This window comes from Ixodes scapularis, unplaced genomic scaffold (genome assembly GCF_016920785.2).
Source record: "Ixodes scapularis isolate PalLabHiFi unplaced genomic scaffold, ASM1692078v2 PGA_scaffold1__304_contigs__length_218370807, whole genome shotgun sequence".
Classification (NCBI taxonomy): Eukaryota; Metazoa; Arthropoda; class Arachnida; order Ixodida; family Ixodidae; genus Ixodes; species Ixodes scapularis.
This window is the reverse complement of record NW_024609846.1, coordinates 157,296,924-157,418,819: the sequence shown is the minus strand read 5'-3', so window position 1 is coordinate 157,418,819 and position 121,896 is coordinate 157,296,924. Positions and strand designations below refer to the sequence as shown.

The 121,896-nt window shown below is 46.6% G+C and overlaps 1 protein-coding gene across 3 annotated transcripts; it reads left to right on the top strand.

Moving 5' to 3' along the window:
• Nucleotides 1-1,091: 1,091 nt before the first annotated feature.
• On the top strand, nt 1,092-64,345 carry LOC8030984 (T-box protein 2). 3 transcript variants are annotated; one of them, XR_005717739.2, is made up of 6 exons: nt 1,119-1,730; nt 48,190-48,457; nt 59,103-59,252; nt 60,866-60,942; nt 61,416-63,462; nt 63,576-64,345. XR_005717739.2 is itself a non-coding variant. In XM_040220598.2 (5 exons), the coding sequence occupies exons 1-5, from the start codon at nt 1,324-1,326 to the stop codon at nt 62,263-62,265; spliced, it is 1,749 nt and encodes a 582-aa protein (XP_040076532.1). In that variant the 5' UTR covers nt 1,092-1,323; the 3' UTR covers nt 62,266-64,345. The 3 variants fall into 3 exon arrangements, 2 of the variants coding, with proteins under 2 accessions (XP_040076532.1, XP_040076531.1); XM_040220598.2 differs by having other exon boundaries at nt 1,092-1,730; nt 59,106-59,252; nt 61,416-64,345; XM_040220597.2 differs by having other exon boundaries at nt 1,115-1,730; nt 61,416-64,345.
• The last annotated feature ends 57,551 nt before the right edge of the window (nt 64,346-121,896 follow it).

Genomic DNA, 121,896 nt, shown 5'->3' with positions numbered 1-121,896 from the left:
GCAAGGCGTAAAACTCAAAAGAAACTAAAAAAAGGATACACAAAAGGAACAAAGGGCTGGAAGTGTCCTCTTATCGAGGAGTCATTACCACCAGCCTGGCAGGAACGGCGGGTGGGATACGTCGTCTACCGAGAGATCTCACACAAAGGCCCTTCGCCGTCGAGAGTCTACGCGACAACCGAAACCGCGCATCCCGAGAACCGCGGCAGCACCCCACAGACGACGAGGAGGAAGGGGGCAGATGGGGAGCCGTTCGGCAGCATGGACAGTCTCGGTTCCCCGAGAGAGACGCCGACACAGACGCCGCTCGGGCCCCCGCACAAAGCGGTCCTTTCCGAACAATTAGAGAGGCAGCGCGGGGGGTAAGAAGGGACCCAGAAAGCCAAGCCGGAGATTCCGAGAGGATGAAGCCAAAGCCGAGAAGAGACCAGGACAACCGAGAAACAGACGAGACACGGAGGCGACGTCCGCCCGCCTCGTCCCAAGAACGAAACTTTTCCCGATGCCGACAGTGCAAACAAACAGAGCCCACCTCCCCCGCTCGTGAACAGTAATGACGGTAATGCCTTTAAGGCGAATGCTTCTCAACCGCGGCAGTGTCAAGTGGCCCGTGCACGGCCGCGGCGGCCCGTCGGACCCATAGAATCGAGTCCACCGTGGGGTCCACTTCATCTTCTTTCTCCGGCCTCCCTAAGCACCTGGACACAAGCGACCCCGAGAATGGCGCCTGCTGCTCGCGGGAGAGCGAGCACACGACGCCGGCAGATTCCCCTCGCCCCGCGCCGGAGCGGCGGCGAAATCGGCGAGGAGCGCGAGCATGGAACGCTCGCGCCTCCCGCGGCGCCGGGAGGTGGCGCCAGCTGGCGGCGCCGGGTGCGCCGGGCGCGCCAGGACGCGGCGCTCCCATTGGCCGCCTTCCTGGGAGCCGCATCTCATTAGGCGTAACGCTCGCTAGGCCTAACGCCCGGCGCCGTACACCCCGCGGTGCGCAGCCCCTCGCCGTGCTCCGACGGTGACACCCTCGCCCCCTCGGCGCCCGGGCGCGCGCGATTTTCTCGCCCTCACCGCGCCGGGCGCGCGCGTCGCTCCGAGGGGTTGCTCCGGGAGCGTCGGCGGCAGTCGGCGGACGAAGCCCGCGCAGCCCGGTCGCCGCTCCCGCCTTGGTGTGTGTGCAGTCCTTCTTGACACCGCCGCGTTCCGAGAGGGACGGACCCTCCTCCCCCCGGGGCCCCCTCCCGCCAGGATGGCGCCGCCGGCCGCGCGCGGCGCCTGCTGACGCCCGCTGGACCGACGAGTGCGGCGACCGCTGCCCCCCGTTCCCCGATGCGGGTGGAGCCGCCCGACCTGCAGTCCGGGCAGTGCATGGCCTTCCAGCCGTTCCTGTTGCCCGGAGCCACGGCCAGCTCCAGCCCGCAGGCCCGGAGCCCTTCAGACTTCTCGATGCACTCTATCCTGAGCCAGCAGCCGCCGTACCTGCCGCTGGGGCTGCCGCACGCCGTGTTTCCGGGCGCGCCGCAGTTGTTTCCCAAGTTGGCCGTGCCGCCGCCGCTGCCCGGCCAGGGCCAGATCACGCCCGAGGAACTGCTCGCCGCCAGGCACCTGAGGCCACCCGGGTTTGAGCCCGAGGACGATGGTGTGCAGGACGACCCCAAAGTGAACCTTGAGGGGAAGGACCTGTGGGGGCGGTTCCACGAACTCGGCACCGAGATGATCATCACCAAGTCCGGGAGGTACGTGGAACCGTCTATACTCCCGTCAGTGCTTCGCGGCTCGTGACGGCAGTCTATTGAAGCCCTGTTGAGGACGGCTTGAAACTCTTGGCACCTTATCTGCCGCGAGTGTACATATGCGAGTGAAAGTACCCTATGGTCGCCCCTCCGTAGTTTCGGGGACGGTTCTCCAGGACCGGTATTCCCGATGTTGCGCACGATACCGGAACGAATGGTTCGTTCAAAATGAAAGCCTTTGCCACGGCGTTATCTGACAAACAAGTAATGCATTTTTGCTCGTCGTCTTTAAAAGTAACTGGTTCACGTTACATTCCGTTACTAGTTCTCAGTTTCAGTCGATTTGTTTATTTTAGCGAGAATCAAGCTGAGTGACTATGGAAGACCATGCTTCACTTCCCTTGGTTTTTCATACAGAAAAATATCGATTCTTTCATGCACATTTGCGCCTGAGCTTTTTCTCTGGCATAGCCAAAACAATCAATCAAATATTTTGTAATAAAAAAATAGGTCGAGGGACCAGTTTACATAATAACTATACCGGCCAGTTGAAGATTACTACTTTACAACTTCCCTTACGCAGGGAAAATTGCGAAAGGTGTAGCTAATTTTGTGGCTGAGGAAATCGTAACTTGTGAGTTACGCGTGCGTGCCAACATCGGTAGCTGGATGTCGGTCCCTCAGAGCTCTTCCTGGTGAATTCTGCCCAATAGGCTTATGCGGTCACAATGCCCACAAACGTTCCTTTCCAATTCACCATTTTCGGAAGTCATGGTTCCAGAGCTTTTGGTATATGAAAGCATGCTTGCTTTTCACAGACTCACGAGCGACGCTGACAGGCTTCCTAGCAAAAGCTCGGACCGGCGCTAGTGGTGTTCACGCGCGAACCGCTACCAAAACCTCTCTAACTGACGACATCTAGAGATAATGAAATTCCTCGAAATCAGGATTACTGTTGTTGAATATTGTTTCAGAAGCTGGTCTTAGAGCATCTTTTAGAACAGATAATTACATACTGGAAGGAAGTTACGCTCTCTAACTTGATTTTATTTTAGTTTTTCGCCGATGAAACAAGTATAAGAGAAGGCATGTGGCGCAGATGTCGATTGTTAAAATAGAAAATCCTGGTTTTCCGATTCGCAATTCAATGAATATTGATGTAACTTTGGTTACGCAAATGTATGAGCTGTCGTCCCACATTTTTACTTCATCTTGTTATCGTGCGAATTTAAAGGTTTCCGGCAATGCGCAGCACAGTATGGTACATAGGTATATAAACAGTATACAGAAGGTGGCCGCGTTCTGGATAGACCCGCAAAAAGGAATACTGAAGGGGATCGGGGTCGACGGTCGCCGAAAAGGAATATTTACAGAAAGAGCACGGAAGCGTCGCTCAGGAATAAGGATTAAGTTGCAGGACACCAAGCTTCATACTCGCCATGTATTTCCGAATCACAAAGAGTGTAAAACTGTCCAATCAGCAGTATACCAAGCTAAGTTGTTGTTAGACTGGGAGACTCGCAACATCCACTGTATCGCCATTAGGTTCACTCAAAGAACCTTACTAAAGCGAAAAGAAGGATTCTAGTGAACCTATCGTTTTGCTAACAGAAATTCAGTGATATTGCATTCAGCGTTTTGTCGGTGATAGTTGCTGGGAAACTGGATAAAACCGCCGCACATTGATTTGCGGATGTTGAACTTATTGTTTTGTCTTGTCCAACAATAAGGCTCCGACATTTTGTGAAACGTTACAAACTTCTAAAAAAAAAATACCGCTTTAACATTTGTACGAAGTTTTCAAAAACCAGGGGCAAATGTGTCTTCTGTAATAACAAATTTAGGTATGTACGAGGCTTCCCGTTATCCATATTGCACCATATACAATATATACATGCTGATATTTGCAATTTGAAAACATTCAGCACTTGAAGCGCGTGCTCCTATTTATGCGCGGCAATATTATTTAATACATTCCTAGGGAATGAACTTTTAATGATAAGAAAATTGATACGTGATCGACGTGAGCGGCGAGTGTGCCAGTTGAAGGCACATTTTCGCATTCGTATACATTTGAGGTCCCCAGTAGCGATGTGATTTCATATGTGCTGATATTCGTGGAGCAGCGGATGTTACAATAGCGTCACCAAAACGACACTTCGGGACACTCTTTTGGTAGTATTCACTAGATGAAAGCTAGTAACTACTGGTCACGTATGTTGTTAGGTGCCTAGTTAGCGTAGGTATAGTAGCGGTCAAGCTAGTAACGGTTACTAGGCAGGAAACTAGTGACGGTTGCTAACCAACCTAGTATATTTTGCTACCCTTAGCTAGTAAATGGCAATAACCCTCACAAGTCCTAGTAACCGCCACCCGAACCCAGGTGGCGCTAGTCAACCTCAAATTCAAAATTGGTAAAATAAATTGTTATCGCTGGGATATTCTTTTTCACGCTACTTATATGCACATTTGCACACCTACTATACATTTAAGACGCACAAGGAATTAGAACACAGATGACACACACACTCAACACACATGCGACGACACGCTAACCGCATTGCTGCCCATGCGTCGTCTTTGATAAAGAATTCGGTTATTCAGTGACCACATGGTCCGTGAACGATGTTACAAATATGGTGCTGCTTTCGCACAAATATTGTTCTCCATTATTGTTGCTAAACATTCCAAGAAATGTATCTCTTACTAAGAAGTAACGGTACACGCAGTGATTATTTCCCACAGTCTATAAAACAGCGTCCCCATAGGGTCCCAGCAGCCATCGCTTCCCCGTATAGCAGCTGCACTTGATATCTGTCGCGCGTTCGAGGTAATAAATAGCTAGTATAAAGGTGGCAACTGCTGCACTTACTAACTTTCTACTACCTATCGCGCGTTTGAGGTAGTGCATAGTTAGCAAAAATCCAGTAACGATAAAAAAAGGCAGTAACTGCTGCAGTTCCTAACTTTTTTACTAGATTATTTTGTAAGAGTGACTGCTCACTCTTCATTCTAAAGACCCGTTCACACACCCTTGCGTTTGACTACAACCGAGTGAGACAAGACCGGTTTTTAGGCCTCTTGTGATGGCTTACGACCGCTCCGCAGCGGCGCACCCGGTTCAAGAAAGCTCAAAAACAGGTCTTGTCTCAGTCGGTCGTACTCGGTGACAAGTGGGTGAGCGGGCCTTAACTCACCCATTTGCGGCATCAATCGCCGGAACTTTTGGGTTTTCTGGAAAGGATATTTCTCCAGGTTGTCTATGACCACCTGCAAATCGTTCAAAGCCGTTTCGCCTTCCGCAGTTCAACGATTTTCAAAGTTAGAGATAAAAGGCGCTAAATTAAGTGTGAATATCTCTAAATCGCTTACAAAGTTCCTGTTGTTTCATTTTGTTGTGTTTTATTTGGCGTAGTGAAAATGCGTTCACCAGAAATATATATATATATATAGATATATAAAGTGCGATTGTTCACAGCAAGCCTCGAAACAAAATAGTGGAAAGTGAAGGCGATATTTGGGGATTTGCCTTTCTCAGCCAACTTATTAGGCACCCTTTGGGCCGTGAAAGAATCTTCAGAATTTTTCTTTTAGGTGAACTTCCGCTGTTGAAAGCAGCGTTCGTACGAATAAACAAGAAAATGACCGTTCGCTGTACCTATATGATGTAGTGTTGCGCGGGTTTGACACCTTCTCTATGCGCATACTGTATACGTTCGTGTTTTATATTTTATTTGCTTCATGCTCGTGTAATGCCACGCCAAAAGGGGTATTCCATTCAAGGATATGCTCTTGCAGTCCTGTTTTATCGCATTTGTGACAAGTTTTTATCACTCTATAAACGTTGGGTGTCTGCCACAACAGCACAGCTGGCAGATTGTGGCTGTCGTTCTACATGGATGCGACTGGAGCGCATCAACTGGAGAAGAGACCAATCAGCTAGGCGCACCCAATCTTCCTTTTTTTGTGCTGCGTTCATATTTTAACATGAATGCGATCGCACACTCTAAGAAATGCCTGCGCGTCTACTAACCCTCAAAACAGTCGAAGAGCCAATCTCTGTGATCTACGAAATCAGCTCAGCGAATGATGAGGCGGAACATCTGTCTAGACCTCAAAATGAAGTCTGCGCTGTGGCATTACGCAATGCAAGCATGACGCTTTGCATTGCAGAATGCCACAGCGAAGACTGCATTTTTATCGAATCGAATCATTGACGATTATGATTGGGTTGAAGAGAGAGAGGAATGGGGTGCGCGTGATTGGTTTCCATCGATTGGGTGCCCACGGTTCGCATCCATGTAAACTCAGAAATGGTCGGCAAACCTGGACTCGAAGTGCTACCGTCGCGTCCTTGTACAGTAAGCGGTTAGTTTCAAACCTGCCGCATTCATTGGAGACCATGAGTGCGTTGAAGAGGTAGTCGGCGATTTTTTGAGCTACCTCATCTAAGTATATCGTTTGGATCCCCGGCCTTCGCCCTTTCCGGTATGCTATTTGGTATAGCGAAATTCATAATAGTTATTGTTAAATCGGCAAAAGAAAATATTGTTAAAAACCAACAGTCAGATATACGCGCACTTTTCAGTGCCGTGGCGTCAGTGGCAGGCAGGCTTGCCAATGAAGCAAGCAGTGAAAAAAAAAAAAAAAAAAAAAAAAAGACTATGCCAAGAATTTGTTCCGGGGTGGTGCACGGGTATTCGTGCAACCTCGCAAAGATTTTTTTTTTTTTTTTTTTTACACCATAAAACTGCTTGGAATCAGTGGGGAACAAAGTCTACAGTCCAAAAAGTGAACCCCTGCCTTCACTGGTGACTCTTTTTTGTTGTTGTCAGGAGAGACTTTCAGTTTAAAAAAAAAACAAAAAAAAAAAAAAGCACGGGGAGGACCAAAATTGTAAATTCAATAACTCCGCGAAAAAAAAACATCTTTTTTAACCTAATATTTGAGATATTATTTCATCGATGTTTGTTGGTGTGTTTAGAAAATATTCAGGCAAATCGGGGACTATAAAGAAATCGCCGGAGTACCCCTTTAAGTCCGCGCTCCTTATACGACGGTCAGAGTTTCGAAATCCGAGTGCAGCAACTAAACGGAGTGGGCTACACGAGCGCGACACACCGAAACCATTGACGAGTCACACACTATTTCCGAACGTTATGATGCAAGCACAAAGCGTCGTGGATACTGGCGGCAGAAGCTCTAATTATTCCGACGATAAATCAAGTCAGCCTATACCTGTGCCCGACGGTAAAGTATATAAAACAAATGAAGTAATAAATAGCGACGCTACGCGGTCTTGAATGTTTTAATCGTTTGAATACTCCTGAAAGGTTGAGATACTCGATCGCTTCGAGCACATAGCCAGTGCATATGTTGCCTCAACCGGTCTATTTATCGCCCTTCCTGCTCAGATTTATAGAATAGTCATAATTTTTGGACTGGTTTCTTGATTGGGGAAGCTATCAAACTTCTCAGGATTGTTGAGAGCGAGACCCGTCGATGTGCCATCGGCACAGCACCGTTCAGATACGACGCTAATTCGTTTTCAGGCAAGGTACTCGAACAATCTTTTACCGGAAAGCTCATCGTGATAATTGGGCTTTCCGATCGAATAATTTTTTGTACGCTGGACTTTTCAACTCGAAGGGGTTCCGACTACACTCTTTTTAACGACAACGTTTCCATCGACGCAGCCATCTTGTTTGGAAAGTGACGTCACGGAGCGCGAAGGAGTTGCTCGTGCTCCGAGACAAACCTCGGTGCACGAGGAGCGCGCTCGAGCGTCAATTTCAAGGCGGCACTGCGCAGCGGAAAACAGAGCGACAGAACCTTGCGCTTCGGAGCACGGACGCCAATGCACGTCTCCCCCGTCTGGCAACTTGCTCCGTCAATTTGTGTAATGCGGTCCACCACACTGGCTACAGTGTGACTGGCTATGTCTACATCAAATTGAGAGGGGACTAATTACGGGCATCTTATCTTCATTGCCCTTCCTCTTCTACCCATTCCTTGGTCGTTGAATCTCAGTTCGACTCTGCACGGTTGCGTTCACATAAACGTAGCCATTGATAAGTTCCGCGCTAACGCTAAAACCGTTTCGCATTCAATTTTGTTTTTATTTCACCGCCGACGTGAGGCGTCCACGGTCTCATTTTCGCGGTCCGCATGCATGCACGCGGAGGAGCTGTTGAAGCCAGCAGCGCCGCAAGGAAACAATCGCGCACCACGTATAAAAGTCGCCAGAGCGTGACACCGAAGCTTTCCCCCGTTTTATTTATCTTTTTTCTCACGCGTTTTTAGCGGCGTCAATTTCCAGAGCCGTACATGCATAGCGCGCGCGAACACACAGGCGCTTCCCATAGTGTGACGAGAATCGTGGGTGCGAGGAAAACAAAAATACTCCGAGTGGGTGTCAGTCACGCGATCGTCTCGGTTGCATTATCCGCGCCTCGGGTCTCTTGTACGTACTCCGAGCGTCTAAAGAATAGGCTTGCAGCACACCGGGAATTTCGCGATCTTTAATGCGCTTCCGTGTGTTTCCAGGTGCCCGAGGGGGTCTGAATGTCTGCGCGCGGTTCTTTTCCGCGTATATATACGACTCCGTTTCACTTAGCGTTGGACCACAGACGACACTACGCAAAGCATCCCAGCCAATTAAGACTCTGAAGGTATCACGTGATCGCCGCAAACGTCGCTGCCTTCTCTCCTAAAAGTCACGTGACATTCGCACGGCTTTGGATTGCCTTCGATGGCTCGTATAGTAGCGTCCCTCTGTGGACCATCGCAAGGTGCAACGGAGTGCAGAGAAAGAAAGCCGCGTTAATTTTCACTCCGTCTCTTGGCGGACGAAGCTATCGACTCGGCCTTTTTTGTTAGTGTTTGTCGCTGAGGGTTTCTTTTGTTCTTTAGCATGCATGTAGGCATCGCGGACGCACGAACGAGTTTGCGACACGCATGACAGGTTGTGTGTTGCAGGGTCCGCGTTTGTGGAAATAAGCACTGCACGTCCACAACGAGGTCTCATTGGAAGAGTTGTATATAGACGCTTCTCATCACAGTGCATAGGATGGTGTAAGCGGAAATATAAAAATCGCGTGCTGTCGAGATTTCAAGAGTGCGCTCTGTTGTGAGCGCGCTGAGGAAAGAAGCTTGACAGATGAGAAACTATATTACCGCCGGAGACGCCAACTATAAAGCTTCACAGGCGGGCGTCCCAAATGGTGCCCGGAAGTTCACATGTACAGAATGAAGCCGAGGATATGTTCATACACGCGCGAAGGCGTGGGAGTCAAAATCGGGTTTTGTAGGTGCTTGGCGTGCTCGCTGTTGTTACCAAATTTATTTTCTTTTTGGGTATGTAACCAATGTTTAAAGTCACTGACAATTACAGAAACGCACAACGTGTAAACTAAAACGCATCTTAATTTTTTTTTTTTTTTTTTTTGCGTGGGTTTTGTTATTTTGAGTCCCGGAATTTTCGGTGCGCGGGAAAACATCGTTTCGCTCTCGCCACACCATGGAAGAAGCTCACGTATTAATCGCGAGATTTCTGTCATCCCTGCTTTTCCCTTTTCTATAATTACTTTACTTGGCCCCAGTTGTAATGCCTTGCTATTTTTTAAATTTTAATCCTGCATATTGGATTTGTCAACTATACGTGGCTGGGGACGAGGGTTAACGAAAAAGGTCTATAATCGTTCCTTGGTCGAATGAAGACCATGGACTTAATATGCCACACCCAGTGTTTCCTAAATTGTCCGTGACTGTATCGTTCCTTCGGCTGAGTCACTGCCTGACATCCTGATCCCTCTCCGTTCCGTTCGTCATCTGACCTCTTCGCCACTTTTTCAGTGATTCCAGCCAATCTCTCAAAAATATTAATTATCTCTATATCTGTCTCCCTCCCTCTCCGTCTCTTAGTGATTTACCCACGGGTTATCATGAAAAGTGTCCATGCCACTTTCACCGTAAAGTCGACGCATTCTCCAACAGTCGTCACGGATGCTTAAAGAAGTCATCTTTTGAAGTAGACGTTTTTGATGAGTATATCTTTGACGGCGTCAGGAAGTGTGGCGTTGTTTGGAATGGGTAATTTCCCGATTTTGCTGTTTGAGGCTTCGACCGCGAGCATGTGAACGATGCTTTTCGCTCTAATGCATGTCTACATGAAGCAGGCGCTCGAGAAGTATAATGCGAGTGTCCGTTTCGTTTCGTATACCATGCGAGAAACAATGTGTAAAACATGAGACATTAGCTGGTACCTGTACTGTACATGTTCCCTAGCTGTGCTTATTGGCTCATGCGTGAGCAAACATCGCACAGTTTAAAGGTATGCATTTCAATCAAGTGCACTTCTTACATGATACTTTCAGTGGTATTCACTTGTCGTCAGTAGTCGTCACCAGCACGAGCAGTGGGCAAGCCACGGAAAAGAGTTTGGACGGTGCAGGGAAGAGTCTGACGAGCGCTGGCAGCTGGGGCCCGCCAGTGAATGCCTTCTCTTAAAATCTGTCAGATTCCGAATTCAGAATATACCGTCCACTGGTTCTTCGCGCATCGATGTTTTGCAGAAAGGCTGTATCTGTAGCCGTCGAGAATGTCATGTGGGTCTTTCTCTGCTCGACCGCAAGGGGTGGAAGAGAACTGAGAAGAGGAAAAGTTGGAAGGAACATTAGTTCTCCAACTTGGCTACTGTGCGATGATCGGCCGCGAGGAAGGGAAGCGCGTAAAGGAAAACTTTCGGGGGGAAAGAAAATGATGCTTAGAGCCAACGGCACTGATGGCGACAGAAGCTATATAGATAATCGCATATGGACCATGCGCGTTATATGCGGCGCTGATCAGAAACCGCAACGGGCAATTTCTTGATCGTTCCACTGACACAAATTCTGTCCGACAGACGGGGAAAGATTCAGAGAAAATAGCGCGAGAACGGGCCACTCAATTGATGACTGTGGCATACTGCGTGGTTGAGGTGTTTTCTGGCGGGATGCGTTCGTGGTTCACGTGTGGCCACAGGTTTCTGAACAATGAAAGTGTTGTGTTCAATTGCGTAAAAGAATTAAGTATATGATTTGTCAACTGTCTATAGTCTCGGTCAGCTTCAAAAATTCGCGGGGCTGGGCTCGTTATCTTGACTCTATTTCCTTTGCGAGTTGGTCTCCGGCGTTGTTATCGGTCAATCTATAAGGCTGTTGAAATGACAATAAGATGTATGGAACTCGCCACTCCCCGTGTCTCATAAGTTTGCAATTGCCGTGCGTGAGCTGTAATTTCTACGTATTACTATTAAATTCGCGACATTGTAGCAGCACACTATAGACGCGACGAGAACGACTTAGAATTATTGTTTTCGGTTTTGCTGGCGCTTAATTTCGACTGATAAAGTTCCCGACTTCACAGCGCATACACAAGTTTATACACGAGTGCCCAAGCATGAAGAAGCACCAGCTTTACTTCGCTACAACAGCGCTCTGGATTAATGTCATAATATTCCTGGTATTCGCGACTCAAGCGAACTATAGACCTTTTCTGCGAGTGCGCCGCCATATTAAATTGACGTTACTTCCAGTATAAGCGAAACATTGTTTTGCCTTTGCCACGCCAGTAGAAGGCATTTTGGGATCTAAGCGTAACCGTCACACTTTCTCGTTTTGCCTCCCCTTAATTTTTTTTACTAATTGCAGGTTGAAACGTTGGATTATTTTTTCATCGCCCATACCGTATACGCCTGTTAGGTTGCGGGGGACGAGAGTACACAGAAAAGGTCTATAGGGGGCGTGCTGGTCAGGCAAAATGGCGGACGAAAGGAGGTCGCTTCCGTCGTTCAGCCCCCATTCGGACCACTAACAATTTCTTGCACTGCAGCGTGCAATCGGCGTTACATATGAAAGCAAAGCGATTTTTAGACGTCAGAAACTTTCTTCTAATCAGCGCGCAGGAATGACACGGCGGAAGCATAAAAGTAATTACTGAAAAACAATGTTTGTGTCTATGCTGCCTACGAGAACGAAGCAGCGACAGCAGTCGACAGAGTCGAAACGACCTCCTCTCCCGAGCTTCTCGGCGTTGCCGTTACGCTCCGTCGATTTCGCTAGAGTCGCTAATAACTCGAGGCAGTGTAATTTTTTTTTAACGAGTTTTAAGTGGCGGTACATACGAACCATTTGAAAACCTCATATCTTCGAGCGCTTAGCCAGCAGCTATAGAAGCTGGGGTCTCATTTGCTGCGGCAAGATTACAATATGAGTTCTCGCTTTGTACGTATACTCATGGAAACGTGAGACATTACAAGCGAACGAGGCGAGACAACGCGGGAGTATTTCAATTTAATTGCACGGCCATGGTACAACGAATGCCTCTATATACAGTGCCGAGTTTTTCGTAGCGCCAATTCACCTGCCGTTAACTATATACCGCTGTCGTGTGACTAGACTCACACCACCCTCACGCGAATGAGGACCCGAAGAGCGTCTGCATATACATAACCAAGTATCTGTCAATAACCGAGCCCGCGCGTATTTATCCTGGACACGCATTGCCTCGAGGTTACGGAGGAACGCTATCGGCTCGCAGGGTTATATACACCGTGCGAAGGATAAAGAACGCTAAAACGCAAAACATTAAAAAAAGACTAGATGCAGGGCAACGACGTGCGAATGATTACACCGAGGGAACTGCTCCGAAACGGAGATAGCATCGCAGTGGAGGAAGGCCCATATCCGAGCAGGGGAGGTTATTGATGAAGGCGAGGACTCGAGGTTAATTAACGGGTCAAAATAAGAACGGGGAAAAAAAGACAATACAAATAAGATGAGCTTCCTGTCGTGGTGCGTGCGTGCGTGTGTGTACATGCGGCCAGTTTGTGGTTGGTGCCACCGAGGCAAGGGGAGAGCGCTCACCCGCGATGCGCGGCGGATCGTTGTTTCGTTAATGCCCGGCTTTCCATCTTTTCCATTAAAAAAAAAAAAAAAAAAGAAACCACTGGCGGCGGGAGAAGAGAAGGTGACACGCTTCGTGGATGGAATTAAGACGTTGGAACGGATGCTCTGTCGGCTGGCAAGAAAAATGAAGCTGTGGCCACAGGCTGTCCGCTCGCGCGAGGAAGGGAACCCTCGCGTAATCTTGACGTGGGAGTCGCTACCGCGTCGTTTTAAATGCGCTATCGGCAGCGGGGAGAGAGCTCGGATCTCACTGAACGACATGCAAAGAAATGTCTACTCCACAAAGAAAATGATTAATTAATCTAGACGTTTATGCCATGGTCTTGGCTAAGATGTACGTCCGCGAGCGCTCACGATTAATTTTGCCGGATATGCTGGTGCTGCTGCCCGTATCGAGAACGGAAGCCTCTATGTGAGGCGAACGGAGGGTCTTTCAGACTTTCGCACATGCCGCAGTGGATACATACGGGGCCCATCCTCGTTGTCGCTTAGGAATGGCTTGTGCCGAGGTTCAGTGGCCTCGGACCCCGGTCAGCACGCCTACGACGCCCGGCTGCTATACATCGCGCAGGATATTGCGCTGGAATCACTCCTCCTACTCCTCGTATATGGTATCCTTCGTACTTAACTAATCCATTAAAAGTAATGAAATGAAATGCCCGTGTTTCAGCTAGGGGCGGATCTAGAACTCCTTTTTTAGGGGGGGGGGGGGGGGGCGGAAGATTTGTAAGGATACTATTTTCCTATACTATTTTCTTCCACCCAGTCTCAGGTGGTCTAAGAAAATGGTAAACTATTTTGTTATTTGTTCGTGTGCACCGGGGGGTGCACTCATGTCAAATGGCGCTCCGAAAAGGGGAAAGGGGGGGGGGGCGGCCGCCCCCGGCGCCCCCCCCCCCCCTTGGATCCGCCCCTGGTTTCAGCTTTCCTGCAGAAGTCGTATAGCACTGTATAGCACAAAATAACAAAAACTTACAAGCACACACAAAAACGTTACGAAAAATGTGTGTGCATTTAGTTTCTAATCACAGCGAATAAGCAGGCCGAAAATAGTACGAAAAAATGGAATCTGAGATGGAACCCTGAGCACGATGTTTGTACATGTGAACAGTCGTGCTGATTGTCGCCTTAGAGATTTCATTTTCCAGCGTTTCCGCGTTGTCATTCGTCGGGCTTTTTCAGTAGCGCGCTGTAATGAAAGGCTTGAAACCGTCGCGTGGCCAAATATTTCATCCGACTTGGAACGCGCAGCAAGTGACAGGTCACGCGCCGCTCACTGTCGCAGCGCAGGTCTAATCTGCAGTTCACAGGGGTGTTTCCACCTCGTTATTCTCCAGCTTCTATCGATCGATGGCACCGGTTTGAATGCCCGCGTGCATTGCGGTAATATCAGTACGCAAGCAGTTTTTAGGGAGTATATAATTCGAGCTTCCAATATAGAACTTTATGAAATTCAGTGCATCACTTTCCCGCGAAGCAGGTAGGACAGCCGATCGCTGATCTTGGAAGAGAGCGTACGAATTTATGACTGATCCACGTGGTGCAAGTTTACTCGTAATATCGCAGTATATACCGCGTGTTTCATTATAATTTGAACAGATTTATTAGAAAATATCCCTAAATGATGCATTGATACAGTTTGGGCAGGTGAGTTATTATACGGTCAGGGGCACATCTATAGGTGGCTAGTCTTTGCTATAAGTCGGATAATTAACTAAACTGCTTTATTTAACAAATATAATCATATGGTTTCAGTTGGGTACATGCTGAGCATAATCGAAAACCACTATATAAGTCAATTTTAGAAGGACGTGGAGGTCGTGGGAAACTCGGGGGTGCACCAAAGTTACCACTCCTGCAGCAGGCGCAAAGCTATAGCAATAACAGAACACGATGATAATCTAATCATCCGCGTTTTGCCACTGCTACAGCTTTGCGCCTGCTGCTGGGATTGGTGGCCGGCCGGACTATACTTTGCTTCAACTTATGATGTAGCGCGGGAAAGGCTACAAGCGCGAGTTCCTTGCTCAGGGCACATCTCGTCGGCACAAGCTCTTGTGCATTAAGGGCAACTGTCAACGCTATGAGCTCGCGCTTCTGGCCTTCGCTGCGGTACAACATAAGGGCTGTGTTCCAAATCATACCCAAATGAATCCGGGTTACCCCGGCGGGTCGTGTCACGTGACAACACAGATTGAAAAAAGCTGGACGCGGGTAGGTTTTAGAATGCCAAGGTACTAAACCCTTACCCTGGAGTAGGATCGAGTAAATTTTGGAACACGCCCAAGGTTAAACGGAGTATAGCGCACACCAGCTCGGAGCACGTGGAGCGAAAGCTCGCGCTGCAGAACCCAGGATCCTCGGTTCGATCCCACCCCTGCCCGTTTCGATCTGAATGAGCATCGTACCGGCGTGCGGTCGTGTATCACTACTGCGTGGTGCAGGTTAAGGACCCCAGGTTAGCGGTTGTACTGCACTGGCTAAACTGCTGCTGATCTACAGCTGGGCCCAGGCTAGCGCTTGTACTGCACTGGCTAAATTTCTCATCTATACAGCTGGGAAACTCGTCGCCCCTTGGGCCTTGAGGCAGACCACGTTGTAGGCTGCATAAACATACACGCAACCCGATTTTGTTCTTCGGGTGTTTTACAGGCTTCGGTGAGGTTTCAGAAAAATCTCGCCCCAGAAGCGAAAAGCGTTTGTAACCTTTTCTTTTTTTGAGGGGGGGGGGGGGGGGGGGGGGGGGGCGCGTCTTTTTCTTTTGCATTAACGCGGGGCATCTGTTTCCCGAAACCTAGTTTGGCGACACTAGACTCGCCAACGAGATGCACCGTGTGAATAGACCTTTAGGGCCCAGAGATGTTACATGTACGAAAATCCTAAACGAAGAACAACATGAAAAAGGCTCGTATTATGTGTTTCCATCTTTCGTGTGCCGTCTTTCGTGCTTTAGAATGCGTCAATTCAACTAACTCCTCTTTCATTTGAGTTTTTTTTTTTTTTTTTTGCCATTTCTGTTTTTGTTTTTTTTATTGTACAATTGGAGAGTCTCAGTTGGTTGTTCCCACACTGCGCTAATGATGCCCAAATACAATAAGGACTTCCCCTAGATTGTAGGCTGCGGAAGGCGGGCCCCGCGAGCACGTGCTTATTCTGTGCGCAAAGTTAAAGCTCGAGCTCACGCCAGCAAACCGAATTCCCTTGTGTACGATTTAATAAAAGTCCCTAATATATCGGAATTAAAAAATACGATGCCTCTAAATCTCCCTTCTCCGAAAATGCACGTTACTTCTACATACCTGACTAAAGAGGCTACAAAACGCTATTTATTCAAGCTTTCCAAAACTGCGTTCAAAAACACTATCTGCAAGAAAACAAAAAAAAAACAACACACAAGCTTTATAAAAAATAATTTAAACATTTTCCATGCATCGCAAATATTTGGAAGAAAACGCGCAGCCGGGGTGTCGGATACCCGGTTCCCAGCTGCACAGGGCGCACCTTGCCATAATTGAGTAGCAAGAACGGTTCCGTCAATTAACACGAGCCGGCGCTAATTGTTCGGCACCGCCACGCACGTCAACGCTCAGCGGCAGCGAGAAGGACATGTCCCGGGCCAACGACAACAGCACACCAGAAATAAGCCGTGAAATGTGCTCCGTTCCGGAAGCGCATGTGCCTAACAACCTCGCTACAATAACGACGCTCAAGTGTCGCCAATTAGTAACGCGTCACGGTGCGCTATACATGTCCCGCTGGGTGTATGCAAACACACATAGACGCACGCAGGCAGAACCTCGGACAGGGACGTCCACTGGGTTTCACGCATGCGGATCACGTCGTCTGCTCTCCGCGCTGCCCGTGCTTTGGGCTTCTGCCCTTAACAGTCATGGCGGCGACCGGGCTCATCGCCCTGCTGCAGCGATCTGCGTAGATCTATGGGGCGTTGCAATTTGAATAATGGCTCCGGACGTTAACGCGGTGCGCCATGCTTGTTTGCAGGTGTATTCGAGGAGGTTGTATAGTTAGAAAGGACTGGTTTTCCGAAACATCCGTGGGCGTGTGTGAGGAATTGATTTTTGTGTTTGTTTGTTAGTAGACATGGTTTAGTTTTTGCGCCGTGTCCAAACTGCGACCGATTTGGCTGGGATTGCGATTTATTCCAAGTTGATATCCGCGTGTTTATTGGCTTAGTGTTTATTGGCTTATATATATATAGCCATCTCATATTTTGCCACAGAAATACTATACTGTTAGGTTGCAACCTTTCTTTTCTAACGTGGATCCCGCAATGTTTCGCACTGTATAGGTGCTTTCGATAGTAACCGTTTAATCGTATGATAAAAAAAAAAGTTTGGCTTATATTTCCAATGCTTACTACCCGCTTACTACCCAGGCGAAAAATGCTGACTCACTGGGCTACGAACGCATGCGTGGTGTCTGGTGTTCCGCAGACTGGGCATGTTCAGATCGCGGTCAACAGCCCAGCAGAAAAATATAGCAGCGCGCAGAAGGCGATTAAAGAATATTATTGGAATCCCATAAACCAGCAAAACACTCCCAAAGGCGCCTTCGTTTATTTTTTTTTTCTCTATCAGTACTTGACTGGTATTCAATGAGCCGAACGAGCAGATTCCACTGGTTCCACCTTCTCTTTTCCACGGCTGTAAACGAGCAAAACAGTTCGGCCCCCACAGAACACTTGTCACGAAACGGTTCCGCGTTCGTGTTCGTATACACCATACCACCAATCGAGCCTTTGAGTTCGCACGTCGTTTCGGTGTGGAGTTTCTTTCTCGGAAGACAAAGGAAGAAGAGAGCCCCTTGGAAGGCTTCCGCGACAGCGGGCACGGCTTCGCGTGCCGACGTGTTCTTGCAAACACAATGGGGCGCCGTTGCACGCCTCTAGACGGATTGTTTTGTAGCGGACAGAATTACACGCGGAGCCCGCGGAAAGAGCGATGGCTGTGCGCAGGCACCCGATGCAAATAGAACAAGGTCACCCCTCCGCGCGCGGTTGTCGCCCGGGACGTTAAGGTTTTAAGAACCTCGACGTCGGTGTGTAAACCTTGTGGCCACACTTTGCGAGTCTTATTAATGCCCTTCATGCAGTCGAAGTTCGCCGCGGTGATTGACCGCTTACGAAACGAGGGGCGTGTCTTTTGTTTATACTTCTCGCTTCCATGATTGCTTCTTCGCTGTACTTATCGGCTAATGCTGTAATCTCATTCGCTGCGGACCGATAACAATTGAGGCTCGAGATTCATCACGCCCTGTGTTTCTTAAACTTTCGAGGAGGCTACAAAACTAAGCAGCCGGTAAACTGAATGGCTAAGAACATAGAAGGACGTCTGAAGGGCTACTGATGCATCATAGCTTGAGATAACATTATTTATTTAAATTTGTTTAAATGCACATTTATCTTGAGGGCTCTAGTATGTTCGCATCCCATACAAACAGCTTTGATTTCAGGCTGAGGTTTACTAAGCATTTTTCGAAGAAAAAAAAATATATAAGCTGACTGTTTGCCCTCGAAGTGACGAATGTGCAGGTATCGTCATCTTGCGCTGTGTAGCTTGTTCGAGATAATGAATGAAAAGGTTGTATACATCGAACCTATAACTATACTACGCGACATAACACAAAACTAAATGCTACGAGCTACTACACTCTTAGAAAAAAGGGTACGGATAGTCCTCCCTTACGGGAGGAACGGTCTTGTAACCTATGTTCCTTTAGAAAGGGAGAAACCTTCGTCCCTGAAGCAGGGGAGCAAAGTTCCTCCGTCGCTTGCATCTCAATATGGCGGCCCCGAATCGAGCAAATCGAGCCCAATAAGGCTTAACGAGGACGCTACGTCTCTTGTACGGGACGAGAGCAGCAGCAAATGAAAGCGTAACACGATCTCTCCGAAAACTGTGTTTATTTCCGAAGCCAGATTCCCCCCACAGGTACAGAAACCTGCGTTTCGAAAGCAGTTACTCAGTCTTCTCGTCGATAGCACTACGATGTTAAACGGAGACAACCGATACCGAGTTACTTCGTGCACTTTGCGTCTTACCTTTGGTGTTCCTCGAGTCACAATTCCTTCGTCAACCGCACATCACGGAGAAGGGCAAACTCACTCCGCGAAACCAAAAGCCGTTCTCGAAAGAACAAACTCGAAGCCGCTGTTTATCGCGTAGCGTGAAAGAAGGTTAAATCGCTATCCACCAGATGGCGGGGTCAAGCAGAGTAATTGCAAGTAGCTAGGCTAGGTGGCGCTAGGTACCGCCCAATTCGTGTTCTACAAAAAATAATTTGCTTCTTTCAGGCCACTACTGCGCTTGAGAATCCTCCGCTATACACACATGACACCTATTACAAGCATCAGATGAACATACATTAAGCACATGCACTGCACACACAAATATCAATACAACAGAACACCACACTAACCCGAACACTACACCCGTTTTCTGCGTTTCCGTCTTTTATACTGGTCATTTTGAACGTGCGGAACTTTTCGGTGACTCCCTAAGCAATAATAAATATTCCCAGCATGTTGATTTTTTCCCAGCAATGTCATACCTCTGAGAGTACTTTGAATGGCTCAGGGGATGAATCTCTTATTAAAAAGTAAACGCTCGATCACGCCGTAATTATTTGAAAGCAATAAATCAAACCGCTCCAATGCGGTTCGAAGCCATGAGTTTGTTTCCCCGCACGGCGCGTCGTAGCCTGTATTTCTATTGTGGTGTTTGTTTTTCTATTTGTGCTGTTCGCGCAAAGCTGTAATTGCCGTCTTGAATTAATCTCTGTAGAGCGGATATTCACTCAGCTGGAAGTGATGCTTCACGGGCTGAGAAATCGCTTTTCTATCAACTTGAATGCAGTCAAAGCCCCGACTTGCGGCAGGTGTGTGTACGGAGCTACGCCGTGGCGAGCCCGAAAACTTCTAGCGCTCATCCTAGCGTGCCACTTGGAGGGCAGTTTCTCCAGGAACCGTAGTATATATTTAAACAGCAAAATAAATGGTAGCTTTTTTTTTCGATTTCACATACTATTGTTTTTTAATGCTAAAATTCCACACTGTAAATATACGTACTTTCCGTCACGATTTCGTGCTGTTGTCCTTGCCCCAGAGCGCAATCGCTCTCGGGGACAATACAACCAACAGTCACATTGGCCACTGTACGATAGGAGCTTATACTGCTCAGACCAGCGTTCCAACATGACTATCCGCACGTTGATCGATTGCACGTAATCCCTCAAGCGGTATTAAACTTTTTAATGTAAAGCAGAATGTCAAACTGCGACAACCCGCCCCCTCCGATCACGGCCCGACCAGCGGCATCAATGCCCGACCGTTTACGATCTCCTCTTGTTGTTACACCACTGATACGCGAACACACGGTCACATCGGCGATAATTCCAGTCTTCCGTTCACAACCCACAACACTGCCATCACGATGTTGCAGCTATGTTGCTGACACGCACAAACACGGAACCACGTTGAACGCCGGTTGCACTCGGCATCGGAAAACAGAACCGAACTCAGGGGGGAAGGCACCCAGGCAGCCGGCAGCAAAACCTGCCTTTCTTGGACACAGCGGACACAGTTCCTCCGGTTTCCATTACGTCGAAAACGTCGACACAGTTCCGCGTGCTTTCGCTACTGTAGTCTGTAGTGCTGCAGTGGCTGTAGTTCCGTGCCGCGCGAGTCAAACAATCCGGAGACCGCCATCCCCCAGTGTACGTGGCACTGCTGGCACTGCTTCGGAACTTCGCTGTTTATAGCGGCTTCGTTTGCTCGTTTGATAAAATTAGTGATAAAAACGTCAATGCAACCGAAATGTTCTGCACGTTTAGACTAGAAGACGGAATTACAGGCGGCCTTCGCTGCTGCTGAAGCTCAATCAACTCAACAGCTATTTATTAAACAACGTGCACGACCTGCTCGAAAAACGAAACCGAAAGACGATGAGTCGGGAGGGCGAAAGCTTTCACCCGTCTGCGTGGAGAAGGCGAAAAAAGTTGCGTTCCTCCCCTTTTCTCGTGTCCGCTTGGGGGCGCGTCGGTAGAAGGGAGGAAGGCGCGCCGTTGCTACTTTTTTCCTCCATTTTTTCTTAGAGTGTACGTGCTATTCTAATGCTTAGCATAATTTGCAGCGCCGCGTTTGACGACATATTCTAACAGAAATGCACATTGCAACATTAAACACATATACATAACACATTGTGCACCACTCGCCAAAGCATCATGTTCTTTTAAGCCGGGGTCACACTGCTCAGAGATCATACAAAAGACGCTATCAGTGATGGAAGTGCTCCGACATTTGCGCCAAATTGCGCCATGAACGAAGGCCTGCAACATCTCGCGCCAAATCGCCAATTTCGCTCAGAATTGCTCCACACCTGCACTAGGACGGGCTTAAAGCAAAATATAAAAATAATTTAATATTGGCCGGCCCTTATATTTAGAAAATTAGAAGGAAAGAAAAATGGTACGAATATATTTCACGGCGTCTCTACTCGCCATATGATTTGTTTCATCTTAGGTCAGAGCACAATCGAAAGTTCGAGCGCATACAACCTCGAACACACATGCTAAAAGCGCGAGTCATGGCGCATTCACTGCACCCGATTGGCTTAGCCGATGAAAAAACACGTACAGGGAGACGAACGCCATGATGTCGCGTTTTTATGCTTTTTGATTCGTCCCATTGGCTCGTAGAGTCGGCTGTAGCATCGACTTCAGGTGAAGCGAAGTCTAGGGGATTGTTCGTCAATCGCTCCGGCCGGTTGATACGTTGGTCAGTTGATCGCTGACCTCGTCTAAATTACCAGACGATGTCTGCGATGTCAGGAACTAGAAGTCTCCAGAAAACTTTGCGAAATAGTAGGATGGTGGTATACTGTGATAAGAGAAAACCAGGAGCTTGTGCTTCTGGTGAAATCACTCGATTATCATGTCTGCCACATGCCTTCGTGCCATGACTGCAGAGTACCGCGGCACTTGTGCCGCTCCCGTCATCCTTTACTGCATCTCACGTCTTAGTTCTTACCACAGATCAGCCTGCATGCGTCGGGCTTCACCGCTTGACACCGGAGTGCTAGGAGCAGCGGCTGACCTGGTTATCGCGATAGGCACGGAATTCATTCTCAGGATTATTGCATACCGGCCTTCTTTGTCTTCATTGCAAATTAATCTCAAATAATAATTTAAAAAAAAGCAGAAAAAAATAACAAAAAAAAAACAAAAAAACAAAAACAAAAAAAACAAAAACGACGGGTCTCTATTTTTGAATAAATACGGTAGTTCTCGTGGAGCTGTCGAATGGACGAGCAGCGAACTTTGATTTAACTTTGGTTCCGACGCCGCCGATGAGCAGTGTCACCTGGGCTGAGAACTTGCAAAATATTGGAATGGTGTATAGAACATTATATTTCTAGGTTTTTTCTTCCATTCGCGTTATTATTCACTTGCAGTAGGACGCTACGTAGCTGACGAACGAATTGGATGCTAGAAACAAAACTGAACGCTCCGATTTGCTCAGAAGAGAACTGCTTTGAAGTCGGGCTTAGCCTGACGTGCATCTTTGTTGCTTAAATATTCCTTCATTCTAATTTTTAATGCAAAACAAGTGCACTTAGAGAGCACCGAATAATAGTAAAACGCAAAAAAAGAGAATATGTTTGCGGAACATGTTTGATTCAAATCGACATAGTAAAACCGGTCTGTGTGTCATATACTGGTCAAACCTATAAACTAAGTTCATCGTGACGTTGCCATGGGGGAGGACCCACAACTTCACAAGCACCCAACTTCATAAGGGGGGCATCTTCACAGCGACGTCACGGTTCACGGCAGTTGTTACCATAAACATCATGAATTTCGAAGAGTGACGATGTACTCAGAAGGAAATCCAGAAAGCTCGCACAACGTCGACTGCGATGCTATTTTTTCGGGAAAGAAACAAGGCAAAGACACACATTAAAATAAAAAAGGACCCAATATTCCAAGTGAATAAATAACATACATTATTTTATCATAAATGGTTGGCGTTTATTTGTAGTTCTGGAACAGCGTTCGATGTTCACGCCGTTTCTGCACCGTTATTTTTCTCTTACGACGATGGCGGACGCCGGAAGCTGGGCTTCAACTCCGGCGGCAAAACGTAAAAAGCAAGCTGCTCGCTGCTCGGACAGACAGTTCGACATGCTTATTGATTACGTGTTTGCAAATTGAGTGTTAGTCCGGGCAGCACCGGAGTATACGCCTGCTGTTCGACAGTTACTACACGTACTGTTTTTCGGTCGGGTTAAAAATAGGGATGGATCTTATTGCATAGTCACCTCGCTGCTTCATTCGTTAAACGGTAGTCTCCGACGAACCTGTCTGCGGAAAGCTCAAAGGCGTCGCGGTGCTCGCGAAATGGGCGATCGGATTGCCGACATAGCAGGAGCGCACTCCACACTTCCGCCATCTAATTACACAGCGCGAAAATGCGTGGAAACAGAGGAGAAAACACACGGGACAAGATGCTGACTATCAACTTTCTTATTATGAAAAACACATTCTTGGTCACCCGGGTGTAAGGCCTTCTTTTGTTTTCGCTGTAGAGTCGCTTCTTATTTGTGGTTTCTTCGTCATTACTGATAACTCTCCAAACTTAGAGCTCCCAAACTGTCGAAGGTTTCTTCGCAGAAATAGCTTCATCATGAAGACGTTCTGACGTCACGGCAAACTCTACAATTTCGACGAGCATACACCAAACTTTATCGCCAGAACTTTACTGTGACGTCACAACTCGTCCCGAGGAGCAGCAGCCAATGGGTGACTGACGAAGTTATCTTTATAATTAAGTTTTCGCCACCAGCGTAGACACACTGATTTAAATCACGATTTATATCACCTTAAGTTTTAATTTGCACCCTGACTGCGGCTTTATGAGTGTTCGACTGTAGTGACCTGCTCTGGATTCCGAACCGGCATGTATAGGAAAACTTTACTTTGCGCTCTCCTGCAAGAACAACTAACTCAAACGCTTCTTTTTTTAAATCTTTTTTTGGCACGTTGCTGTTGTTTGTTTGTTAGAGAAGAAATGAGAGACCTCACTTTTTTGTACTCTTGTCGCGGGGACAATGTTTTGCAGACGCAGTTCCCGGTCCCGAGAAGGTCAATTACTTAATGATGCGTTCGCGTGATGGGACACTGTTTTCAAACTCGCGACCGATTAGAGAAAGTGGCTGCTTCGTGACAAGAAAACAACAGCCACGAAAAAACACTTCCTTCGCCAGCAGCTTAACATTGTTTTTCTTCCTTTTTTTTTTTTCATTAGCGAAGCTATACCGAGAGATCTCACCGCGATGGAGAGACAATACGCGATTCCCGATATATACGCAAACTCTTGGCTTCCATCCCGAAGCGGGCAGGAAACACCTCGGCGTGACGCGTGATCAGTGGTGTGAAAATGACAGCCTGCGAAGCCTCCGTTTCCTTATTAATCTGTACGGCTTCACTTTCAGTTTCCTCTTGAGCTGCCGAATGCACGTCCATACCGCGAAGTAAGCTGCGTTCGATGTACACTAGCGTCGCGTTTGAATGCGCGCTTGACGTGTCCTTCACGTAGCATCAATGACGTGGACCTATACTTATCGAAAAACAGCTTCATTTGAGACAACCATAACGCCGACACGTGCATTGGTGATTTACACCGTGTGTTTTCACATCTGCTATGATTACTTCTTGATCATTTATCCGCACCGTGGTGTGTATATAGGCGAGCAAATGACACATCGGTTGCGCGACTGCTGGAATAAATCTACACACTTTCTGCGAGAAGCAGTCTCTTCGAAAATCATTCCGAGCCCGTGGTGAAGGAAGGGTGTGCAAACTATACACTCCCGATAGATGGCGCCGGTGTATTGTCTCGTCGTAAGTAGTAACAAGTGGGGGAAGCGCAGCCGGTCACAGACAAACGCAAATGTGTGAACCATTCTTAAAGGCTCGCCTAGACAAGCTCAAAGGGTGCAACGCGCAAAGAAAGGTTATCGCGATAGTTGTGTCGTCCGTTCGGTCAAATCTACGAGGAAAAGCCTCGCTCGGTCAGCGCAGGAGACAAGTAGCGGCGCGCCTCCGTGTATGCGTTCATATGACAGCACGCTTCACACAGTCATTCGGCTACTGGAAAGTACTGCAATTACCTTTTTGTTGGCGTAATATTATTCACCGCCAAAATTCGCGTGACTAAACTCTTTTTACTTGACACCGAACCGCGCTCTCCTTCCCGACTGTATTATCAAGTGCGAGCAAAACCGATGGCAAACAAGCGCGAGCCCCTTGTCCAAGATTCACCTTGAGCGGCTGCGCAGGACGAACATCCTAACCCTGAGTTCGGTCTTATAACATTCGTAGCGGTGCACCGGAGGGTTCGGTGTCTGTGAGCGTAATAATACGCCACAGCTCGGAACAGGTGGGGCGAACGCTCGTGCTGCAGTACCAAGGGATCCTAGGTTGAATCCCCATCCCTGCCCGTTTCAATCTGGGTGAGCATCGTATATACCGGCGTACGGTTATATAATCACTACTGCGTGATGCACGTTATACAAAACCCCAGGCTATCAGTTGTACCGCACTGGCTAAATTTCCCACGCGTACAGTGGAGATACCAGACGCCCGTTGGGGCAAGAACTAACTTCCCGCTGGCTGAGCATACGCGCAATACAATTTAGCGGGGAAACGGAATACGGAGAGACGCGCGTTGATTTCGACAATGCACTTGCTCATATCGGCCAAGGCGTCTCGCGAGACTCTTTAAAAAGAGAAAGCAACTCGACGTCAAACGCCATAACGACGAAGCCGGGGATGATCGAACCAAGGGGCAAACACAATCAGACGTTCGAACGCTTGTATTCCCCTAATGGCTCCTAAACGATGTATACACACCTAACGGGGGCTCCCGTAAAAAACAAAAACACCAACAAAAAACGTTCGCACATCGATGACGAAGACAGCGCGTAAGGAGGTTAGTCGCGCCTTTTTTCTACGCGACTGGGAACGAGCAAGAGTCCGAATGGAGTTCGGTCGGCTTCTACCGGAGGCAAGCGCGTGGAGCGGTCCCGATCGCGTCGATGACCATTAGTGCGAAGGCCTCGCTCGCCGCGCTTTAGGACAAAGCTCCTGATGCGGCTACCGAGGCTGCTTGCCGCGCAACGGCTGCTGCCGCGGCGACGACGGCTGAGGGAACGCTCCAAGGTGTGTGTTTAGTCCGCCTTTTTTATGTTTCTTACTTGTCTTTATTTCTTACGCTTTCAGCGCCCCATAATTGACGCCTTGAGGAGTTGTAAAAGAGCAAGCAAGAGGCCAGCATGAATTGCCGCACCCCATTTTTTTTTGGTTCGGGATCTTGTGGTTGTTGTTGTTACTTCTCTCTTCTTCGTAACCGCGGCCCGTGCCAACGATCCCGGCTTTATTATATTTATTGGCACGAGATGAGGAGGCCCAGGGGTCAGCTCTCGCATCTCGCGTGTGCAGTCACCTGCTGAGAGCGCGCGCGGTTTTTGTGGCTTGTTGATGTGTTTATTTCGGTTTGGCCGCCATGACGGGACGCGATGGGAGGCCGCCATTTAGGGCATTAGCTTCTTTTTACCTTTTTCTTTTCTTTTCGTGACTCGTTCTCTCTTCCTTTTTGAATCTCGTCGATTTTATGGCGACGCGGTCGCCACTGGTCCCTACGTAGACACCGCCGTGATCGCTTCTGATCGGTGGCAATTTGGCGGTGGCAGTTGTTTTCCGCGAAGGCCTCTCTCTACGTCGCGTAGTTGCCGCAGCTCACGACGCTTATCGCGTTCGATTAGGGGTTTCGTCGACTCGCCGCCTTCTCCTGTCTCCCTCGGCGCTCGTAAGCATCGTCTCTATCACGTCGTAGTTCCCACTCATAGTCGCTGTTTCGTTGTGCGCACAGAAGCGAATCGCGTTCGTCTTTTATTAACGAGGATCCCTCGGTCGCGCGGTTGCATGCCTTCGTTGCGCGTATATAAAACGTGCACATCGGCGCAGCCATCAGTTTGCACACGCTGATCGCACGTAATCGCGCGTTGACGTGTGTGATCATTTCGACTGCGAGTCGCGCATTGATGAGGCCTGCTCAGATTCTGCGCGCAAGTGCGCAATCTCGGGAAGACGTGTTGTTGCATTGCTTTGTCTGCTGTCGTTTAGCCGACGCGAAATGTAGGCTAGCTCGAGTGTGCAGACGGACTGGCGCTCAATCGATTCGTCTGCCTTTTTTTTTTTCTTACTCAATTTGTTTTTGCGGGTTACTAAGCTTTATTTTTTAACCTCAGGCAGCCCGTTATAGCCGATTCACACGACGGACCGAATCGCGTTTTTGGTCCGCGGACCGTGTATGTACTCCGTGACCGTAAAGGCCCGTCCACACTGTTGCAACCGAGTACGACCGAGAGAGGCGAGACCCGTTGAAACCTCTCAAAATTTCTTAGGACGAGAGAACACACTGGCACACTGACGCCATCTATGCGGTGACCCTGGAACCGCAATTTACAAGATCGAAGGTTTCGCGGGATTTCCGAGGTCAAATTTGCGTAATACCTACGAGAAAGGCTCGTTTATAACGTTGACATAAGCTTTTCGAGCCAAGAAAGAAAGCATAATGCGCGAGAGAAATAGAAAATATGCCGGACCGCCAAGTTTACACTCCTACCCAATAGGCGTCAGTGTGTCCTCTCGTTGTAAGAGATATTAAGAGGTTCTAAGGCACCCGGTTCTGAGAGGTCGCAAGTGTGTGAACCGGCCTTAACATCACCGATTTCTACGATCCGTGCCTCGTCCGCGAACGCGCGGATGGATTAAAGTCGAGCGCCGTTTCACTCGCGGATTGCTGGCTGGAGATTGACTTGAAAAACGTTTAGTCTGCAACGACACGATGTTTTTTTGCTTGTTTTATTTTTCACTTTCGGACGATCGAGACAAAAATGGTGCGTCGTAGTGTTTTGTGCGTTCGCTGGTTTATTTTGTCGCGCGACTCTTGGTTCCACGCGTGAGGAACTGCAGAAACTTTGTCCGACTTTCCGGCACCCCTCCGGGTCCATGTCAAGAATCTTCCGTCATAACTCGTCTATCACGCCGCGATAATTATTACACGTCCAATCAGCCCTTCACCAGGCGAGACCTTTCTTGTGGCTGTGGTGTAAGTGCGGTGCACGAGCGCGGTGTGCGTGGAGACATCTCCAAACACCACTCCGCGAGCCCAAATCTTCGTCGCGTCCACGCCGAAGCCTTCTCGAGCAGGACCATTCCTCTGTCACTGTCAGGCCTCGGGTTAGTAAAGCTAGTAACGCTTCGCGCGAAGCCTATCACGGTGTTCTGCTTCGATCTGTACGTAACAGCGGCGTGCGATTCTTGATTGAGGTAGCAAACGTAGATTCCTCTCTTAGACAACGGTGCCACGGTGCGATGTTGGAGTTTCGCGGCAATGTGGGGTGTCGAACAGGTCCGGTTCGTCCTCGCTGGTGTCTACTCGTCGTTGCCTTCGTGTGGATGCGCTCGGGAGACGGACGAACCGCGGACATGTCGTCGCGTGATCAATCCGTCCAGGGATCAGTCCCTCATATGAATCGGCCATTAAAGGCGAATTTCCTCGACGTTATAACTAATTAAAGATGCCCACTACTGATTTTTTAATGCGGTGTTTCACATTATATTGCTATTTTAATTGCTATCACGAGCAGCAGTATAGTTGCCAAGATTTGTATTGCGATCGCTGTAGAAAAAAAAAATGGCAGAAATTTTTTTTTAATACTGTTAGCCCCAAACGTCAGTGTCTAGCTGCGATAAAACCCCGAAATACAGCACCGCGGCTGGAGGCATCTAGCGTTAGCATTGCAAAACTGCCCGAGTTTTTGTCGTAAAAGAACATTTGGGACTTAAACTAAACATAATTTATCTCGTCGGTCCTGTTAGTAAAGATGGATAAGCAATTATTTGTGCGCGGTATTTCGTTAAAATCTAGACGTACAACGAAAAGGTCACGTGTCTAGTGGTCAGAAATGTGCAACATGGCGGTGGCCAATTCGGGGTCTCTTTCAGCTGCCAGTATATGCTCTAAGCCCCTCTACCTCTTTGAGCACGCCACACAATCTATGTTTGTCCTTATGTCGGTTAGTCGCGTGCAGGATCAACTCCTCATTCGCGCTGTTCCGATGCTTTGCTCTTTTGTCGTGTTCTGCGTTGTTGTGCGTTTTGTCCTGTTACGTTCTCATTTTTGTTTTGCCACGAGCACCGTTTTAAATACAAGTTTCCCGACCTCTGCCGCGTCTTCACTATAGTCTGTTTGTTGCGAGTTAAGAATAGTGGGACAAGCTGCTGCCATATGTCCACGAGGAAACCAATTCCAATCATGACGAGCATGGGAACTTTGTGGGTGGTACTTGTCTATAGAGTATTTTTGATGCGTGCAACCGTCTATTGCTTCGCGGCTTCCACAAAATCAATGCGGTTTGATTGAGCTCGTCTAAAGTCGCAGTCCCACTGCTAATGCACCCTAAAAAAGACCGTTTTCTTCGTCGTATGACCGCCCTATCACGTCAGGCATACAAACTTCTGCCTTTAGAGATTTTCGAAGCATGTAGGAAGCCAAGCATACTTCGAACATGCCCGAGGAGTGTCCGCAGGTAAATATGTCATTGGGTCTGCAGCCTGTACCTTTCGTACGTGTTACGAGCAGTGTGGCGGCTTTGGCTTAGCGCGAACAGCGAAGCGAGGACAATTTCGTAAGTCTCGAAATGTCTTGACAGAACTGTGGTCCGGCAACGTTGTCTGCTATAGCCCCACTTCCGCGATCGGGTTTGTTTCGCAGATAGCAACGAGCGCGGGCGAGCCTCGTAAAAGTAAACAAAAAAAGAAAACGAAAAAAAAAAAAAAAAACGAAAAAGAAAACCGTGTTGGAGACGGGCGTAAAGTTGCGGGTTCTATTGTTCTAGCCTCAATATTTCGCCACGAAGCACACAGTTCAAGGCTAAGCTCCAACGCGCGCGCCGCCACGCGATTATGGCATTGGAGTAGCGGCGTGCCGTATTTGTGTGGCAGTTAATGTGCACGCGATGTAAGTTAATTTATTTCGCGCTTTTTTGTTTCGTTTTAACTCTCCACTTTATTATATAAAGAAAAAAAAAAAGATCGCTGGGCTAGCGAGCAGGCAAGCCTTTGTCCACGAAGACTTGAGAGAAATTGGCTTCATTTATAACTCATTTTATTGTACAGTTAATGTATACATTCATTCGGCGTTTGCATCGCATTGAATGTATCAATTTATTCTCCAACCGGCTCGGGGGCGTGAAGGGTCAGGTTGCATATTATGCTAAGTTTATATCCGAGTAGAATCCGCGAACGTTTTCCGCAGTTTTTTTTTCGATGTCCCAAATCTCAAAAACTCTCCGTTCCTTTCTCTTTAGATCTTCAAGTTATGGTTCCCTGTCTCTGTCTTTCTATAAACTCGCTGAATATCGGCGGATTTTGATATAATCGACGGTTATCCAAGGAAATATTGCTGGATTTGACTGACTCTTTCGTGCTCATTGCAATTTGTTTTACGAAATATTACAGTCCATGACAGCTTAAAAAATGCCGGCGTGACGAGTCCCGAGTGCCTTATTACTGCTTCACAGCTGTCAGTCAACCCCCGAAGGTTATCTACAGCGTGTCGCCGATCGGTTGAATCTTGTTGCAGTAACGGACGTACAACGTCATAAAATCGCCGTATGAATAGTCGAGTTGGTAGATCTACGCTTTGAAACCTGAGTCAGGGTCGCGAGCTTAGTGTGCTCATTCGAGCGCTTGGTAGTTGTGTGTGGCTCTGCCCGCTCCAGGAGCAGTTTCTGCAGAGTGGCGCCATCTATGTACGACCGTACGACATTCATGCCGCGATCGTCGCAATCGATATCTGCCCGGCAGAGCACGTGAAGAGCAAATGGTTCGAGTTTTCCTGTCTAATAATTGACCGTGTAAAACTGGAGTTTGTAAGAGTCTGGCAGAGATAAAGAAATAGAAAAAAAAAAAAGACAGGAAAGTTTGGCACACCCGCTTTCTTTTTTGTTGTTGTTGCTTGTGTTCTCAATTTTACTATAGCCTTAATTTTGTCTATTTTATTATATTTACCAGTAGTACTATAATTAAAGCCAGTTTTTTATATTGAGTAAAGTTTTTATGTTGACCGGGAGGAAGTGGAATTGAGATATTGCACGCTCCAAAATCTTGCACATTGTGACGTAAGATCTAGGAACCATTCGAACGTGTTAGCGTACACGAATGTGCGTGCATTTGCGTGCTTGTTTCAACTTTCCTACAGGTCCAAGTGCGAGAGGTGTTAAGGGCCGCCCACACTAGCGAGAAAACGCGCGTGGCACGCCGATCGCGGCAAGTAACAAAATGTCGCCGAAGCACAGTCGGCGCCACGAGCGCGTGCAGAGACGCGCCCTTTATCTTGCCGCTTAACCGATTTATCGGCGCGCCGGGCGCGTTTTCTCGCTAGTGTGGGTGGCCCTTTAGGCGGTTTTACCGACCATGGTATGGACACTTCTCACGTGCCATCCAGGTGCCCAACTATACTGAAAATGGAGTTGAAGAACCTACGGACGAAAGGCAGTGTATAGGTGAAACCCATGTAAAGCCCATGTAGTCAACATACCGAGAGACGTTCTTTGCTGACACACTCGTTATTTACTTATTTTACAGAGAGATATTTACAAACGGGCCAGTTTCAGATAATGTCCGAGGCAGGTGAGACGAGCCTGGGTTGCTGCTAAGCGTGTTCCATCGGAGCTTGTGTCGCGTGTCCGCCTCTCGTGGTGCACGACTCCTGCCTGGTTCGCTGTGTGTGCGTTAGTGCACGTTGCTTTACACCGTGTAGAACGTGTCGCTCGCTTGTTCGCTAGACCTACTTCGTCTCGTATGGCCATAACGACGAAACGAAGCCATTATAATAAATCGAGAATAATAGAACCTTTCAAAACCACGCCAAGATGTCGTTTTCCTTTTATCCCTGTAACTTACGAGCGCGCTTCCCATTCGTCGATTCACGTTGGCGGTCACCATTTCTTTGGCACAAAGCGTGTTACTGGATCTAAGTTCTCGCGGAACCCTGACTGACGTTTCTCGATTCCAGCCGAGCCGCGTTCAGGTCGAACCCTGACGCGGCACTCGCGTGCCCGAACAGTGGCGAACTCGGATAATTAAGCTCAGCAGCAGCTACTAGTGAGGGGGGTGCACTTTCCAAAGGAGTCTATTAGAGGGAAGTTAGGAGAACGTTTGCACTAATATGGCTAAATGCGCCTGTACGATATCTGAGCTTACTTAAAATAGGTATTTGTAAACACAAGGTCTCCACGAAAGGTCGAAGACATGATCGGTACGTCTGGGTGTAAGCAAAAATTTCACGTTTGTTCCGTCTCCTCACAAAAAAAAAAAAAAAAAAAAAAAAAAAAAACAGAAAGAGGGGCGGGGGGGGGGGGGGGGGGGTGCGCCACGATAGTAGCGAAAGAAATAAAAAAATGGCGCCCAGACATTTGCTTTTGGTCGATCTATGACTTTCTCGATCGTTTTCTTTTTTTTTTTTTCCTTCTATTTGGTTTTAGTTGATGCTCGGTATGAACGAGGCGGTTTACATTCGGCGTTCCGCTAATGGCGGTCATTCGGGAGGTGGAGCACGATCCTTCATGAATATGAAAGATCATCACCACTCTGCGTTACGGCCGTTCCTCTCTAATGTCTTCATCTCGTTACACTGACAGAAAAAAAAAAGAAGCTGGGCGTAGATTGTGTGTATATATATAAAAAAAAAAAACACATAAAACGTACCGAGCTCCTAATCGATTGAGTCATCAGTTCGACAGGCCATTAGAGCTGATTCGCCGAACGAGTATTAAACCCTGAGCCGTCGCTCGGTACGCTTAAAAAAAGATACGTATATTTTTGTTTCGTTTTACAACACTGCTGATCGGAGATGGCGAAGGGTGTATAGTATAATGCGCTCCTTGAATAGCAAAATGGTTCTCTAAACATTTGCGTGTGTTTAGATACGTCCCCTGTGGCGTTGTACGACATGGAAAAAATGTGTATCTGATCGGTCGTTATCCTTCCCCTCTCCCCCGCCCAACGTTTCACGAAGAGAGAAACAAAAAAAGAGAGAGAACACAGAAGTTAAACAACGCCATGAGGTTCATTTATGAAAGCGACGGTCACTTCTTTTTTTTCTACAGGCTCCTGGAATATGTATAATATATAGGTATATAAAACGTGTAGGCGATGCTTGCGCAAGGCTCCGGGGAAAGCGCGCTTGTGCTCTGTGTACGCAATTTGTATCCAGATAATGGTTTTGCGGCGACACGCAAAACGCCGTGTAACGAGTCGAGGTGACTGCGGTGAACGTGTGCTTTCATTATTACAAAAAAGCTATATATATATATATATATATATATATAATATATATATATATATATATATATATATATATATATATATATATATATATATATATAGCGTTATGTCGGGCACCCAAGATAATAGTACTAGCGAAACCAGAAATAACGAAGCTTGGAAGAAAAAAAGAAGACAATACAAACGAGTATGCAGTTTGTATCGTATCTAATTTTTGTTGGGCAGCCAAAAAAGAGTACTAGCAAAACCGAGAGTAGCAAAGGTTAAAAAAAAAAAAATGGAAAGGCGTTCACAAATTTATGTAATGAGAAAGTAGAGCGCAGCTCTTGAGGCATTCTGATTTTGCGATATACCGTGCTAAAGAAATTGAGGAAGAAATATATATATATATATATACAACACGGGCACTTCACACCATCGTATGTGGTCTCTGAGAAGGATATAAACGAATATGTGCAGATGAATGAACCGTACTTAATCCAATGAATTAAAGAATTGAAGTTTTCAGGGGTTCATATCCGGGCTCCGCCAATTTTTGGCTTTCGGCGGGTTCCTGAAAACTTCAATTCTTTGATTCATTGGATTAAGTACGGTTCATTCATTTGCACATATTCGTTTATATATATATATATATATATATATATATATATATATATATATATATATATATATATATATATATATATAGAAATATAGACCTCGTATTCCTGCGTATATATATATATATATATATATATCATTTACTATTTATTTTTGATTTCATTTATGTAAGGAGGAGGAGGCGGTACGCATGAGGAGGAGGGGGGGGAGGGTACGGAGGACCCTTCCCTCTTCCCATGGTTTTCGCCGCTAAATTTAGATGGAAAATTAACGCGACGTGACCTCAACACCAATTCAGTTTTCCCGCTATATTTAGCGGGGAAAATCACGTCACAGCACTTCGTGTCACGTCACCTATGAACAAATTCAGTTTCTCCGCTAGATTTAGCGGAAAAATGGATATCACGCGACCCCAAGCCTAATTCAATTCTCTGCTAAATTTAGCGGGGAATCAATAGACCCTTCCCGAAATTCAGCCTGGCCACTTTGATCGCTATCATCATCTGTGGAAAGGCATCTGTGCCATACCAATGGCGGCCTTCTAGCGACTCATAAAGGAAGACGTTGAAGATGCTTCTAAGCGGATGATGCGAGGCCTGTACATTCGGGGGGTCAGTACGACGCGACGTAGGAATAAAACACAGGAGTTACGTAAGCGTTCATTTCTAATAACTCAGATTCAGTCAATCTGCGGGCTGCACACAATTGGCTTTAAAGCACTTTCGTGTATACAATTTTCTCGAGGCATCTGAGTGGGTTGGAGCTTTGTTCTGAATGCAGGTTCTTGGTCACCATCGAACTGAAAGTGATCGAGAAAGAACTCACACTGAACAATTCCTCGCGTGCCGTTGACTTGCGAAAGTGACGTTGCCGATACAAGTTCATATCCGCCATTGATATGGCAAAAGCTAAACTGCTTTACGAACCACCAGATGGCACTGAATTTCGGAAAGGGTCTATTGGTGTATAGGTCTGTGACGTCGCATAATGCAATGCGCGTGGTTACGCGGACGCCGCGAAACACCGGAACGAGTGCCTAAGAGCTGCGCTCTAAAAAGAAGGCAATACGAACGAGCATGCAGCTTGTATCGCATTAAATATTTGTTGGGCACCCAAGAAAAGATCGAGTACTGGCAAAACCAAAAATAACAGTTTTTTTTAAGGCTAAACAAACGAGCATGCAGTTTGAATCACATTTAATTTATGTTGGGCACCAAATGCCTTTCGTCATCCCTGGAAACTCTTGGATTCCGCTGTAAAGAACACAATAGGTCTACACCCGCATCAAGCTTAGGTGTTGTTACGGTTTTGACCTACATGGTCACGTGTCACACAAAGAAACAAAAAATATAAGTCAACGAGTTTTTTCTTATGTTTTGTCTTTGATTTTTTAATGTTTTTATTAGCCGTGGAGATCCCAGAAGAGGCATGGGTTTCACTGAAAAGGACAAAATAGGTCATACTCTCGCAACAAGTTTAGCAGTTGATAAAGTTAACATAAAAAAAAAGCCGCCTGTTAATATATGCAGATTGAAGTTTCGGGGTTCAGAGCTCCTTTCCACTCACCCGTAGAAACAAATGCGTCGGCGATAACGACGTGAGTCTAGAATGACAACAGCTGCAGATCTTCTCAGGAAAGTGTCCCTGTTTGTACGCGCCTCTCCCCTTCCACCTCTTCCACGGTAACACCACACCACCACGACCTCCTCCCTCCCTGGCCGTACACACGCGCTCGTTTCTCAGCACCGAAGGCAAACAAGATTTTAAACTTCGATAAACCGCGGTGGGGGCAAACCTGCCCGCCCGCCCGCGCTCGCTCGCCTTCCCAAACTACCGAATCGAGGAAAGGAGGAAATGAAAAATGAGTTGAGAAAAAAGCAACGACAACAACAACATACATAGTCCGACAGGTGTACACGGGAGAGCGTTGAGTGCTTTTCGCCAAACCCTCGTCCCACTAAAAAAAAGAAAAAAAAAAAAAAAAGAAAAGGTGTTTATATATATATTCATGCAGCGGTAGGCCGTTTGGGAACACGTGAAGAGGCTCCGTGAAGGACGGAATTCGACCCCCCCCCCCCCCCCCCCCCCCCTTTTCCTTCTCCCTACGAAAACCGATACTCTTCGATAATTACCACGATCAAACTCGTTGAAATATAGATCTGTACTGCTTTTGAATCGGTGGCCACTCCAGCCGGGTTATGCCTGTTGGGATACCGGCGATTAGGAGGAGAAGGCGGATTGCTGAGAGTCGGGTGCGAAGGCGCTTTAGGGAGTGGTCGGCGTCGATTCATTGACTTATTGATCTCTCTTATTCGGAAAATGGAGCAAACTTGTGACACGATTGCGTGGCATGCCAGCCGCACAGTGTAAAGACAGGCCGATAAACAAGAAAATGTATAGATTAGGGGAAAACTTAGCGAAACGAAACGTTGATTGTGGACAAAAGATGGTTCGATTAGAGCGCTAGGTCATTGTCAATTATAGTTTCGCGCGAGCTGTCTGACATGAACAGCTACGCACCCTGGCTGCCATTTGGGTGACCTTAAGCAGCCCGCAATGAGCGATTAAGATAGAACGACAGAATAAGTCGTAGCGACCCCCATTTTGCTGAGAAGTCACGGATATGACTGATTGGTTTTATCTCGCAGAGTTGGTAGACTAATTGCGGCTATGTGCTCGTTACAAGAACCGCTTGCAGGAAACGTGATCGACAAGAGCGGGATACTTAAATAAGTAAGTATTCGAGTTATCTTGAGTTCATTTCGAGAAAGGTAACGTCCATCTGGACGTTACCTTTTTCGAAATGTCGTCCGCTACGCTCATACCAAAGCGGAGAGCTTACGACGACTGGCCAAGTTCAGCACTCTGGTCTGACGCGGGATCGCCTATAGTTTGCATGAAAACAAGTGTTCGTAGTGTAGGTGCCTAGACGTTACTGAAAGTGCAAACACAAGAACCCACAGAACGACGCATCTTTCAACTTTCAACATGTCTGGTAAATTGAAAGACCTGTCGTTTCGTCCGTTCCCATATTTATGCTATAGCCTTCAACTTTCTAAGCCCTCCTTCGTTGTTAGTCAGATTCAATAGAGGCTCGACCAGCTGCTTTCCAGCTTCCAAGTTTAGAGGGAACAGAAGGAAGGAACTCGGGCGCTGATGCTGGCATTTTCAAGTGAGATGAAACTGCAGTCAGACGATGCTGCCTCAAGAGCAGGGTCTCGAGGAACTTGAAGATGTTGTCTCCACGCAAGCGATTTCCGTGACGCTGCGAGAAACGCGCCGTCATTTGTTCCAACTTTTCGACGGGGCCTTCTCCACGAGGCGATACTGTGGCACCAGCGTCCGCGCCCATTAAATATTAATTACGATTTTGACACGAGAAAACGCCCGAGCGTGACGGTATATAGAGGTCGCCTCGTCAACCGGGCGTTGTTGTCGGGTTGAGTCGCGCATTGTCCCTATAGCTGCGCCTTCCTTCGAGTCGAGGCGCATGACGCACCGGCCCGGGGGCCCCCCCAAACGAGCGTGTCACTTCTTCCAACGCTATTGTTGTTGCGAGAGAGTTGACACGCCTCGGCCTGTTCTTCTCTTTTATGCCGTTCGTCACTTTTGCGGCAAAAGACAGCGGGAACAAAAGCCTCTCCCTTGGGTCTCCGCTCTGCGCCCGACACAATGGAGCTGCAGATGGGAAGCCGATATGTGTACGAAGACGTATGACCCCATAGAGGTTGTCGCAACGCCATGGTTCCGAGATGGATGGCCCGACCCTCCTCGCTGACCACGGCTCGCGGCTGCCGAGTATAGAGCTACGGGTTTCACCGAGGTTTTGTTTTATCGCTCGCTTTCTTCGTGGTTGTGTCGCACATGTTTTTGTTTTTCTTTTGTCGCGCGGAGGCGGGGGTTGTGTGCGTATCTTGGAAATATCGGTTAATTTCACAACACGTGAATGTGCCGACAGCAACCATCGCTGCGTTCAAATCAGGACGAGAAACGGATTCCACTAGAACGCGTCAATTTATTTATTTATTTATTTTACCCTCAGGGCACACGGCATTAGAGAGGGGATTGGGAACAATAGTAATAATAGTACAGATGTAGCGCAATATACAATACTTAAAGAACAGGGAACATGAAATCGGCAATAGATGTACAAAAAAGTGCGTGGTCATTAATTGATGCGAACGATGCGGGTAAGCGGTTCCAGTCTTTGGAAGTCCTGGGAATAAAAGAGTCATAATAAACGTTAGAGTGGCAAAATGGGACACCGACTTTGTGACGATGATCAAGGCGTGTTGAAACGGAGTAGGGGGAGGGTGCTTAGTTGTGATTTAAGCCGAGGAATATAATGAGAGATTTTATGAAAAAGACAAATACGAGAGACTGTGGGACGATGTGCGAGGCTTGGGAGTAACAAACTAGATTTAGGGAGTTTTAGTAAATATTTTTGTAACTCCTATTATGATACCCGATTCTCCACTGGCGCCTTTGCGCATGCATTGTAACGTTATCGAAACTCTCTAGGGTAACACACAAACACACACACACGCGCGTGCGCACACTCACACAAACACACACACACACACACGCACACACACAAACACACACACACACACGCACGCACGCACACAAACACCCACACAGACACACACATTCAAATAAAAAAAAGGCTTGTATGTTTACAAGACTGATCTCACGCCACTCTATGGCACTGAACTGGTCAGACCCAGGTTTTGCCTATCTAAAGGCACTCGATGACAACGCGCCGAGTACGACATAATAGAAAATACGACTGAAAATGTTTGCGTCTTCTAAAAAACAAATTGTATTGTCATTGCTTTTGAAAACATCATCCGCACAATATTCGAATTTTTAATCCTCCGCAACACAAAGGATAATTCCATTTTAAAAGGAGTCCAACTGCTCAGATTACACCTGCAAAACACACACAGTATTTTCGTTGGTAACAGCGGATGCACTGACGTCACATCAGGCAAAGAGAGCCACGTCAGCTTTTGACTGCTGTCTCAGTAAAATAACTTCGTTCTAAAAAAGACGAGATTTACGGTATTGAGGGAAGCTCGATTCTTCGACTGTGGTCATTGTGCGCACCATCAACCACGTTCATCAAAACCGGGAACAGGTCAACGTCTGCGACTCTGACTTTACCATGCCTGATGTGACATCACGACAGAACCAGCCATGCATTTTCGAAATTTTGCGTGAAGTTTCGTATTGATGTTCATAATTTATTTAACGAATATTGGGGCGTCTTTTAATGAAATAAATATCACATGATAGGACTATATTTAGGCCCTCTGTACATGACCAGCGCAAAAACTTAGTAACTTCCGGACATCACGGGGTGATCCCTTTAACTTTTAACAGTTCTACCATGTCCGTACGTTAATATGTCTTCGCTTGATATGCTGCAAGGATTGAGGACAGGAGTAATCGTAACAGATATTTTTTCTGATTACTACATCGGGTAGTCTCGAAATCGTTTGGCATAAATAATAACATCAAACTAGAAAATGTAAACAGGTTTACACATTCGCCTATACGCTTCTCACTTTTTCCTATTGAGGTTGAAAAGTTAAAACAAAACAAAACCGAAAAACACACGATCCGTGAAAACTGGAACCGAAGTCCGCGGACACGCACAGTGTTGATTTATGAGGTAGACACAGGAGACGACCTTGAAGCGCCCGAAGCTGATGTTAATCAACCGGCCGGCTGTGTCGGCAGAATCAGGGAGAACATCAATGAAATTGCGCAGACATTCATTTCGTTTGCTGTGACCCAACAGTCTCTACATGCATTTATTACGCCCCGCATTTTTATATATTTCGGAACGTTTATAGCTTATTTGGGATGCGGTTGCACCTGTCCAAATCTGAGCATCTCAGCTTTTCTTTACCGCTTTCGCAAAACCGCACGCGCGCGCGCGCATGCAGACGCACGCACGCACACACACACACACATGCATCTCTCTTACTTTATATTAATCAGTCTATAGACTCACTCTGACATTGCTTGACACTATGTACAATGCACCTGTAGAGGTGACGAATGTAGTGATGTGTGTGCTACTGAAATATCTATAATTACGCTGAATGTTACATTGTTAATGTTTAAGTTTGGACGTAATGCTGGCGTCCGTCTCGTCCGCTCCAACACATCCCTCCGTCGGCTGAAGGGGAGAACGATGGTCCCTTAACTACGAAAATACCGTCTGGGGAACGTGTTGGTGGCAGAGAGGAACGCAACCCATTGTCTTTCGGCCGCACCACCATACATCAAAGATATAGACGAGAGAAGGCCGCATAAAGATATTCAAGAGTCTCAACTAATGAATAGACGAGATTATTAATGATGAACCCGAATTTGTACCCCAACATTTCTGAAGCTCGTCAGTATAAGAACACGACCTGACCGGTAGCGTCGCTTCGCGAAAAAATCATGCGCACAACAGCTGTACAGGACGCAATTATTTGCGGCCTGTTTTCATTCGAGTTAAGGTGGAACACGTGTGCAACCAAGTCGACTGAAAAGCACAGGAAATGCGAGAACAGTTACGCGATATTTTTCGGGAAAGGAACCACGCGTGGGTATTCACCGTAAAATAATCGACCCTCTCCGAAATTCAGTCTGGCCACTTCGATAACTATTTTCATCTGAATGTCTACATCTGTGCGTGCGAATGGCGGCCTGTGATGGCTGGTGAAGCGATATTTTGAAGACGGGCGCCGACGCGGAGCCTGAACATTCCAGACGTATACGTTCACTCTACTGTTGTTTGATGTCACCATGGCGAGTCTTCTAAACTTCGATGCGCTACGCTTTTGAGAGTGCCATGCAAATCCTTCGAATGCTCAGCTTTGACACGCCCGAGACAGCTTAGGACAATAAAATGTAAAGAATTTTATCGAGAGTCTTACTCAACTATACTCCGTTTCATACTTAATATCCAACGCTGTCAAAGCTACTCGCGCGAGCGCGTGGCTTTGTCTATGGTTTCGTTCGCGCGACCGCGCGTGGAAATGATCAACGAGATCAAGCCTCATGCTCGCGCCAGTAGCTTTGACAGCGTTGTACGCTAAGTGTGAAACAGAGTATAAGTGCCTCGAATAGACTGGAACTTTTCTAACACCGTCGAGGGAGGATCGGTGGCCGAAGCACGCACCAGCTCGGAGCACGTGGAGTGAAAGCTCGCGCTGCAGAACCCAGGGGTCTTGGGTTCGAGCCCCACCCCCGCCCATTTCGATCTGGATGAGCATCGTACCGGCGTGCGGTCGTGTGATCGTTTAACGCGCGTGATGCTTGTTAAAGGCCACAGGCTAGCAGTTGTACTGCACTGGCTCATCTACACCTGGGAGACTCGTCGGCCGTTGAGGCAGACCAGGTTCTAGGCTGCATAAACATACAGACAACCCAATTTCTTTTAAACCGTCGAAATTGAAACAAATAGATAAATAGATAACGAAGGTTCAACCAGCAGCACGCTCAACACACGTGCATAACATAAAGCACGACAGACGCACGTTGGCGCGCGGGTCATACATGATGAACGATGTTCGCAGTCCGGTATTTGTTTTCTCTTCACGCCGTCCACCGTCATCCCCGCGAAGTAAGCGAGCTCATATCCATCGTCTGCATGCTTCTTCCGAGGCGAGGGAGAGCAGAGTTGCGATTGGGGAAGTCGTGATCGGGGTATTTGGTCTCGCGCTCTCCGAAAGGGGTGATAAATGCCACGTCGTGGGGAGAAAGGCCGAGCATCCAGGATGTACGTATACTACGTCGTCGCTGTAGCTCCCGCTGCCGGGAGTCTCTTCAGCCCGCTTCACTTCGTGCAGCGGACCGTGCTGGACACTGCGGCCACCCAAGTCAAGTCGAATGCCGCGCGAGTGTCACGTGAACTTCGAGAAGGGCGTTGTGATGCGTGGGGTCACGTGATACGTTTGCGGCGCTGGATTGGCCGGGACGGTTTGTGTACCGTCCGGCGCGGTCCATTTTATGAGGTAGAACGGACTGGATGTAGCTTGGCGCTTTTCTTTGCTTTCAGATTTCTGACACATGGGCTGTGCTGCGGATCACCGGAATTATTAGCGCGCGTGGTTTATTTTCTTGCGTCGGTTCTACGATTCGTCTAATTTGAAAGAGTGCTAAAAGCGCACATGTTGGGCGTCGACGACCAATGGCGAAGATGGTGTACGCGTGGGCATGATTCCCGCGCATTTTGCTATCTCGGGGAGGCAGCTCACTTGTACAATCTGTTTCAATAAAAAACAAAATGCTAGCTCTTGTGAATGTCAGAAAGGGATAAGCAAGTTTCCCTGCGATAATTTTACCACCAGTTGCACGGCAGTGTCCGGAGTAGTATTCGCAGGAAACGTATATTTAGACAGTTTTAGGACGATGGAGGGAGAAGAATGAGTAGCCTGATGTTTTTCCGGCCATGTATTGAAAGAAATGTATCGCACCACCTCGAAGCGTTTCAGTCGACGCATCGAGGTGCTCCACTATATTTGTCCGGCGCTGTCATACTGCATGCCTGATTACGTCACGTGAAATACTACCGACATATTGAGTTGTCATCTCCGCGACCACAGCAAGCTTGCGCGTGCAAGCAGCTCGAAGCTCCGATCAGTCAATAAGCTAAGGCATTATGTCCTACATGTGTACGAAAGAAACCTCAAACTAAACTATGAGAATAATTTTTATATGAGTGATAAGAAGCTAGAGCTGATGCGAAGATATTTACATGACACGGCCGTTACAAAATTACGGCAGTGGTCTATCTATACTTTCGGCGGCGGAACACCGAGATTAATTCATTTGAACTCACAGTTGCGAGCCGCAGCCCGTCTGGCGCGTCCATAATTGAGATGTCTGCTTAAAACATTTACGGACAGAGGCGAGCACAGCGTCGACAGCCGGGCCGTCCCATCAAGCGTGTTCTTCTCCACGACGCGGAAACAGGGAAGCGCAGAGCGAAGGAGGATCTTTCAACAGAGTGCACGTGCATGCAGTGTGATGAGAATTATTAAAAAAAAATATGTAAACAAATAAAAGGCGCCATTTGCCGGGGCGAACGTGACTCCGCTACACGTGGCTGGCCATGGACGATTAAGAGGCATATAGCGGCCTGTCATTTTCGGGCTTCTTTGTTCCTGTTGTTTTTTCCCCTCGTGGAATTCTCAGCGTTTGAGCGCATTGGTTATATTATGTAGTAGACGTGGAGTGTTCGCAGCGTTGCCGGAAGTTTGTATAGAACGAGCACGTGCGGCGCCGACTGGCCATCTCGGATTTGAAGAAACGGAGTAGAATGTCGAGCGATGTATCATTTTGATTGAGGTCAGCAGAGTAGGAAAGTAGTTGGTCAAGTTACAAGCTACACATCGCTGACTGAGGGGCACAGAAGACTATTCAGGGATACTTTGGACGTGGGCAAGCATTACTTTTCTAGGGCGTGAAGGGAAAGAGAGACAACAAGCGGTGCAATATGTGCAATAAAATACTATGCGGATGGCGTTTTTTTTTTAAATTTGTTTGATGCTTATTCGTTTGGTTGGCTCTGAGGCAAATTGCCGGCTAGTGCATTCCCGGGTGGGCGGTAGCGGTGTACTCGGTAGCAGTGTATATGCCAGACTTTCAGCACTCGATCGGTATTGAGAGTCTTGTGCAACACTGCGCTTGATAGGCGCCTACTAATACAATATTTGTCACGAGTCACAACCCAAACATTAGTTCCGTCCAAGATATACACTGCTCTCTTCGTAGAAACGTCTAATTGATAAAAGAAAACGTAAGAAAAGCAAAATTTTATTGTTTTAAGCGCTGTTTCAAGGAAGGGAATCTGGGCTGAACATTAGTTTCCACCATCTGAGGATCTTTTAAGGCGCAACTGACATCTCAGTTAGCCTGCACGGCGGCTTTTCCGCAATAGTCCTCCGTCAAAGGGCACGCACTCCGGCCGGGGTTAAAACCCGCCAACTGAGATTCCGTAGGCCGGCGGTTTGCCTCCGAGCCACCGAGGTGGTTGTAAACGCTACTATGTACCGTTAAGGTCAAACACACGTCCAGGTTCTCCTCTCCTCTATCGGCGATGGCGACGACAGTCACTTCAAGCAGGAAGACGTGGGGAAACGACATCAAAATTAGTGGCTGTCGAACTGTTTCATATGGTGTCCAGCCCCGACCGTAGCCAGCGATGCCGAGCTTCGAGCAATTACGAGGTGTAACCGTCAGTCGGAAGTTACCCGTCTCGTTTGTCCGCTTCTTTATATATTTCCATAGCGGCTACACTTAACATCTTGAGCACGAATGAATGCGTCAGTGGCGCAAACCTGCGGCGTGCCAACGATTAAACAGTCCTCGCGACACATCCGCGTGTGTATCGACGGTCCGCGGTTTATCGCTTCCTCGCAATCGCTTGTACAAGTCACAGCTCCGTTGATTACAGGCCCCCAACAACCTGTCACGACCGGTGAATAACCAAAAGGAGCAACCGGTGTAATTTTGGGCCGTAGCCAGACCACGTCGATACCTAGTATACATGCATACACATGGGAGTGTATACCTTTATAACGAGCTGGTGATGATCGAGAGGAGAATCGTTCCTGCAGCCCACGTTCTCCGGCGAGCGTGTTGGCATAACCCCCGAAAGGTCAAGTGGCGTTGCGGGGTAAAGGGGGAATTACTTTAATTGCCCGTTTGCACTGACACGGTGGTTTGAGGCTCGCTTGGGTGCCTCGTTTATGTACGCCTTCGGGGAACCGCGCTGCCTTTTCGCGACGCCTTGACCACATTTGTTTCGCTCGGCCGTCAATCTGCTCGGCCACGCAGTCGTCAACGTGTTTGCAAATGAGGCGGAGAGCGATAAATTATCCTACGTTTCATTTTTCCTCCCTCTCCTCTCTTCATAAGCGCGCATGAAGCATTGCGTTAAATGGAATGTTTAAATTGTTCGCACCTGCCGCCTCATCAGTATGACTACGGGTAATGCGGGTTCGATTGATTAATTGATCGATTGATCGGTCGATGTAATTATTGATTTTCTAGAACATCCTCTGTCTCTTTCATTTTTTAAAGATATAAATATTGAAAAGACACGAAATTAGTTTTTAATAGTTTCATATCTTTAATCAGAAACGGAGAAAAAGAGGTTGTTTTAAATTGTATAGAGGCTCATGGGACATGGCCTACAGTTGTGCGCAACTGTGGTTGTGCGCTTTGCCAACCTGCTTTGAAACTCACGCCAGTTTACTCGCACTGCAGTGCGACGTCATTGACAGCTTAAGGACTTTCAGCTAAGGCTTCAAATAATGCGGCTATGCTTTTAAAGAACAAGATGGCTGCAGTGCCCTCATACTGAAGCTTATAGCTTGTTTCGTGTCTCTAGTCAGACGAATACCACCCAGAAGACAAGTCTGGCGCATGACGCCATCCCTCGTGAATCCCCGCTCGACCTGCCCCAAGCGGCAAACACTCTCAAGTTGAACGAGAGTCGCCGCCAGGCGGCAGACGTGTTCGTCTTGGTATCGCCGCGTTCTAGGGTCGCGCTCATTGAGAGAGACTCTGCAAGACCTGCTGGTGGCAATGACGAGGCGAGTCAGCCTTTGAGCGAACGTGCATGCTTTCGCTTTCAACGCGAAACCGAGAGAGAAAGAAGTCAAGCCTTGAGCTCGTTCTCCGGGGACATACACACGCACGCAAAGCTCTCTCGTTTTGGGGCACACAAGTCGCGACCGAGAGTTCGCGTGACGTGTCTCATGAGAGCACAAGCAATATACAGTCGGCTGTCTGTTGTTCGCGTGCGAAGGAAAAATGTTTCGCCGCGTACTTTGCTTCCAACGGAGATGGCAAAGCGCGCGAGCCTGCGATAACCAGCTTTTGTTTTGCTCCACAACAAAACTCCTCTCTTGTTGTTCTGTATCGATCATGCGCATGCAAGTACGCTCATTTTTTACGACCCGCGTCGGCTACTATATAGATGAAAGATAACCGCATGATGTTCTAAAAAAAAGGGGGTATCTGTCTCGCGTTTTTTGTTTATACGTTAGTAGTAGAATGCCTAATGTGTGCTAAACGGGCCTATAAAACTAGCGCTGTCGATAGGAATCTATACCTGTGCGCAATCGTTAGCATTTGGGGTTCGCTTTCGTGCCACAATATCGGATCTATTTAGGTATGATGCTCATTCATGGTGACAACTTGCTTGCATACGTGTTTCCAAGGTGGAAACTATAGAAACAATAATAATAGACACACGAGCGACCTCAGGTTAGAAAATGTACCTGTGACGCATAAAGTGTAGTTGGCACTCGTTAACATTAGAAACGCATATAAAAAAGTCAATACTTCAGAAGCAGAAAAGAAACGGTTCACGGCAGTGCGGCTTCCGCGCACTACAGCGGAGTACCACGGAGAACACATTGCAACGAAGCCAGCGGGGACCATTTCAGGATGAAAAAAAGGAAGAATTCCTTTACATGCTACTTGTGTCATGTTGCCAATTCTGGCAATTTGTATTCATCTGCGTTATCGAAGAATCGAGACAAAAATTGCCTCCATTATTTCGTCGTTCGAGACGAGCGAAACCCGATAACGCTTTCATAATTTCGTCAGCAGACGGCGGTCGCAGGTGCTGTTCAAAGTTTAATGCCTGAAGCGTCTCGAAGTGGCTTCGAGTCGACGGGCTTTCCCTGTCATTTCCAAACTTAGAAACGGCAAGCGGCCCCGAGTCGACGCTCTCTCGTAACTGTTACAGAAGGGGGTACAGAGAGGGGCGTAAGGATGGCCAAGGGAGGAGCGATGCGGTAAGCCACCCCGATTGACTTTCAGCAGCGCCGCCATCTTGAACGCGAAAAGCCAGCTCCAGTTTTCCTACAGCCAAAGAAGCGCTAAAGTAAATCTCGAGAATCGCGGGGGCAAGTCCGGTTATTATTGGTCCGAGTCGACCGCGGCTCCGCCCCGCGGTGAAGGCGAAGCGTCTTTCGGGCGGCGGCCGGGCAACACATACAAGGACTCGCTCGATGGGTGTCGATTTTTCGGCAGGAAAGCCGCCAATGTTGACGCCTTTGGTCGCCGCGCCACCATTGGCTGCCGCCGAGACGCGCCCCGTTGCCCTGGCAACCTGCGAGCGTAGCAAGTAAAAAAAAAAACGGGGCCTGAATCAGGAGGCGGAGGGGGGGGGGGGGGGGGGGGGGGAAGTGGCGGTAGGGAGGGGACGCGGAGAAGAGAATGGCGGCGGCCCTTACGTAGCAACAGCTGCCGCTTCACGGGGTTCCGCCCTCGACTGTTCCCACGGCGAAGCGTGTGGAGCGATCGACACACCATGGGCGAGCGAATAAAGAGCACGAGGAAACGGTGGGAGAGGGAGGGCCGGTTTGTTGAGGCCACCGAATCAAAGGAGAAAAACGGGAAAGCGAGCGTGTGCGGTATGAAAAGACGCCGAGGGTGGAGTGTGTGGAAAAAAAGAAAAAGAAAAAGCATCTGCATTGCGGTGAACGAGGAAAAGATAAAAATGTGTCTGTGTGTGAGGGGGGGGGGGGGGAGGGCAGACGTACTGGATGGCGGTTTGTGCTGCTGCTGCGCCCAAGGCTCGCTCTTCTTTTCGGTGCGTGGGGATGGAGAGAATCGTATTGTTCGCGTCAAAATCCGCTTTTCTCGGTGAGATTGAGGGGAAGAAGGATCTTCGTCACATGCGTGGATTAGTGAAAAAATAAAAATTAAACTCGGCTCTGCCATTTTTTTTTCATGCCACTTTAAAAATAAAAAAAGGACACTAGTTTTTTATTATCAGCAAGAGAAAGAACCCGTCGATTGTGAAAGTTCATCCATATACTATCCTTACGTCTGTCAAAATCGTGTTGCAATGTCATGAAACCCTGATTGTCTTACAGACGCACTCGACAAAAGGTGGATACCTCCGGAGCAACATCGTGTCGCCTTTCGGCTTCAGTCATCTCTCGAGCAGTGTTGATTCTCGAATCAACGCTTTGATAATCTCATATTCTCTTTTCTCTTCCGCAAGCCTAATCATTCCAGGTTTACGAATTGCAAGATCTATATTTTAGAAATCGGTGTTCAGAGACTGGACAGCGAATTGCTTGAGCAATATACGTCGCCCGATGCCTGTCAAAACGCTTCACATCTATACATGGCTTGCCAGTGATGAATGTTCACCATTCCGGTGAACATTCCTACTTGTTCTTGCCTGAAAAATAAACTCATTGGTGTGAAATACCACTGCGTTTATTTTGTGGTGTGAGCGTTGGGCAGCGAGACCGCCACAACGAAAACTGATGTTGCATATGTGCAAGGCACGTGTAAACGTTATGATCAATACTGCTGCGTGAATAGTGGTTCTTCAAAAATTCTCTATCTAGAATGAAGATAGTATTTTTTTTTTGTTGTTTCTAGGTCAGACTGTTTACACAGGAAACACTAACGTATTTACTTCCTTTTTGTTTCTTCTCCAGGCGCATGTTTCCTCCGTACAAAGTTCGAGTGACGGGTCTGGACAAGAAGGCCAAGTACATCATGCTGATGGACATCGTGGCGGCGGACGACTGCCGCTACAAGTTCCAGAACCGCCGCTGGGTGGTGGCGGGCAAGGCGGATCCAGAGATGCCCAAGCGCATGTACATCCACCCGGACTCGCCGTCGACCGGAGAGCAGTGGATGCAGAAGGTGGTGTCCTTCCACAAGCTCAAGCTCACCAACAACATATCCGACAAGCACGGCTTTGTAAGTACGCGCCTGATGGCGATTATCTACTCAAATGTACAAAAAAAGGGCGGCAGTTTGTTTCACTTAAAGAGATACTGAACTGAAATTTGGATTTCGCAAAATGAGGCCGCAGAAGCGTTGAACGGGATGGTACGAACTCCAAAGCATCACTCATACATCGATATCTCGAACGGATGACCATACTTTTGGAAAAGAAGGGCGCGATCAAGCGAGGTCTTTGACGTCGTTGTCCTCCGGGAGAATTTGAGAACGAGGGGAAGCGGCCACGCTTCTCTCCTTCTCGCTTGGGTTCACCAGCTCGACGGGACGAAGCGAGGAGGAGAGGGAGTGAGAATCGTGACGTGATGCACTTCCTTTCCAAAAATATGGCGATCCGTTGGAGATATCGCCGTATGAAAGATGTTTTGCTGTTTTGCTGCGTTCCGCCTATCCGTCCAGCCTTGTTTTGTGAGCCCGAAATTTCGGTTCAGTATCCTTTTAAAAGAGCAAATTTATGTTGTGCGTGATAGCTGGGTGCGGCGAACCAGGTGACCACTTAGTAAAGGCCGAACAAGCTGCTCTCAACCAAAGAAGCACGAAGTTCAAAATATATTAACGCGATAAGGAGCTCGTGTCGCAGAAAAGCCAACGTCGTGACAGGAAAATCCTGATTGGTCGATAGGGTCATGACGTCACAGCCACATGACCACGCGCGGGAATTTCAAACAGCCCACAGCGCACACGTGAAACGTGACGTCACGCGTGGAAGGAAAGTGATTAAAAACATGACATGAAACGCGAATGAAAGGTCGCTGCATATCTCAAATTATTTCACTTTATAAAGTAATTCACTTGCCTTAAAAAAATATTTGATGAATTTTAGGCGGGTTTCGTACCCACGACCTTTCGGTTGCGAGCCAGACGTGCTACTGACTAGGACATGTCCGCTTTTTACTTTTTCTTTATTGGACTAGACCATGTTTTCCACACTACCAACACTGGCAGGAAGAGCGTGAGGAGCGATTTGAGAAGGCGATGAGAGCGGGTCCCTATAACGCTATCGCGCTCGAATCTTAAAGGCGAAGCTTAAGTCTCCTTCAAGTTTTTGTCGGACAGTAACTATGTTCCGAATAACGCTGTAGCACGTATTTCGCGCACTCCTGTGACGTCTTGCTTGGGAAAGAATGACCTAGAACTAGTAAGGCTAGCAGTAGACATGATCTGCTCTTGAGTGCGTCGGCTTACCTTCGTAACGCCTCGAACAAGATCATCTCAGCAGTGATGTGTTCTCTCGGCTACGTTTGCTGGTCGCATTGTTTTTAGTACCATCATCGCCGTTTAAAATTGATCGAAAGGAGAGTGCCCCGTGCGGAAACGCAAAGTTTCGTACGGCTTAACAGCATTTCTCGAATATAGATACATAAGCAGGAACCCTTTCAAGATATACGGTATGCACATTGAACCCTAACTCCGCCGAGTAAAATTGTACCCATGCGTGCTTCTCATGACACGTTTAATATCAAGCGAGTATTGATCAGCCGAGGGAACCAATGAGAATGTACGGCCTACCATTGCAGTTCTCAATGGCCCGTGCGCCGGACGTCTGACAACCCGCATCCTACAACCTGCGTTACCTGCAGAAGGGCGTACATTACATACATTTTGTATCCTCGAGCGGGATTCCAGGAGCTGTTCTGGGATGCTACCCTGAAATATATATCCTCTTCAAGCTTTGACTGCTTATTGAATTTTCGTGAAATGTGACGTAATAAGCAGCCTGAGACACGTATTAGTTAGTTCCCAGCCGAAAAGGCAAATCTTAGGAGGCAAAATGAAGGACTGACTCTCACATCGGCGACGTCGTCCCACAGAGACACAGCTTGTTTAACCATGGCAACCACCAAAGAGCGGCGCCGCTTCTTTCTGTAGCAATAAAGCTGGCCGTCTCGCGAAAGTTTTCCCTTCCCCTTCTCCTTCGGCCGTCCGAGGGGAGACACCAACGGCCGCCTTGGCTTTCCAGAGAGTCGCCCGCCCGAACCGTTAGGATCCCGCGGCACGGCGGCGGGCCAAGCATCATCGAGCGAGTGTGCCCGTCCTAACGACCGGGCCCGGCGCTGGCAAATGCGATTTCGTTGTCTCCTCCCCGGCCGTTTCAAATATTGGCGTCATATATCAAGCGCCAAGTGCACGGCCCAGAGGACCCGGAGCCTCCGCCGCCTCGGCAGCTCCCTGAGTGGGGCTTCAAGGCGGCGCGGACCGCGCCGCTGGCTTCGGCACCGATCGATGGTGCGGCCCCCGCGTTCGGTCCGACGGCCAGGGCGCAGCGCCATGTTGGCTGCGCCAGGACACTGGGCTCGCTGCTGCTCGGAGCGGGTCAAGCACTCGGAGAAGAGAGCACGGCCAGGAGACGGCCGCGCGGGGGCTGCTGATTGATCGATGCCGATGAATGGAGACGAGGCGGACTCAGAGCTGGACCGCGGATTTCAATTATTACGTGGACGGTGGCATGATGGCCAGCTTTCCGAGTTTGGTGGTTCATACGCGATGTGTCAACAACATACCGAACGAGTTCTGAAGGAGTCTGAATGCCTCGTGACAGAAACGTAATTCCAAGATACAGCCGAGAATGACAGAGAAATCTCATACGATAACTTTCTCTGTTATTGTTATCCTAATTCATTGGTTTCTCATAAACCACTTTCAGTTAATGCTACGTCTTCATGAAACTTATCTCACATCTAAAAATGAATCGGTTCTTCGATAAAATGTTAGCGCCTCAAGGTAGTCATCGCTCTGATAATGTAACGTATGCATTTATCACCCCTGCTTGGTCGCTATACTTTCAAATATTCCCATTTAAATCCCAGGACGTGTGTGTTACATTTATTTCGACCTTATGTTGTGTTTGCTCGACCCGCGATGTGAACATGCCTCCGCACTCGTTGGTATATCCCACCACCGAGAGCGTATACACCGGGGGTCAATTAGTGTTCTATCGTAGATTTGTGGCTGAGCATATAAACAGGTCTGCTTTTTCAGCATGCAGTTCGTCTTAAAATATATTTCCGCGAACGGCTTTTATTCCAGCATTGCGTCCTATGTCGTTGTTTCGCATAAATACGGTTGCTCTCTTAAGCAGCATGTACTGGACAATGCAATACCCTAGTCAAGCACTAGACCCGGTTAATATAACATGCGAGCCGAAGTTTGAGTTCCGAACGTCACCAGCGTTTCTTAGATTCCGACCGTTTTTAAAACCCGCTCTGGCATCAGGAAATCAAATCAATCGTTTCTTTATTTTGTTTTTTGTGAGAAGCAAAATAGTGGCACTTTCTTCGTCAATGCTGCGAAGATTCTCCCTGACGTCTGCACAAAATCCGTTTATTTTTACCCCTTTTTTTTACTGGCGGTAGGTGTTTCAGATTTTCCAGATTTCTGCACTCTCGCTGTAACATTAAAAAAAAGTTCAGACAAGAACGACGAGGCGCATTTGGTGGCACTGCATATATATGTTAGGCAATCAATTCCCTTGCATTTGTAAAGAAAAAAAAAAAAAACTATATTTGAAATACAGGTTGCATTGCGTGGTGTCTGGGGGTATTTTTTGACCTTGCTCTTTAGAAACGTATAATATGGCGGCCTTCGTTTATTCGCGATGAAATTTTGATTTTTCGTTATGATGTTACCACCTTATTGGCGATGACCAACCGATGATAGTTGGACAATTGGTACTGACCGCGCCCCGCCATTTCTAAGCTATTAGAAATGATCGTGTTAAAATGTAGGTTTTTGGTGGGATAGTAGCAGTCTATTTTTAATTTTGTCCATAATCTATAAACCGTTCGTAGAGGCTTCAGAAACAGCTAATAAATAATTTTTTATTTTTTAGAGCATTGGTTTTAAATGCTTTATCTCATACCGAAACGACCGCTCTTGATACTTCATTTCAACTTAGTGAAGATCACAGTTTAGTCCGTGAGCAATTTTTGCCTGTCGAGAGAGAGTTTTGGCACGATTGGTTGATCGTGGAAAGGCTCGAAAAAACGAACACCACGTGCCCTGGCTCTCTGCCCAATATATTCTATGTCAATAGCGTCACACAGGAGTCTTCAACCATCTCATTCTACTTAGCATTGCTAATTTCACACCGCGGTTTCAGAGCATTCGTGGACTTGCACACAAAATATGACTAATCTTCGGCGAAAAATGCATTCACCAGCCTTCTGTCAACATTATCTATTATTTACTTATTGTCATTCATGTTTTTAAAGCGCAGCTCTTTGACCCCCCCCCCCCCCCCCCCAGGTCACGTGGCCCCCCCCTCCCCGAGATCACGTGCCCCCCCCCCCCCCCCTCGCTTCCCTCCCCGGGTTCCTCCCAAGGTCCTAGGGGCCTCGGGTTCTTTTGGGAGGACCTCGGGAGGACCTCGGGTACCTTCGGTGACCTCAAGGGGGGGGGGGGGGGGGTCACCTGACCTCCCCCCCAGTACCCTTTTCCCCTCCTCCTCAAAGCTGCGCTCTCATTAGGCGTTACAGGGAGTTGTAATCGGCTTTCACGTTGGGTATTGGGGAGATTTATTTGGGTCCCCCGGGCAGCTTGGTGCATCGTACAGAGCTTGCGCGGTCCGTCGTTCCAAGCAATTTGGGGACCGAAAAGATTGTCGCTCAAACATATGGTCGATGACTCGTGCGGTGCATTAAAGATATGCTGAAAGCTATAAAAACAAGTTCGCTCGTGTTTGTTTCACGAAACACGTGCAAAGCTTACAACCGCCCCCCCCCCCCCCCCCCACACACACACACACACCCATTTACCCACCCAGCTCCGGGTTGTTTCAGTATGCGATGCCACAAATACGTTCTCCTAGATATGATCCTCTAAATATGGAGTACACGAACAGCGGATTTGGAAAAAAATTCTCATACCGACAAATAAGAAAAGAAACGCACACTGCTCACCGAAGCGTGGTGTGAAAAGAACCTTTTAGAAAACCGTCATTATGTTCCGCGTACTGCACTACTGGAGCCTTTGAAGCATGCTTTTAAGCGCGCGCCCGGAGTGTACCCTGGCCGCGGGGAGCACGCTTAAAAGCTTGCTTCACGAAGGCTCCGGTAGTGTGCGGAACACGTTAACGGTTCGCTAAAAGTCTGTGCGTCAGTCCTGCTCCAGAACTATTCAGCATCGTCCTCCGTGGTCTTGTGCATTCATTTCCTACATAGAACACCCAACAAGTTCTTCATATGTTTATACTGCGACGAGTAAAGTAACTGCACATACCAGACAGCGAGGGAAGTAAAATGATCGAATTGCGTTCACGGAGAAGTAATCGACGATGCGAGTGAGACATGCAACATTGGAATCTTCGAACTGTGAGACAGAAGATAGCCTTTTTCTAGACAATCAAATAGACTTTTGTATGCGTACTTTGCACACATTTGTGTGAGTAGGACTTTTTTTTTTACCCAAGGGCAAACTAAAAACAAAGGTGCTGCTTACGATGATCGCGAAAAGGCTTGTTTGAATTAAAAATAGACACGATTTGTGCAGAAACAGAGACCGAACAAAACGTTTGAGCGAGAGCCTGCAATTCTGTGGAGAACGATGTTGGATACACGACCCACGTGTCAGGCATGACCCTCGCGTTAGTGCAGCCTGTTCTTCCGATTTCACCATCGAGTTTGAAGCCTGTGGCCCCGGGTAGTGGAGCCCCTAGGAGCAAACCTGGCATCTCTTTGTGGCGTTCAGCTAAATCTGTTGAGTGCATGTCCAAACGGCTGAAAGTTAGTCTGTCCCAATGCGCGTCCGATGTCTCCGCTGTAGATAAGAAATTTAGCCAGTGCAGTACCACTTCTATTGCCTGGGTATACTTAACGTGTACCACGCAGTAGGGATACACGACCACACACCGGAGCTGCGGTCGTGTATACCAGCTTGGAACACGAGCGCTCTCGCTCCGCGTGCTCCGAGCTGTGCTGGGTTAACGCTCGGGCACCGAACCCCGGGTTCGACACAAGGGCGTTGTAGTCGTCGTCCGAAGAGACGCGCTCCCCCATTGGCTGGTAGGCACCAGCCACACGGCTGCCTTCTCCTTTCTCTTTTGCTCGCGCCACAACCATCATGGCGGAGCATGAAGCGGCGCCGATCGATTCGGATCTTCCTGCCGTGATGCCGCCGCCGCTGCTACTGCGGGCTGAACCTTTCCTTCGCACGTGGGAGAGCGGCAGATGGAAAGGAGCGAGGAATCTCCACGACCCTTGACGGGATCTCTCGACGGTCGATCATCCCCCCGGCGATGCCGTCGAAGCATGCGTGTCGGCGGGGGAGACTCCCATCTGTTTGAAACATAAAAGAAAAAACAACAAATTTCTCAAACTGTTTATTTTTGTTCATAACAAGTTAATCGACATTTGGCTTTTAACCAGACATGTACACGTTACCCAAAAAACTAACTAAGTACCGTTACTCGTTACTCGCTCAAAAAGTAACTAAATATGTTACTTGTTACCGATTTCCAAAAGGAACGCGTGAGTCACCTCAAAAGTAACGAGTTACTTTTTACGTTACTGTGACGACCAAGTTCACAACTGTTTTTGTTTCATAGTTTATTGTTATCTTTTTAGTAGTTGTTGCACTTAATCAGTAGCTGTCTCTTGAAGTTTTCATCAGTTAAGTTTCCCCGCTTTGTTGAAAATACATCTCCGGCGACGCTGAAGAGTCGTTCCACCGACGTGCTCGAAGGAACGGCGGTGTTGTGCTTCAGCAAGAGCTGGTGAATCTGGGATTCCCCTCTCTCTTGTGTTCTCTCTACTTCTAAACTTCTAATTTGACAATGAATTATATGCCTTCCGCGGTCGGCAATGTCCGGGTTTAGATTCGGTTCATACTCGGTTCCAGAAGATTCAACTAACGAAGATTACTGTGTTCGCTGGGCGAAGAACATTCCCAGCTGTAGAGTTCAGTATACAGCAACGTATATCGCTGGAAATGTTAGTCGAACTGCTCGACTGACGTGTTCAGCGATATACGTGGCTGTACTGTCATACTCTTTAGTTGTTTTTCGGGTTGCTCACTTACAGTTCTCGCAATAGACGGATACTCAGGTTGGAATAAAAGCGAGACTGTTTAAACGTTATTGTACACGTTACTCCTCAAAAGTAACGAGATACCGTTACTCGTTACTTGGCCTTAAAAGTAACTAAATACGTTACTCGTTCCTTTACTAGAAAAGTCACTAAATACGCTACAGGTTACCGAAAATAGTAACTAGGTAGAAGTAACTCGTTCCTTGTAACGCGTTACGTACATGTCTGGTTTTAACCGAAAAAAACCCCGAAAAACATCCGTCGGTGTCGAAATTTCAAAATCAGATTTGAAGCCGAAAGGCAGCGATAAACGACCGGTGGTGTCAAAAATACAAAATCGGTTTGAGGGATGCTGGACCGAAATTCGGAGCTTACAAAACAAGCCTGGAGCGATAGGCGGGACGCTGCAAAAACCCCCAAAACATCACTCATACAGCAATATCACGGGTCGCAGTATTTTTGGAAAAGAAGTGCGCGATTGAACACGGCCGACGAGGCCGACGAGATGTCACGTGGCGATTTTCATTCCCTCTCCTCTTCGCTTCGTCCCGTCGAGCAAGTGAACCGAAGCGAGGACGAGGGAAGCCAAGGCCGCTCTCCCTGATTCTCAACTGTTCCAGTAGGACCGTGACGTCACAGTCCCCTCTTGATCGCGGCCTTCTTTTCCAAAAATACGGTCATCCGTTTGATGTTTTTCAGTTCTTAGCTAACCGCTCAACGCTTCTATTGTCTTATTTTGCGAAATCCAAATTTCGGTACAACATCCTTTTAAAGGCCGACGAGCAGCAAGGAAGGAGGATACTCTCCCTCAAATTCCTCCTTCAGTCCGAAAAAGAGGGAGAATGTCCTCCTTTCTGTGGGGAGTAGCTCAGAGACCGGCTCCCATGGGAGAGGAGGAGAGAAGAAAATTGGGAACCGGTTTTCGTCCCGGCAGGAGACCATTCTCTAGGGCGGCCTAGCCAAGAAAATACTGATTTCTGAAAATATTTCGAAACCCTCCCCACTTAGGCTTGAACTGATTGTTCTCTTTACTATATTTTTTCACTCTAATCACAGTTTTTAGGTTCCATCCGAAAAAGGCCACCCAAAATGCAACGATATTTGAATAAATTAATAAACACCAAAAAGCATTAGCCGATTTTTGTTATAAATATATACCGGACAATCAACGGCCCAGTTATATTTTCTTGCGAACAGGTAGCCAAAAGATTTGGTTACAAAAACAAAACAAAACATGTCCCTATATATTCCTCTTCATTTTGTGCAAAACGTTTGCGGCATACACACGGAAAAAAGAGAGGAAATTAAAACTTAATGCTTCCTACTCTACCGGTAGCAAAAATAAACTAGGCATCGCCGAGCGCTCATTCTCCGCCCAAAGTTAGCGCTAGAGGTCACAACCAGATGCCAAAGTGTCAGCCCGATCCGATTCTTTATTCAAAAGTTACTATAAGTGATTTTCTGAAAAGTTCTATGGAAAAATGGAGCCCCTTTTTGGCCCGGTTTCGGTTTGTGGTACCATAGAGCCCCATGTATTTGAAAACTCCGTCGGTCGCCATTTTCCCATGGAACTTTTTAGAAAATCACTTATAACTTTTGAATAAAGAATCGGATCGGGCTGACACTTTGGCATCTGGTTGTGACCTCTAGCGCTACCTTTGGGCGGAGAAGGAGCATTCCGCGATGCCTATAGTTTATTTTTGCGGTAAATAAAACCCTGTAATTTTTTTTTTGTGACACCCTATATAATAAAGTGTTCTTCTCTTGTCTGTTACATATATTGTAGAGTGGCTGAAGGGAGGAATTGGAATGGTTGATGTTGTATGATTTGTTTGTTCGCAATTTGTGAGGACCTCTAGATTAAGAGTATAACTAAGTGTGCGTACACCTGATGCACCGTAGTGTAACAGCTGTCACTCTTAACAAATGGTGTAACCGGTTCCTACAATCTATCCGGATTTTGTGTGATTGTCATTTCTATCTTGTATAGAAAACTTCAGTGTACTAACAAATCATAAACTTTTCCGTATTTTATTACCTCCGTATCGTCTCATGATTTCTTTAAAGAAATCTACCACCGCGTATCAATCTATCTTCGCCTTTCCGTGGGCATCACAATGTAAAGAGGACCTTTACTTGCGTAATCTGCAGAATGGACCAAAGAGAGACTTCCGCCCCACAGACAGCCTTGGATTTTTTTAAGTTAAAGAAAACGCTATCTGACGGCGTTATGGGACACGTTGATAATTTGTTATAATCGTGTCGTATTATAGCTCGAGTTTAAGTTTAATTTTCGTCTCTTTGACTCGTGTTACGACTTATGATATTCTGAAGTGTCGTTTACTCAAAATATTTTAAGCCCCGTCTTCCATTAGTTTGAGCAACGGCGTCGTCTTTCACCTATCTTCTATTATAAAAATCATGTATAGAGCCGCCATCATTTATATGAATTTAGCACTTGCTTTTATCGGCCACTTTTACACTCCATCACCTCGAACAACGTATAGTCTTCGTAAACAAATTCATCCAACCTCTTTCTTGCTCTTCTTACATTGTCGTCTGCGCTCTAGAAAGGTTCGACTCGTAACAGAAACAGGGCACCGCCGGTCACATAAAGGTTGATGGTTTCATCAGCCAAGGTTTGATAAGGTTCATGCTCCTATCGGTCGGTCGCTACACATAACCGCTCTTACGTATCCTCAACGTTAGGTATATCTACACGGTCGTCGTTTGACACATGCCACACAGACGTCAGTGGAACACATATGCGTCATAAGTGGTATTTGCGTCACAACGACGGCTGACGTTGTAACGGGAGCGTTCAAGGGCCGCCGTTTTATAAATGGACACCATATAACGGTGACTTCTGTAGGACTGCGGGTTCACAATATTGTCTTTTGTAACATTGCTCGCGCCTTGTGTCACGGGGTTTAAATATACGTGTGTAGCGCATAACAAACCTGAAGTGGGTTTCTCGGGACATGCACGTGAACCAAAATACGCGATGAAAAAGTACGATCGATAATATTTGCGGGGTTGCCGTATGAATTAACCTCGCAAGCCTTTTCAATGAGAGTCCCCAAATAAGATTTTAGATGGGCATCCGTGTAGCGACAGCATCACTTTCCATACAAGAAGCTAATATCGTCATAATAATTTGTTTTAATTACAATGATTGGAATACACTGAATATACTGATAACCATGCTGTGTGTATAAGACGTTGAATTTTTTGTTTAATAAAAAAAGTATGGCTTTACCAATAACATTTCAAAAAACGAAGGAAAACAGCTACCAGGGCAAATCCAAACATAAGGTTAGATTTGTGTAGGGACAAAATTATGAGCTCAACAGGAAGGCAGCGTTTTTTTTTAAATTAGTTTCCCGCCAGCCTTTACAGTTATTTTAATTTGCGATCAGCGTGCAGATTACGCAAACCAAGCGAATATGTTAAATACATCATTCTTTGGGAAGTTGAAAGGCTAACTTATATCTTCTTGTTCAGTTTGTCTTGTAGCGCATTGGTTCCGAAATGGAACGTTAGATATTAAACCATCGCTGCTCTTCTAATCTCGTTTCAAGCAGACCATCCTGAACTCGATGCACAAGTACCAGCCCCGGTTCCACCTGGTGCGCGCCAACGACATCCTCAAGCTGCCCTACAGTACCTTCAGGACGTACGTCTTCAAGGAGACTGAGTTCATCGCCGTCACCGCCTACCAGAACGAGAAGGTGAGCTCGAGCGCTCGTCTCTAGCCGGGGGGGGGGGGGGGGGGGGGGGGCTCGGGCTCACGTGCCGCCGTATAGGGTTGTGAATGCAGCGGAAAGCGTGGGCTGGTACTCATCGTGTTAAGCTGTCGTTGTTTTAAAATGTCTTTATATGAGGGAATAGGGTACGACCGGCCCGTTAACAGACGTCAGGTTAGGCTCGTCGTATTTTAGAAGGAGGCCGACGCACTCTTCCTTCTCCGGAAGTTTCTTTCACCTTGATGTACCCTTTTTTCTCCTTTACCCCACCTACCCCTGAAATCTTTATTCTCTCCCTTTTAGAGCGCAGCTCTTAGGTGCCCGTTTCCGGCTTGAGCGGCGTCGGCGTCGCCGTCGCCATCGCCGTCGCCGTCGCCGTCGCCGTTGGCGTAACTGCGCGGAGCATTATGGGTAAATTTTCCCGAAGGAACCCGAGGTCCTCCCGAAGGACCTTGGTTCCTTCGGGAGCACCTCGGGAGAATTTCGGGTTCCTTCGGGAGGACCTCGGGAAGACCTCGGGTTCCTTCGGGAGGACATCAGAGGACCTCGGGAGGGCCTCGGGTTCCCTCGGGAGGACCTCGGGTTCCTTTAGGAGGACTTCGGGAGGACCTCGGGAGGACCTCGGGTTCCGCTGGCGACCTCGGGGAGGAGGGTCACGTGAACCCCCCAGGTCACGTGACCCCCGTCGAGGTCACGTGAGCCCCCCAGGTCACGTGACCCCCCCCCCCCCCCCCCCCCCCCCCGAACGCGTGGCCCTCAGTACCCTTCCCTCCTCTTCCTCAAAAGCTGCGCTCTAATTCGGCGTTACAGGAACTGGTAAACGGTTTTCCTTTTTTTTTTTACCTTATCTCTTTATTTTCTTCTTTGAATTTTCGGCAGTTTGTGAGTGGTGAGCACTAAGTGGATTTTCTTGCTTGCAAAAAACAAAAAAACTCGAAGTTGTAGGTTCGTCCTAATGCAGTACTCTAGTCACGCTTCAGAAATATATGGGTATTTTAGGCGTGTGATACGTGTATTTTGTCCAATCATTCCCGCACGATTATTCCGCTGTTTGGCTTTTTTGTTAAGATTAAAAATTCACGGTGCTGCTTCTACACAAGCATGTGATAGCCAGATGCATTGACCAAAAACAAAAAAAAAAGTTTAAGCTTTATTTTTTTTTAAATTTTTAACGAATGTTTAAGAGGATGATGCCTAAGCGACTATAGTCACTATAACCTAAAAAAACCATGCCAGTTTTGAGCTTAGTTCATGCCTTGCTTCAAGTAGTCCTTACAAGACTCGTTTGTCAGATGTTCGTATTTAAAAACACTATCCTCATAACACATACTAGTTTCGTAATTCATAGAACACAAGTTAAATTAAGAACGCCACCCGAAAAGCCGAACTTCTTTTTGCTGGGGTGTTTGAGGGACAACGTGCATGGAGTTGCCTGACCTAAGCTTCTCCTTCTGCGGTGCAGTACAGTAGCAAGGGCGAACAGAAGAACACACAATATAAACGAATCAAAACGTGGTGTATGGTGCTTGAACGTACCGCGTAGCAGGCATGCTCTTTATATAGTGCAAAACATTCAAACCAGCTTGCTCGCCTTCCAGATCACGCAGCTCAAGATCGACAACAACCCTTTCGCCAAGGGATTCCGCGAAACCGGTGCTGCCAGAAAAGACAAAAAGTGAGTACAAGTTGTATACTTTTTCCCAAACTATAAAAAATGCGCCCTCAAAAAAAAAAAAAAAAAAAAAAAAAAAAAAAAGAAATACAGTTGCAGTTGATTTGATTGACTTTGTGAATGCATTCGTAAAGCGCCCCGAGTACCTCAGCTCAACGCATCAAATCTAACGATGGCGTATAATGTAGTCACACACAAGATGAGGACGGCAGGGATTTTCTCCCTAAACGCACGGCGAAAGACCCGATTCGTTGCCTTCCACCCTGCTTTGGCTACGCAAGGCTCACCAGACGACGGAGCATTGTCGAAGACGGGAAGGTCGCGCTGGAGGCGGGACAACTGAAACTCCTTTCTGTTATCCTGTCAGTGACTATAATTATATATAAGAGAGTGAGCCATTTTAATGGTACTGCGACGAGCACGTGGTCCCAAAAAGAACGCTTCCTAAACAGCCTTATTCCCCGCGTGTCTTGCAGAAAGTACGCGCTCCCGCCAGCGTCCAAGTCCCTTCCTGGTGGCGCCATGGCGCCGAGCGACGTGAGCTGCCCGACCAAAATCGACGTGGACGACTCGTACTACAGCGACGACGACCGGCGGACGGAGCAGTCGCTGTCGGCTGACGAGGCGTCCGCGCCCCCGGGTGGCGACCTCTCCCCTCGACCGGGCCTCGACCTCGGTCGCTCTCCGGGCTCTCCGGAGCAGGCCAGCCTGAGCGACTACCTACCGTTTGGCGCCGGCCACACGTCCTTCCCGCTGCAGTACCTGTACAACCAGAGCCTCTACCAACAAAGCCTCATGCTCCAGGACATGATCATGTCCTCTGCGGCCGCCGCAGGCGCCACGTCACCAACGGGACGGCCGTCACCCTTCGGCTTCAACCCGTTCTCGGTGCGCAACCTCTTGATGGCGAACGAGCAGAACTACCTGAAGGCGCCCAGTCCACTGAAGATGGCGGACGCGGTGAGTCAGGAGCACCTCAAGAACCTCCGCTTCTTCCCGTACCCGCTGCCGGCGTGGCGGCTTCCCACTGGTCCCGGGGGGTCTTCGCCTCCCCCGCATCCACCGACGGCGCATCGCCCGGATACGTCCTCGTCGCCCAAGTCGGACCCCGGACCGGCGGCGTCTCTTCTGCCGGGAGCCTTCTGCGGCGTCGGCGGCGTCGCGCAGTCGGAGAAGTTGTCCTCCAAGGACACCGACGAGGCACGAGGGTCTTCGTCGTCGCCGCTCGTGTCCCGGAGTCCGGTGCGCCCAGTGACAGTTCAGAACCACGTCGACGAGAACGCGCATCGTGACGAAGACTGTGCCCCCGTGGATGGGAAAGACTAGCAAAACCATTCCACGAAAGAAAACGTTTCAGTGAGGCGTGCCTGTGTACGTGCGCAATATCCAGACGGGTTTCTAAAAATAGAACCTTTCCGTCGTCTACGTCGGACACGTCGGACTGACTGACCTCAGCGTGCGTGTCCCGTCGATACACGATGCGCATTCAGGAGACGCGTGGTCGCGGCTTCAGAGGTGAATGAGCGCCGGGACGTTCACAATCTTTGCTGCAGCAATCAGTACCGTAGGCAGGCTTTCCCCTTTTGCATTACCTGTTTTATTTTTTTTTTCATGCCTGGGTGGTCCGGGCTTTGACTCGGACGCCATTGTTTTGCCGTTGCGTTGACCGAGTGAGTCCTCTTTAGAAGGTGCATGCCCAAACCGCCTGGCGGTTGGGCTTTACAATTCAGTCACGTGACTCGAAGAAACCATTAGCAAACAATGGAATTCCAACGACCATTCTTGATTTTCTTCTGAGTGGCGTAGTCCGGTGTTTTGGAGAGGTTTCTTCACTATGGATGCAAAGAACCTGGTTCAGCGTCAGGACAGGGACATAGCGAACGAACTGCTTGCCGATTCATACCGCGTCCCAGGATTCGCGCGTGCTAATGGCAGTGCTGTCGAGTCTTTAGCAACGTACGGTGAAAATATTTATCGGAAGTCTAGGTACGGCCCAGTTTTAACTAGTTTTGCCCTGAATGCGAGGAGGCTTATGAAATACTGAATGGAGGATGACTAGCTTGAAGCTGAATTGGGCGTTCATCAGGTTTGTGATAGTTACTATTAAAGATCGAATACATATTTTCGTGAGTCAGAGACCCTTCAAAACGCAAAATGCGAAGAATCAGTTTTACACGTTTTATTGCATGGTAAACTTTAAACCAGTTTGGCTTAAGATTCGTAATTACCAGCAAAGAAAGATGATTTTCAGTTTACTCGTGCAGATGGTCGGCTTTTGCGTCAGATATTTGTCGATTCGGTCACGACAGTATCTCAAAGCACCGGCATGTGGCAACATGGGTGGATCATGATGCCGAGTTAACGCGAAATTGGAAGTCAACTTGTAAAACAAGGGAGTCTACGTGACACATTCGATGAATTGGTTGGACTAGGTTACTGCGATGGCAAGTAATTAATATTCCCAATATCAATCTTCAGAAGTCTCTATAGTCCCATTCATTACATTATACTCCTCGCCTTCAAGTAGACTGAAGCGACGGTAACGGGGGACGGACGAACTGCTTTAAAAAGCTCCTTGACCGCACGCACACCTACCGAAGCTAGCTATCTGCTCCCGTTCGTTGCCTTTGCTTCAGTCCGCGTCAAAGTCAACACGGTGTACAGGCACGTAGAGTACAGATCGGCGCCATGTATCACGGGTAAAATCAGCCGAAAACGCATCTCTTTCCCAGGGGACCGTAGAAACCTCCGAAGTTGGACCACCCTAACATCTATCTTTTCCGTGGGATTATGCAATACTCCTTATCGCATCAGCTGCCTGCAGAGGCGCGTAGCCCTGTGCGTATCGTATCTAGTCATGCAGTATGTACACAAAACTTGCTACGGAAGAATCTCGCGTATGTGTGTGACAGCTCCCCCGCCTCGTCTCGCTCCCAACTTGAGAGTTTTGCCACAAGTTCTTTCCGAGTGCACCGCGTGTATCCACACCTACGCAGGAATGAGCCCGGTGGAGTCTGCCACTCGTGGCGTAGGACATTGCATTTAAACACAAGGTCCTTCTTTGGCCCCAGGCAGAAATTCCAGCACGCGTCATTCGCGAGTGTACGCATCACCGGCTTTTGGAGCCGTGTATCCCCGAGAGTGCTATTTATTTTGCAGTGGTATAGTTGTGTATAAATTTCTCGCGCTTCGGTTTCTTTCGAGACCTCGCAAGAGTCGAGAGTGGGTGTGCGCGCGTGCGTTTATGAGAGTGTGTTTGTGTGCGTGTGTGTTTATGTTGCATTGAGTTAGTAGGACGGGCACGAGTTTTTCCTCTTATGTGCGATCGTGCAAATTTGTGGCGTTCCTAAGTCCACTTTTTTTGTGTCACACTGATAAAACGCAAATTAAATGGCAAAACCAAAGATTCCACGTGTTCGCTCTAGATGATTTTGTGATAGTTGAGCGGCAGGATGCTGCTCAAGAGAAAGAAAAAAAAAGTACCTTGAAGTGTCTAAAGGTCGTTCACACACCTGCCACTTAGGCACAGCATGATAATAATGCAATTAATGCAAAGGCGCAATCGAGCTGGACAAGAATAACGATAATAATCCCTGGAGAGGGGGAACAAGGGTGACAATGAACAACCACAGATCTCCAAACAGCTAAATGACGGGAGCGCGTCTGAGAAAATCCGCCAGGTCCTGGTATCGAACCAGGAACTTCTCATTTCTAGTGGAGGGCTTTACCAACTGAGCTAACCAGGAGTCGGACGTCAGTAGAGCAAAGGGGTTTTAACAGCTGCCACCAGTCTAACGCCAACAAGGGTGAACTGCGTGCATTTTAAGGTTACGATAAAAATTCAATTAATGCAAAGGTGCAAACGAGCTGGACAAGAATAATGGTAGTAATCCCTGGAGAGGGAGAGCAAGGGGGGGCAAAGGGCAAACACGAATCAGTCGCGCATGAATCACTTAGCTGTGTTTGGAGATTTGTGTTTGTTCTTTGTCCCCCTTGTTCCCCCTCTCCAGGGATTTTTATCGTTACTCTGGTCCATCTCGCTTGCACCTTCGCAGTAATTGAATTATTATTATAACCTTAAAATGGGCAGGCCGTTAATGCTTGTGGGCGTTAGACTCGGGGCAGCTGTTAAAAAAGGTTTGCTCTACTGACGTCTAACTACTGGTTAGCTCGGTTGGTAGAGCGCTCCACTGGAAGTGGAGAGGTCCCTGGTTCAATATCAGGAACAGGCGGATTTTTTCAGTCGCGCACGAGTCCCTTAGCTGTGTTTGGAGATTTGAGTTCGTTCTTTGTCCCCCTTGTTCCCCCACTCCAGGGATTATTATCGTTAGTTACAACACCATGGTGCGTTAGTCAGGTATGGTACAGACCAGGCACGTATAGCCAGGATTTTCTGTGTGGGGGGAGAGGAGGTCCCAGCAGAATGGAAGATTTTTTTTTTGGGGCGGGGGGGGGGGGGGGGGGGGGGGCGGAGCTCCATGCCCCCCCCCCCCCCCCGGCTACCGTGCCTGGTACAGACTCTACAAACATCGACGGAACCAAGATACATGTGAATACATGAAAACGGTGTAGTCACCTCGCATTCGATAGCAACCTCAATGAAAACTGCCCCTTGAACCCTGTCACTGGGCGTGGAGTAAAGTCCCTTCGCCTCAAAAGCAAGTTTTTCATGCATATCAGTTTCATATAACTTTTCAAGTAGGGGTGTGAAGTTTTTGGGGAAGTTGGACGGGTATGTTTTAATTTTAAACCAGACTCAAGTAGACACTAGTGTGAATTATCCGAACTTGTGCTTCATTTGTAATCACCCTTATCTGAGTTTCTTGTTTAAATTTTATTTAAAGGAAAGTTTAGCGGCCGGCGTTTTTTTGGGTATTTTTAATTATCAGTTATAAGCATTGTTTCGTGTTTTCGGATATATCCGAAAACAAATCCGAGAATCACCCGCCGGTAAAATTTTCGCCAATTCGGATTTATCCGCAAAACTTGGATATTCGAGGTCACAACCGAACAATAAATTAAAGAAGAGAACATTTGTGAACTAAATTTTATAAAAGCAGATGGTCAGTGGTCCCGAGGAGAAGCCATTTTAGTTTTCTTTGCAATCTAGGCCTACTGATAAAAGGAGGTTTACCTCTTTAGCTAGTCAAGGTTTGTTCAGGACAGCGGGTCATGGTGCCTCTGGGTCCCGACCAAAGCCATTGTTTAGGTTTCTAGCTGGACTATACTATTTATGTGCTTCTTAAAGGGCCGAGGGGTACTGCTTTTAGAACAGTGAGAGCTATGAATGCGCATATTCCAATGGAGAGGGAGGCCATCGGAAGCTTCGATGCTTCCCAGCGACTACGTCCAGGGGTGCAGTTATTTCAAAGTATCGACTGTTATTGAAGCGAAACTTCTTGGCAACATTTTTCGTACGATATTTGGTATTGCCAATGGCAAAGCGCCAATGCCAAATGCAGCTGAAGACATATCATTCGACCAGTGTTGCAGAATGGGCACCCCCATTCCAATTCCAATTGCATTTCGGGAATTTAGAGTTGGCGACAATTCATTCCTTTCAACACATCGGAAAGGAGACCTGGGCCCATTTCCACTCCTGGAATGACTGAACACCTCCACTCGATTCCTCTCATTTTTAAGCAGAAGAAATGGCCATTGACAGACACAATGTGCTACTGAAAAAAGCAGCAGAAAGTTCTTGGCGTTATCAAACGCGGAGACGACAGCAAAACTATGCAAAAGCTTGCTCAAAGCATTCTACTAAGCCTAAGGCTGGTCGCACAAAGCGCTTCGTGGCACTTGGTATCACTGAAGACATCGATCGCGCAATCAAGCGTAAAAGGCTTGCGAGTCGCAACAGACGCCTAAAATTAAAACCACCCATTTTTGTTTTTGTTTGGTCGCTTGATAAAGCCTTAAAATTGTCGAGTTCGTGCTTGGCGCAAAAAGAAGCAAACTTGATCACTGCTTCTAAAGCGCGGGTTCACATCACCTGAGCGAATGACGTTTTAGTGAACAGCGCCATTTGAGCGAATCGAACTTTTAGCGAATAAGGGCGGCGCGTGTTAACCCAGCAGCGAGCACCCGCGCTGCGCTCACGCCGCTTCGCGGCGGCAGTCTGCGGCGGCTCATTACAAAAATGTTAACCCACTTGGCCCACCCGTAAACGCGGCTTCGCGGCGGCCCGTCTATTCGCGAAAGTGTCTTTCGATTAAAAATAGGCGTTCGCTAAAACATCGTTCGACCAACTGAGTGCAACCCGCGGCAAGAACAGAAAACTGCTGACAAAGTGTTGTCGGTATACGGCGCTAGCACACTGTAGCACCGTATTATGGGACCTGCCTTAAAACGTAAACCGTCGTTTGCTGTACGATTTTTGCAATTTCAGATATCGATTCTTTATTTGTGTTTTACGCAAACACTAGAAGATCGGCGGGTTAAAGCAGGGAGTCGAACCGGTCATCAATTCAATTCGGTTCGGGTTCACTAGCTTTCCATTTTGTTCCGGATCGGTTCTGGTTCAGTGGTGCTTTTGAAATAACGGTTCGGTTACCGGTTCCACCGAGCGAGTTCAGACAGGTTCTTAAAAAAGGAAGGCTCCAGGTACACCCAAGCACTTATGAGTTGTGAATGCGAAAGCATGCACGTCATTCTTCCGCTCTCTTATTTCGTCTGCGGCGTATTTGCGTCGACGGCAGAGCGCGCCCTCTCCTCGCCGCTCTCACCTTGGACGCTACGTGTTACCGGTGCTCTGACAGACACGCAGCGCCATGGTGTGGCGGTCGTTGAAACTGACGCGTAGCGGCCAATGGGAGCCTCGTTCCTTGAACCAACGACGCGCGCCAGCCGATGGGATCGAAGCCGAAATCCACAAGCTTCACTCCGCTCCTTTGGGATTGGGGGAACTAGGTGTCGTTTGGCTAGGCTTTTCGCGTGGTTTCATAAGTAGGAGCTGGCTTCACTTGGAGAAACGAGTTAAGGTGCCGTTTGGCGGCGGCTTCAAAGCTGATGACGTCGGCTCGCTCTAAGGGACTGTTAATGCTTTCGCATTAGAAGTCCACAGCTCCCAGTCGTTAAGAAAAAGTGAGTTCAACACGGTGTCATCTGCATTAAAGAATATGTCGTCGGAGGCTGTGCTGCGAAACAAGGACAGCGAAACAAATATACGCATAAATCTGTTCCGTAATCTTTAATTTTTAATGCAAACACCGTTCTATAGAAATGAAGAAAATCGTTAGGCAAGCGCTTGGAAACTACCAAATCACAGTACTCACATGTAAAGTCAATCAGCGAGCATGCAGAGTGACAGCGTTACGGTAACACGCACTTGCTCGCAAACTACCCACAAAAAAGAAAGAAAAGAGTCGTTTAGTTGTTTAGACAGCAGCCGTTTTGTCTGCCAGAGCGTGACGACGCTGTTATTCACTGCGGTGAGAAATTTGGCCAGTTCAGTATGACTGCTTGCCTAGGATATAAAGAGCACCCGGCAGTACTGTTACACGACCGCACGCCGGTATGATGCGGCAAACAAACTACCCACGCCGCATGCCCGAACGACTTGCTCGAGCGACTGAGTTAAGAAGAGAAAGACAGCGAAGGCTTGTCGAAAGACATTTAAAACAAAAAAATACATAAAAGGACTACGGGCAACTTGCTGTTTCTAGAAAAAGCACACACACGAAAAAATTTTTCACGCACTCTGAGCGACCAGCGTCCCGGCGATCGGTGCTGCAGTGTCGCGCTTGACGTGGCGTCGCCTCTTCCCAGGCAGCACAGACACGTTGAAAAGACGTCGAAAGAGCGTCGAGGACATCAGGAACCACATGTCGAAAGAACGTAGAAAGTCTAAACGTCAGTTCCCTTCGACGTAATATGGAAAGGCTAATGTCTGGAAATAAAGGGTGGATTTTACGTCGACATAACGTCCCACTTAACGACCTTAAAACGTCGAGTTCACGTCTGAATTGGACGGGAGGTCAAGCGATAACGTTTTATAAACGTTGACACAATGCCCCATTTAACGACCATAAAACGTCGAGTATTCGTCTAAACTGAACGGGATGTCAATCGATGACGGTCTCCACCTAGGCCACCGTGGAACAATGGAGTCAACCGCATCTGACTTCTTTGCTTGAAGGTATTTTCGCGAAAGCATGTATATTCGGACGTAATGGACCATTTGCTAAATCCTCAAGTGCCCCGGCCCGCACTCCAGGCTTCATACGATCGGTAATTTCGACGACTTCCATGGTTACACATTTTTGGGTGTAATTCGGAGTCACCCTAAACAAGCGGCCTATAGTGTCCAAGGACCTGTCATATCACTTTTAAGATTTCTCGTCAATGTCAGCGTTTTTGACACTGTGCATGCTGTCGATCCTTCAACCTGGCTGAGCTGCAGAAATCTCTTAGATTATTATCATTCTCTTACAGCTTCATAGACGCTGATATTAAGTTAGAAACGCTAAAAATACTATAAACAGCTCCGGTGACTCCGAGCTAAATCCTGGCTTTTGTTGTTGTCAATTCTCGACATTTTAAGCAATTTCTTCTAAAGCAACAATCACGAGAATGATAATATCTTAAGAGATTTCTGCAGCTCAGCCAGGTTGAAATGTGGATCACATGCACAGTATAGAAATGATGATATTGACGAGAAATTTTAAAAGTGTTAGAAGTGATGTGACAGGACTTTGGGCTCTATAAGGCGCTTGTTCAGGGTGATCAAGGTGTTGCTCAGACATTGTTGGGACGTCTCGTACTCAACGTTCTAAGAACCTCCAAAAAAAGACGTAGAACTGACGTCGAATAATGTCGATGACGTCAAGGTGTTGTTTGGGACGTTGTTGGAACGTCTCGTGCTCGACGTTCAAATAACTTTCCGGAACAAACGTAAAACTGACGTCGATTAATGTGGAAGTCGTCAAGGTGTCGCTCAGGACATTGTTGTGACGTCTCGTGCTCGACGTTCTAAGAACTTCTCATACAAGACGTCGAACAGACGTCGATTACGGTTGAAGGCGTCGAGGTGAAGCTCATGACGTCGTCACTACGCAGCGTGTTTGACGTTGTCGGAACCTCTCATGCGGACGTACCAATGCCGTCGAAAGAAAATGTTTGTTAAGGACTTCGACGTCCCCCAACGTCTAGAACCTTTTTTCGACGTCATATCGACGCCTTGTGCTGCCTGGGTTTGCGCCTTTAGATTTCGCCAGCGCGGAACAAACGCGTCGAGAGCCGTCAATTTTTTGTTTTAAAGCGCAGCTCTTATGCGCCCGTTTCCAGCTTGAGCGGCGTCGGCCTAACCAAGGTCACCCCAAGGTCACATGACCCCCCGAGGTCACGTGACCCCCCCAGGCCATGTGACTCCTGCCAAAGTCACGTGACCCCCGAAGTCACGTGACCCCTCCCAAGGTCACCTCAAGGTCACGTGACCCCACAAGGTGACCCCCACGTGACCCCCCAAGGTCACGTGACCCCCCGAGGTCACGTGGCCCTCCTCCCCTAGGTCACGTGGCCCCTCCTCCCCGAGGTCACGTGATTTCGGGGGAGGGGGGTCACGTGACCTTCCGGGGAGTCACCCTCCCCCCGAGGTCAGGTGACCCCCCGGAGCATAAGAAAGCATGAGGGGAGGAGGAGGAGAAGGAGGAGGAGGAGGAGGGGTCTACCCTCCCCTCAGTACCCTTCCCTCCTCCTCCTCAAGAGCTGCGCTCCAATTCGGCGTTACAGGGAGTTGTAAACGGCTTTCCCTTTTTATTTTGATGTTTTTGTTCGCTTTCTCCTTCCTTGAGGAATATTGCTTAGGAGCAAGAAAAGAAAACACACATACGCACAAATAATAGCTCTTTAGCCCCTCGGCGTAGTCAAATATACTCCGTTTTATCTCACGATATGTACCGCGATGTACGCTACAAGTTACACTAGCCAATTCATAGTTTGTAGCTTGTCTCGCGACTTCGCGCTCCATGCGTTGCTCCGCCCAACCGGGAGGACACGCGACACCCTCCGGGCTATGCTTTAGCTTCGGTGGTTCGTAGCATCTTTTGCGGTTCATTATAACGTGTAACAAAACATTAAAATGTCATTGAAATGTACGTCTCCACGCCGACTCGCCGACGCCAAATTCATGCTGGACATAAACGTGAAACATACTTATTTGTTTCATTATCACAGAGGTCTCCTTGGTCGTCGCTGCCGTTTGTTTAGTCAAAACTGAGTCACTCACACACCACCGTCGCGACTATATATTTGCTTCGTGCCGGCACCCGCAAGAAGGCGCGGCTCACATGTTATCACGCCGAACCGTTTGCAACTAACCGATAACCGTCACATGAGATTACGGTTTCGTTCCGTTTCAGGTTCAATATCAAATGTGTGATTTGGGTTACAGATTTGTTCCGGTTCAGTGAGAAATAACAATTTCGCTCCGGTTTTCGGTTCGGGCTTGGCTCGACAGTATAGTTAAAATCTACCTGGTAATCGCATATAATTATTCGCTTTATTGCGTCTCACGGAGCCATGAGCGACACCTTGTCCGTTTACATCTATGCAGTTTTGATTGCTTCACGCGCCAGTGAGACAATGAAGCCGTCAATCACCTCCAGTGCAATGACGATGTTTCAAGGGCCACTGATCACGCTCTATCGAAGTGCGCTATCAGCCCGTAGGCCCTATAGTTAAAATCGACACAGCTCGCATTAGAACCGGGCCCCATTCCATTTCCACTCCATTCCGGGCAAAGGGCATCGAATTCCATTCCTATTCCATTCCCCCCAGCGCTGCCGCCATTCCATTCCCATTCCATTCGGGGGTCGTGAAAGTGCGGAGGGATTCCGGAATCATTCTAACTCCGGAGTGGCGACTTCGCAACACTGCATTCGACACAGGTGAGAATCTGATGAATTTAGGTTACTTTTAAGTCCGGTCCTTTTACATTTTTATGTTGAATTTTGAAGAAAAAAATTCGGAACAGAAAAAAATTAAACCGCAAATTTAAGAGAATTGGGAATATTACAAAAATAAACTCAAATAAGCCCCGACTTTTCAGTGAAAAATAAATTGAAAAAACACCCTCTGAATTTTACGAGGTATAAACTCCGAGAACAAGGAATCCTAGTTATAACTTTTAAGGTACTTGATTTTATGATTTTATTATAAGTTATTTCTTAGTTTCGAAATCTGTGAAAGACGTCTTTTTGTGGTATAGCATAAATGCATACCTTCTGCAAGTCTCTATCATGGGGAAGCTAACTCGTGCAATTAAATTTTCTTTTAATCGTTGTGATACAGCGACACTACAGCTTACTTGACATTTGGCACGTCGGTGTGACGGCGGTAGTGTTTTCATTCATTCATTTATTTGTACATTTTATATGCTCACAAACTGCTTTCCCCTTTGTAATGATGCACAATATACAAATACCAAAAAGGGGAACAATAATTATAGAGATTATTATGGAAAAACTTGAGCGCGATAAAAGATGGGTTAAAAATGGCAACACATGGGGCGTCGATGGTACTGTATACAACTTCTGAATGCGTGTCATGGGACACATTTGGAAGATTTGATTGATATAATGTAATACAAATTCGGAAAAATGGTCTCGGAACATGAGTATTAATCGCTGAAGTTAGATCAGCTGGCAATCAATTACTGCGTAAAGTTCTTTAAACAAAAATATATGATCTCTGTCGCGTCGTCTAGCACTCAAGGTAGAACAACTACATAGTTCTACTAGTCATATATAATGAAAGTAAACTGTGTGACCGACATACCGATCAGAATGAATTCGAAAGTAACGCTTCCATATTTTTTTCAGTCATCTCTTGGTGCGTCCGTCAAAACGAATTTCGTACGACACAGGAAAACTCTAGCTTCGACCTAATTAATGAAATGTATAACCTAATTATGCACGCTGACACACAAAAAAAAAACTCGCTAAAAACTCTACTCTAGAAACAATACCCAACGTGCGGAAGGAGGCATTGGCAATGCTATTGACATGTGTACTGAATTACAGAGAAGAGTCTTCTCCAATGTCACGGGTGCACTCGATTCTTTGCACGGGGTATTGCCAAGTTGGAAGGCCTTAGCTTCCTAGAGAAAGACATAACAACGGATTTCGTAGGATTAAGCGTCATTATATTCAGAATGCATCAATCATGTACTGATTTGATATCATCTATAAGTTTTACACAGTTCTCCACAGATAAGATCGGCCTAAACAGCCGGACATAATCAGAGTATTGCAGGATTTCTCAGTGCCTAACATATAAACTAAGGCCACTTTTGAAAATATAAAGAACAATCGGTTCATGTATGAACACTTGAGGAACACCAAAGAGGGTAAAACGCGACCGGGAGAGATGTTCAAGGACACTTACAGGGTTGTGTCTATTGTACAAATAATCGTGAATCATGTTGCAAAGTGGAGCATAGTCGTGACGTGCGATTTCAGTTTTTATAAAAGTAGCAAAAAACAACCAAGTTAAATGCCTTACACAGATACAAATATACAGTGTCAACCTGTCCGCGCTGACACACAGAAGGCAAACTTTTATTTTTTTTTAATTTTTAATACACTAAGTTTGTTTTTTATTGATCTTCCTCGCACAAAACCATGTTGTGAGAAAAGCATCCTTTAACAATGAAATTCGGGGTACCGTCAAATGCGACCGATAGCTCAGGTTTGAGTTTCCTGATGGCACGTTCAAAGTCGGAGTTTCTAAATTATTAAATTGAGAGGCAATGACTTCAATTGTCAGTAACATCGGGCAAAGATAAACCATCCCAGCTACAATAATACACTGAAGCAAAATAACTCGCAAATGATTTCCAAGCATCTTCAGTACCGTTTTAATACTACTTGAGCAGTCAGATAATACCGAGGAGACCACGCGAAAATTGACCACATCCCTGCACCGCTGAAATAAAAAGAAAGGAACCACGGAAACGCACGCAGGAAGCGTGTTCTAGTGACTGTAATTGAGCAACCTGCGCCAGCGTGCTGCAGAGGCGAAGACCTCCTCGTCGTGACTTCGTGGTGGCGTCAGCCTTGAGTCCTCAGGTCTCATACGTCTGGTGCCGGGGTAAAGTCCGTCTTTAAATATATATTTTTTTAATTTTTTTTTCATGTATGGTTGAATTATATCTAATGACTTGTTTCCAGTTTTTATGGATTACGAGTGCTGTGGTTTGATAATAGATGCTGCCGCTAGAATATGGCCGATGAACGTGGCCCGTAGCCAACGCACAATTTTGTCAAGTCTTAACCGAAAATATTTGAAGTGTACATAGTGGCAAAAAGAAGGGGAGGTGACGTACCGGCTGAAGCCAGCCAAACAAGCGAATCCCAAAGTGAAGCCGGACGTACAGGTCGCAGTCGCCGAGAGCGCCCCCAAGGGTGACCAAAAGGCCGTTGGTGCCAAATTAGCTATTATTTTCGACAAATCATCCCCAGTATTCCTGGACACGGTCTCCTTGCGCCCTCTCTTGGCTATTCCCAGCAATACGCAGTAAAATGAGAATTTTAGCCAAACTACTGCAGAAATCCTTAAGTTCCCCGGGATATCTATGGAGGGAACTAATACACTCTTGTTTAGTACCTGCTTGAACCTCAGAGTTGTATACTTTTTATTCCTGGGCCCGATATAATATTGTTGCATTGGGTACTATGGGCCACAATAACACATTTTAAATTTCTTCTCACTGAAATGAAAAATCGTTAAGTTCCCGAGAAATATAATAGCTGCCGACTCTTAACACACACCGCAGTTAAAATTTCGGTATTTTAATTGATACTTTTTATTCCTCGAGACTTCCAAATTCGGCCCGCTTTTTGCCCCTGTAAAGTTGGCACTCCGCCGTGCACCGCGAAGCTTGCGGCCAAGCTACATTTACATAGGCTTATCGAAAAAAAGATTTCTACGATGCGTTTGTGACAGCATTTGACTAAGAATGTGGCGATTGTAATATGACTGTATAATAATTAGATGTTTACAATCAAATTGGTGCCCTGGATTTCAAATATAAGCAATAGTTATCTAGGGTCAGAAACAGTTGCATTGTATATATTTTTCTTTGAATTTGCCCTGTGTGCGCAAAGTTTTAGCTCGATTACAGACGCAAACTGAAGAAAATTCTTCCAGGCGTGTATAACTAGAAATAACTAGAAATATAACTAGAACGGCGCACCGCTGGCCGTTCGATTGTGTGTCTTTTTATCCTATCTTATTTTATGTATATATATATATATATACGTATAAATTAAGAACACAATGACGACGACGTTGAGAGCATGACACACCGGGCGACGGCAGTGCCTCAATCTGAGCCCTGGTTCCTCGGAAGTGGCAGCTTATACTTTGACTGGGCTACCTCCTTGGAGCCTGATGCTTCGACACCAGTGGACCACAATGAGCAACAGCGCCATCATGTTCCTGGGGCTCCTTCATGCACCGATCAAACGGCGTGCTAGATCCCCATGGCTCGCTGCTGACCCGCCCAACCTATCTCCACGAAATCTGGACTTCTGCGAATCGGACTGCCATCCTCCCCAATACCAACAATTCATGTCGTCGTCATCATGTATGCATATGCTCATCACATTATCATGTTCACTAGAGACGGCACCGCGGGCCCCCGTGGTAAGGGCTGCTGCCTTTCCGCGGCTCTCCAGAGCCAAAATAATAGACTAAAAACTAAGGACTAACGACAAAATGCTTTGCTGACCAACAGCCTGTAGCGCCTTAAAAGAAAGAACAATAGTGTTTCCTCGTTTAGAGGATACAAACTTCAAAACTTCACCATACTAGTGGCGCACATCACTGAAATAACATACGCAATACAGAAAATAACAGATTGTCTCTTGAACGCAAAACGACAAAATACACATAATTGGGGAGATTTTTTGTTTCTTAAGGCCCAATTCAGAAACCTAAACTAAACTAATGTTTGCTGAAACTCGGGGTATATCGTGTGCATCGTTTCGAAAAAGTATCAAACGAAAACACCACGCAACACATTTGACGTTGTTTCACACCTCTAGACACTGGCTTGCACTGGCGCACCAACCGCCGGCGTAGCATAGCGCGTAGTCATGAAATGTCTGCGACTGATGATGATGATAGCTTATTTGCGAAAAAAAGTAGCGCAAGGGGCATCGATGCACGAGACACGTGCAACGTGCAGCCCTTTGGAAGATCATGGCGGCACAGCGCAGCACTGAGCTAGATTTCAGACGCCATGTTCTTCCCAGAAGTTGAGCGGGGCACGTGCCTCGAACATTTCCACAACAATGAATGGCGCCACTTTTCCCAGGATAGAGGAGCTTTAGGTTGCTCAAGGTTGATACGCCACGTGTCGTGAGAATCGAGAACTAAAACAGCGTGTCCCAGAAAGCTGGCCATGAGCTTCTTTTGGTTGTGTTCGTTTTTGGTCATCATAGGGGGCGTGTCCCTCCAAACCGGCAGTCTCCTCCGGCTTTACCTTTGGTGGAGTCACGTAGCCTCCAGGAGCTTCCTACCTCCACGGAAGTGTAACTAGCTCTTTGTAGGAGTTTGCCTTCATCTATTTTTAGAGTTAATTTCCGTTTAGATACTAAGGGTGGGATAGTTCTCGTTTATATTCCCAATTCTAGAAATTCGGCGGTTACTTCGACTTTTCTCACTTTCAATTTCCACAAAATAAAAGTAAATAATGTCGAAACAATAATTAATCAAAATATAGTGCAAGCCATTTTGACAGTGGGAAATATTTAGAGTAAAATGTTTGGGATATTGCTTTCATTGTTATAAAATTCTGGCCCTTTCTCCCTCTAAAAGATCGAAACGGTATAGTCAGAGACCTAGACCGGAGCAGGTGCTAGAAAAATGACATATCTAGACTTGATTCTGTCGATACCCATAAATATAGCAAAACGAAAAAATTAGGTTCAAGATATGCGTTGCCTCAGTTCAGGCACGCTGAGCTAGAACCCCGAGGACAGTGAAGGGCCCGAAATTTCGTCTCACTTGTAATCACCATTACCTGAGTTTCTTGACTACATTTTATTGAACAAAAAGTTTAGCAATAAAAACCTTTAAAAAAATTTTTTTTTTTTTTTTTTAAATTTTGGAGTTTCACTTTTAATTTTCGGGAGATATAGATTATCTTGTTTGTATATTTCCAGAGAAATAGTGTACCTCATACTAGAGAGCTTTAAGCCGCTTCACACTTGGTAATTTTTCTAGCAATTTCCGGATTGCTGGCAAACTGTTCCCCGCGAATCCCTAGATCCTCACTCTTTTACACGAATTGCTGGGATTGAGTCCAGTTCGAAACGGGCAAGCCACTCCAACAACTTGGAGATTTTTAAAACGGCAGCTGCCAACCGGAGACGTAATATTTTCAGGGGCCCCCGCCCTCCTTTTCTGCGAAGGAGATGATGATAACTGGACAGAAGGTTTAACTTGGTCATGGTTTGAAATAGATCGTTTTCGCATCTTGAATGTACAGGGTGGGTGGCATGAGCTCCGTTGTTATTCAATATAAGATCCCACACGTTAGTGAAATTATTCGGCAGCAAGATTAATTTGCTCTGATCCCAAATTTGTTATCGCTTTTAATATGTATAACCACCCTTAGTCGCACAAATCGTGAAATCCGAGTCGATGTGACTTGTAGGGGATAATATTTTCGAGGTGGGTTCGGAATAATGCTCCAGACAGGCACCAATATTGTTCTTTATTCCAGTAGGTTCATACTTGTCGAGACAGTCTATGTCTCCTGTAATCCTACATACCGATGTTCATTTTTCCGGTCAGCTTTTCTTGCTTATGAAATAGCTCCGAGACTAGTGGGAATAATTATGCTAGAGGGTTGCCGTGGAAAACAGCTTTTGTTTTCATAACATGATGATTACTAAAAGGAAGCATTTTCTAATTTGTTCTTAATGTTCTGAGACCGAGTGTTGTTGGATTTTGTTTTATTTTAAAACGATCTTTGTTTGCCTTATAACATGATTACGATTATTATCTCAATGTTATTTTCCCTGAACTCCTACACACAAAGAAATTTTTGTTTTTTGTTTGGGGGGGGGGGGGGTGGGGGGGAGGGAGAAATGGGTCAGTCAATATTTGCCAGTGCTTCTTTGCGTGTATGCAGATATGCCACAACAATATAAGTAGCTTCATTAGGGAGTCTTAGTAGTTCGTTCCGGTACCTCCAATAGGGAGTTTTAGGGAACCGCTTTTGCACATTCGATGCGGTACGATGGACCCTCTGATACGAACTGCGCATGCGCTACCCCGGAAGACTCGCATATGCGTAGTTCGTACCAGAGGGCCCATCGTATCGTATCGGATGTGCAAAAACGGTTCCCTAAATCTCTCTACTAGGGAGTTTTAGGGAACCGTTTTTGCACATCCGATATGGTAGGTGAGCCCTCCGGTACGAACTGCGCATGTGCGAGTCTTCTGTGGCGCATGCGCAGTTTGCACCGGAAAGCCCACCGTACTGTATCGGATATTTAAAAACGGTTCCCTAAAACTCCCTAATAACGATCCCCGATAACGATACGATGGATATGTAAGGGCGTCTGCGGAATCTCGGGTATCTTGATTTGAGATGTTCGAACGATTTAGCAAATTCCCCACAAAACGGGTAGCACTTCATGGTAAAACACCGTGATATTGGTTTTCCAAGAGTTTTATTGGGACGATGTTTGCGCCTTTAAATCAAGTTCTCGCATTCTCTACATCGGCGCCGTCTGGCGGCGGCAGCCGGAGCGGGGGGTGGTGTAGAGGGTGCCGGTTCTGAATTCAGGGCGCGAGCAAGCGCGCCTCCGCATGGAGTGGTCGTGACCCCAAACGTACAAATCGTCATGTACTCGAAGGATCGCTCCGAAACTGTTGCGAACCATTACGAAACGAGGAAGTGCGTCTTTGTGGGCAACATTCCCGGCTTTCGAACCGCCTTTGGGTTTCGCCAGCTAGGATAATTGACGGTTTAATGGCGAGATCGGCGCTCACATGTAGCCGAACGTTTCCCATTTTTGGCAGGTGATTCACTTTTTTCGTTTCGTTGTTTAAATAGTACGCGACAGTACTGTCCCAAACCTCAGACTTGTGCCCGTTACTTGCAAAATGTAATGGAATACGATTAAAAATTACCGAGCATGAAACGTAATGTTACAAATTACAAATTATTTTCGCTGAAAAGTAGCGGATTGCTTTACTCGTTACGTTACAAATTACTTTCACGTTACTTTTTTCGTGCACTTTAAAAAAAAATAAAAGAAAAAGAAATAAACACTAGAAACAATTTTTGTGTTTTTTTATGTTCTGCAACACTACTTTTTATTTCTCATATTCCCGCATTATGGCAGTCCTTGTAACAATAAAAATTTTATTTAAGAGAAATAATGTAGGTGCACTGCGTTCACATGTAAGCTGACAAGGCAGCGATAGCTGCAATCACACCCGCCGTCCCGCTAGCTTACGGCGACCGGAAATATTCCCTAGAATACTGCAGAAAAAGCTAGCGGTGCGCATCATAAGTAGCAGCGTCTACTTCCACTAAGAGACCAAGAAAACAACGCTTACTTTGCGTTGTCTTCTTCGTTTATGTTTTTCCCAGATTTGTACATGTCTTGCACGCATTTCTAGTGGTTCTTATGACCGTTATACAAAAAGATCATGGTTTCTTCGCGGTTCTTCTTCTCTTCACGATGATTTCAATTTGGTTGAACTTGCTGTTTTTATACTCCTGAAGTGCCTGCCCGTATTGCTTCAGTTTCTTTAGTTTGTTTATATATATGCAAAAGCAACGAGCAATTAAGTAATTCAGTTACGAATATCTTGTAACGAAACCGCATTACAAATTACTGCCGCAAAATGGTAACGTGGCAAATAGACACTTACATGGACAAGTAACGGATTGCAACTAATCTGTTTTTTGTAACGGATTACTTCCCTAGTTTGCCTTAGGCTCAAGCGAGGATGCCTTTTACTCGGGTCCCCCACATCGCTAGCAGAACAAATGACGCCATTCGTCGAGAAACTTGAAAATCAAGCGAGTAACATGTTACCGACGGACCGGGCTTTCCCAAGCTTTAGCATCGTTCGCCTTAAAAGCACAGCATACTGCGGGGAAAGAGGGGGGGGGGGGGGGGGGGAGAGAGAGATACCCTACTGTGCCGTCGAAGCCCCAAGTCCTCCGGAAACACCAGTCTTTAATCTAAAGCCCCGGATCGAAACTCGGCGGTATGCAAGCGAGCACAGCGGTGAAGCCGAGCACTCAACCGTCCCAATCCAGTGCTGCCGGCCCACTCGAAGCTCCTTCTTCTGGCGTGCACGGCGGAGAAGCCATCGAAACTTTCAAGTGCCTGTCTCCTTCCCACTCAGCGTCCGTCCCCTCCCGAGTAATCGCAAAACCCGCGGCTATTGATGATTCTTAACGGACCAGGTACGACTATATTCTCTTTCACCTTACGACGGACCGGAGGCAACGCTACGAGCCGTCAGAGCCAATCCAAAGCCACGTCAGCGTCACGTGAGCTTGGGGCGGAGCGCAGCGACGCGTGGAGTGCGTAGCCAGTTGATACTTTCTTAGCGCTGGATTAGCTAGGGTGGCTGGTGTAGTCCGCAGCGGTCCACCGATATTCGAAACGGAGTAAAGAACCCCGGATTGCTCGGCGCGGAGGGCAGTGGGGGGAGGGGAGGGGGGGGCAGTGGCGGTCAAGCAAACAGGCCACGGGGCCGGCGCAGCGAAGAAACGGACGAGTGCGAGCACACGAAGGAAGTGCGGGTGCTCACGCTGCCGGCCGGCCAATCGATGGTCCTCCTTTTCCATAATGAATGCCCCCGATTGTATTTCTATTACCACCGGGCTGGTTTCCTCCCCTTGAGCAAACACGGGGCGAACTGGCCCGCTCGCGATCTTCGCGACCATGCGAGCAGCAGCAGGCAGCAGCAGCAGCGCTCCCCCTCCGTTGTAGCGAGCGAGTGAGCACGCCACGTGGCAATCAGCAAGCAGCAACGGCATAAGGACGGCTTTGTCAGCGTTGCGGGCGGCTCGGAAGGTGGGCTCGGGTTTTGCTTGCTGCCCTTTTACATGCCGAGGTAGAGAGACACGAGGCTACTTTGGGGCCGTGGCTGCGGCATGTCGCGCCCCCCTTCGCCTTCCCCCACAGACGGGGGGTAATTCGTGGGTGCGCGTGTGTGTTGTCCGTTACTGGCTCCGTCGATGGCCACCCTGGCAGATCGGGGACGCGAGTGCAGGAACACGGCCCAATTGATTGATTGAGCAGACGGCGAACGGAGGGCGAGGGTATTGTTTTTTGTTCCTTACACGGCGAATGGAGAGCCCAAGAAACGCAGAACCCGTCGAACTGTGGCCGCAGCACTGATCGCGTACACGGAAATATTTGATGAGTTTTTGTGCGCCTATAATCGTAAGGGGAGAAGCTGTTAGCTGTGACAAGTCGAAATCTGGTGCACGCTTATATAATACGGAGCAGATCGAAGGGACAGGTTTTGAAAAGCTGAATAGTGTTCATTTAAAAGATGCTTCGCAGATCAAACCTGTCGGCTGGAAACGACTAGTTTCGTCTTCGTTCATTATCTCTGAGTAACTTACTGGGCGATATTATTATTCCAGCACTTAGAGCACGAACACATTAAAGAAAAAATTGAGAACGAAATAACTCTTTCAATGTGTAAAACTCGACTTGTTGGTGGAGGGATGTCTCACTGGCAGGATTCTGTGCATCCTACAGATTCCCAACGTAGCTGGCTGTGTGACGATGGCTTCGCCAAATATTCAAATAAACCGGCCATCCCCACATCACCGTTACTCAAAATGAAATAAGCAGAGCAGGTTTGGTGTCTTGTATCATTCCAGATTGTGCATCAATCCTTCGCGTCGCTCCAGCTCGTGCTACTAACAAATTTTTGGTGATCTTTTTGGAATGGTGGTGTGGTGGTGGATGGAATAAAATGGTGAGGAATGGGTGAAGACTATGTATTATGACTCTCACAATGCGTCTTGCGTGGAACACACTGTGCAGTGCTGCGAACAATGAAAATATCCTATTTTACTTTTACTTTTTGTCATACTGAAGGCTACGAACAGGGGTTAATATTTTTGACAGGCTGATATATATCAGAGGCTATATCTGGTGCCATTAAAACAGCTTCGAAATCCTAGTAGCCTGTGGTGTACGCAGGATTTTATTTCAGGGGGGGGGGGGGGGAGGGGGGGGGGGGCGGACTAACGGGGGACAAGATAAGGGGGTAAAGAGTAAAGGCGGTAAAGGGGGACAAGATAAAAAGACAAAAGAAAGTCCAAGAAGAAATAAAAGCATTTTAATTTTTTTTTCTAATAACCATGCATTCTTCTATTAAATAATTTAAAAAAAAAGTTGTCATATTGGTTTTGGAATGATTATGATGCATAAAAATGGTGCTCCGGAAATTCCTCACCAGGAAGGAATTTGCACTTTTTTTATTTACAAGTCCCATCAACAGAGGGCACCAAAGTTAGCAGAAAACAATAATCACAAAAACAAATATTTTATAAAGCACGGCTCCAATGCACGAAGCCTCCAGTCATTGGGGCTGATAAAACAATGATGCATAAGTAGAAACGCGGAACACCTTGATGAATAGACGATAAACACTGGAAAGCCGCTCCAACATTATTTACTCCCCGTCTTAACCTGATCTAACCAGCAAAAATCTCACGTGATTTGTTTGTTGGTGTAGATTTCTAAAGTTTCCTAAGTGCTTTAACGAAAGAAAGTCAAGGAAGTCACACAACGCAACAAAGGAACGATGGAAAATGGTTTATACAGTGTCACATATTGCACTTGGCTCTCGTCCTGAGGCAGCAGGTCGCACAATTGCGCCCCTATCTCGTGCGGTTCTCAAACTGCCGATGACAACTTCCGTATTCGAACCTTGAACCGCAAATCCCGCGCCTTTAGGCGCCTATATTCACTTTGTTAAGAGTTCTCCCTCCATCCGAGAAGCCAATCAGACATCGCTCTTTTTAGACCAATGGAAGCCACGCGGTACAAAACAAATACATATATAATACAAAATCCAATTAAGAAAGGACACGTGCACATACCCCCCAAATATGCCAAAAACCTTCGCCCAAACTGTCGACTGTCGGCCGGACACCGCTTCCAGGAAAAACCCCTCATCGGGGTGCAAAAACAGTACCGACGCTTCTTCTCAAAATAAAAAGGGCCACAAAGCATTGAAGGGCCCCGCTACACTGGAGCGAGGCACAGCGCATGGCACGACGCTCCCAGGGCGTAGTGCCGGGGGTCCCCGAGAAACAACAAGACGGGGGACACGGGGGCCGCTCCGTGGCGACGACAAACCAGCCCCGGCGACTCCGCGCAATTAGGGCACTCGCGAAGCAATAAAAGTAGAAGTAAACAAATATATTTTCTTTACAAAACTTGAAAGCATAAAACAGAGAGAACGAGGACGGGAACAGGACATCTTTCATTTATCTATTAATCTATTAACCAACACGCTCGTTTTCAATTGTAATATTTTCTTTCCTGAGTAACGCTATCAGCGCAGCCTACTTCACAATTTATTTAACAAATGAGATGTACAGCCGATTATAGTCTATATCATACATGGGTAAATTACTTTCAAAATGTAATTTAATTACAATTACAATTACTTAGCTTCCAAAGGAGTTTAACTACAATTACAATTACTACTACGCAAAAGTAGTTCATTGCAATTACAAATTACTTTTTAAAAGTAATGCAATTACTTTACAATTACTTATTCCTGAGATTTACCCACCTTGGGCCATATAACTGTGAACGAGTTATATGGCCGCTGTATAAATGTATGCATTCTACTTTCCTTTTATGAAATTTGTTAAATGGATTATAGAACTTAATAGTTTGGAGTAATGAAGTCCTGCGTTCTTATATTCTCAAAAAATAGAAAAATAAATGGTGACAAAATCCACAGGTGCGAGTTGAATCTCAGAGCTTATGCAAATGGTATCCAAGTCAAACCAACAAAAAAAAACTTAAAATAATACAAGGAAACAAATATGCAACAGTACTGGTATCATAAAACTCACGTAAAAATGGCTAATAAGAGATACTTGTAAATGACGTCAAACATTTAAATATACAACAACTTACGAAAACATTGCAGCCACGATGATTCGCTGCCTCTCCCTATCTGTGGACTTGTAACATGTCGGATGTGGGTAACCGTAGCACGCAAACTGTGGTCGCTTCCACAAAACTAGTGTTGCAATAGCAGCAACTCTATTGCCAGGGATTCTGGGTTAATTCAGGGCACGGTAACACCCAAAAAGCTCCTGAGGTAGATAATAAATTTAGGATCGTCATGTAGCCAATCATTAGGATAGCAATGATTGTATCGATGTTATGCGTCTCATAAAAAAAGACCGATTTGAATTTAGCATGGCAAGAACAACCTCGAAAAATTATGACACACTGCAAACGACTTCATTTTCGCGAATTTTGCGAATCGCCTACAATTCGCGAAAAATAAGTCCCGCGAGCAATTCCGGTAATTTGTAAACACATTGGAATCTATATTGCGACCCCATCGCGTCGCGAAAATTAGAATCCACGAATTATTTCAAAACTGCGGCCTCTTAGATGCCTCAATTTCATGAGTTACTTGAGCGTGTTTCAGCTGGAAGATATAGACGAGCCATTATTATTTTTTTTTATAACTAAGTATTATTGAAAGTGACAAAAAAGTTGCCTACCTACAAATGTTTCCTTCCGCAAATTGGAGGTCGCCTTTCGGTTTGTTGAATTTGCTTTCAGAGACGGTGCGGAGAGTTTGCACCTCACGATTATATTTTTTACATTGCTGCTAATCTGTTTAAAGAATTTTTGTAACAATGCCCCGGCAGCCTTTCCTTTTCCATTGTAGATAAGACTGTCGCAGGTTCTCAATGCAAAGCAGCAGTGCGCGCCTCGGGACGGTTCCACAGGCCAGGACGAGAAGACAACGCGTGGAGGGTCACGATAGAGGTGTAAAAACAAAGTGCCAAGCCAAGCCCTCTGTATATAAAAAAAAGCCTTCAACGAACAACAAATGTAAAAACAAGCACCCTACAGTCTAAGGCCGCGGTTTGTAAGTTTTGGAATCCCATCCAATCAGGCTGACAAACGGTTGAAAGGGTTAGGTAGAGCGAACACTAAATAATGAAGATTTATACAAAAAGGTAGACGAGGATTGGGAGAAGCAAGAGCAGTGTAGCAACAACAGTTGGAAGTAAGGCCTGCAGGGTGAGTCGTGTTAATGAGACCTGCTGCTTCTTTGCTTCTTCGCCTCGATGTTAAAAAGTAGCACAACTTACTGTTAGTGGTACCAACATACGAGATAGAGGAGAAGGGCGTGAAAAACTCATAAAGAAAAGAGAATAATTTCATGAACAAAAAAGACCCCACACATGACTGAAATATGTAAGCGAATATGCTAGCGGCGAAGACGAGTAAGGAGAACCTCGAACCTCCCCGCCTCGACGCGATGATGTGATCGGAGCCAACCAGCTCGACTTCGACCCTCGATGCCCCCGTGTGGGAATGAGAAATAAGAAAGACCCCTAGAAACAGGAGAAACAGGAAGCGAACGAGACGAAGAGTCAGATTCAACTACGACAGGAACGAAAACGGACGCAAATGTAGCCCTCATTTATCAAATTATTTCTCGAATTCTTCATTAAATCGTTTTACAGTCTACAAAATCCTTCATTCCGTTCTATCCCAGCCTCTTTTTCCCATCCCTCTTTTCCCTTTTTTGAGCAGGTTGGGAGACACTCTCTCCCCTGTCGCTTTGGCTGTGCTGTCGTTCCGTGGCCAGGGGGGAAAAACGCCGCCTCCGCAAAATCTTGCAAAAGTAATTGTAATTGTGCCTGAAATTTAGCAATTACTGATGCTAGAAAGTAATTAAATTACAATTACAATTCCTTTTAGCCAAAAGTAATTATTGCAATTACAAATTACCAGGAAAAGTAATTAAATTACAGTAATTCAATTACTGTAATTGAATTACTACCCAAGTATGGTCTATATATATGTGTGTGTCTGTGTGTGTGAACCCTGCAGTGCCGGCTACTCCTCTGACGACCGTTATATAAAACTATATTGGAACAAAAGAAAACGTAAAAGCAACAACACACACATACACAAAAAGCAGATTGCGGAGGCCGCGGCTTCCACGCCCAATCGCGCAACCCGCAGTCCTTGGTTACGTTTATCGCGAACTGTAGGGTCCTCACAAGCTTGACCCTTCTTATTAAATGTCTGATGTTTTTGTCGTTGTTTCTTCTTACTAAAAGGTTGTGTTGTATCGTTTCACACGCGTGGAAGTTCAGTAAAGCGTTCAATATTAAGTCGGATGCTTCCATAATCTTAGTGCTGTGGTTTTTAGAACCTTTGGTCCTACATATTTTTGTAATATCGCACAATCCATGCCTTTAATAAAGCGTTGAATCTTGATTGGTAATCGGGGTTCATTACCAAATTAATCCGACTGATCACCCCCCCCCCCCCTTTAATAGACTACTCAATCAATAAATTCGGTAGTTGAATATTCCCCAGTCATATTACATAAAAGACGTTAAAACTACATATCTTCTATTATTTTTACTATGTCATAAATGGCATATTGCACTCCCTTCCTTTTTTATTTCCCTTTTTTACAACTTCTCCACAAAACTGGCTCCGCTGTTTAAAAAAAAAAAAAAAAAAGCTACACAACACCGCAATAATATTGATGAACCCGAGAGTCAGTGACCTCGCCCACTCCCCCCCCCCCCCCCCCCCCCCCCACGGCTCGAAAATTTCGGGGGGGGGGGGGGGGGGGGGGGCAGCCCCTTCGGCCCTCCCCCCCCCTGTGTACGCCACTCCTATTAGCTACTACACTCTGTTTCATATTTAGTGTGCAACGCTGTCAAAGCTACTGGCGCGAGAATGGGGCTTGACCTCGCTGATCATTTGCACGCGTTCTCGTGCGAAAAAAAACCATAGTTGAAGCCACGCGCTCGCGCCAGTTGTTTTGACAGCGTTGCACGCTAAGTATGAAACAGAGTATAGCAATTTCTTTCTGCCTAAGCGGCAGCCTTTCTTTGTTTTTTTTAGACTCATCACACAAGGAAGAAGAAAGTGAAACCATAGGTGTGCACACAAAAGCACGTTTACTACACAATTGACAACAGCGCTCCCTCTAAAAAAAAAGAGTAGCTAAAACTTGCGGAAACGACCGTTTGAGCATATGAGGATAACCTGACGGGGAAACAAGAAAAGCGTTTGAAGAGGTGCGTCAGTTTTCGGACCATTCTGTGCCTAACTCTAGGAGCAACTTTCCCCATAATTCAGAAGTATTACAGCTTTTTTTTCTATAAGCAGGGGGCCTGGGGCATGCCCCTTAAAATGGTGGATCAAGTTTTAAAACAGCCAATAAAAATCACAAACTGAGCTGAAGATATAAGTGGAGCATTCGCTATTAATGTCACCGAGAAATATCTATTCTATACACTATAGTGCGTGCCATGTTTTATCTATTCATTTGTTTATTCTTGTCAATAGCGTACCTATAGGTTATAAGCTGGTCTTTCATATCTTCGCTTTTAAGGGAGGGCGGAAAAAAGGGAAAGGGGGGGGGACGTTCGGATATCTTCATAACAAGTTTTTACTGGTTCATAACGGACCGCGGAATCGAGGAAACGCAGTTTTGAGTAATGGTGCTTCGTTCTCCCGGATCAATGATGGGAGGGACTCTTTAATTTTTCAGGTTTGTGTCATTAGCGCTGCGCTGTCTTCTTCCTCTTCTTCTACTCTTCACTGCGTGTGTTTGCGTGTCCATGAGACGGAGCGATGGGACAGGAACGTGTTATTAACGATGGCGCGTAATAACTCCATGGACATAAAAAAATAGCGGTATACTTATAATTGCTCCTTTAAAACACGCACATGAGGAACATAAAGCTTAGATTAGTTTTCGTGGGGAACGAAGCAAAACTCCGGGTAAAAAAACGAAACAATAAGAAAAGCAACTGGTCCGTTTAAAACCAACCAGAAATTAGTTCTATACTCAATCACTCATGGTGAAACAAAAGCGAATGGTTAAATGAACGTGAAAAACGTTTGCAAAAAAATTCAATACTCCGATCAGTAATTAACGAGGAATTGGTTTCTGCTCAGGACTCCTACTTCCAGAAAATCGTGATGAATGATTTTCGCGTGACTGGCAGAGCACCCAGGTTCATATATTACCGCGTGAGTTTTACTTTTCGATAAACAGGATAAAAAGATTACACAGATAATCTTATCCATAATCATTGACCTTTCGAAAAAAATAATAAATCTGTATCATGCACAAAAATATACTGTCATCAAAATTGTTGTTAAATCGTTCGTCACTGAATGAAAAAAAATATATATATATAGAGAGAGAGATAGAGAGAAAGAGAGAGAGAGAGGAGAACTGAAAACTACATAGCTTTCAGTTCTGCTATATTCTAACATGTCCCATCCACGTGAGGTTTAGCAGAAGAAATTGAGGAACAGCTTTTCCTGCGTCTGATTAATCGATGATTTTCAAAAGGAGTTGCTCACTTCTAAACAGTAATATCTTCCTTAGAAAAAGCAAGCCGTAATATATTGCTTCACTTTTTATTCGAGCTGCGTCTGACACAAACGTTTGACTGGGTCAGTTCACAACTAAGATATTTCATTCCATGCGTACGTTCGATATTCAAATGAAGCTTATGATAGCAAAACTCCAAGTCTCCAACTTAAAAATTTCCAACCAAGAGGGCGAACAGAAAGGGAGAAATAAATAAATAAAAAAGACATAGCATAAACGCAAAACTTAAGAATTTATATTATGTTATAAATTTGACCACGTGTATTATAGCGGCTTTGCCTCATTCACAGTGGCATTAATTTAAAAGTAAGAAGAAAAAAAAACAGAAAAAAAAGAATTGGTAGCACAGTCACTTTATATGTCACCAAAGACACCAAATGAAATGTATCGGTTCTATACTATCCATATATAGTTCGATACAGCTACTGGTTGTAACGTTCTTAACCAATCGGCGGAAGCCAGAGATCGAAATGATTAAGCTCGCAACGTACGTCCGCGTCAAGGGAGAACTCGTTTCATTTTTGCAACACGGCAATGGGTTTCTGTGCGAGTGTGGCACCCCCTGTAACTACGTATTCAAATGAAAACCTCCACGGGAGCAGTCTTGTCTAGCGCGGCCTCCGGCCAAACAAGAAGGGGTCAATTTCACCGCTCACCCTACTCAATAACAAACGAGCGAACTTGGAACCAAACGAATGCGCCCGACCACACTAGCGAAGAACAATGGCAACCCCCCGCCGATGCAGAAATGTTGTAAGGCAAAGCCCCCCTCCCCTTCCAAACAAAGGGTCTCTGAAACAAAAGAGTGTCTCGTTTGCATTTAAAACCGTTCGACGCTCCAGGCAGAAAACATGGCGCGAGACGGACACCGCTTTCTCGCCGAAATCAAGAAGTCGCTACCGACCCGCGTCAACTGATCGATTACGCAAAAACTTCGGGGATTGGCCGAGTGGAAGTCGTGCATACACTTCGCCAAGATTGCGTGTGTATCCAGATCAAACCTGGAGCAAAGTCAGAGCAAGAATGCGAGGTGTGGAAAGGGGACGAAGATGAGATAGAAAGATGGAAAAAGAAAAAAACCACGGCGTCTTCCAGTTAAGAAATTAATGAAGCTACGAGGAAATATGCAGCAAAAATAAAAAGCCAGAAGAAGCGCGTGAAAGCTCTCCGAAATGCGCGCGGGCCAGAGAGAGAGAGAGAGAGAGAGAGAGATAGAGAAAGAGAGATGGAAAGAGAGAGAAATCAGGGTGGAGAGGAGTGAATTAGATATATCTCGGACTTCGCGCATGCGCTCACGACTTGTGCAGCGGGCGGGGATCCGGGTTTGTTGCCAAACCCAATTTTCCTGACAGTAATCCGTCTTGGCGAAGTGGGCTCTTGCGCCACAAAATGGAGCCGGGGAAACGACGCTCCCACTGTTCACGCACTCGCCATGGCGCGCGCGGGGCGAGCGCGCACGCACGGAAGGCTCGCGTCGCCGTATAAACAGCATAGACATGCGCAGTCGCCTCGGACAGACGCCACCGTGTCCAACATTAAGGCAGGAGAAGCTGAGCGAGCATGCGTCGCTAGGTTCCTGCTGCGCCACTCTTATGGATGAGATCGATATAGCGACCGCTTTTAGCGTAGCCCTCGTTTAACCAGGCGTTAATTCAGCTTCTGGTTCTTCCGCGGAGGAAAGAACGAGACCTGGCTGCGGCGGAGCTCTTTAGCGCGTCTGGACCATTTGATGGCCCCATGATATGACGAGCTCACACCTGGCGGAGCGGATCCCGAGCACCGCTGTACACAATGATAGCCCAGTTCTCCTGAGCTTCATTGTGTTCATTTGAAAAATGGGAGCTCGTCACATGATGACTGAAAAATTTTGATTTATTTTAATTTTACGGTTAAGGACGCATGACCTCTGAGATTATTGCACCCACTGGTAAAAACAGTCTTAAACACAAGCTTAACAACATGATCGCGCGTGTACTTTCACTGCTAAGCACACATTGGGGGAGCGGCTGGGGGCGAAATGTGTCAACTTAATAACCCAAGCATCCGAGTTTCGTCAAATGTATTTTGTAGAAACTATCGGATAATTTGCAAAGCGCTTGAAGATGCTGACAGTATAGTCAAGATTGAGGAGGATGGCAGTCGATGCATAATTCCACTATTCTACCGGTTCGTGTAAAGGCTGGTTCACACTGCCCCATTTTCTTACGTTAAGTTACGTTACAAAATATTGCGTTGAAGTCACCACGACCTCTGTGCTTCATATTAAGCGTGGCTACCAGTTCAAAGAGAAAGCATGACACGCGACAATCGAGACACGAATGTTTCGGAGACTTATACGTAACGTAAGTTAACGTAAAAAAATGGGGCAGTGTGAACCAGCCTTTACTGTGAAATTGCCTATAGATGATTTCGCTGGGTTAACGACACGTTTATTTTTAAGAAGTCACTCACATGATACAGAGTTCTTAGCAGTTACCGAAGGCAGCACACAGATCAGGCTTGATGTTACATCAGCATAGCTCATGGGAGGCACAGGGGTGATCAAAGGTGCTGACTTCTTAGGGTGGGTAAAAAGAAAAATGTCGGTTCCTAAAGTTCTCATTTCCATACAGTCAACAGTAAACTCAGCATGCTTGTTCTAAGAGCCACTCTTGTACGGTGGTTAACAAACAATCTTAAAAAGTTTTTTTTTTTTTTTTTGAAACTGACTCATTTTCTTTTTTCCTGCCTTATTTTCGTTTAAAAAATTGGAAACCGAGCTTTACAAAAAGCCGAGAAGAACAACAAAAAATAAAAAAAAATAAAGGACGATAACAACGGATTTATTGAGAGCTTTTATTGCTGCCCCCCGCCCGGCTTCGTTTGGACTGAAACCTGCAAATAGAATGGGAACCTAGTTAGAAAGTCATAAGCAGGCTCCAGCCACGCAAGAAAGCGAAAGACGTACTCCAGAACCGGCCCATTCAACAAACAATCACACGCTCCAAGCGGGCGGCTATTGTTTGCGGGAGATACTCAACGCCTCCGTTGGATGGGCTGCGAAGACGCGTGCTTTTTCGGCGCCCTCAACTCCACTTACTTTCACTCGATTCAGACAGCACAGAAAAGAGTTGCCCGAACGACTGCGCAAGTTCAAGCTCACACAACATTTTCCTGGAACTCACGAGAGACAAGACCTTTCCGGCGGCGGGAGCGTCAAGTGCACTGCTTCTAAAGAAAACGCGGCCGGGTTGGAAACCCAACGCGGTGAGTGAGCTGAACCCGTTGCTAATGTATTTCACTGTTTCGGTGATTTGCTGCAGGGTTTGGAACCAACTCCGGTCGGCAGAACAAAGCATAGAGTTTCTATACAGAGGCTTATTGTAGACCCTTGAGCCAAAATGCACAGAAGGGCAAAAAAATAAAGAAAAGTAAAGTGCGTTTTATATTTATTTATTTATTTATTCATTCATTGAAATGCCTCAAAGATTCCTTCAAGATGGTAATTACATAAAGAGAGGAGGAAACATTTTGAGGAAAAAAACGGAAACAACTAAAAACTACAGTAAATTTGCCAAAGCGAAATCATACACAAACAAACGAATCGAAGTAAAAACGAAAACACAAATCAATCAACAATTAAATCTAATCACACAGAACCACCACAGTCTTCAAACAAGAAACGATCGAACACAGATCATATATTCCTTAAATTAGTAGAAATAAGAGCTCGAAAACGTTCGGGGTTAGTTTCGGTGCCAATGGAATTGGGAAGCTGGGTCATGCCACCAGATTTGAAAAAAGATTTGGGGAAAGGCGACAGATTTGGGGAAAGCAGAATATAAAAATGGAAAGGTTCGGCAGGTGCAACGATCAAGTTTGCATGAGTGATTAAGACACGAGGCGTAAATAAGAATGGGTGTGTGAGGAAGCCATTGCCTAAAGAAGGAGTGTATACAAACTGCGGTGAAGAAGGCATAAGCAAGAAACTTCGCGGTTTATGACTAACTCTGGAAGGTCGACTCTTTGTTTTAATAAGGTGATGTTCGAATGACCGGGAATACTCAGAAAAAATAAAACGGGTGACTCGATTTTGAAAATCTTATATTTCGGTAATGAGGTAGGCATAATAAGGGTCCCATAGGCTCGATGCGTATTCTAGTTAAGGCCGAATTAATAAGAGATATGCAGTTTCCTTAACTGTAGAAGGAGCAAACCGAAGTATAAGTTCTAAGTAACCCGTAGTTTAGATTAAAGTGAATTCATCAGATTGAATAACAATTCACCATTGAATGATTACACGGCGACGACTTGTAGGATTATCTATGCGGAGCGCAATTTTGTCTGCTTCTTTTGTAGGGGTTGTGGTGACGTCAGAAAGCCAAACTCTTATTGGCTACGACAGAAAGATAGTGGGTAGACCTCAAAGCAAGCTGGCTTGAGGTCTGCCCACCATTCTTTAATCAGAGCCAATCAGAGCTCGATGTTCTGACGTCACCACAACCCCTACAAAAGAAGCAGACAAAATTGAGCTCCGCATAGATAAGACGTGACCATTTTCGAATCAGTATATGCGTGCAGTATACTTTGACCTCCCCACATTGACAAGATTTGAATTGCAGGACTTGAACTATAGATTATAGTTGAGCTAAGCTGTAGAACCGGAACAACCTTTCGATAAGAGCAGATTATGAACGGGGTAGTTCATATGTACGATGCCTAACGGTCTGACTAATACAAAAGTGGACGTAAAATAAGTCAACAAGTAAAATACTTCACCCTGAGGTCGCCAAACTCTTCGCTTTGATCAACCTTAATTAACATGCTTATTTTTACCGGATGTAAAGCCCGCGAGCTGCTATTACACTCCGAGTCCGTACTGCTAGTGCCATATATGAGACTCTGCTGCAAAAATCGCGAGAGAAGAGAGATAGAGCTTCACAACGTTGGTGGTTATAACGCAGAAGAGCGTTGCCAGACGTGCTGGGTCGGCCAAGTGTTCAGGGGACGTGCGTTCTACGTAGCATTAGTGGTATACGAAGCGTCCACAGCCCTTATGGCGTAGGTAACAGAATCCGGGGTTCAGGGTACCTCTTCCTTAAATATGTACTTACAAAATACGTTTATAACTTCGGGGAACATGTGTTTTTCGCCTACTTGTAGTGGATCGGACGACAAACTTCTCTCCCTTTAAACTTAGGTATAAATATTTGTCAGACGAAAAAAAAAAAAATCCTTAAGGGCGTTCAACTCACACAATATTCATTGAATCAATAGTTTATAATATGGCAGGTTTGTGCTCACTACAAACAAGTACTACTAATTTAGCAAAGAGTTAGGGGTATTGGTACTTGTATTATTCATGCTTTATTTTTATTAAAATCATCGAGAAACTAGCATAATCTTATGTGTGAGGGTTCGATAATTTAAATACCATAAGTAAAAAAGCGATTAAACTCCTAATAAAATTATTTTGGCCTTCCACACAACACACATGAGCGCAGACATCGCAATAAAATAAATAAGTTATAGTCGGAAATATTTCTAGCATTCCATTCCTAACATTATCCGTCTAATTACAGTTAGTTTAAAACGTATTCGAACACTACGGCTCAGCCATTTACAAGAGTTGACAACTACGTAAGCTGCTCTTAGATAGCAACACATGCAAATTGAGTGAAACTCTCGTATAATGCCGATTTTGTTCTTGCATTTGACAGACGTTTACGAAATTAAGACTACAGATTGTTATGAAACGTGTGGCTTTTTATATCAATCTTAGTTAGTAATTTTGATCTAGATAGTTTAATCGACAAAGCTAAATCCGTATTTCTTCTTACTGAAAGGTTAGAATATTATTTCAGACTTTTATGCAATTCGCTCGTAAAACGCAGCAAAAAAAAAAAAAAAGAAATCTACCAGAAAATTAAAACAAATAACAATAAAAATTGGCAAGCTGCCGGAAACACACACGTACACCTCTCGGCAAACATTAGGGTGAAACACCCACACCCACGAATTAAAGTGTCCGATGTTCTCCAGGCTCCGGCAATATATTCTCCATGGTTCGCCCTTCCAAGAAAAACGAAAACGAACGGCAACACTCAGCCCCAGCAGCCAGAAATAGGCGTGCCGAGACCTTATCCCCGGTCCTGTTTACACAAGATCCCATCCGTCGCGAATCGCCGCACCACATAAGATATATTTTGGCATGCTCCTCAACGCTGCGGACTTTCTCGCGACACAAACAACAACAACACCCAGCGTATAATCACTATAGCGGAACCTCGTAATTCGCACTTTCGAGAACCTCGACATCTGAGCCAAGCCCCTTCGCAACACGCTTTACAATCAGCATGTATTGCTGAATTCTCCTTCCTTCCCCAGGGACTCTTGGCATAGCTGGACGTCCGTGAAAACCGTAATTCGTCCAACATAGACGGTGCTGGGAGGATCGCACAAGTCCCGGAATTCAGCGCTGTCATCGCGACGGGGCTTGCGGTTCACCTTGGCCAACACCTCCGTGGAGTCGAGCTGATGATGTATCGCCTCGTGCGTTTTCCTGCGAACGCGCCCACGAGCGCATGTTTGCAACCTTGGCGCGCGCGGATGTCAGCTCGAGGTGTTTCGTGCGCCCCCGACGAGCGTGTGAAAAGTCTTCGGCAGCAACGCCTCCGCGGTAAGGTGCCAGAAACGAGAACCGGCCAAAAAAGGCGTTCCACAATTTGCCCGTCTTGGCGTGTACTGTTTCAACAGCAAGCTGCTACAAACCGTCTTCTGGGATGGTGGCCGTGGTAAACTCTGGCGTTGTCGAAAAAAAAAAGGGGGGGGGGGGGGGGGAGACACCCGATCTTGTAATATGGTGATAGAAATGTACGGGCTCCTATGCTATAGTTATCTTTTGCCCGGGGTTTTTAGCGAAGAATTATCTCGAAACAATATTAATTTTCGTTACACCAACCAATCTACGTTGGGATTGAACACGATGGAAGTTACGGGGCAGTGCTCTATCATGAGTCCGCACTGTTGCTTTAGATGAGTGGTTCTCAACCATTGATGTTTCGCGGACCCTTTGCGGAGATGATGGAGAGCCCCGGTCGTGGGGTGGGGGGGGGGGGGGGGGGGGGGGAGGTATAGTGTCATTATGATAATGATTTAATAAAGATATAAATAAGGTTGTGTGCAGTAGGAGTATTTTCGTATGCATTGACATACATACGAATATACTCACCCGAAAATTTAAACGTTCCTCCTCAATCTAAAAAAAAAAAAAAAAAAAAAACTTTCATTGCGGGTTTGACTGATCAGGCAAGGAGGGCCTCGCGGACCCGTATGTGAGAACCACTGCTTGAGTTAAGTATACGAAAAAATATTCCTGCGTGTTCACTTTCCCGCAGATGCTCTCATCGTGCCAGTCACTGCGATATACAGAAGGAAGAGCTCGGGGAATAAAGAGGCCGGATAGAAAAAAGTTTTGATCTATAACCGAAGCCTGCGACGTGACACAGAAAGGGGACATTAGCATATGCCTGTTGCCTGTACTCATTGTTCGAACGCAAATGCCAAACGCAGGACGCCGGCGTTCGGCGTGCGAACGCGTTCGGAGAGTGAATACCGACGAATGCAGCTATACTCTGTGTCACTAGTTGTGTGCAGTGCAGGCGAAGGCAACGCCAGGAGAAGAGAGAAAGGGCGACCACTAGAAAGGAGGAACGGGAGAGGAGGGCAATGGGGGAGCGAGGGGAGAAAGGGAGAGCACTAGGAACGTTAGAGAGGAGAGGAGGTCTCTCTTCTCCTCCCCAGCCTTTTTAGTGCTTGCCCTTGCTCCCCTCGCCTGGCGCTGCCTTCGTCTGTACCGCACGCAACTAGTGACACGGAGCATAGATTCGCGTCTGTACCCACTAATTATTCCGACCAGAGCTCGTTGTTCGGACGTTCCCGCGCCCTCTCGTCTCCTCCTCCTCCTCCTCTCTCTCTCTTTCTCTGAGTTTCAAACCGTATAGTTTTGACAAAAAAAAAGAAATAGTCCACAAGTTTAGCATGACAACTACGAGTGGCGTCCAGTAAATATCTGGACTCATTTAACTTCTAGAGAACTATTAAATACGAACAAAAATCACCGGCACTATTCTTCAACAAACTCCCCCCCAGCAACGCGTTTTTTTTGTTTGTTTTTCCATCTGGCTAGGAGTAGGAGCTCGTGACTGCATAGCGTGGGAGAGTCTCACCGGTGACAAGCACCTCTACGTGCGCGGCGAAAAGCCTCGCTCTGGTCACCCATCCGCGATCGAACTGCAAGTTACTCTTCATTCCGTTGATGAGAGCAGAATGAATCGTACTAGTCTACTTTGCTATTACTGGTTTAAGAACGCGATGACTCCAAGCTTCCACAGCGTTTTCATCGAACTTGTCGTCATTCGCAAATGATGATCTTGGTTCGGTCGTTACAGGTATGAGGCATTAAAAGGCGCCTCCCTAACGTATCGTCGTCAATATATGTACAAAAAAAAAAAAAAAAAAAAAAAAAAAAAAAAGCTAACGTAAAAGGAGAGCTGCGAACTAGTTTATGCAGTGACAGTGCTGGCCATGCAAGACGGTGTCCTGTAATATCGACGACAGCGAAAAATTAGGTCAGGGGAAGAATAAGTGCAAGCGGAAAGTCTTGCTGAAAAAAAAAAATAAACAAAAAAACAAAACAATTATACATCTATGGTCTAGGCCTTCTTTGTTATTTTGGGTTTATTCTTTCTTTCTGCTAATAGATGCGGGTTTTTTTTGTTTTTTTTTCAATAGTCTTCTTATTCACTGGGAATTGTACCTTTTCTGAGTTTCGCATACCGCTGTTTTCACATGTCTACAAAAAAATCTGCCAAAATATTAAACTTTTTTAGGAATTTCTTTTTTTTTTGTGTGTGTAGAAGCATTTTAGCTAACGAACACACGCATGCGACTGGGCAACTGGGCGTTAACTGTATCATTAATAAAAAAAGCGTATGAACAAAATCAATTAGATGAAACTCACGAACGAGCATCGTTTGGAGCGTACTTGCGTAAAACAATTAACAAAGACGAACCAACAGCGTCAAAAAGAACTGTCTCCTCAAAGTTTTCTTCGTTTTTTTTTTTTAAGTATACAAAAGCGCAAATTTTATTTTAATCCTGTTTACACACGGCGAGGATAGTGGGGTTACTTGTCCGAGCCTTGATTATAGAGGTTGTGAGGGGAACGGCAAACACGCGTAAACGGGACTTAATTTCTTGCGCAATATTCTCCCATTTTGTTCGCTCTTTGTTGAAAGCCGGGGTTTATTTACGGTAACAAAAATAAATAATAAAAAAACCATTAAAGCAAACATTACAAAATGTGCTAGTACTTCGTTTCATCGCCGCCCTTACCCGATACATTTTGGCCGGTCTACCCAGCACGGACATATAATCAGTTTATCCCTAACTCGTTTTAGGCACCTCGTCCTGGGTTACACAAAGGATCAGGTACCATTTCCCCCTCTTCTTCTATCTTGTCCCTGCGATTCCTTTTTTCTCTATTTTTTTTTCTCCGATGCTATCTCCTCGCACTTTCAACCGCAGAACACCACGTCCTCCGAGCGCACACAGATCCTCTCTGTTCCCAAGTAACAAAAAAAAAAAAAAAATCTGTTGGCGTAAGATACATCAGAGATTGCCCACGGAGCGACGGACGAATCTTGTACATCTTCCATCAATCTTACCTTCCCCTACATCCTTCTCCTTCCGAGGGGACGTCTGGGCTCACACATTCTCCATGGATCGTCCACCTTGCGCATGCAGGCGGAGGTCCGTCCGTCCATGAACTATCTATCTGTGCAATCTGGAAGAAGTCAGGCGTCTAAACTGGCACCTTTTCCTCGCAGAGGCCTCTGCCGAGTGTTGCTGTTCTTGTTTATTTGTTTGTTAGGTCTCCGTAAACAAAAAAAAAAAAGAAAGTGCCTATCGGTGCTGTAACGACGTGTCCGCTCATTGCCTCCGCGGGTAATAACAGCCCTCTAGCCAACGCCCCCTTCCACCCAGAGCACCACAGACCAAAAGAGCGCTTGTGAGGGCCCTATGTACACACTAGCACCTAGCTGTCTGGCCCACGACAGGCAGACCCTGCAATTTGGGCAGCCGTGAAAGAAAGAATTGCCTTTTCACATTTTCACACCTGTTTTCTCGGCTGGTCACCAAGCAAGTGCCCCGGCTATAACCGGCGTTGCGACGGACGCCAGCCACCACCACCGTGATTCCATGGGCGAAAGAGGGGGGGGAGGAAACGCTCCTGGCGTGCCAGAAGACTTTGCAGTTGTTCCCTGCTTTCCGCTTCGTTCCGCTCCCTCCTGTAAACTGTCTTTTAGCTCGAAAAAAAAAAAAAAAAAGTCTAGGCAGTCTCGTTGATGATTTTGTATCTGCCCACTGCACATGCCAACTTGATGTTCCTCTTCTCCCCTCCCCCTCGTTTCCCTTTCCCAATTCTGCACGTCTATACTCCGTTTCATCTTACGATGGAGCGCAGCAAACGCCGTGAGTCATCGAAGCCATTCCAGTGTCGTTTAACTGGTACGTGATCGTCGAGAGGAACGCAGTGACGAGCGAGGCAAGCAGCCTCGTGAGACGTTTCCCGCGCTGGATTGGCTGGGCTGGCTCATGCCGTCCGCTGCGGCCCATCTTTAGGCGAAGCGCAGTATAGACGGTCATTTCATTTTTTTATTTCTTTGTGTGCCTCGCTAGGAGCAGTCAGAAAGCTGGAGAGGTTCTCTGCCCGGTTGCCATTCGGCTCTCTGCTCTGGCTGCATGTTTTGATTTCAGTTCTGTTGTTTTGTCGGTTTGTTGTTCGTGTTGTTCCAGCGTAGTACCACTTCGAGTGTTTGTTTTTGCGTTTCTCAAACTACGCAAACTGCCGCGCGCGCGCGCGCGCAGGCAGAGTGGCGGACTTGGCCCGTCCTGGGTAGTTGTCTAGTTGACGGGATATCAACGAAGAGGAAGCGCAAACCGCAAACATAAGAATAAAAGAAAAGCAAAGGAAAAAAACAGGTACGCGAAATTGAGAAATGCAGGAAGCGCCACTCGGCGATGGATCTTTTCTTTTGTGGCGGGAGCGTGATTCATTATATTTCTTGCGCTTAGCCGAGAGTAGGACGTGGGCGCTTGGAATGAACTTTTTAAATGCGAATGTAAACACGGGTTAGACGAGATGGTGCTTCTTCTGACTTTCCTTCCCGAGTGCTGCCTCTAGCTTCCATTCTGCATCTTGTGTCTCGTTGTTGTTGCTGGCTTCCATATCTACGCGCGGAAATTCCGATCGTGAATTATTTTGCCGAGCTCGAACGGCTCAATTGTCCGTTCAAACAAAGCGAACCGGATTTCATGGAGCGCAGGACGGCAATGAAGCGAGGGCGATGAAGAATCGGTCAGTTGGAAAGCTGCAGTAATCGGGCGTTAGTTTGATATAATAGAAGCTACGGAAATGCTCTCAGAGAAACAATTGCTTCTGTCAGTTGTCTGGCTAACAAAATAGCCCCCTCCCTCCAAAAAAAACAAAAATACTTGTTAGTTTAATTTTTATTGCAATGGGATATCTTAGAAGGAGACGAGAGTCAAGAGGCAATAACTGGTCTGCACGATCTTTAGTTTGACGCATTAAATGTTCTGCACGTGCATGTTATCCCCCGTTTGTTTTCTGTGCAAACTGACGCTATAATTTCAGCGTCTGTAGCTGCACGTTTTCAATAACTCCTACAGCGATCGTACACATCTACCACACAAGTTTGTTTCATTTTTTTTATATTTTAGTGTAAATATTGATAGAAAACATTTATCTGCAAATATAAAACGGTTGAGGCGCGTACGCCGGGAGATTAGTCTCTTAAGAAATAAATGAAAAAAGTAAAAAAAAAAAAAAATAAAAACTCAGAAATATTACTAGAAAACAGATGATATGCAAACAGCATAATAGTTGTGGCAGGGACGTCTGGAGAAGATCTTATAAAAGAAATAATAAACGTGAAGTAAAAAAATAGAAATGATAACAGCTGTTTTCCTTTCCCCCTTAACCCCCCTTCCCTCGTTTTAGTGATCAACCGATGAGTACGAATAGTGTTCTTTAACAATACGTGGCTGAACTTTTGAATAGATAATATATAATTTTTTGTAATGTAGATCTAGAGTAATGTTTATTTTGTACTACATGTTAAGATAAAGAATCGGTCGGTGCCGTCGCGTAAGAAAGAAAGAGCAAACCTCATTAAGTCAGCTTAAATTTTAATTCTGCTTATCTCGTCAAATAATACTTTATGACAAGGTGCATGTCTCAATATGCCTATAACGACCATCATATTATTTTGGCGAAGTGATGCATATAACCATTCGTAATTTTTATATCTTACTACCCACTGCAAAAGCACAGAAAACGCGCACATTCAAAGGGCAAAGCGGCAGTAAAAGTAACTACTGAAAAATACGAACACTGCGAAACCGGGAGTTCCGCGCGTGTTGCTTGGCAGTTTCACTCATCTTTTGTCAGCGCTCCTTTCGTGCAAATATTAGCACTACAACGACCAACTGAAGTACATATGATGGGAGTAAACAGCTCAGTAAAAGCAAACCAAAAGAAAAAACAAAAACAAAAAAGCACAACCACGACATGACAAAGCATCAGTGTCTTGTCGTGGTCATGTTCTTCCTCGTTTGCGTTTACCGAGCCGTTTCTTACCATCATGCTCAACGTTTACCAACTGGTTCAATTCGACACCTAAAGCCGCGATCACGCTGAAGACAGTCTGTAAACACTGTCTGAGACGTGTTTTATACCTTATATGAGTATCCAGTAACATTGGTCAAACAAAACACTGTCTGCGAGACACGTAAAAGCATGGATGAAGCACAAATGCTTTCGTACGTGCTCCAGGCGTGTCCGGAGATAATTCTGCCATCATGTCTGCGGGGAAACTCCGTGTCTTTTGCAGGATGCACGAGCAGTCTTTATAGTATAACCCAAGTGTGCCGTATATACATGATGACCACCCTGGGGATACATTTCTGAGGCCATTACAATTAAAAAAAAAGTATTTGTTGTTTATTTGGAAACAGCAGAAGAGCAGTCTTGTCCGTAATTTTTGTTTCCTCCGAGTCTCAGGGTTTAGGTTATGAAATAAACTTGTTTAGACAAATGAGAGAAGGGCTGCTATAGCGAAACCGCTTCCTTTAAAGGGGGACAGAAACGAAATGACGTGAGCGCGAGCTTTCTACCCCACGCTTCAGAGTCGGCCAGCAAGAACCGTGATGCGTATCGCTCATGACGTCAATCGTTCTCGTACGGTCAAGGTTAGTGCAGCGGCGAGCCCTGCCGCTTGGTGGCGTCAACGAGTGACAATCGATACTAGTAGTTGTAATACCGGAGGACTGTACGCCATATGGCCTATACATAGCTTGCCCGTAACATCATTTGCGGCATGCCGGTTTTTTATGTGCCACAAGCGTTCGCTTCCTTATGTCAGTTTCACAACTCAGAAGTAGTGGCTCGATGGAACCAGTAAGTACTGTAGAAATAACCATCAGTACCCAGCAATGGCCTATGGTTGGCCTGACAGAAGTCTCCGCATCCTCAGATCAAGCTCCTACCTAACGTATGCAAAGAATGGCGATCTCTATTGTGTGGAATGCACTGTGGAGCTCAGACTGCAGCCAATACCACAACCACGAGAGCTCGAGCTCACTGCTTTGAAGTGTTGTTCCGCAGAGCGATAAAGTGGACGCTCTAGAAATGCACGTCTCAAAGCAGGAGCGCGGGGGAGAGCGATACTGCCGCGAACTGGCGCTGCTTCTTCGGAACTCATGACGTGAAGGCATTCCAACAGAGCTTCACAGACCGCCACCAGACGCAATTTTGAAATCTGTTCATTCGTTTTAAAATTCTTTATATTGACTTCTCGGCCTGCAGCCCAGAAACGCTAGTTCATGCTAGTGTTTCTGGTTGGGTGGAACAACATGGACCACATCGAAGCCAAGAAATAAAAGTTGAAACATTTCGTTTCCGTACACGCACTAAATAAACGACAAGTCTTTTTCTTTGTTTTGCGAAAATGCATTTTTTTTTTGTTGGTTCTGGATACCTGGCATGTCGTTCTTGATATCTCCAGAGAGGAATGTTTCACGACACACACTCTGTTTAAGATGCATTCGTCGGGGGAAAAAATCAGATCCATGATACAAGGCATACAGGATATCCGTTGTCTATAATATACCCTACCCCCCTTCAATCTTCCTTAGTTGAGCGAATCCTCGTGGAACATTCCTTCTGCCCTCCAACCGCAGAGGCGGTTACGGGAGAAAGGTGAATGCAACGCCACGAATAGGCATGCATTTGAAGAAGAAGGTTTCCACCCGAGAAAGGCACACCACGCTGCGCCAAAACTCAAGGCGGATGAAGGTCCGAAACAACAGAAAGAATATAAAGCACGGGGTTCCTCTTTGCTGGCCAAGGTGACGGACAATAGCGAAGGTGGAGGACCGTTTTGTCAGACCGTACAGTTTGCCGAGCCTCCTCGGGCGGCCGTGTGCGCCGGCTAATGGCAGGGCAATCACTTGCCGTGCAGTCGTCACCGGGCCTGGCTAGTCTCCGCCCCTGCAGAGTCGTTATCCGCACACACTTTCCAGAACCGTTGACGAGGCGAGGTGAGGACTCGGCTGGTCCAGGAATGCGACACGTCCGCAGCAGCGACTGCATCGGCCCCCTCTCGCGTTGCAAATAACACATCATCAGCGGTCATTGTCCGGCTGAGGTGGCTGTGCCTGCCTGCCTGCCAGGCTGCTTCTACGAACGCCTGCCCGCTCGGCCCATGTGTTTGATAGGCTGCTGCCGGGGAGGAACGTGGACAACTGGCCGTGGCATCAAGGAGGCGGGGGTGTGAGCTGAACGCGCATTCGGCCAAGTGGTGCTCAGATGGACACTTAGGATGGCTTCTTGCCTCGACGGACCTTCGGAATGACGTCCGCTTCCAGGTCGTGGCGCCCTGGGATGTGGGAAGCGAGGCTAAGCATCGTGCGTGATGGACATTGTGGAAGTCGCACCTTTACTCTGATGAAGCTCTGGTAGTGTGGCGCTAGTTGGAATCTCGGTCTTTAAGGGTGAAATGACAATTTTGTTCTTCTTATGTCTAAGAAAACCGAGCTCAATATGTAACAATTATTTCGAGTGAACGCTTGCTTCCGGAGTCTATACTGCAATAAATGAATAGGAAAGGGGCAGCACTAAAGTCAGTTTCTTCACTTCCCTCCCTATACGTTGGCGTTAAATATCCTAAATAAAGTCGAAGCTACAAGCACAAGCCTTTGGCTACTCGTAATGCCCGAGTGCGCGTGCATGCATGGCAGCCGTGCTCAGAACGTGGGGTTCGCAAATTGCTAAAGTAGGAAGGGAGTGTATCCACCCGCCTTCAATCCGTTACACCCGTGTCCATTGTTGCTGGACCAGTGCTGACATTGAACATCAACCCAAGTTCATTTTACATCGTGATAGTTCATCTTATTCTTATGGTCGATTGATTATTTTCATGGTGGGAGCTCCTTTGCATTTAGAATGGCGCGATTAAAATGCTCAGTAATGTAGTAATATACCAAACTAATAGGGCTAGAAATTATGGCTGGGTACTGGTAGTATTTCGATACAAGAGTGTAACTCTAGCATTTCAGAAATAGTTTGAATTTTGTATCATAGCCTACAGCAAAGTATTTCAGCAGTGAAATGCTTTTTAAGGCTCTATGTACATATGTCGCCCAATGCATTCTCTAGAATAACATTACGGATAGCATAATTAAAAAGAAGACTCAATATCTGTGGGCTTTCTTGTACCGAAATAAGATCACGCTTCGGTCAATACGTAAAAAAAATAAAAAAATAAAAAGTTTAAACATGATTTACGCGTCATCTTTAATTCGACCCCATAATACCCCTTTTCTTTACAATGCAAGTCAAATATCCCGAGAAATGCTTTCTCAATAAAATGAAATTCACTCATTTTCGTTCAAATTCACTCTAGATAATATTTTTTTTATTTAAATACCTTACACGCCCTCAAGGGGCATTATGTGGGGGGGGGGGGGGGGGGGGGTTACAAAGCAGAGTAAAGCAAAGTAAACAGAGCACAAAAACAACAAAATCAACCACACTTAAGTAGACATGCGACAAGGGTCCCAAAAAGTAGTCAAGTCTTGGCGAAAAAGAACTTGATCACGTTGACAAACAATGTTATCGGGCAAGTCGTTCCAGTTAGCAATGGCGGGTGGCAAAAACGAGCAGAAAAACAAGGATGACTTACAAGGAATAAGTTTAATCTTACGCGAGTTATCGATGCGGGCTGAAACATAAAACGGTTGAGAGACAAGTGATGAGTGAGGTGATGGCGAGTAGTAAATTTTATGCAGAAGACATAGCTTTGATACCCCGCGGCGTATATCAAGTGAATGAAGGTCAGCACGAGTTTTAAGGTTAGTTACACTGACGTGAGTAATCAGAAAAAATGAAACGAACGGCTCGGTTTTGAAGCACTTCCAGTGAGTCAGCTAAGTAATGATAATGAGGGTTCCAAATGCTGCAAGCGTATTCTAGGATCGGTCGAACAAGCGTGACGTATGTTAGCCGTTTAAAAGAAGACGGGGCAGAGTTAAGGTTACGTTTTAAATAACCGAGATTACGGTTAGCTTTTGAAAGAATGTAATTAATATGCGTGTTCCATGATAGATCCGAGGTTAGGTGAACTCCTAGGTATTTGTAAGATTTGACTTATTCGAACGGGGTATTTTGAATGTGATATTGACTGGGGTACGAACAATAATTATTAGGACGAATGAAACGAACGTGCTTGCATTTAGAAGAGTTTAAAAGCATGAGCCAGTTAGTACACCATGAGCTGACATTTAGTAAGTCGTCTTGAAGGGCAGTAGAATCTGATGGGTTACTGATCTGACGATAAGTAACGCAGTCATCGGCGAAAAGACGAATTTGTGAGGTCAAGGAGTTAGGCAAATCGTTAATATAGATAGAAAAAAGAAGCGGGTCCAGCACACTACCCTGAGGAATACCGGAGGTGACGGGAACAGTATTTGAACGATGGTTGTTAGCGATAGTGTACTGGGTCCTGTTATGTAAAAAGTATTTAATCCATTTGACTACATGCGGGTCAATATTTAGTGCAGATAATTTCGAGAGCAAACGCTGATGATGAACGCGATCAAATGCCTTAGAAAAGTCGAGAAAAATGGCATCAGTAACCTCATTGCTGTCCAAATTAGTGTGAATATGATGTAAGAAACCATCTAGCTGTGTCTCACAAGACAGTCCTTTTCTAAAACCATGTTGATGAGGTGAAAAGAAATGATTGTTCTCAAGAAAAGTAACGAGGTTAGTATAGATTATATGTTCAAGTAATTTAAATGACACACTGGTTATAGATATTGGCCTGTAGTCATTAGGAGATAATTTATCACCACCCTTGAAGACAGCAACGACCCGCCCGATTTTCCAATCATTGGGCAGCCTACCCTCTAGCAATGACTGGGAAAATATTTCAGATAGTAAGACACAGCTAATATCCCTAGTAAACTTCAATAATTTGGAGTAATGCCGTCTTCACCAGCGAATGTAGAAAGTTTAGAGCTGTCAATAAGGTTAAGAACACCGTCCGGTGTAATGTTTACGTAAGGCATGTTATTGCTTAAATACGAAGGAAAGGAAGGGATTGCCTCCAGTGGTTCCTGAGTAAACACGGCACAAAAAGTCATATTCAAGAGCGAAGCACACCCTTCCTCAGATAAAATATTTCCGTTATCAGTTAAGTGAAGTGCGGCATTAGCCGCACTTCACTTAACTGAGAACGGAAGGTGGATTAACCACCTTCCAAAATTTTCTTGGGTTATTCAAGAGAAGTGACGGCAAATCTTGAGTAAAATATTTTCTACGGGCTTTCCGACTCTTCCCCTTGTACAAACGATGGCACTCCTTATAACTCGCCCAGTCAGAATCGGAGCGGCTTCGCTTGGCTTTCCTGAAGCGAAGCTTTTTTTTTATTTAGTATTAGCTTCAGGTCCGGGTTAAACCAGGGCGCAGAATGATTTGTTTTTATACTGATGACGGGAACAAATTTTTCAACTAGGTCAAGCATTGTATTTTTAAACAGTAGCCAGTTGTGTTCCACAGTACGAGAAGAAAAATCGAAAAGAAAACCTTGAGCGAACACTGTCAGATTAGCATTAATTGCATCATAGTTACCCTTTGCGTAATTTCTGATAACTTTTCGTGAAGTGACATTCGTAGGCACTGGGAACATGGCATGAAGCTGAACAAGCTTATGGTCGCTTAGGCCATCGAGGCATGATATATCTGAAAACACGTCGGGGAGGGTAGTCAAAAGAAGGTCTCAAATAGCGCTACAATCCGTGGTAATTCTGGTAGGACTTTTAATGAGTTGGGTAAGATTAAATTCAAGGCACAACTCAAGAAACCGTCCCGGTTCTGATCTTAGTAGCAGAGGAGGATTAGTCCAGTCAATGGTAGGAAAATTAAAGTCACCGAAAAGTGTGATGGATGCATTGGGATAATTGGCAACGAGCCCGGCAAGCGCATCATGCAGCGCATCAACGAAAGAGGCATCGCAGTATCTCTGAGATGATATGTTCGTCACTTCTCGGTATTTTAAGATATAGTGCTGCATTAGATTTTGTTTAACAGTAACGTGATGGTTGATGTGAAGGAGAGAAGAGTGCAATAAAAGAAGGTAAAAATATTTTTTTAAAGCTCAATTTATCTTTATTGATTCTACTTGATTCCAAGGTAGCCAGAACCGCCATTAGGATTGCGTGATGCAATCCTAATAGTTACCTATTAGTCAATCTAAAAGTAATAATAATGTGTAACATATTATTATTACTTTTATGCCTGGTCGCAAAAGCAGAAAAAGAAAATCGTTACTTTATAGCAGAAAAAGAAATAAAGACCTGGTACATCAAGGCTCGGGATCAACTAAAAGGAAATGGATATTACATTGACAAAACCGATTAATTTAATTCGGAGGCTTTGTCGTCTTGGTAGAACGTTTACTCACGCCTGGACGTTTGGCTGGCGAGCAGACAGTCACAAAGATAAAATGGAGTTTCTGTGTAGTGTACGTGTGACCAAACGGTGGAGGATTAACGGCGCTCAGTCTTTTGGTCGTTCAGTTAAAAAAAAAAAAAAAAAAGTTTCAAAGCAAGCTTTAACGATATTTTTGACATCATGCAGCTGGTTGAGGTGAGCTTGCAGTATGTCACATTTGCTGTATCGCGCCATGCCTTGTTTCTCATCCATATTTTCAAAATTATCTCGCGTTCTTAAAAAAAATGTTTTCTTTTGGTTCTCACCGGACATCGTCTATACATCTGGAGAGCTAATTATAATAATTTTAGACAATGACTTAAGTCGATTTCTTCGATATATCTAACCGCTTTGTACGTGGAGTGAGTACAGCGATCATCTCAGCCAATTTTGTTTCTTTCGGAATGGGTTGTTTAATTATACGTATAGCCGGGTTCATCAGCAGTGACGACCGCAAAGGTGGCGGATAGCGCAGAGTGACGACAGGACTTGCGTCAAAACGAACCGATACCTGCATTTTATCCGCAGCAGCTCCGGTTGAAGGGTCACGTATTGCAAACGGAAAGGGAACTAAGAGAGAAAAGAAAAAAAAAAAAAAAGAGGAGAACGCAGGGATTTCTTGGCACCATGATCACGCCAGCGAGCTAGCAGACAAATTGACGATTGTATACGCTCGCACGAACGCACACACAGATATCCACACACGCCTGGCAGACGACGACGGAGTTTGTGCCAACCCCATCATTTGGAAGCAGAAGCATCAGCAGCGATGCTTTGTCTTTCGCATTTCTGCGACTCTCGTAACTCAGCGCGTGGACTCGAATTGTACTCCTGCGTTATTCTGTTTTCCTTTTGTACAAGCTGAGTCTTTTGTTTTCTTCTTCTTCTAAGTGGACTGAGAGGAGGATTGGAGATCCGAGGAAGGAATATCATCCGTCCTGCCAGTGTGTGTGTGTGTGTGTGTGTGTCGTGTCTGGGAGATTCCTGGTGCTGATAAGTGTTATTGCGCCTAATGGTCGAAGAGGCGTGAAAATGCATGTCCGCGCCAAGCCGGGTTGCCCGGTTGTTTGCTCGCTTGCCAGGTCGGAAGGCTCGGCGCGAAACCGGGTATTTATTACTCACTCGAGTCGCCCGGGAATTGAGGACTCGGATGTGGCGAGGATCAGGAGGGGTCAGGCAGCAACGACGGCGGAGGTTGTGCATCCGACGAAGCCTGGCCTTGTTGTTTGTGGTCCTCCATGGAGAATGCTGCCGTGGTTGCTTTCGAGCAACCGGCGGTTGCCGCGGGGCACCTCACTACCTTATTAGCGTTGTTGTCAGAGCTCTTCGCACGGATGGCGTGGACTGCCGGGAAGTGTTACTTCAATAAAAGAAAATTAGCGGTTGGGGAAACTTCGTGCGTTCTCATGAATGGGTGCTTGCTACAAAATGTCCTTCGCTTGTTCAGACACGAACAAAGGGGGACGTTTTATTTAACAAACAAAAGTTGCACTATGTGAAACTTCAATGTTTTGGTTTAGGAGACTACTTCTGTTGGTAAGTAAAACAGGGACGACCGATGAGAGGAAATCTGATTGGTTCGTGACAGCTTAAAAAGCTCGTCGTTGCTTAATATCGATGCTATCTCGCTGCGTGATTCGTTTGTTGGCGTCCTAGCTTATTGTGTAATGCCACAATCTCGTTGGCCGCGGAGTTCTAATGAGATGCTAAGGGCACTCCACACCGTGGGTTTGTTATGCTCCGAGTGACCATACAGATAGATGGTTCTAAGCTTCCTACACCGGTTTTTTGTATTTATGTTTCAGGTACGAGGGGCAAGTCATTTTTGTCTCGAAACGCCTCTCGCGTAGGAGCCTGCAGAACGTGTCATTGATTCACTAGGCACGGAGATGTTCACATCACTGAAAAACGCAACCAAGTACTGTTAGTAATTAATCACTAAAATAGTAGATTTGTCGATCCCAGCACGGGTTTGAAAAGAACACGCCACGTTCCTTGTTCAGGTTTGGGTTACAGAAACAATTGACTGACGTAGCGCTAAAAATAGAATTTCAAAAATCGTTCTTTCTGTTCGCGAGATGCGATTATTTTTACCGATGAGTAGGAGATGACTTGCTCAAAGAAAAGACACGTGCAGTTACATAGTGTCCAGCTTTGCAGATGCCTGTCCATTCGGCGCATCTATTTTTAGTACATCTAAACTGTGACACAAATACTGCACGAGAGAGAGAGAACGATAGAGAGAGAGAAGGGGGTGTTGTATACTTTCCGCAGAAAAAGAGACTAGATGCCTTTTATTTTTACTTAGCCTTATTAGGTATCAATATTAATACCGCTGTTCCCCAATTGGTTCGAAAATAAGTACTTCATTTCTTTTTGTTCATCAAGAGTAGCAAAGTTTTTACTTTGTAGCCAAATATTTACAAGTAACACGTTGCTGTAACTCGACTTTACACTAAGCGAGGCGGTATAGCGCGAACACGACATGAGCGCTTTGGCGCATCTTACTTCTAAGGAGTAGTTATGGGTGGACGTCAAAATTTAATACCGCTTAGGTTAATGCTTCAAACGACCACTAGCAACCCTACGATTCTAACGAGGAGAAAAAATCCGGCGAATGTTTGGTTAGCGCGCTAACAGTGAATCTGAAAAAAAATTGATGAATTCTTGTCTCCAGCAAGCCAAAGTACATTTAATCGCAGTGCTTAGCGTTCCTTCTGTACCGAGTGATCATTTTTTCTTTCTGTTAGTCTCACTGTTCCTTCTTATTTTCACGTTAGTTCACGGTACATACGAAAACGTCAGACATCCGCTTCTTTCGATTTGCAAATGCATCATTCACGAGGAAAAAAAAGAAAGGGTCTCTTGTCGGAACGCAACAGCCATCACAGGCGTGGTTCTTCCAAGTCGGACCGTGCGGGTGAAAAAAAAAAAAAAAGCACGAAATAATAATAATAATAATGATAAATAAAAACGTTGTTCCACAACTGAGATGGAAACAAACGCCAACGGGTCATCCTTCAACTTCAACTGTAACGGAGCGTGAAGCGGCAGTTTCCGCTCCGAAGCCGCGCATTGGCACCGGCGAGCCACTGCAGCAAAAGCTCGTTTGCATGAGATTAGCGACAGCGCGCGGGGTCTCGTCATTATGCACCGGAAGACACGGCATTCAGCAGTGGCTTTCAAGCCCTTCTTCTTGACGCGCCGCTGCGGCCGCAGCCTGCAAACAGGCCGTAGACGCTGCATGACAAATGCCGACGGCTCCGGCACCTCGGCAGACCGTTTCTCTTTCGTTGAATGCACGGAGTGTCGCGGGCAACAAGACGAAAATAACATCGACAAAACAAAGGGGAGCTCGTTTGTAACCGAGTTGCTTCGCGTCAAAGAACTAGAGGAAAGGAAAAGTCGTATTCCCTTTCTGGTTGTGATTCAGCGTTCGGCTATGCAAATGAGGTGCGCTGATTGAGCGTCTCGCGCGCTCTAATGTCGTTCCCAATCGTCGAGGGGGGTGTGAGGACGTGGCGCAGAAGTTTGGTATGGTCGTGCTTTTGTCTCGTTCAAAAATAAGCGCTAAAAAGATCGCCTGGAATAGGCATTCCGTCTAACGCAAGGGATGTGCGATGGCACTTGATTCGGTTTTGAACGAGGAGCATTTTGCATCGGAACTTAGCGAATATATTTCCCCGCCAAATCTAGCGGGGAAATTGAGGGGTCACGTCACGTGACTTTGTAAAGTCTCATGACATCATGCCGTCACGTCACGTGACACCATGATGATTTCCCCGCTAAATGCAGCGGGGAAATGGATGTCACCTGGCCTGACGTCACGTGATGTCAGGTCACATGACGTACAGCACGACTTGAAACTATTGATGTCAATTAATTCTCTAAATTTAGCGGAGAATTTTACGTCACGTGACCCCGTGACGTCACGTCAGAGTGTGACGTCATGCGGTCAGACCAACACGAGCAATAAAGGTCCGTGGAAGGCTCTTATTGACGACGAGATGTTTTGTTGGCGCCCTCTTGTGGTTGCTATTCCTGACGTCACTACAAAGATATTAGAGGCAAGCGACAAGTTCGATGGTGCACAAAAGGTGCGGTTGAAGCGTAGTCGTCACGTCGCAACACCATCAGGGTTGAAAGTCTGACGGCTATCATTTCGGTCGATGAGAGCAGAATTATTTCTACTCAAGAAGACATAGTGAGCGTTAAGGTACGTTTATACTCCAACGTAACGTCGACGGGCGCGGCGAAGCGCAGCGCGCGCAGATACTGAATGGTCGCAGATGTCGAGTTCCTGGTTGCCGGCCAATGAAAGGCGCGCGTTCTGCGGTACGCTGCGTTCACTGCGCTCAACGTCGGAGTATAAACAGCCCTTTAGGGCAGTTCTGGAAAGCCGACCAGAGCGACGCTTTTGGTCGCTCACGTCACCAATATTAAGCCATCGCTATAAAAGGTGGTCTAATTGTATTCGATGTTTCTAACTCGTTTTACAGTGCTAGCAGTTACGGGCCCGTTTCCCCGGTTTTGCGACGCCGTGAGCGGACACGAAAGGTTTCCCCGATAAATTCTGCGGAATAACCTATGCAACAATACACCGATCGCACCAAGCGTTCGGCGCATGCGTGACGCCGCCATAACTTTTGCTCACAGGATGCGGACGGCCGTGCACGAAAGGGATCGTGCCGTTTCATGCTCTACAGTACTCGTAGAGCTCCACCGAGGTTGTCGCGCGTGCGAAAAAGACGAAAGCTCCCTCGATGCATTGCGGCAGCGGTGCGGTAGTCAAACTGGCTGGGGATATCGGTCTATTCAGTTTCCCTGCTAAATTTAACGACAAAATTGACGTCACATGACCCATGCATCAATTTAGTTTCCCCTCCAAATTTAGCGGAAAAAAATGACGTCCCGAGATTTATGCAACAATTCAGTTTCCCCGCTAAATTTGGCCGGGAAATTGATTTCGCGATCGATCATCACCCGAGGAAACAGCTTACAGACCTTCAGAACACCAAGGATGGGCGCCAGTTCCTTCAGTTGCGATCCGGCCAACTCGTCGAAAGCCAACTCGTCGACGGCCAACTCGTCGACGGCCAACTCGTCGACGGCCAACTCGTCGACGGCCAACTCGTCGACGGCCAACTCGTCGACGGCCAACTCGTCGACGGCCCATTCATACAATAGGCCAGTTCGTAGTAGGGCGATTCGTCAGTGGGTCGACTTGAATGACGGTCCGAGGTAAAGATTAGGGGTCTTTCGTTAACTTTTGACCTACATTTTTAATTGTGTTCGGTATAGGGACAGCGCCTTTGCTGGGTTAGAAGACTGAAACAAAAATCACAAGAGGGCGAAAACAGGCAGAAATTTGAGACAACTTGAGACATGTGTCAGCTCGGGATCGTCCCTTTGTTCCTTTTCTATATTATGTTTTGTAATGATGCCCCGCAAACTGTCGCCGCTAAATGAAGTGAACGGGTGGACCGTGTGTATTGACATATTTGTAATGAGCCGCTTCAGACTGTCACCGCAAAGTGGCGTGAACGGGTGGTCTGGGCAGGTTAACACGCGCCCCAGTAACACACGCGTGACGTAGTGACCCTCACCCACTGCACCGTAAAAGCGGCGAAGCGGAAAGTTGTTATCTTCAACAAGAAAGAGCGCACCGCAGGTCATTTGTCTTGCGGCTATTCTACGGATTACTATAGGGCGGTATTTGCTTTAAAATTCCAAGACACAAATTATATATGTTGGCTTTGGAAAAGCGGTGACCAGTTGGCCTCTTCGACAAGCTTTTCTTTGACGAGTTGCCCTATAACAAATTAGCCCATTAGACGAACGGCCCACCGACGAGTAAGCAGTTGACGAGTTGGCCTAGACTCCTTCAGTTTGAAGACAAGACGAGGGCAAGAAGAATGCTGGTCTTTTTCTTTGAAAGGACTTGAACACGCCCTGTGACGCAGAGTACGTGTTGGTAGACGGCAACTTCTAGTTCCATCCCATGTAATTGCACAAATTTGGACAGTTATACACGCCTTACGCGTCGCCAAAGGAGAAGCCCACCCGGTTCTTTACGCACTTATGCTGTCCTGTGACCCCCGTACACACGAAGTTTGACCATGTCGGAACGGCTGCGTATTTTTGTCACCTCTTTTGATGTCCTGGGGGCGTGGCCAATGATGTCACGGACGTCGAAATACCGGCGCCCCTTATTTCGACGTCTAGGACGTCAAGCTAGTATTAACTGTTATTTTAACGTAAACAACACGATTCATTTTGGATGCCGCCGACTACATTTTGAAACATCGGTCGCTCGGCGTGTGTGTGGTCGGGTGCTCGGCGGTGTCCGTGCTGGTGTGTGTTGTCGACGTGCCGCCTGTGCTCGTCATTCTCAGGAACATCAAAGTAGGCGTTTTCCATTTTCAAATTTCGCCCGGTGCCATCCGTTACTCCTGTTGCAAATGAAGGTTACGTGTACCGGAGGCGACGGAGCCCAGCCGCAGTAATTTTGTACGCATTTTTCTGGAGCTGTACATGTGTGTAATACGACGGACTATCACCCTTGCATAGAATAGCTTCGAAGGCCATGCAAGCGGCGAGCGAGTAGTCTTGACTGCCATGACTGGAGCACCTGCTGCAGGAGCGCTCGTGCCGCGTGATCCAGAGCAACTACTCGCGCTTTTAGCACACGCGGTTCAACGAATTCAGCGCCGACTTTTCTTTTATTGTTCAAGTGTCGTGCGTTTCCTTTGAGCCGCCTCGCATCTGAGGTTGCTCTCTGCAGTCAGTGCAGATAACAAGGAAGCCATCAGGTCGACGAGAGACAGGTACAGCTCCAGAAAAATGTGTACAATATTACTGCGGCTGGGCTCTGTCACCTTCTTTACACGTAATCTTCATTTGCAACAGGAGTGACGGACGGCACCGGGTGAACGAAATTTGAAAACGCTTACCTTGATGTTTCTGAATGTCGGAAATTGATACGCAACAGAACGCGACAAAGACAGACGGCACGTCGACAACAAACACCAACGCGGACACCGTCGAGCACTCGACCACACACTCGCCGACCGACATCCAAAATAAAACCTGTTTACGTAAAAATAACAATAAATATAATTTTGACGTCTGCGACGTCATTGGCCGCGCCCCCGGATTTAAAATCGGTGCCGAAAATACGTGCCCCGTTGGAACGCTCTCCACCACCACCACCTGGATATTTGACTTCGAATCCGCAGTCATACAAGCAACAAAACATGTGTTCGACACGACAGCTGGACAGTAAGTTTTTTTTTTTTTTTATTGTGGCTAGTATGACATAACACTAAGGGGCTGTTTATATCTCAACAGTTGTGAGTGAAAATATTGCATCTTCTCACACTCACCCGAGTTTTGTTTTTCGCTATTCTCTCAAAAAACTCAGCTAGACAAAACGGAATTTTTTTTTCTTTGCTGTCAGGATGCGTGAGAGATTTATCACTTCTGGTCGAGCAGTCCCAAACTTGTTTAAAGGCATAATATTTTAATAAGTTTGTTTCGGGCTAACTCAGAAGTAGGTACTGTTTTATTGGAAAGTGCAGTACATGTAACAATAAGCACCTGCATTGATTTTTTTTATTGATAATTTGAAAATTGATAATTTTTATCAATTTTCAACATGATAAGCAGCTTACATAAGATGAAGTGCGCTAGGACATGAACATTGACTCATTTCTCGCGTGTTCATGGTTCTCCGTTCCACGTCGCCAAGGCCCGGAACACCAAACGCGAGGAGCTAGGTCTGCGTTCAAGTTGCATACAAAACGCCGAGGTCGCCAGGTGGATGGAAAGAGTGCGCCATCCCCCCTTTGAACTGGACGGCTTTCGAAGCACCTTCTTCAGGGACCTGCTCGCTGCTCGGCCACAGTTATTTCCACTGAACGCTGCTCGGCTGGAGCAATTTGCCAAGCATTTTGACAGCTTCTGGATTTCGAACACAGTCGTGAAAGACATCTTCGCCCAGTTTGAGAACGATGGGCCACGGTGGCATAACGGACTGCACAGCCGGCTGACGAGTCATCATCTATACTTGGCTGAATTCATACAGTTCCTGCAAGTTATCCAGCATTCCTCGCAAAACACGATCCAGGCACTGCTCTTGGATCCCCTCGCGGCGGCGTCTGCACCGGCGGTTCCAGTGACAAGACATAACAAGCGGCTGCAGGAGGAGATGGCTATGTTTTCGTGCTATACTTGGCGACTGCAGTTTCCTCATTTCAAGACGTGCTCAACTTCGTTGACATCATTTCAATGCTTGGAGTCCTTCCACAGAACGAACTGTCTAATGCGTGTGCCGGTTTGCCTGAAAATGAGTACTTTTTATTGTATGCTCGTGCATACAATAAAGGTCGTTGAGTAAAACTGGCGTTTTACTCAACGACCTTTCGTTAAATATCATAGGTTCGCAACTCGGAGTAAAAGTCGGGACACAAACTGTACTCCGTTGACCCCTCGGACTTCAGCGTGGTGGAAGCGCTGTGAAAGCCATCTTTTCGCAAGTGCAACCAATGGCATGCTTCTTCTAGCTTGACATCGTTCTCCGTGCGTGAGCATATACGGAGATAGGGGCGATAACGTGGTGTGAGTCCGACAGGTCCAACGAGCGTGCAGTTTATTCTACACTGTCAGGTTCGGGGCGAAAGGAGTGCAGTGTGATGAACCACGACTGGGCATGTGCGCCTAAACATGCAATAACAGCCCTTTATCGGTCCCCAAATATTGACAGGAGCTTAAAATGTTTTCCGCCTTCCGTGGGCCTGTTTTCCAGCGTCTGCCTCTCGTTGAGCCATTACTTTGGCTTCCCGAGCTTACGCTACTTCTGCACGCTTTCGTATCATTTGCTCGGTTTTACCTACGACATTATTAGAGGCACGTGGAGCACGCTCTTGAGCTTAATGATTTTCACCGGTCCTCGTGTTTGCTCCGCGTATGGCGTGCTCTCTCGTGCTATCACGGACACTACTCAAAGCCCATCGCCCGCTTTGCTGATCCTCCGCATGTAGCATCTACTATGCTCAAACCGGTGAAGGGAAATACACACTTTTCAATTTTATTATTTTTAATTCTGTGTTCAGCTCGAATAAATTACTGAAATTCAAAACCCCCATATATATAAAGCCTTATCTTCTTTTTAAATATTCTTGGAACACACGATTCACATACCTACATGCTTAAGAATATTTGAATCGCAGTAAGCTTCATTATATTGTTTTCAAGTATGCAATCCGCTCACAAAACTATGTCGTCTCTTCGTCATTTATACAGGTTTATCGAAGAACATATAGGCTTTGCTTACCCTATTTATAAAAGTCGGTTACACAAAAGAACAACCCTTTCAGGTAAAATATATCTAATACCCAACAAGCAAGCTTTTTATATCTGAATCGAAACCTGGATCGCGCCAAACTTTGAACGAGCCGGAACATCCATCCGAGCCAGAACATTCTATCCGCCAAAACGTCCAATGAGTCAAAACATACACGAATTGATGTTTTGACGCGTTGGATGTTCTGACTCGGAATTAATGATAATTGCATCATACGCCCATTAATGACAGAACCCTGTTATATGTGGTGTGAAAAAATGTAATGCAAATATTCTAGCGACTATTTATTTTATATTCTAATTGATTTATTTATAAACACATCAGGCCTGTTAGGGACAAAGCAGGTTTCGGTGGTTGAAACTGAGACATTTTTCAGTAATATGAAATAGCACAATTTGATCCGCGTATCTTTCTCTCATACAACATATTCAACTGCACATAGCAATCAACTTTTGTGGTCCAAACATAACAAAGCATGGCCGATTTACTCAATTATCCCATACATTTATGTTTATACCTATACGATACACAATATCACGCATCGACGATATATGTATAAGACTGTCTCAGCCCCGGAAACGAATGAATACCTAAGATATTCCTAAAAATTGGATTCATCGGATGAAAATGCGCTAGCACTAATTCTTCCTCACTCCCTTTCCATTCGTGTATGACCCCTCTCCATCCGCTTATCACCACGTTTATATCACTCGTGGAGGGAACCGCATCCATCGTTTTAACTACACTCACACATACATCACAGCCCACGCACGGCTACTAGGGAAACCCAGAGCGAAGAACATCCGGCCACGGCACAGCGGCAACTGAGCACGCCCACATTGCACTCCACCGCAGCGCCTCCTCCTCTCTGGCTCCGCGCGACCTCTGCGACGCTCCTTTGACGAAAACGGTTGTTTTGACGAAAACCCGGCGGTGTCTATCAGTTAGCCAGCGCCGGGGAGAGTGGGAGCGGAAGAGCGAGAGGGTGACACGTGAGACGTCAGCACTTCGGGCCAATAGGAGCATGGGACGCATCACCCTCTACTCTCTCCTTATACCTCTCTCCCCGACGCTGACAAACTGACAGACACCACCGGGTTTTCGTCAAGACAAGCATTCTAATTTGAACTCTAAAACAGAAAAGTAATTAATGCCCATGACTTAGGCCCTGAGGGCATGTGAAATAAATGAAAGTATAAATAAATAAATATATAAATAGCGTCACTGAGAAGCTTGTTCCTAGAGTCTGGTGTACTTAGAGCCATTATTTTTAGATGGCATCTGTTAGAAGAGTTTGTATAATCTGTGATAACGCATAACAAATAACCCCGAAATCGAATACTAAACAAAGAAGCGCAAAAAAGTGTCTATTTCTAATTTGGAGACGGGGTGGAAGACGAAAGAGACGTGCTCATTAAAAGCGCAGCAGCGGAACTTCTAGGAATTGACCTCCTGTCTACAGACATTAAAAACATTTTGAAGCGCCGGACAACGCCAGAAAACAGTGAAAAAAAGCAACAACAGAAGAATGTAAAAAAGTGTAAGACATGAAGACAAGACGAAAGTCAATGCAAGGAAACCTGCACCGCAAGAGCGACCAAACCGTGCTGAGCACACTTCAGGACAGCAGAAAGGAGGGTGGCGGCGGCGGCGCACACCATTCCCGAAGACGTGAGATGAAAAGCCGCAACAAAGGCCAGGAGATCGAGAAAACCCCACCACAGGAAAACGGGGCATCTGGCAGCGACAGCGCCAGATCGGATCCAGAAGACTCGCACCGAGAGAGACAGCGCACTCCTCCTGCACGAAAAAAAAAATAAAAAAAAGATAAATCAGAGAAAAATGAACCTCGCGGCTTCCAGCAGGAAGAAAGAAGAAAGGCGACATGCGCGACGACGAAAACCGGAGAGAGCAGAGGATTACGGAGAGAGATCCCAGTGCGTGATGCTGCTGGCATGGCCGGTCATCGTAATGAGGCCGCGATGGTATGGTCCCCGCTCTGCACAAAGGCAAGCGGTGGTGTCTGTTCGCGGGCACAATGTAGCCCCACAGATAGCGGATGGTCGCGAGCGAAGAAGACACAGGCGGCGGCGGCGGTGTCTACCCAGTGGTGGCGGTGGGGGATTCCTCCTTTTGTGAGCCGCTCTGTCGCGGACGTGTCTGAAGCGACACCGGGAGCCGACATCTGCGACGCCCCGCGCTCGAAATTTGGCACTCGGCTCGCTGGTTGGCAATGGCATAGCCTCCTCTATACGGAGAAAGCCTGGCGCGTCGCGTGAAAAGACGGCCGCCGTAAATGGGAAAGGAGGGGCGGAGAAACGGGAGCGGAGAGAACCTTGCCCGCTAGCGCCACAAAAGAGCGAGCGGCCAAACGCAGAAACAATCTTTTTTTTTCTTCTCTCTTTTCTTGTCGCTATCGTGGAGAGGAGAAACTCAGCGTCCACCCTTTCCCGTTTCTCTCTGCGCCCTTTCGAATCGCCGCGCCCGTTTCTCCCGGAGTACAAAAACGACGGTGACGAAAACACAAAACAAGCGTGGTTCGGGGAGCGGCCGCTCATGACCCAAGCGCTCGCTGTCTAGGTCTGCCCTTTCTGCTCTGCGCTACCATATTGGTCACCGTTCGGCGCGCTCCTCCTCTCCTTTTTCCTGCGGCCGCGCGCTCTATGGCTCCGTCGTCGATGTGCCAGGCTTTCTCCGTATAGAGGAGGCTATGGCAATGGGCACCGCGCATTCAGGTTCAGCCTCGTTTGAATGGGACGAACACGGGATCCGTGTCCGCGGTGGAAACTGAGCTGGGAGGTCTCTGTCTGATCTGTCAACGCTCTCAAGGGACACAAAAAGAAACAAGAAAGAGAGAGAGAGAGGAGGGTGGGGGGGGGGGGGGGACGGAGCAGGGAGACGGGCTCGATGATTTCCTTGTGCGAAAGTAGAAGATTTGAAAGGTTAGGAGCGAGGCGTGGAAGCGGGGGTCGGACGCGTGTGTCTGTTGGAAACGTTTTGTGACGGCACTTCCTTTTGGGAGAACGGATTGAATCTGGTTATCGGGTGGAAGAAGAGGTGACGGTTTGAAAGGGTTCCGACGACAGCGGGCGTGTCGTGGCTCACCGATTTCCCACGCTCCGAAGGAACAAACGCGAAAAAAGGCATTGTGTCGGAATAGGTCTTGCGAAGATACATTCCCTCATTTATCGATCGTGAGGCGGTACCTCGGCTGACATTAAAGAGATCCGCGTCGTGGCTCGAAAGACATATCTTTGAAGAGATCATTACTGTGTATTGTAAAGCTGGCACGTGGGGACGTAGGAAGAGTGTGGCAAACGTTAGAATCAGCGTTATACTTATAAGGAACTACGCATGCACTATGTTGACTGACAGCTTAAAAACGCGGGGCGTGCCGAATTCAGATTATTTTATGATAACTCCTTACCTCCAGATTACCTTATGATCACGAAGTCAGAAGCGTAAAAATCGTAAACCGCGCCCTACGTTTCTTATGTTCTCACTGACTATAAGAACTAAGAGACGTTTACAAATCTCTGCAACGCGAAATTAGAGCGCAGCTCTTGAGGAGGAAAAGGGTACGGAGGGGAGGGTATGTTCCTCCTCCTCCTCTGTACTCTCTCTTCCTCCCCGCCTCCGCCTCCTCCCCATCTTCTTTCTCCTCTCCTTCCCTCCTCCTCCGTACCTTCCCCTCCTCCCACAGTTTCACCCCGCTAAATTTAGCTGAAAAATTGACGTCACGTGACCTCAACAGCAATTCAATTCCGCTCTAAATTTAGCGGGGAATCGAACTGCTGCTGAGGTTACGTGACGTCAATTTTCCCACTAAATCTACAGGAGAAACTGAATTTGTTCATAGGTAACGTTACACCAAGTCATGTGACGTCATTTTCCCCGCGAAATTTAGCGGAGAAACTGAACTGGTTTTGAGGTCACGTGACGTCAATTTTCCCGCTAAATTCAGCGCGGTTACGCCGACTCCGACGCCAACGCCGACACCGCGAAACCAGGAAACGGGCGCCTAAGAGCTGCACTCGAAAAGCCGACCTATCGAAGTAAAATAACTATGGGGTGTAGCAACGACGGTGCTCAGGGTATGCCCAACAAATGTCAAGAGTGTGCCTACTCTTTCAGTGGCGCTGATAATCGAATGGAAATTTTGCTTCGACGACGAAGTCACTCAGAAACGTACTCTTCGTGCTTGACAGTTTGCTCCAGCTTTGGATTGGCTCCCGCGCCTAGTTGCGGGGCCTCAGCAGGAACTCGTCCCTCCGGAATTACATTGACCAACTTTGCGTCTGCGGCAGATGACATTACGAAACCATCGGCTCTCTCCTCGCGGACCGCGCATCTTATTTCCAACGAAAATGAAACCCGAGCCTTCGGAAGGGGAACCTATCTCACTATTGCAATACAAAAAAAAAAAAAGGTAATAATTAGAGCAGTAAATTATACCTGCGTCGTATACATCAAAATTCATAAACGCGTGTCTTTTTACCTCTAAATCCTGGACACAATGTACATTTGACATTTTTTAAAGCGTGTTCACGTCATGGGGTAAACCGTAAACCGTCTCGGTTTGATCTGAGGCACGATTTCTTTGGTGCAACGTCTCGCGATCTGTCCCTTTTATGTTTTTTGGGCCTTAGAGCAAAAATTATGTTTATTTTGTGGCTTCGGGGTTGGAAGGTGGAAAGGGGGGAGGGAGAGATAAAACATTAAAGATATAACGTACAAAGCTACAAGCTTTTCTCGCTAAGTGCAGAAGCATATGCTTCAGTTGTGACCCTACCTCCGAAAACCTAACAGAGAGGGA

What these genes read in the sequence shown, in the direction of transcription:
- LOC8030984 (XM_040220597.2), top strand. Translation starts at nt 1,324, where the DNA reads ATGCGGGTGGAGCCGCCCGACCTGCAGTCCGGGCAGTGCATGGCCTTC. An exon ending in CCGCCTACCAGAACGAGAAG is followed by an intron (nt 59,253 to 60,865) that starts GTGAGCTCGAGC and finishes CTCGCCTTCCAG; the next exon opens with ATCACGCAGCTCAAGATCGA. An exon ending in GCTGCCAGAAAAGACAAAAA is followed by an intron (nt 60,943 to 61,415) that starts GTGAGTACAAGT and finishes CGTGTCTTGCAG; the next exon opens with AAAGTACGCGCTCCCGCCAG.